Source organism: Pseudophryne corroboree, chromosome 2 (assembly GCF_028390025.1).
Source record: "Pseudophryne corroboree isolate aPseCor3 chromosome 2, aPseCor3.hap2, whole genome shotgun sequence".
Lineage (NCBI taxonomy): Eukaryota > Metazoa > Chordata > Amphibia > Anura > Myobatrachidae > Pseudophryne > Pseudophryne corroboree.
The window spans coordinates 864908891-865053069 of NC_086445.1; the positions used below are offsets into that span (position 1 = coordinate 864908891).

The 144179-nt window shown below is 45.6% G+C and overlaps 2 protein-coding genes and 4 non-coding genes across 9 annotated transcripts; 5 read left to right on the plus strand and 1 right to left on the minus strand.

The window, feature by feature from the left end:
- Positions 1 to 2209: 2209 nt before the first annotated feature.
- RAB34 (RAB34, member RAS oncogene family) lies at positions 2210 to 61156 on the minus strand. Of its 4 annotated transcripts, none has more exons than XM_063957383.1 (11): positions 60901 to 61156; positions 55403 to 55497; positions 43655 to 43746; positions 37299 to 37364; positions 35953 to 36054; positions 28283 to 28347; positions 26509 to 26560; positions 26325 to 26406; positions 23360 to 23450; positions 7869 to 7976; positions 2210 to 2843 (listed from the first exon to the last, which is right to left on the minus strand). In XM_063957383.1, the coding sequence occupies exons 2-11, from the start codon at positions 55454 to 55456 to the stop codon at positions 2776 to 2778; spliced, it is 780 nt and encodes a 259-aa protein (XP_063813453.1). In that variant the 5' UTR covers positions 55457 to 55497; positions 60901 to 61156; the 3' UTR covers positions 2210 to 2775. The 4 variants fall into 4 exon arrangements, with proteins under 4 accessions (XP_063813453.1, XP_063813450.1, XP_063813452.1 ...); XM_063957380.1 differs by having other exon boundaries at positions 37299 to 37367; XM_063957382.1 differs by lacking the exon at positions 60901 to 61156 and adding an exon at positions 60799 to 60888 and having other exon boundaries at positions 37299 to 37367.
- Positions 61157 to 102617: 41461 nt separating this feature from the next.
- Positions 102618 to 113652, plus strand: RPL23A (ribosomal protein L23a). Its single transcript, XM_063955889.1, has 5 exons — positions 102618 to 102725; positions 103777 to 103957; positions 106340 to 106516; positions 106698 to 106767; positions 113593 to 113652. Exons 1-5 carry the CDS (start codon positions 102701 to 102703, stop codon positions 113605 to 113607), a joined length of 468 nt encoding a protein of 155 aa, XP_063811959.1. The 5' UTR covers positions 102618 to 102700; the 3' UTR covers positions 113608 to 113652.
- On the plus strand, positions 102941 to 103006 carry LOC135054262 (small nucleolar RNA Z17). Its single transcript, XR_010243462.1, has one exon. It is a non-coding gene; the product is annotated as a small nucleolar RNA Z17 (small nucleolar RNA).
- On the plus strand, positions 104486 to 104559 carry LOC135054264 (small nucleolar RNA Z17). Its single transcript, XR_010243463.1, has one exon. It is a non-coding gene; the product is annotated as a small nucleolar RNA Z17 (small nucleolar RNA).
- On the plus strand, positions 106563 to 106628 carry LOC135054250 (small nucleolar RNA SNORD42). The gene has a single exon (XR_010243451.1). It is a non-coding gene; the product is annotated as a small nucleolar RNA SNORD42 (small nucleolar RNA).
- Positions 113232 to 113296, plus strand: LOC135054251 (small nucleolar RNA SNORD42). The gene has a single exon (XR_010243452.1). It is a non-coding gene; the product is annotated as a small nucleolar RNA SNORD42 (small nucleolar RNA).
- Positions 113653 to 144179: the final 30527 nt, after the last annotated feature.

Genomic DNA, 144179 nt, shown 5'->3' on the forward strand with positions numbered 1-144179 from the left:
CCAAGGGCTGTGGTCAAGTCAGGAGACTTGCCTTCACATCAATATCCTGGAACTAAGGGCCATATACAACGCCCTAAGTCAAGCGGAGACCCTGCTTCGCAACCAATCGGTGCTGATCCAATCAGACAACATCACCACAGTGGCTCATGTAAACCGCCAAGGCGGCACAAGGAGCAGGGTGGCGATGGCGGAAGCCACCAGAATTCTTCGATGGGCAGAGAATCACGTACGAGCACTGTCAGCAGTGTTCATTCCGGGAGTGGACAACTGGGAAGCAGACTTCCTCAGCAGGCACGACCTCCACCCAGGAGAGGGGGGACTTCATCAAGAAGTCTTTGCGCAGATTGTAGGTCGGTGGGAACTGCCACAGGTGGACATGATGGCATCCCGCCTCAACAAAAAGCTACAGAGGTATTGCGCCAGGTCAAGAGACTCTCAGGCGATAGCTGTAGACGCACTGGTGACACAGTGGATGTTCCAGTCGGTTTATGTGTTTCCTCCTCTTCCTCTCTTACCCAAGGTGCTGAGAATCATAAGGAAAAGAGGGGTGAGAACAATACTCATTGTTCCGGATTGGCCAAGAAGGACTTGGTATCCAGAGCTGCAAGAAATGCTCACAGAGGACCCATGGCCTCTGCCTCTAGGGCAGGATCTGTTGCAGCAGGGACCTTGTCTGTTCCAAGACTTACAGCAGCTGCGTTTGACGGCATGGCGGTTGAACGCCGGATCCTAGTAGAAAAAAGGGATTCCGGATGAGGTTATTCCTACGCTGATAAAGGCTAGGATGGACGTGATGGCTAAACATTATCACCGTATACGGCGAAAATATGTTGCTGGGTGTGAGGCCAGGAATGCCTCTACAGAGGATTTCCAGCTGGGCCGTTTCCTTCACTTCCTACAGTCGGGAGTGACTTTGGGCCTAAAATTGGGGTCCATTAAGGTCCAGATTTCGTCCCTATCCATTTTCTTTCATAAAAAACTAGCTTCTCTACCTGAAGTTCAGACGTTTGTAAAGGGAGGGCTGCATATTCAGCCCCCTTTTGTGCCACCAGTGGCACCTTGGGATCTTAACGTGGTGTTGAGTTTCCTGAAATCTCACTGGTTTGAGCCACTTAAGACCGTGGAGTTAAAATATCTCACGTGGAAAGTGGTCATGCTATTGGCCTTAGCTTCGGCTAGGCGTGTGTCAGAATTGGCGGCTTTGTCATGTAAAAGCCCCTATCTGGTTTTCCATATGGACAGGGCAGAATTACGGACTCGTCCGCAATTTCTGCCAAAGGTGGTGTCATCTTTTCATTTGAACCAACCTATTGTGGTGCCTGCGGCTACTCGTGACTTGGAGGATTCCAAGTTACTAGATGTAGTCAGGGCTTTGAAGATTTATGTAGCCAGAACGGCTGGAGTCAGGAAAACTGACTCGCTGTTTATCCTGTATGCATCCAACAAGCTGTTTATCCTGTATGCTCCTGCTTCAAAGCAAACTATTGCTCGCTGGATCTGTAACACGATTCAGCAGGCTCATTCTGCGGCTGGCTTGCCGCCTCCAAAATCAGTAAAAGCCCATTCCACAAGGAAGGTGGGCTCTTCTTGGGCGGCTGCCCGAGGGGTCTCGGCATCACAGCTTTGCCGAGCAGCTACTTGGTCGGGTTCAAACACCTTTGCAAAGTTCTACAAGTTTGATACCCTGGCTGAGGAGGACCTTGTGTTTGCTCATTCGGTGCTGCAGAGTCATCCGCACTCTCCCGCCCGTTTGGGAGCTTTGGTATAATCCCCATGGTCCTTACGGAGTCCCCAGCATCCACTAGGACGTTAGAGAAAATAAGATTTTACTCACCGGTAAATCTATTTCTCGTAGTCCGTAGTGGATGCTGGGCGCCCGTCCCAAGTGCGGACTTCTTCTGCAATACTTGTATATAGTTATTGCTTAAATAAGGGTTATGTTATGGTTGCATCAGGTTTGTCTGATGCTCTGTTGTTGTTCATACTGTTGACTGGGTATGTTATCACAAGTTATACGGTGTGATTGGTGTGGCTGGTATGAGTCTTACCCTGGATTCCAAAATCCTTTCCTTGTAATGTCAGCTCTTCCGGGCACAGTTTCCTTAACTGAGGTCTGGAGGAGGGGCATAGAGGGAGGAGCCAGTGCACACCAGTAGTCCTAATTCTTTCTTAGAGTGCCCTGTCTCCTGCGGAGCCCGTCTATTCCCCATGGTCCTTACGGAGTCCCCAGCATCCACTACGGACTACGAGAAATAGATTTACCGGTGAGTAAAATCTTATTTTCCAAAGTTATTCGTTTCCACACTGGCAATTTTAAATGTATAGATGAATGGGCAGCATGTCCCTCTCTCCACTGCCCAGTTTTACCAGAGATCTCTTGGGCGCAGAGGTGAAAAGACTATTAGAGGAAGGGGGTGTGAGTAATTATTTTACTGAAAGGGAATTGTCCCCTAACACACCCTTAGCTCTCAATAATAAACAAAGAACTAAGATATATTAAAAATATCAACGTATTATTAATTTATCTTCTACGTAAACAGTCTAAGAAAATGGATTGCAGCACTTTGCTCTGCAATGTACTACAGGCCACTGGCAGCGTGGACTACAATGTGCCTGTGAAAACTGACAATGTAATAATAGGAGCCCTGGAAAACCTCCTAGAACAGAGCAGGGCAATAGGGGCATATGAATTTATAGCCCTCTCCTTCTACTAAGTCTGTGCAATGTTTTGGTGTCTCGCTATTCAGTGCAAATGTTAGCTGTGTCCATCCCGATTCACTGGCAACACTTCGATTTGTTCTTCTTTGTGTTTTGATACAAGTTGCTGTCATTGCTGTTTATCCCTGAAATTAGGAGACAGAATTGACACTTAATGATCAGAATTACATACAGACATAAACAACTTTACAGTTGTCAAATCACGTGAGAACAAACACAAACCACTAAATTACTGCAGAAACTCGATTGGTCGGCAACCAGTAGCTGAATAACTGACCACTGCTGGGATTAGCAGCTGCTGTCTGTACCGGACTTGGATTATGAAGACAGAAATTAAAGGATTATGCAGATGTTGGCCTCTATGCAACAAAACTGCTGTAATATCTCCCAAAATACTATGATATATTGCATTTATAGGCAATTGTATGTTCAAAAAATATATACAAATAGGCCTTATACATGATCATTCCGTAAAAAAAACTGTCCAAGTTCGTCCGTCATCCAGCACAGCCGCTAAACTCGGACTTCATTACATCCCGGCCATAGAGGCTCACAACAGAATCCTCTGCAGGTACAATCATCTTTTGGTACAGTTTTCCAATCTGTCTCCCCCACATAAGACCCCTGCCTAGTTGCAATGGGAAATAGACCTCCATCAGCCTCTTTGCAAGAATGGGAAAGTATCAACCTGTCTTTTTACTGTATAACCAAATCAGAGGCATAGCCAGAACATTATGGGCTCCATTCCTCTTTCTACAGTAGTTGTTCATTTTATGCCCCATAATAGTGCCCTAGACTTAGGCTGCATTTGTGTGAGGCTTATTTAGAATGTTTTGGGCAACCTGCATGTTTTTGTCTAGGAAGACAATATCATCGGCGTAGAGTAGATCTGTGAGGGCTGTATGTTTGCCAGTAATGGTGCCCATTTCATTTAGAAAAGTTTTTCTGAGAATCCAGTCCATAGCTACATTGATGAGCATGGGCAATACTAAACAACCTTGCTTGATGCCAATTAAGATTGTGAACGGATGGGACATATGTCCCGCATATTTCACTTTGTTTGATCTGTTGTTGTAGAGACCTTAAGAGTGTAATGTGGGATGTTAACCGCCATAAGGGCACACCAAACAGATTTTCTGTCCACACTGTCAAATGCACAACAAAAACTAGAAAAAGTTATTTCTTTAGTGTCCAAGTTAATTTTATGCCACCTAGTAGTACCCTCGTTAATGATATGCCTAATAAATAGTGTACTAGTTAATGTTATACCCCACAGTAGTGCCCTAGTTACTGTTATGTTCCATAGTAGTGTCTTAGTTAATATTATGCCACATAGTAGTACCCTCGTTAATGATATGCCTAATAAATAGTGTACTCGTTAATGTTATGCCCCACAGTAGTGCCCTAGTTTATGTTATGCCCCATAGTAGTGTCCTATTAATGTTATACCCCACAGTAGTGCCCTAGTTACTGTTATGTTCCATAGTAGTGTCTTAGTTAATGTTATGCTTCATCATAGTGTCCTAGGTAATGTTATGTCTCATAGTAGTGTCCTATTAATGCTATGCCCCACAGTAGTGCTCTAGTTAATGCTATGCCCCATAGCAGTGTCCTATTAATGTTATGCCCCCAAGGTAGTGCCCTAGTTAATGTTATGTTCCATAGCAGTGTCCTAGGTAATGTTATGTCTCATAGTAGTGTCCTATTAATGTTAGGCCCCCATGGTATTGCTGTAGTTAGTGTTATGCCCCATAGTAGTGTCCTATTAATGTTAGGCCCCCATGGTATTGCTGTAGTTAGTGTTATGCCCCATAGTAGTGTCCTATTAATGTTAGGCCCCCATGGTATTGCTGTAGTTAGTGTTATGCCCCATAGTAGTGTCCTATTAATGTTAGGCCCCCATGGTAGAGCCCTAGTTAATGTTATGCTCCATCATAGTGTCCTACTTAATATTATGCCTCACAGTAGTGCTCTAGTTTATGTTATGCTCCATAGTAGTGTCCTAGTTAATGATATGCCCCTTAGTAGTGTCATATTAATGTTATGCCCCCATAGCAGTGCCCTCGTTAAAGTTATGCCTCATAGTAGTGTCCAATTAATGGTGTGCCCCCTTGGTATTGCTGTAGTTAATGTTATGCTCCATAGTAGTGTCTTAGTTAATGTTATGCTCCATCATAGTGTCCTCCTTAATATTATGCCCCACCGTAGTGCTCTAGTTTATGTTATGCTCCATATTAGTGCCCTAGTTAATGCTATGCCACTTTGTAGTGTCCTATTAATGGTATGCCCCCATAGTAGTGCCCTAGTTAATGCTCATCCCCTGAGACTACCTATTTATTCATCCTCTTTGGAACAAAGGTTTTCTATTGTCCTCTAAAGCCATTAATACCCAGTTTGGCCCAGGCCCCAGTTTGACTCTCCTACACTTTATTATCTGTACCGCAGCACCATCAATATGTGCTTTGCCATGTATTGATAGTTGCTAGAGTTGCCATTGTCCAAAACTGGAAATCACTCAACTCCACTCTTTAGCCAAGATTATTGCTAAAGTACAATTCAACGTGAAATAGCCTCAAGTATTGCCCACTGCTATTCAATCGCAGCCCGAGATAAGTCTGCAGGCTCAACTTAATGCAGATTTCTGATCAATGCCTCCTAAGGTTAGAAGCTGACCCTAGCTTCTAACCCACATTAATTTAAACAGTGTTTCTATTGCTGGCCACATACACACCTCAAATTCGTCAGCTTGATCAGACAATTGGGCTGACATGGCAGCATGTGTGGCCTTACAACAACTGCAATGCCCAATAATAATGTAAAAGGCCTTAACCAGGTTGTATCACAATCGCGATGTGACCGCAATTTAACCCAACAGTTGCCAATGTCGCAGTCGAACATGTCACAGGTCCCGTCCTGCTCGTGCGCGGCCCAGCCAATTGGCATTGGCTGCGAACGCCTCTGCCTGATTGACAGGCAGAGGCATTTGTGGGGTGGAGTTGCGGGGGTGGGACACCACAAATCAGGGTGGGTCGGTACAATTTTCGGGGCTGGCTGCGTGATGCGACACACAAGCCGCGCCGATGGAAAAGATGTCGGTGGTGCATCTGCCTACACAAGGCAGGGGTCGTCCACAGTTGCTGCAAACGCAATTAAATGCGGTCGCAGCCACTGGGCGGGGTGGTCAGCATGGTGGGCGGCCTTGCCCTGTGCTGGGCAGCCCCCAGCATGCGACTGAAACGATTGCAGATTCTACTTTTTAGCAGAATCTGCAATTCAACCTGAACAGGGTCCAAAATTCAGTCCCAAGATAATCACTCATATTTTCTGTGTCCCAGATACATACAGAAGTGTTCAGGCCAAACTGTACCATGTTTTCATCTGGCTTTGGGTTGCCAGCTTAACACTCACTGTAGCTAGAGCCACCTGGTAATCAGTCTGAGGGTAGGACATTATTACCATGCAGCAATTATTTCCTTTCTTGTATTCATAACTTTCTTGGTAACAGGTTTCCATATAAGATTTCTGCTACTGTCATTCTCCCTAATACTGCGTGTACCATGTAACCCTACTTGTCCTATAAACAGATGAGAACAGTCACAGTTTCTGCTTCACTGAGCTCCCTAAGTCATGCTTGGAAAAATGAATTCACTTTTTCGAGCCCCCTTTACCACAGAGACAACAGAACATCCTTTTTACAAATTATCTGACAACTTTTAGATAAATCAGTATTTACTATGTGACTATAAAATGTGTCTGGATTATTAGACAACAGGTCGGATTACATACAGTACGTAATCCCGCCGGACAGGGTGCGAACTGTCAGTATCCCGGCCAGAAGAATGCCGGCAGCGGGGAGAGTCCACTTGCGAGCTCGCTATGCTCGCCATGCTGCGGGCTCGGTGGCGGACAGGTTCTATTCCCACTCTATAGGTGTTGTGGCCAACCACGAGTGTAAAAAGTCGCTGTGCGCCGGTATTCTGCCTGACAGTATTGCCGGCTGACGGGATTCCGGTGTCGGTATCCTGACCACCGGGATCCCAACAGCTGGCAAATTGAACGGATTCCAATAGGTCGATCACTAATAGTAGACATACATTATGGCGAAAAGGTCAACAAAGAATAGCTAGACAGTAAAAAAAGGTCGACAGGGTCAAAAGGTCCTCATGGAAATGGTTGACACAAAAAAGGTATACACAATATTTTTTTTGGTTTTTTTGGGGGAGTTTTGTCACTTTTCTGCCACAAACAAGCCCCATTAGTGTACCACGTCATCTCGCTGCACTCGCTATGCTTCGGGCAATGTTACTCGCTCCGCTGCTGCCATGCTCGGCACAGGTTACTATTCCCAATCGTATCCACGTGAATGGTAAAGTATGAAAAAGTTGAAAACAAAAATTGTAAAAAAAGTGTCGACCATATGTGAGTTGACCATTGTCATGCCAACCTTTTGACTCTGTCGACCTTTTACCTGTCGACCTATTGACCCTTTCAACCTAATGCATGTCTTCTGTTAGTGGTCGACCTATTGATTATAGACCACTTTAGTGAATATCTATAGACCGGATACCCTATAAAACATCTGAGTATATTTCTAGCTACAGCATCACTGAGCAATTATAATACACAGGAACTGTATGAAGTGAATCGGTATGTTTTACTGACAGACAGAATGACGGCTGTCAGTATACCAACAGCAGAATCCCGGCAGTGAGCCATCGAGTGTTGTCGCGGGCTCGCATTGCTCGCATCAGGTTATATTCACACTCAGTTGGTGGAGTGGACCCACCAACCGAGTAGGAACACCCAGCGGAGGTCGGGATTCCGTCTAGCGGTATTTCACTGGCTGTCGGGATTCTGGGGTTGGTCTCCTGTACGCCGGGATACTCACAGCCGGTATTTTAACTGCATCCCATCTAAAGTACACTTCCTAGAAATAAGCTTAGCACTATATTTTCCATGTCCATGCTATTTTCCAGTATTCATTCCCGGTCACACAGTTACAGAATGTAACAGGTCATCTTCATATACAAATGTAGAGCTTTAATAAAGTATAAACAGTATACTGTTCTCCTCTCTGCTAACTCATTTACAGGGAATAGCACATCTTTGATCTCTCTCTGCAATTCCCCAACCTTGCCCTGAATACTCACTCACTACATCACCGATTTTTCTGGCATTCGTTTTCTCCAGCTCAGCTAGCACGCTGGCTTCAAATGTCAAGGATGCCACTCGGAAAAAGAATTCTTTTACATTTTCACCTAGAAAGTCATAGGAAAAGTTTTATCTGACACTTGTAGATACAAATGGAATCGGTAGATAAAATCTGGAGCATTGTGTGAGTGCAGTGCAGGCAATTACTGAAATTGAGAAAGAAATGAAATTGCTTGATTTGGTTTGTGGATTTAATATCGTATACAGAGGTAATAACATTTAAAGAAAAAACAAGAGTCCATCGAAGTTTGTACTTCATAGATTGTCATTATGATGTGACGAAGTGTGGGGATCTGGGGGAGGTAAAACAGAGCCATGACAATTGCCCATTTGTTTTTGAAACATGGTAGTCACATAATATGATGTAACATTAATTAGTCTTTCCATCAAAGACATTTTTAAGAACGTAGTCACATTTTTCCTTTTAAATATCCCTCAATGTCAATTCCTTCAGCCGGGTACACGCTGGGCGACCTCCCCTAGTTAGAAATCAGTGCTATATTGCTGATTGCTAGTTAGGGGAGATCGCCAGGGCATACACACTGAATGATATCGATGAAAGATATAGTTCAGTGATGTCATCCCCTGCACTCCCCGAACATGCAGCTCAACAATATAGTTAACACTGAGCTGCATGTACGGTAGATCATGGATAAGCGAGAATGACTTGCGGGTGCGCGCATCGTTCATCCATACACACTGGACAATATGAACGACAGATCTCCAAAAAAGATTGTTATCGTTCATATCGTCATCTGTTATCGTCCAGTGTGTACAGGGCTTTAAAGCTGTATTACCAATGTTTATTTGACCGTCCTGATGGAAAACCGGTATGAGCAGGAGGACCAATCACAAACTTTGATATATGGATTGCGACATGCGGTTAGTTCTTGCAGCTATACCCCTTTTTCCGCAATTTAACAATTCTGATTTTTATTAATTTTCTGGTTCTATTTTAGCCCACATTAAGTAAACATGTTTCCTATGTGGTAAAAGTAATCTAGAATCAAAGCCTTATTATTATTATTATTATTATTAGTCAATTGAAGGATCCGACAAAGCACTATTCAACGAACGGCCAAATCCGACAGGACAGTTTTTAAAGTCGGAAAACTGTCGAATTTGGCCGCGTTTCTGACAGAAGCACGCAGATCTGCAGCTATTCTGTCGATCCACATGCTTTCCTACAAGTCGGAATTCCCGACTTGTCGGAAAAATGAGGGCTCTATTAAATGGGTCGGAACCCCTTCTGACCTAAAATAGTCGGAGACTGCCGCCTTTCTGACAAGACGGCAGTTTACGACTTCAATTGAATATACCCGTTAAAGTCTATACGAGTCTAGTTTTCATATTAATGGTCTTTGAGGGAAGTAAGGGCACCTGCACGAGCTGTCATTTTGATGATCAGTTTGGGCGTTTTAGACTTGTAAGAGTCCAGAACTAATTTCCTTCTGTTGGCCTGGCCACTCCAGCAGTGATGGAGCGCTCTGTGATCACAGACATCACTGCTGAATTTGCATACGCACAACAGTAAAGTTAAATCCGGTTCAAAGAAGGGAACTGAAGTTTCCCTATAAGCACTATTAGCTGATCTCTAGACTCCGATGATCAGTCCCCCTGCGACTCAATCCGCTGCGCTCTGCATAAGGAGGGGTAAGTGGTCTGGGGAGATCACTTACTTTGTTAATGCCGCAAGGTGGTTTATTGGCACTGGTTACTATTAATAACTGAATGGAGGGGGAGCTTTAATTTGAATCTACAGACACTAAAGTGGTGGAGGCCACTGGGGGATTTATTACTACTAAATTGGGAGGGGAGTCTGTCGCTACTTGGGAATCTATTGCCACTGGGGGCGATCGGGGTTATTGTTTCAATGGGGACCTATGGAGGGTACAGTATGTTATGCCGGCGCTTGGGATCCCGGCGCCCAGCATACCGGCACTGGGATCCTGACCACCGGCATGCAGGCAGCGGGGTGTGCGCAAAAGAGCCCCTTGCAGGCACGGTGGCGCGCTATGCATGGCACACTATTTATTCTCCCTCCAGAGGTGTCGTGGACACCCCAAGAGGGAGAATAGTTGTCGGTATGCCGGCTGTCAGGATTCCAGCGTCGGCATGGAGAGCGCCGGGATCCTGACAGCCGGCATATCAAATGCCTCCCCCTATGGACACTGAAGGAGCTAATCCTCCCTATGTTTTTTTAATCACTAAAACAGTTAAATATACTTTAAAAAAAAAAATTTTTTAATTAAAATTGGAAAATCAGGATTTTGGTACTTACCGATAAATCCCTTTCTCCTATTCCACAGGGGCCACTGGAGTGCAGATACAATGGGGATATAGTAGGCAGTAACTGGGAGCTGGCACTTTAAATTTATAACCATGTGACTAGCTCCTCCCCTACTATGTTCCCACTCCAAGCCAGTCTAGTCAAAACTGTGCCCGAGGAGAGCTGGAAAAGACCAACGTCAAAGTAGAGGAGGTTCGCTAAGCCAACTAAAACAAGATAATACCAAGGAAACCTGGAAACATAGTGATAGGGTAATAGGAACAAAATGCACAGTCACACAGAGACATGCAACCCGATAAGGTTAGAAGGAGGAAACAGCGCTGGGTGGGCGTCCAGTGGCCCCTGTGGAATCGGAGAAAGGGATTTATCGGTAAGTACCAAAATCCTGATTTCTCCTTCATCCACTAGGGGCCACTGGAGTGCAGATACAATGGGGACGTCCCAGAGCTTCCAAGACGGGAGGGAGAGCGCTGAGAGTCCTGCAAAAACCGCTCGGCCAAACTGTGACACAGAGGCCGCAAAAATGTGAAATCCGTAAAACGTGATAAACGCATAAATGTCCCGACTAAGCGGCATCGCAACATAAAGTATTCACGGAAACCCCCTGGGCAGCCGCCCCCGAAGAGCTTGTGGATTGCGCCGAAAAGGAAAACGGAGGCTCTCGAGCAACCACCAAACAAGACTGTCTGATGGTCAGACGTATCCAACGACCCAACAGCTGTTGAGACCCCGGCCATTTAGGACGGGAGCATCGTACAGAACAAAGAAGAATTCAATTTGACGAATAGTTGAAGACCTTTGTACAGAGAGTCGGAGAGCCCTGACAACATCCAAAGGTCACAAATCCGGTGAAACCGCCGAGAGGGCCGAAAACACAAGTGTCAGATTTATATGAAAAGCGGACATCACCATTGGAAGAAACGACAGCTGAGTATGAAGCTCAGCCGTAACCTTATTCGAAAAAGGGGGGTTGCCGGTAGAGTACTCCCTGCAAGAAAGCCCGAACTTCCGGCCATCAGACTAATCACCTGTGGAAGAAAACCGAAAGAGCAGAGACCTGAAACTCAGGTCAATCTAGTCGAAGCGCAGCCGAGCAAACCACCCAGAGAAACCAAAGAAGGCGGCTAAATGAAAAAAACTAAAGGAAAAACCCTCGTCATCCACACCTGGCCACATAAAGTTTCCAAAAGTGGCAAAAGTGAGACTAGGTAACTGACTTCCGAAATCGGGGCCCAGTAGGTATAACCGAACTAGGGAACTCCTTCCTTCTGAGAAGGTTTCGTGAACAGCCACACCGTTAAACGAAACCTGTGTAAGACTGAACAAAGAGAAGGACCCTGTTGAAGTAGACATTCCCGTAGAGGTAGGAGCCAAGACTCCTCTACTGACACCGGGTGCAGGGTAGATTTCCAAGTCTTGCGCGGCCAAACTGGAGTCACCGGGAGGACTAGCGCGCATTCTCCCTTTATGCGTTGTAGAAATTGAGGTAGTAACAGGAAAGGAGGAAAGATAGACTAACCAGAAGCTCCAAGGAGCCGTGAGGGCATCCACGGCTACCGCCGCCAGGGCTCTCATCCGAGAGTAATAAAGGGGCAGTTGAAGAGTCAGTCGGAACGCCATGAGGTCGATCCGAGTTCTCCGCCAACAGCGGACCAGCTGACAAAACTCCGGGGAATGTCCACTCACCCGGGTGCCTGACCTGGCAGCTTGATCTGGAATGAAGACTGTTATCCTCTGCTCAGAGGAGGATGTAGGTGACCTCTCTCAGCGCCGCACATGGCTGAAGAGAGAGGGGAACTGGTCCCGAGGAAGGAAAAATCCTCTGACGGACCGAGTTGAGAACCATCCCTAAAAACAGAAAACAGTACGAGGAGCATAAATGGGACCCGTGTCGAATCAGAAGATCCTGGATCCTCCGGATATTCAGAAACAACCTAATCTGCAGAGTGGGCTTCCAGCAGTAGATTGTCCAGTTAGGGAACAAACCTCACTCCCTGCCTTTGAAGTATGGCCATCCTGTGACCTTCATGAACACGGTGGGAGCGGAAGAGAGACCGAACGGAAAGGTCTGAAAATGGAAATGAATATTCTGTACTACGAATCTGAGAAAAGCCCGATGAGGAAGCCCAATGGAAGTAAACAGGCATCCCTGATGACTAAGGACGCCTAAACTCCTTTTTGCTCCAAACTAGCAATCACAGACTGAAGGGATTCTAAGTTCAGAATAGGCCTGGCCGAGCCATCTGGCTTCGGCACGGGAAAAAACAAAGGCCTGAGAAAACCCCCCCGATTCCAATGATGTGCAGAAAGAGGGATCAGCACCCTTGCGGTTAGAAGCATCTGGAATGCCGCCTGCATTACTACTCTCTTGTCGTTGGAAACCGGCAGACCCGTGGTGAGGGACCACTGAGGTGGTTGGACTCCAAATCGAGTATGTAACCGCCAGCAATGAGAAACCTAACCCAAGCATACCCAGGCCTCCCAGAAAACCCACAGACATGCGTCCACCCTGGGTTCTCCCAGGTGGGAGGGAGGTCCGACCTGCGGTGGGTGTGCTGGAGGACCTACAACCAGACTGGTCGGATGCTGAACCTCTGCCTCTTACTCTGAGATCCCTTGGTGACAGAGATACCGCCCCTGTCATGGACTCGAAACCTGGAAAGGGCACGGAAAGATCCAAAGGAAAGACCGGTATAGGTCCGTTTTGGAGGTGGAGCAGAAGTAGGGGAAAGAAAAGTGGACTTACCCCCCAATGGCCTGAGAAATCCAGGCAGGAAGATCCTTCCCGACCAGACCCGTAATGAACCACGCCTCTGCTGTCCAATAGGATTCAATATCCGCCTGTCACTGTCGCAGCCATAAAGGTCGTCGGGTTAAGACAGCCCAAGCGGAAATTCAGGCTCCGAGTCTAAAGACGTCCTTGGAGACCTCAAAAGAACATAAAGTAGAATCGTTACTCTGATCTGCCCACGGAATCAGTTGATCCTGATGTAAACCATCCTGTAACCCAGAGGACAAATGTTCCACAACCTACCTGTTCCGGACAAGGTAGAACCCCTGCTGCAGCATATTTCTCTCAGGACGGCTCCTGCAGCAAGGTTGCACCAGGAACCGTCAGCTTCTTGGACCGGCGATACATCTAGGGGTATACCTTTGGAGAGGTCTCATATAGTTTCCTGCTGTCTGCGGGGAAAGGATAGGAAACAAACATTGGGGGTAATTCCAAGTTGATCGTAGCAGGATTTTTGATAGCAACTGGGCAAAACCATGTGCACTGCAGGGGAGGCAGATATAACATGTGCAGAAAGAGTTAGATTTGGGTGGGTTATATTGTTTCTGTTAAATACTGGTTGCTTTATTTTTACACTGCAAATTAGATTGCAAATTGAACACACCCCACCCAAATCTATCTCTCTCTGCACATGTAATATCTGCCTCCCCTGCAGTGCACATCGTTTTGCCCAGTTGCTATCAAAAAATAAGAATTTACTTACCGATAATTCTATTTCTCGTAGTCCGTAGTGGATGCTGGGGACTCCGTCAGGACCATGGGGAATAGCGGCTCCGCAGGAGACAGGGCACAAAAGTAAAAGCTTTAGGATCAGGTGGTGTGCACTGGCTCCTCCACCTATGACCCTCCTCCAAGCCTCAGTTAGGATACTGTGCCCGGACGAGCGTACACAATAAGGAAGGATTTTGAATCCCGGGTAAGACTCATACCAGCCACACCAATCACACTGTACAACCTGTGATCTGAACCCAGTTAACAGCATGATAACAGCGGAGCCTCTGAAAAGATGGCTCACAACAATAATAACCCGATTTTTGTAACAATAACTATGTACAAGTATTGCAGACAATCCGCACTTGGGATGGGCGCCCAGCATCCACTACGGACTACGAGAAATAGAATTATCGGTAAGTAAATTCTTATTTTCTCTGACGTCCTAAGTGGATGCTGGGGACTCCGTCAGGACCATGGGGATTATACCAAAGCTCCCAAACGGGTGGGAGAGTGCGGATGACTCTGCAGCACCGAATGAGAGAACTCCAGGTCCTCCTCAGCCAGGGTATCAAATTTGTAGAATTTAGCAAACGTGTTTGCCCCTGACCAAGTAGCTGCTCGGCAAAGTTGTAAAGCCGAGACCCCTCGGGCAGCCGCCCAAGATGAGCCCACCTTCCTTGTGGAATGGGCATTTACAGATTTTGGCTGTGGCAGGCCTGCCACAGAATGTGCAAGCTGAATTGTACTACAAATCCAACGAGCAATCGTCTGCTTAGAAGCAGGAGCACCCAGCTTGTTGGGTGCAAACAGGATAAACAGCGAGTCAGTTTTCCTGACTCCAGCCGTCCTGGAAACCTATATTTTCAGGGCCCTGACAACATCTAGCAACTTGGAGTCCTCCAAGTCCCTAGTAGCCGCAGGTACCACAATAAGCTGGTTCAGGTGAAACGCTGACACCACCTTAGGGAGAAACTGGGGACGAGTCCGCAGCTCTGCCCTGTCCGAATGGACAATCAGATATGGGCTTTTGTGAGACAAAGCCGCCAATTCTGACACTCGCCTGGCCGAGGCCAGGGCCAACATCATGGTCACTTTCCATGTGAGATATTTCAAATCCACAGATTTGAGCGGTTTAAACCAATGTGATTTGAGGAATCCCAGAACTACGTTGAGATCCCACAGTGCCACTGGAGGCACAAAAGGGGGTTGTATATGCAGTACTCCCTTGACAAACTTCTGGACTTCAGGAACTGAAGCCAATTCTTTCTGGAAGAAAATCGACAGGGCCGAAATTTGAACCTTAATGGATCCCAATTTGAGGCCCATAGACACTCCTGTTTGCAGGAAATGCAGGAATCGACCGAGCCGAAATTTCTTCGTGGGGCCTTCCTGACCTCACACCACGCAACATATTTTCGCCACATGTGGTGATAATGTTGTGCGGTCACCTCCTTCCTGGCTTTGACCAGGGTAGGAGTGACCTCTTCCGGAATGCCTTTTTCCCTCAGGATCCGGCGTTCAACCGCCATGCCGTCAAACGCAGCCGCGGTAAGTCTTGGAACAGACATGGTACTTGCTGAAGCAAGTCCCTTCTTAGCGGCAGAGGCCATGAGTCCTCTGTGAGCATCTCTTGAAGTTCCGGGTACCAAGTCCCTCTTGGCCAATCCGGAGCCACGAGTATAGTTCTTACGCCTCTACGTCTTATAATTCTCAGTACCTTAGGTATGAGAAGCAGAGGAGGGAACACATACACCGACTGGTACACCCACGGTGTTACCAGAACGTCCACAGCTATTGCCTGAGGGTCTCTTGACCTGGCGCAATACCTGTCCAGTTTTTTGTTCAGGCGGGACGCCATCATGTCCACCTTTGGTTTTTCCCAATGGTTCACAATCATGTGGAAGACTTCCGTGTGAAGTCCCCACTCTCCCGGGTGGAGGTCGTGCCTGCTGAGGAAGTCTGCTTCCCAGTTGTCCACTCCCGGAATGAACACTGCTGACAGTGCTATCACATGATTTTCCGCCCAGCGAAGAATCCTTGCAGCTTCTGCCATTGCCCTCCTGCTTCTTGTGTCGCCCTGTCTGTTTACGTGGGCGACTGCCGTGATGTTGTCCGACTGGATCAGCACCGGTTGACTTTGAAGCAGAGGTCTTCCTAGGCTCAGAGCATTGTAAATTGCCCTTAGCTCCAGTATATTTATGTGGAGAGAAGTCTCCAGACTTGACCACACTCCTTGGAAATTTCTTCCCTGTGTGACTGCTCCCCAGCCTCTCAGGCTGGCATCCGTGGTCACCAGGACCCAGTCCTGAATGCCGAATCTGCTGCCCTCTAGTAGATGAGCACTCTGCAGCCACCACAGAAGAGACACCCTTGTCCTTGGAGACAGGATTATCCGCTGATGCATCTGAAGATGCGATCCGGACCATTCGTCCAGCAGATCCCACTGAAAAATTCTTTCGTGAAATCTGCCGAATGGAATCGCTTCGTAAGAAGCCACCATTTTTCCCAGGACTCTTGTGCATTGATGCACTGACACTTGGCCTGGTTCTAGGAGGTTCCTAACTAGCTCGGATAACTCCCAGGCTTTCTCCTCCGGGAGAAACACCTTTTTCTGGACTGTGTCCAGAATCATCCCTAGTAACAGCAGACGTGTCGTCGGAATCAGCTGCGATTTTGGAATATTTAGAATCCACCCGTGCTGTCGTATAACTACTTGAGATAGTGCTACTCCGACCTCCAACTGTTCTCTGGACCTTGCCCTTATCAGGAGATCGTCCAAGTAAGGGATAATTAATACGCCTTTTCTTTGAAGAAGAATCATCATTTCGGCCATTACCTTGGTAAAGACCCGGGGTGCCGTGGACAATCCAAACGGCAGCGTCTGAAACTGATAGTGACAGTTCTGTACCACGAACCTGAGGTACCCTTGGTGAGAAGGGCAATTTGGGACATGGAGGTAAGCATCCTTGATGTCCAGGGACACCATATAGTCCCCTTCTTCCTGGTTCGCTATCACTGCTCTGAGTGACTCCATCTTGATTTGAACCTTTGTATGTAAGTGTTCAAAGATTTCAGATTTAGAATAAATCTCACCGAGCCGTCTGGCTTCAGTACCACAAATAGTGTGGAATAATACCCCTTTCCTTGTTGTAGGAGGGGTACTTTGATTATCACCTGCTGGGAATACAGCTTGTGAATTGTTTCCAATACTGCCTCCCTGTCGGAGGGAGACGTTGGTAAAGCAGATTTCAGGAACCTGCGAGGGGGAGACGTCTCGAATTTCCAATCTGTACCCCTGGGATACTACTTGTAGGATCCAGGGGTCCACTTGCGAGTGAGCCCACTGCGCGCTGAAACTCTTGAGACGACCCCCCCCACCGCACCTGAGTCCGCTTGTACGGCCCCAGCGTCATGCTGAGGACTTGGCAGAAGCGGTGGAGGGCTTCTGTTCCTGGGAAGGGGCTGCCTGCTGCAGTCTTCTTCCGTTCCTCTACCCCTGGGCAGATATGACTGGCCTTTTGCCCGCTTGCCCTTATGGGGACGAAAGGACTGAGGCTGAAAAGACGGTGTCTTTTTCTGCTGAGATGTGACTTGGGGTAAAAAGGTGGATTTTCCAGCTGTTGGCGTTGCCACCAGGTCCGATGGACCGACCCCAAATAACTCCTCCCCTTTATACGGCAATACTGCCGTTTGGAATCTGCATCACCTGACCACTGTCGTGTCCATAAACATCTTCTGGCAGACATGGACATCGCACTTACTCTTGATGCCAGAGTGCAAATATCCCTCTGTGCATCTCGCATATATAGAAATGCATCCTTTAAATGCTCTATAGTCAATAAAATACTGTCCCTGTCAAGGGTATCAATATTTTCAGTCAGGGAATCCGACCAAGCCACCCCAGCGCTGCACATCCAGGCTGAGGCGATCGCTGGTCGCAGTATAACACCAGTATGTGTGTATATACTTTTTAGGATATTTTCCAGCCTCCTATTAGCTGGCTCCTTGAGGGCGGCCGTATCTGGAGACGGTAACGCCACTTGTTTTGATAAGCGTGTGAGCGCCTTTGATCATCACACACTTCATTTAATTTATCTGATTCAGGAAAAACTACAGGTAGTTTTTTCACACCCCACATAATACCCTTTTTTGTGGTACTTGTAGTATCAGAAATATGTAACACCTCCTTCATTGCCCTTAACATGTAACGTGTGGCCCTAATGGAAAATACGTTTTTTCTTCACCGTCGACACTGGAGTCAGTGTCCGTGTCTGTGTCTGTGTCGACCGACTGAGGTAATGGGCGTTTTAAAGCCCCTGACGGTGTTTGAGACGCCTGGACAGGTACTAATTGGTTTGCCGGCCGTCTCATGTCGTCAACCGACCTTGCAGCTTGTTGACATTATCACGTAATTCCCTAAATAAGCCATCCATTCCGGTGTCGACTCCCTAGAGAGTGACATCACCATTACAGGCAATTGCTCCGCCTCCTCACCAACATCGTCCTCATATATGTCGACACACACGTACCAACACACAGCACACACACAGGGAATGCTCTGATAGAGGACAGGACCCCACTAGCCCTTTGGGGAGACAGAGGGAGAGTTTGCCAGCACACACCAAAACGCTATAATTTTACAGGGACAACCTTATATAAGTGTTTTCCCTTATAGCATCTTAATATGTAATAATATCGCCACAAAAATGCCCCCCCTCTCTGTTTTAACCCTGTTTCTGTAGTGCAGTGCAGGGGAGAGCCTGGGAGCCTTCCCACCAGCAGTTCTGTGAGGGAAAATGGCGCTGTGTGCTGAGGAGAATAGGCCCCGCCCCCTTTTCGGCGGGCTTCTTCTCCCGTTTTTCTGACAACCTGGCAGGGGTTAAATACAGGGGCTATATGTGATGTATTTTTAGCCAGCATAGGTACTTTCATTGCTGCTCAGGGCGCCCCCCCCAGCGCCCTGCACCCTCAGTGACCGTTGGTGTGAAGTGTGCTGAGAGCAATGGCGCACAGCTGCAGTGCTGTGCGCTACCTTAAGAAGACTGGGAAGTCTTCAGCCGCCGATTTCTGGACCTCTTCTCTCTTCAGCATCTGCAAGGGGGGCGGCGGCGCGGCTCCGGTGACCCATCCAGGCTGTACCTGTGATCGTCCCTCTGGAGCTAGTGTCCAGTAGCCTAAGAAGCCAATCCATCCTGCACGCAGGTGAGTTCACTTCTTCTCCCCTAAGTCCCTCGATGCAGTGAGCCTGTTGCCAGCAGGACTCACTGAAAATAAAAAAACCTAACAAAACTTTTACTCTAAGCAGCTCTTTAGGAGAGCCACCTAGATTGCACCCTTCTCGGCCGGGCACAAAGATCTAACTGAGGCTTGGAGGAGGGTCATAGGGGGAGGAGCCAGTGCACACCACCTGATCCTAAAGCTTTTACTTTTGTGCCCTGTCTCCTGCGGAGCCGCTATTCCCCATGGTCCTGACGGAGTCCCCAGCATCCACTTAGGACGTCAGAGAAATCTTGCTGCGATCAACTTGGAATTACCCCCATTGTTTGATACCTGAAAGTGTGCATCCGGATGTCTCCAAGCTGCCGACCGGAGCACATCCAGCTCATCCGAAACAGGAAAAGTCGCTGTCATTTCTTCATTGGCGCCGAACCCAGAGGAACCTGAAGTGTCCAGTTCCGACTCCTTTACCTGCAGCACCAGACGAACTGCTGTAAAAAACGCCTCGATACCCTGAGACACTGGTTCAGACTCCACCGAAAATCGATGTCATCAGTATTCTGGACATCTGTCGCCTCCTTCAAGAGAGGCCTCTCATCCGCAGAGTCGTGTAACCTGGAGGTTAGTAACCTCCTTATAGAAACCTGGAGAAGAGAAATGACGGGCGTGGTCTCTGGTTAACAATGGTGGTCATTCCGAGTTGTTCGCTCGCAAGCTGCTTTTAGCAGCTTTGCACACGCTAAGCCGCCGCCTACTGGGAGTGAATCTTAGCATAGTAAAATTGCGAACGAAAGATTAGCACAATTGCGAATAGACACTTCTTAGCAGTTTCTGAGTAGCTCCAGACATACTCGGCAACTGCGATCAGTTTAGTCAGTTTCGTTCCTGGTTTGACGTCACAAACAATCCCAGCGTTCACCCAGACACTCCCCCATTTCTTCAGACACTCCCGCGTTTTTCCCAGAAACGGCAGCGTTTTTTCACACACACCCATAAAACGGCCAGTTTCCGCCCAGAAACACCCACTTCCTGTCAATCACATTACGATCACGAAGAAAAAACCTTGTTATGCCGTGAGTAAAATACCTAACTGCATAGCAAATTTACTTGGCGCAGTCGCACTGCGGACATTGCGCATGCGCATTAGCGACTAATCGCTCCGTTGCGAAAATAAAATAACGAGCGATCAACTCGGAATGACCACCAATGACCTTACCTGCATAAGCCGAGCTGTTCAAACAGCAGCTGCATGGAGGGCTAAGCAGATGCTTCCACCGCACAAACCTCACATAACAGGGATTTCTCTGACTGTCCTGGATGTTACGTTTAGTTAAATGAAAAGAGAAAAGGAGGGTTAAAGAAGTGTAGCCCTATGTAATCCATGCACTATAACGTGCAGTGACAGACACGTTTCCCTCCTCTGTCGTCAGATGTCCCCGCTATTAGCGTACTGAGCCACAGCAGCTATTTGTCTGATGCCACACACCGTCCCCAAATTACAAACAGCATTAGTACCAGGTGAAACCAAGGAATAATACAGGGAAGGTAACACCCGCCCTGTATCTAGTGTACTGCTAAATTAGGAAGAACAGGTGCAATACATGTTTCTCGGAAGATCCGCTGGTTGCCCAAAATGGTGGCCAGCCTGTGAGAAAAGCCGGGGAAAATTTGATGTGGCGAGGTGAAGTTATGTGGGATGTGAACCCCGGTCTGTACCTGGATGTCCCTGTTATTATAATAAATTGCGGTGGGAGTTGTGAGCCGCTGTCGGCTGTAACCACTATATACGTTATTATAACATTAACTACTCAGTGAGCCTAACTGTGCTCCGTGTTTAATTAACAGTACTGGCCCCTTTGGACAATGGGGCAGTGACTAAAGGCCGAAGTCGGGTTTAAGCCCCGCCCCCCACTATGGCACCTATGATTAAAATCAACTGCGCTAGCGCAGTAACAAATTCTCAAGGGAACACTGTGAAGTTAATATTACCTTGTAATTACTGGAAAAAAACTACACAGCAAGCAGCGAAGGTAAAGGTTTCCTCTGCAAAGAGGAAATGGCCAGAGTGTGCAGAGCCGCCGGGAGCTGAGGTCCTCTGTCGGGCTTAAGCTCCGCCCCCCCCTTATGGCGCACTGTTTAGCTCTTAAAAACCCCCAGCGCCATCAGAGCGAGGGGCGCCCCGCATACCCCGCCGGCGAAGCAAGCCGCGGCCGGGGAGCGGGTGAAGGTGCTGAACCCGCTGTACAGAGCGGGACTAGGCTCCACCCTCCCACTATGGCCCCCATTTTAAATCTTTAAAACCACCAGAGCAATCAGAGCGAAGGGCGCCCTGCATACCCCGCCGGTGAAGAGAGCAGCGGCCGGGGAGCGGGGGAAGGTGCCGAACCCGCTGTACAGAGCGGGACTAGGCTCCGCCCCCCCCCCGTTATGGCGAATAATTTAAATTTGCAGAGCGGTGTTTAAAAACTTACAACCTGCAGCGCATCTAACGGGTCGAGCTGGGGGGTGCTGTACCCGCTGTGCAGAGCGGGATTAAACTCCGCCCCCTCTATAATGGCGCCAAATTTAAAAAAGTATTTTTAAAGGGTGTTCCCTTGCCTGCAATATGAGCGGAGGCCGGTGGACAGAGTACCGAGCTGGGAGCGGGGAAGGAGCGTTTGTACTCACCGCTGTTGCTTGGAAGTCCATGGCTCTGCAGGATGATGGAGTGGCCCCGACACGCGCCGCACGCAGCGGTGTCCGGCCACTCATACTCACCGCTGCCTTGCTGCCAGAATCTTCTGCCGACAGAGCGGCCCTGACACGCGCCGCACGCAGCGGTGTCCGGCCAGTCTCCGGAGAGCTCAGTGTCTCCTTCAGCCAGGGCCCATCCCGAGCCGCACGCAACTGCGATGGGACCCTGCTGGCAGCTCCCACGGTGCAGACTCGCAGTGGCAGAGCTGCCAGTCTGTGCGTGTAAGAAAGAAAAATAAAAAATAATTAAAAATAAATAAATAAAAAATCTTCTGAGAAGACCCAAGTGAACCAGCTCCCTTGGGCACTAAACTAAGACTGGCTTGGAGTGGGGACATAGTAGGGGAGGAGCTAGTCACATGGTTATAAATTTAAAGTGCCAGCTCCCAGTTACTGCCTACTATATCCCCATTGTATCTGCACTCCAGTGGCCCCTAGTGGATGAAGGAGAAAATGAAGTATGCCTTTTTTTTTTTTTTTAATACAATGATTTGATCACTAATAAATTTAAAAGCTACATTTCCCTTTGGCACGGTCCTTTCTGTTGCATTTGACACTATTTACTGCTTGCTCCTCATACATACTGTATACTACATTGCCTAGGACATTATTCTATCCTGTTCTCATCCTACAGTTCAAACTGGTCATTCAATGTCTGATCCACCTCTATCAGCTGCAGTACCACAAGGCAAGGCCTTAGGCCCTTCTAAACTCCTAATATGGAAACTAATAAGCTACTTTGGATTTCAGTATTATCTCTATGCAGATGATGCCCAAATCTATTTATCCTCTCGGGATCTCCCATCATCTGTGTTAGCCTATGTTTACGGAATGTTTTTCTGCCATTTAATCTTGGATATCCTACTGTTATAGCAAATACAAATAATAAGTATAATCTCAAATAGTTCAGCGCAAAAACCACTTCACTGAGAATACGCTGTGGGAATTAGGATAAGTACTGCTGTTACATAGCCAGTATCCAGTCAGCTGCAGTTAGGGAGAGGTCATGATGGTAAATACCAACAGATGAGGTCTCCCTGTAGACCACAGGTTCTCAAACTCGGTCCTCAGGACCCCACGCGGTGCATGTTTTGCAGGTCTCCTCACAGAATCACAAGTGAAATAATTAGCTCCACCTGTGGACCTTTTAAAATGTGTCAGTGAGTAATGAATACACCTGCGCACCTTCTGGGTTACCTGCAAAACATGCACTGTGTGGGCTCCCGAGGACCGAGTTTGAGAACCCCTGCTGTAGGCCATACCTCCCAACATGACGCTCTCCAGGAGGGACAAAATGCTCTGCTCCTGGACTTTTCTCTTAATGTATGATTGCAGTTTACTGTGTTAAACAGGTTAGTGGATAAGAAAGGTGTATTACCACAGGTAATGGCAATGATAACTTAAGAGGGAAGTCCAGGAGCAGAGCATTGTGTCCCTCCTGGAGAGGTTCATGTTAGGAGGTATGCTGTAGACTCAGAATACCAAATACAACAATAGGTGTGAGACTCAAATATTTACCTGTATAAATAATTGAGTCACCCATGTAGCATATAGGGAGATCTTGAAAACATTATCAATTATATGTTTGTATATTATTATTATTATTATTTAGTAGTAGTAGTAATATTATTATTATTATTATTAATAATGTCACTTATAAACTTATGAAGAGACACTGGCCATACCTGCTAATGAGGACACAGACCAGTATTCTGCCTGCATCTCCTTAGCCACCTTAATTGCATCCTGTTCCATTAGTGCATACTGAGAAGGTGACTGCATAGGAGAAACAACACAACAACATGAACAATGCATTAATTAATACAATAAACATTCCGTTTCAATTGTAAGTAGCAGCACAACCCAATTCAACGAAAAGCTTAAATGTTCAGATATGAAGACAAATGCCCCATTCTGTCTTATTGTTTTCTTATGTCAAACATCACTAAAGCCAAATATAATTTCTTAAACTGGCCATACATGCTGCAATTATACAGATGATACTGGGCAATTTACTACTTATCAGATACAGATGTATCAAAACATGGAGAGAGATATCGTACCAAATAATCAACTCCCAACTGTCAAGTTAAAGACTGTTTGATACATTAGTTAGAAGCTGATTGGTTGGTTTCTCTCCACTTTCTCTCTCCGAGCTTTGAGAAATCTTCCCCACGGTATGAAAGTAAACAAGATTATTATTGGCCATGGCCAGAACAGCGTAGCTATTGGTTTAAATGTGTAGTTCCAACCCCTGCTTACAGGCTGCAGTGAAACTCAAGAACCAATCTTATCCTAATTTTCCACACACGTGTGGCCAACAGAACAATGGGGGTCATTCCGAGTCGTTCGCTCGGTAATTTTCTTCGCATCGCAGCGTTTTTCTGCTTCGTACGCATGCGCAATGTTCGCACTGCGACTGCGCCAAGTAATTTTGCTATGAAGATAGTTTTTTTACTCACGGCTTTTTCTTCGCTCCGGCGATCGTAATGTGATTGACAGGAAATGGGTGTTACTGGGCGGAAACACGGCGTTTTATGGGCGTGTGGATAAAAACGCTACCGTTTCCGGAAAAAACGCGGGAGTGGCTGGAGAAACGGGGGAGTGTCTGGGCGAACGCTGGGTGTGTTTGTGACGTCCAACCAGGAACGACAAGCACTGAACTGATCGCAGATGCCGAGTAAGTCTGAAGCTACTCTGAAACTGCTAAGTAGTTTGTAATCGCAATATTGCGAATACATCGTTCGCAATTTTAAGAAGCTAAGATTCACTCCCAGTAGGCGGCGGCTTAGCGTGTGTAACTCTGCTAAAATCGCCTTGCGAGCGAACAACTCGGAATGACCCCCAATGATCACTTCACCGTTGGGTCTAGCAGCAAGCTTGGCTTATGTGTGGGCACTTTTAAAGACTGCACAAAGTGATGCTACTTCAACAGATTTTGTTAAGCGCTGCTGTTATTTCTGGTATATTGTTTGGCTCCACACAAAATGTTAATACATTTCTAAGTGGGCTCTACTTGACGATATTTAATTTACATGTCGCAAACACTACTAAATAGAATCGCTAAAAACCAATGTGCTTAAATAAAAATAAAAAGAACTACAAGACACATTCGCTTACATTTTTACAGGGACATGGTCATAAAATGTGTCATAATAATGTGAGGTTAAGCTCAAGTGTGTAACAGGGGAGCATATAGGATATAAAGGATGACTATTTACCCAAGAGTTCCAAAAATGATGAGAGGACTCAACTATTAGAATTCCACGGACTCCATATTTCAGGGTTCCAATGAATTCTTTTTCAAAGATGAGATCAAAAATAAAAATGAACCTTGGCTTACATATTAGATCCGGGTTGGGTATGCCTTACCGGCGCTGGTGATCCCGGCGGTCAGTATACCGATCGCAAGATCTCGGCAGCAGAATGCCGGCGGGGGGTAAGCGCAACAAAGTCACTCGCGGGCTCGGTTCTATTCCCAATCTATGGGTGTCAGGGAATAGTCTCTGCTAGTCGGCATGCTGACTGTTGGGATTTCGAGCGGGCGAGATGCAGGAGTCGGTCATGTGACCGGCGGTCACATAACTACATCCCTTAGAAACAGGTAGAAGGGGAATTATTCGTTATAGTTGTAGCTATAGAAAAGCAAAACTTTGTATCATGTGCAAAAAGATTTGAGGAAGCTGAAGATCCCCAAATCTGCTTATGGAATGATTCTAATACAGAGTTGATCGCAGCAGCAAATTTGTTAGCAGTTGGGCAAAACCATGTACACTGCAGGTGTGGCAGATATAACATGTGCAGAGAGAGTTAGATTTGGGTAGGGTGACTTCAAACTGAAATCTAAATTGCAGTGTAAAAATAAAGCAGCCAGTATTCACCCTGCACAGAAACAAAATAACCCACCCAAATCTAACTCTCTCTGCACATGTTACATCTGCCCCACCTGCAGTGCACATGGTTTTGCACATATAGTAGTAATGCCCCCAATTTAATAACATTATATAGTAACGCCTCCATTATAACAGGAAATATACTGTAGTAGTGCCCCTGGTATACCAGAAATATATAGTTATGTCCACATTAGAATAGAAATATATAGTATTAGCCCTATAATAATAGAAATATATAGTAATACCCCTATAATAATAGAAATATATAGTAGTGCCCACATTATATTATAAATGAATTACCCCACACAGTGATGCCAGAGACATGCCCAGCAGCCCAGCCTGTGAAGAACAAAAGCCGCTCAGTGCTGATGCATCATACGAGCCGAGTGAATGGAAACAGCTGCACTGTTGCTCCCAGCAAGGGATGCTGCGGGAAAGAGCAATTAGGCTCCTCTCTTCACGCCAGCCACAGCCTCCAGGAGAGGAAGTGTGATGTGACACCATGACGTCACCGTCGTGCCCCAGTAACCCTGACAAAATGGGAGGCGTTGTCATGCTGTCAAGCACAATGGTCTTGTTGCTTTGTGGCGCATTATAATTGTGGCAATGGCGGTCATGAGTTCAAAGTGTGTGGCAGGTGGTACTGAGTACCCACTGCCAAATTCTTAAGGGTACTTGCACCACTGCCCTTTATCTGCAACACGAACGGAATCTTGGAGAACATTAAAGACAAGATAAGTGATGCAATATTACTTACAGTGAGATCTTTCTTTAATCCAACCAGAAAAAGCAGCACAGATGAGGGGTCATTTTCCTTTAGTGCATCCTGAAGCCACTGCCTATCAGTCAAGTAAAGAAATGTCAGTGGCAAAGCCACATCCAACATATTGCATGCAGATAAACAGCAGCTTTTCTCACAGGCCAATGAGAATTTCACTTACTTTGTGTGTTCTAAAGATGAGATATCTGTCAGATCAAAGGCAATAACTATTGCTGAAAAAAACACATATCTAGGTTTAAGAAAGAGTTCAATGCACAATTTAAACAACAAATCATTGCAGCCAAATGCCTTAGTGAGGTCACTATGGTCCAAGTGAATAAATGTCCTAGTAATTGTCACTAAACTATGGTCCAAGTGAATAAATGTCCTAGTAATTGCCACTAAGTCCTATTGAATAAATAGGCTGCATTCTCATGAATAATAGTTGAGCACACAAAATAGCTTCCTCTAGTGTACGCAGCTGGCAGGTGCAGATGAATTGTAAAAAGGAAATGTGGATACTGCCATCTACTGGACAAGCTCAGATTGCATTATACTAGAAGCAGCTTGCACCAAGATGCGTTTTTCTATGTAACTTTTCACTGAAATTGTGCACACTCATGTAATTCATAATGAACAGTCTGTAGTAAGTGTCTCCTCATCTGAAATATTTTATAGACATGTTCATAATGTGCATTTGTAATACTGTGCGGACTCACTGAAAAAGTCTTAGAAAAATGTATTCAGTGCAGACGCAACTTTTCTAAAAGGTACCAACATAAAAATCTCCGGAATGAGTAATAGAATGTACAGTAACAAACATTACAGTGCTCTTAATTGTTTTGGGGTTTTTTTCTGAAAAGAGTAACCATCATTTCATTAGTGAATTAGATTCCATGAGACTGTTAGGGGTCGTACACACGGGGAGATTTCTCCCAGAGATGTGTGCTGAGCGATCTAGCACAGAACCCTCGGCACACAGCGCCATGTGTGCTGAGCGAGGAAGGAGGGCACTCATTTCACCCTGCAGTGAAATGAACGATGTACTAGATTGTGCCTGCATGCAGGCCAATCTAGTACCAGCGATAGTGACACGCGGGGCCGCGCATCACTATCGCTAAGGGGCATACACACGGAGAGATCCATGCTTAACTTCTAAGCAATGTAGTCAGATTGCTTAGAAATTAAGCACGGATCTCTCCGTGTGTACCCCCCCTTTACATTCCCTTGCTGAGGAAACTGTAAACATTGGCAGACTCCATATCTTCATTTTATTTCAAGTTTAGTAAATTTACATACAATTCATTCAAATAATGGACAAGACAAAAGATTTTGTTTAAAGTGCTAGACATGAGCCATAGATTAAAATGTCAAACTGTAAAGCCTATACCCCGTTTTATTGGTTATCTTAAGGATCACTTTCTTAGTAATATATCGTTTGTTTGTCAGTATACCTGTCATAGGCCTGAGACAGAGATGTAGGCAGCGGCTGTGCAATAATATGCTAATGCAACGGGAGGCATCTTGTGTAAATAGATGCCTCCTGCCGGCTTCTCTGATCCACTGCTACAGTATCAGATCATCTGCGTGACCACCAGTCACTTTAGTAATCCTCAGGTTACTCAGGGTGACAGGGGAATTCTGGCTGCTGTAACTGGTGAAGCTGTGTCCTAGGACACAGCCACTGGCTTCAGCACACCTAGGAAATGGGTCCGACCCCCCCATATTCTGTAAGGCTGGCTGCTCTTGTTGCCGAACGTCGAAGCACTGTGAGCAAGTTTCACACAATCTGAGATGTAAACCATCGGGCTTGCGTGCAATTCTGAATTGGGGCCCATATACTTGTATTTTCACACCCTCACAAATGTAAAATGAAAAGAACAAGAAAAGCAACAAAAGTGCAATATGTTATTGTAACCAGACATCTCCAACTAATAACCAGCAAGGACTCATACCTTGAGCACCTCTGTAGTACGTGGAAGCGATGCATTTGAACCTCTCTTGTCCAGCTGTGTCCCATCTAAAACAATAACGACACGTTGTTGTTATTATTATTGGGGAAAAAAAACTAATTTCTCCAATTTGTAATGCGTGAGAATAACAGCTACTTCCTATCACACTTACAGTATGTGTGTTACACCAGCTGTCTCTGACATTAACAGGAATATATGGTGACAGACTCTACTGGTGATGTATTTCTAGAAACGTATATGATATGCTACAGTAGATACAGATACAAAACAGAAAAGGAGATTTATGATAGACTTACCATGGTTAAATCTCTTTCTGCACGGTACATTGGTTCCATAGGGAAACATCGGGGTGTAGAGATGGATCTTGATCCAGGCACCAACAGGCTAAAGCTTTAGACTGTCCCATGATGCATTGGGGCCTCCTCTATAACCCCGCCTCCAGGCACTGTGAGCACAGTTTCATTAACCAGTCCAATGCAGGAGCAGGTAAAAGAGAAGGGAGATGTTAGTCACATAGAACCACGTTCTCACGACAGGAAAAGGGACTAGCGGTTAATGTCATACAAATCCATAGAAGCTAGGTGCGTCAGGGTGGGCGCCCTGTGGAACCAATGTATCTTGCAGAAAGAGATTTAACCATGGTAAGTCTACCATAAATCTCTTTTTCTGCAGCGGGGTACATTGGATTCCACAGGGAAACATTGGGGATGTCCTAAAGCAGTTCCTCATGGGAGGAATGAGAACCTGGCGTCCAAAGGAAGCATCCTGGGAGGCGGAAGTATCGAAGGCATAGAACCTAATGAACGTGTTCACTGAGGACCACGAGGCCGCCTTGCACAACTGTTCAGCGGACGCGCCTTGGCGGGCCACCCAAGAAGGTCCAACAGACCGAGTCCGAGTAGAATGGGCTTTGATAGCAGCAGGAGCTGGGAGTCCAGCCTGCGCATAGGCTTGTGCAATCACCATTCTAATCCATCTGCCAAGGTTTGCTTATTCACAGGCCAGCCACGTTTGTGAAACCCAAAAAGCACAAAAAGGGTACCTGACCTCCTGATAGAGGCAGTCCTCTCCACATAAATACAGAGAGCCCTTAGCACATCCAAAGAACGCTCTTTGAAGGCCGGAACCACAATCTCTTGGTTAAGGTGAAAAGATGACACCAACTTAGGCAAATAACCAATTCTAAGAAATGCCCGGTCACAGAGAAATATCAGAAAGGGTGGACAACAGGACAGAGTGCCTAGGTCTGACACCCTTCTAGCAGAGGCAATAGCCAGTAGGAACAGGACCTTGACTGTGAGCCATTTAAGGTCTACTGACTCAAGAGGTTCAAATGGAGACTCTTGCAGGGCATTAAGGACAACAGACAGATCCCATGGAGCCACAGGAGGGACATAGGGAGGCTGAATCCGTAAAACACCCTGAGTGAAAGTATGAAAGTCAGGAATAGACGCAATTTTTCTCTGAAACCACAGCGACAAGGCAGAGATATGAAACTTGAGGGAGGCCAGACGAAGGCCTATATCCAGGCCTTGTTGTAGAAAAGCCAGAAGTCTGGAAGTACTGAATTTGTAAGCATCATAATTATTAGCAGCACACCAGGTGAAGTAAGAATTCCAGACCCTGTAATAAATCCGCGCAGATGCTGGTTTGCGGGCCTTCAGCATAGTTTGGTTAACCGCCTCGGAGAATCCTTTGGCCCTTAGGAGTGAAGCTTCAAGAGCCACGCCATCAAAGCCAATCTGGCCAAGTCTGGGTAGACACGAGGGCCCTGAACGAGGAGGTCTGGGCGTTGAAGAAGTAGAAGAGGACGCTCTATTGATAGACCCTGCAGGTCTGAGAGCCAATGCCATCTTGGCCACGCTGGAGCGACTAGAAGTAGTATTCCTCCTTCTTGGTTGAATTTCTGCAGTACCCTGGGCAGGAGTGACACTGGAGGGAACATGTATGGCAGCCGAAAGTTCCATGGAATTGCCAGTACGTCCATGACGCTGCTTGAGGATCCCTGGTTCTTGATCCGAAGACCGAAACTTTGTGATTGTGTCGAGACGCCATCAGGTCTACATCTGGTAGACCCCACTTGTCCACCAAGAGTTGAAAGACTTCCTGATGAAGACTCCACTCTCCGGATGACTGAGGAAATCCGCATCCCAGTTGAGGACTCCCAGAATGAACACTGCCGATATTGCTGGCAGATGGCGTTCTACCCAACAAAGGATTTTTGACACTTCCATCATTGCCATGCGGCTTCGAGTGCCGACCTTGATGGTTTATGTATGCCACCCTGGTGGCGTTGTCTGAACGTACTTGAACAGGCCTGTTCTGTATCAGAGGCAGGGCGAGAGACAAAGTATTGAACACTGCCCGCAATTCCAGAATGTTTATCGGGAGGAGTGATTCCTCCATAGTACACCGACCCTTGAAAGAGTGTTGCTCCAACACCACGACCCAACCCCTCAGACTGGCGTCCGTAGTGAGTAAGACCCAGTTCGGGATCCAGAAGGGACGGCCCCTGCTCAACTGCTGGTCCTGTAGCCACCAGGTCAGCGACAGACGAACCTCCGGAGTCAAGGAGATCATGTGAGACCTGATCCGATGAGGTAGGCCATCCTACTTGGAAAGGATTAACCTCTGCAGAGGGCGGGGATGAAATTGAGTGTACTCTACCATGTCGAACGCCAACACCATGAGGCCTAGTACTTGCATCGCCGAGTGTATCAACACTCTTGGGCGAGAGAGGAAGTATCTGATCCCGTCCTGAAGTTTTAGGACCTTCTCTGGAGACAGAAACAGCCGTTGACTGTGTGTGTCCAGCAGTGCCCCCAGGTGCACCATGCTTCGAGCAGGGACTTCTTCCAGTTGATAAGCCACCTGTGGGCTTGTAGGAAGTTTACTGTCAGTTGTAGATAACCGAGGAGGACATCGTGGGAGTTTGCCAGAATCAGCAAGTCGCCCAGATACGGCAAGATCCTGACTCCCTGGTGACAGAGATGAGCCGTCATCACGGCCATAACCTTGGTGAAGATCCGAGGGGCCATGGTCAGTCCAAACGGCAGAGCCTGGAATTGATAGTGAAGGTTGCCAATAGCAAACTGCAGATATTGCTGATGCGATATGGCAATAGATATATGCAGGTAAGCATCTTGTATATCCAGGGATACCATATACAGTAGTTTCCGGGTTCCATGGCCAGTACAATTGAGAGCAGTGTTTCCATACAGAACTTAAAAAAACTTAGAAAAGACCTATTGGGTTTCGGGACTAGAAACAGGGTCGAGTAGTATCCTCTGCCTCTCTGGGACAGAGGTACCGGCACCACCACTCCTGTTTCCAGGAGAGAACACACAACCAGTTGTAGAGCTTGCGCCTTCAACGGATCCGAAGGGATAACCACTGTGCAGAACTGGCGAGGGGGACGTCTCTTGAAAGAGACTGCGTACCCGTGAGAGACAACTTCTCGCACCCATGCGTCTGAAGTGGTCTTCAACCAGACCTGGGTGAACTGCAGGAGTCGGCCTCCCACCCTGGGGTCCCCTAGGGGGAGGCCTGCCCCGTCATGCAGCAAGCTGATGGGCTGCCCAGGATTGTTTTGCCTTGGGCTTAGTGGTTTTGGGAGCACGAGATTGTCTCGGGTATGCCTGACCTTTTGCTTTCCCTTGAGGTCGAAAGGAGCGAAAAGTGGTACCTTTTGCCTTCTGTGCAGAAGGATTAGTATTTGGGAGAAAAGCAGTCTTAGCAGCCACTAAGTCAGTCACAATTTTATTGAGATCTTCCCCAAATAGGATGTCCCCCTTAAAAGGGAATACCTCTAAAGTCTTTTTGGAGTCCAGGTCCACCTTCCATGACCTCAACCACAGAATAAGGCGAGCCAGGATGGACATAGTCGATGCCTTGACCGCCAACACACCCGTCTCAGAGGACGCCTCCTGAATGTAATAGGCGGCGGTGGTAATATTAGACAGGTATTGTCTGGCAGTGTCAGAGATATCCTGGGGCAGCTCTTCCTCTAATACCTGAACACATGCTTCAATTCCTTTTGCAGCCCAGGAGGCTGCTATAGTGGGTCTATGTACAGCAGGGAGTACACATACTTCAGGCATCCCTCCACACGCTTATCTGTCGGTTCCTTCAATGAGGTGACAGTGGTGACAGGCAGAGTAGATGACACCAAGAGACGGGTGACATGGGAATCCAGCAGCGGTGAGTTTTCCCACTTGTTACATAACTCTGAAGGGAGAGGATAGCGAGCTACCATCCTTTTAGATAGGGAGAATTCCTTTCCTGGAGAATACCAGGGTTATTTACGTATATCTACTAAATGGTCAGAATGCGGTAATAAAGTTTTAGTTAACGTCTGACGTTTAAACTTAACAGGTTTCTTAGACACCGTAGTGGAATCATCATCATCATCAGCGATCTGTAGGATCTGTTTAATAGCAACCACTAAGTCAGGGACATCAACCTGAGTAGTAGATTCCTCGTCAGAAGCAACTGTGTCAGTGTCTGATGGGACCGTATACTCCCCATCCTCATCAGAAGAATCTTCTGAGAGATTAGTGGATTGTGAGGAGGAAGGAGCCCACTTACATGACCCCGTGACACGAGAGTGACTTGGGGCAGTTTTATGTCTAACCAAGGATTGATTCAATTGCTGCAACTGGGTAGACAAATTATCCGCCCAAGGCAGATATACCATAGGGACAATATGTGACTGTAATGGCACAGGAGGTCCCAGGGGCATAAGGAGTGTCACAAGCGTATTTAATATAGATGAGAACGCCACCCAAGGTGGCTCCGGATTGGTTACAGGAGCTGCGGACTGACTGGGAGATGTATGGCACATAGTACACAGACCGTCATACAAAACTTCCCCCTCAGGCAAATCCTTTGCGCATGCTCTGCATGATACAGGAGTGTCCGCAGATTTCCCGCCCTTTGTGTTAGACATTTTCAGTGAACGTAACCGCAGAGCGTATGAGTACGATACAGCCAGACAGTACTTGCGAATAAATCCCCTAGTATGTGACAGCGCACACAGTACACAACACCAGCGACTAAGTCCGGTACAATGTTACTGCGTACACAGTACACTACACCAGAGAATAGGTAGTATATGACTGAATACACAGTAGAATACACTTAACGGTAAATACTGTGAAGCACTATATATGTGACCCAGACACACCTGGGTGGTCATTCCAAGTTGATCGCAGCCAGCAACTTTTACTGCTGCTGCGATCAACTAGTGCAAGCCTATGGGGGAGTGTATTTTAGCTTAGCAGGGCTGTGATCGCTTGTGCAGCCCTGCTAAGCTAAAAAAAATTTAAGTAAAACAAGACTAGCCCTGGACATACTTACCTTGTGCGACGATCTCATCGATGCTGGGGCCAGCTTTGACGTCAGACATCCGCCCTCCGTTCTCCTGGACACTCCTGCGTTTTCTTCTCCACTCCCCGAAAACGTCTGGCAACGGTCCGGTGACGCCCAGGTACGCCTTCTTTCTGTCAATCTTCTTGCGGTCGGCTCAGCGACTGCTTTCTTCGTTGTCCTGGATGTAACCCGGCGGCCCCCGTCGCCGGGCAACGGCACGCATGCGCAGTGCGGCCACCACGCATGCGCAGTGCGGCCACCACGCATGCGCATTCCAGACCCGTTCGCACCGCAGTGACAAACCGCTGCGTGCGAACGGGTCGGAATGAACCCCCCTAGTCCCTTAGGGTACAGAATACAGTGATAGCTAAAGCTGGGATACACTGAAAGTGAAATCCACACAGCAGATACAGGCACATACAGTCACAGTGACAATGCAGATAATTATTTTAGTAAGACAATAAAACTGCACTGGACTAGTAAATGTATATAATGCACGGTCTGAGACCGGATGTATATATCAGAATACTCGTACAATATATTCTGGCACAGGGGCACTTGTTCTTAACTAATGCTGTCTTAATATCGACATGTAGAATACTTAAGAGTGTGTAAAATCACGGCACTGATATACAGGCGGATTTACAGAGAAGACCTTGCCCTACAATCCTGGATACCAGTCGCAGCTATTCTTAGAAGATGGCGCCCAGCATCGCAGTCAGGAAGTGAGGCAGAGTGTGAGGCAGCTCCAGGGGGGGAAAACCAGCAGTAGATAGCGCCCGGAGCTGAGGGAGGCGCTGCAGGTCAAGCGCCTTCTCCCCTATGCTGGTCATCACTACCTGGTACTAGGTAGTCTTAGTAAAGTGGGCATTAGTACACCCAACCTGTACTCCTATGCCCTGGTGGATATAGTGGGGTCCCTGCTCGGTTACAGTGTCCACACCAGCGTTGCAGTCCGTCTCCTTAGACTGCGATCTGAACACGATTTAATGGCGGGTCCAGCCTGGGGGACCCTCTTACCTCCTCCCTTCTGTAGCAGCCATGCGAACCAGGAGAGCATCTGCGACCGCGTGCCTAAGCCGGAGCGTCTCCGCCACAAGTACCTGGGAACAGAGCCAGCGGGAGTATGCGACGCTGTGTGGAGGTGACGGCGCCGCAGCACAGAATGTCACCCTGTCATGTAAGTGCTGCAGCTCTTGAAGTCTTCTAAAAGTTTTTTCAGGGCTGCCCAGCGCAGCCCCCCTGTTAAGTGACCTGCTCTGCAGGGCACCAACTCGAAACTGAGCTCTCAGTGCCTGGTGGCGGGGTTATAGAGGAGGCCCAAATGCATCCTGGGACAGTCTAAAGCTTTAGCCTGTTGGTGCCTGGATAGAGATCCATCTCTACACCCCGATGTTTCCCTGTGGAAACCAATGTACCTCGCTGCAGAAAATATATTTATTAGGGTCACTTGTAATTTGATTGTGGTACAGCCTTCTATAAAATAGTATACTGCTGAGTCACACAGACACTGATCTCTATTAGCGCTAGGTAGAAGTCAGTAAAGCATACAGAACAAGCTTTCTTTTGTTCTCTCATCAGGGATGATCTATTTTATGGAGGACCTGTCAATGACATCCAAAGGGATTAATACAGAGCTGAACACAAGTCAGTGTTGCATATGTATCCTGCATGTTTCAAACTGTGCATGCTCAGGAGCTGAGTGTACAGGCAATGAGTGTACAGGCAATGCAGAATCGTATGCCAATCACTAGCATCTCCACCTGTGGCTGACGGGGTTTAACTGGGGGGTAACAGGGCATTTACACATAGGTAAAGTTTAGTAAATTCATGTTGCAGATGTGTAATTACGCCTGTTTTAGATAGCTCTTTAGCACCAAGGATAGAATTGGTGCAAGTGCACATTGATAATAATGACCGGTAGCAAACCAAGCATCCGGCTACAACTCTTCATATGCATTAAGTACCGTGCAGAAACAAAAATGGGCAGTTTGTCTCCAATGTACATTCCATTCCATCTTCCCTTCCAGTTACACTGAGACATCCATTCTGACATATGTTATACAAGAAAAGTCAATTACTGGGATGCTCTGCAAGCCTACATGTATTCAGGCTTCATGTGTTCAGCCTCTTATATGGAGCAGAGACTAGAAATCTTAGAGAACATGTTGGGTCATGTATAGAGATGTTTCTGTTAAAATTGGCATTAAAATGAAAAAGATAAACCTGAAGGGAACTGTTTATACTTTATAGGTAGCTCATCAACCTGTCTTGTTACTCACAGCTGTAAACTGAAAGGAACTCCCAGGATCTCAAACCTCTCCATCTCAAAGTCCACCCCAATTGTTGCTTTGTAGTTTTTGTCAAAGACGTCTTTACAAAACCTGTAAACAAAATTAACAGACAGCATTAGTCCCAGGACACAATACATTCAGCATTACAGTCACATCTGAATATGGCAACAGGACTGCTTGATAGGTATAGTGACTACACCAGAGTCCAATATCCAACCTTTTGCAGCTAAAGGTCTAACAGTCACGAGCACTACCCATTTGGAACTAGAGTCCATATTTATACTGATGAAAGCTCCACTAATTGCAATGTCTACTCACAGTTCTAAGGCCTTAAGTTCAATGTTAACCGAGAGTCCTATATGTGTGGAGTTTGTAATTTCCTATATGTGCAAGTTTGTATGTTCTACTTTGGTGTCCTGCAGACAGAGGGAAGATGATGTCACATGACCTGCAAAGAGACCGATAGACAGCAAGGAAGGGATATGTCATTAATTGGGTCACACCCAGAGATCTGGAGTCCGATTTTTATGCCAACAGAAATTTGGGATGGTGGCGGGACACTATATTTATTATGTTTCCACCAGAGACCTGGAGTTTTATTTTGTATTATACAAGAGAATTCTTGTTACAGCGGTGCCACTGGCTGCTCTGATTCCCTACCAAAACCCAAAAGCTCTGCTGGTTGTCACTAAAGTTTCCATGCTGTTTGTGTCTCTGTGCTTGAGTTAGGAATTGTAAGCTCAACAGCTACATGTGCATATGAATGAAAATGTTTCCATTTTGCAGTGCTGCAGAAGATGTTTAGGCTACAGATGTGCCCACATACATCTAGACTCCTGGTACGTTAAACAGCCCTTCCAGTCACGCCATGCCATGGCACAACTTGGTAGCGCCAAACGTCTTTTTGTATAAATGCTTCCATTAAAATGAGTCTTTTTCACATTGCTATGTGAATAGGGCGCACAAGCAGCTTATGCTGATTAAAATGTGCAGCATCCCTATATTCTGTGTGCGCCTGCGGCTGTATCTGCATACAAAATGGAACGCTACAGAGCTTTCCTAGTAAATACTGTAATGTACCATTTCATATGCAGATACAGCCGAATATAGGCAAGTCTCATATCATTTTAATCAGCATATGTAATTTGTGCCTCCTATTTGCATAGCAAGTTTTCTGCTGCGTTGCACAGGACCGGTCAGCTCACTCACGCCAGGCATCTCCCGCTGTATGGCGCACTGAGGCAAAATGTATGAAGGCACATCTGTACAAAATAGAATCATTTTTATTTTTAACTGTTATTTGCTTTATAAGAAAAATATCCGAGTCCACTTGCCTATTTATTAAGCATGTCTTTCCCACTGACAGGTCACCGACCACAATAACCTTGGAGATCTTAAATCTGCTGGGAAAGGAATGAAAATGGACACAAATAAATCTATGCTTATTATTATACAAAAAAAAAAGAATTTGAGGGTAAAATATATTTTCATGCAAAATACATCTTCACAAACATACATATACACGGCTGGAAATGCTAAAGCTGGCTGTGTAATTAGTTTCAGCGGGTGGCACTCAATATACCGGCTGTCGGGATCCCGGCGCTCAGCATACCGGCGCCGGGATCCCGACCGCCGGTATACCGACAACTATTCTCCCTCTTGGGGTGTTTAGGACACCCCTGGACAGAGAATAAATAGCGTGTTTAGCGTGCCACCGTACCCGCAGCGTGGCGAGCGCAGTGATATGTATGAGAATTTAATTTGTATTTCATTGCGTTCCCGTTGGTAACTGTGGCATATGCATCTGGTGTATGCCATGGACCTGTCACAGACACTTATGTGCTGCTTGCGCTCATGTCGTAAACCATTTATTTTATGTGCAACAAATGCATTGGATGTTAGGCACCAATTATACCACCCTAATACAGCAGAAAGAACTTGCTGTCTGTTTTCACCTGCCCCTAACCACCTGAAAATAACACAGCTTTCCAGGCATATATGTGACCTTTCCCCAGTATTTATGTGTTTGGAATTGCCTGGACATATCCTTACTGTCCTTGGCCTACATTAGAACCCTTGTCTTGTCCTATTCCACCCACCCAAGTGCAGGCAGGTGTAAGTGGCAGAAACACACACAGCTGCATAGGGTCATATGTGTGCTGCGCCCAGGGGCGGATCCAGAAGAAAATGAAAGGGGGGCACCATGATAGGGGAACGGTAATAGTTATATTTACATGCACCTAAGGCACGTGTGCTCCCAGATAAGGGGTGTGGTATCACAGGGGGCGTGGCCTCACAGAATACGCCATCAGGTAATGATTGGCTGTAGGAGCGCATCCTGGTTTATTGCCAATGTTTCACCCTGAGGAAAAGGCTGATTGGGCCTTGAAGTGTTGGTCACCTGTTCCATTAGTTCTAATTATTAAACTTTTTAGTTGGTGGTGGCAGGTGCAGCATACCTTGTTTTGGGCACTGCACTGAGACTCAGACTGCAGGACACGAACTGCCCACCTCTAATTAGTAGAAGCAGCCAGCTGGATCTCCAACAAGCAGCATAACACATCTGCAGGACAGCCCTGTCACAATCACACGGGCCGCCTTCTCAAAGCTGGGGCTGAGTGTGGGGGCTAATGAAGCCTTCTGCGCCGTCATAAGTAACAGCCTTACTCGATGCCGGCATTAGAACCCCGCACCCGGGCTGGACTCTGGCTGGCTGGCAGGGGGGGGGGGGGGGGAGGGAGGTTGCAGTGTGAGCACATGGACTTGCTGTTAGAGCCACTGCGGGTCCTAGTGCCTGACGGCTCTTTTATCAAATTTGACTGACGGAAATAGCAGTAGTGCTGCTGCTGTTCTCCTTTTGAAAAAAATAAGTCAGAAACGACAGGGGGGGCACGGGCCTGAGTGCCCCCCCCCTGAATCCGCCTATGGCTGCGCCTGCTTTGTGCACACTGATGCAAGATAAGCTGGTGTTGCAGAACACAAGTTGGCGTCCCAAACATAAAATGCATTCTTCAACTGGGATGGGTTGCCTTAAGATGCAAACAGTACAAAATACAGTATAAAGCTCAGTAAACAGTATAAGATATATTGTGCGATATTTAATTCCAAAGCAGATCGGAGCGATATACCATACACATTGTATAGTCGTTCCCAGCCATCGTTCATCTAATGGGACGATTCCACGACCGACGTGGTGTTGTTACAGTACATGCAGCATGTGACCACACATCATGCCATCATACAGCGGATCATTTAGTGTATACGGCAGATGCAATGTATTAATACTTCGTATTGCTGCATAATGGCATGTACCCAGTTTAAGCATGTGGGGTCACATCCAGATACGCTGTATCTAGATGTGGCCAATTAATAGATAGACCAGTCATCAGTACTATCCCCTGACAGTTTATAAAGAATAAATAAATAAATAATTGGTACTAGCTCCAGTGCTCATTGCCTAAGGCTGGGTACACACTGGAGTGACAGGGATTTGTTCCAACATAGGAACGATTCCTCGTCAGCCTGAATTGCCCGTACACACTTCATTAACATAACAAAGGACGCTAGCAACGAACGCTTGGTTTGATGCACAGTGTCCATCGCATGTGACCGTGGGAGCGCGCAAACCTGGGTACACACCTCAAGAAAAACATTACTATGAGGATTGTTTTTCCCTGGATGAGGGGTACATATTGGTTTGCTGGCCCATATTCCCTAGGGAAGACAGTTGGAAGGCATAACAGTTGTGTAATACAGTAAAATGGATTGTATGGAATTGAACCAGTTAATTACTCTGCTTGGTAAGGAAGTACAGCTGGTTCCAAAGGTGGCAGCAGACAGGTCGTTACTATGGCAAAGATTGAGCTGTTAAAGGCCAGCAATAATAAATAGCACTGAGTGCAGATACAGAGGCATCTCTGGACTCCACTGGAAAAACCTACATTCAGTGGGCAGCATTCCCAGAAGATCGGATGTTTGGGAGAGCCTAGGTGGGATGGAATGAGCACAAGGGATCGGCAACTTCTACATAAAACATAAACTGAGAATAAAAAGCAATCATTACAAGAAATAATGAGCATTCCAGCAACTTAACTAGTGCAGCCCTAAAGGTTAAACACATAAGAGCTACAGGCAGCTCTGGTACTGACAGAAAAACAACTGGAATTGTAGGTTAAAAATATATCCAGACGAATGACTGGAAAATGGGGGGGCTGGGGTGTTAGACAGTCTCTCAAAACACCGAAGGTTTGTAATGTTGCCTGATCAAATTCACTTAGTGGGGAAAATAATTTTCTGCAAAAACTTGTTGTGGGCAGTTATTGTAGTTGTGAAGGAACCACCCTGGTCCTGACTCAGCCAGCACAGTACTGTACATGGCTTCCATTGTGTAGGCAGAGTTCAATCAGGACATAGTCATTGGAGACAGCCAGCCTGGTGTCATGATATCACACATAAACCAGTTACCCCTAATGTGCAGAGACAGTGTGCGTGGGAGGCCCACACAGAGCCGCTATGTAAGGCTGGGCTGGTCACACTGCCAGCATAGATCTGCAGAGTACTAGTGTACACAATAGGGGAAAATATGGTGAAAATGTGGTATACAGCATGAGTTATAATAAGTACTCTGTTTCATTTATAAGGACCGCTTTATATGTGCAAGGAAATGATGGAATAATGAATGGCCAAAAGAACAACTACACAAATAGAGTGAAAAGCCTTCAAGAATAGAGAATATCCTCTAAACGACAACCAGTGATGAAAGGTGTTACACAAAAGTGATCCACTAGATGTTATAAATAATTGTGACCCCGTCTCTTTGGTTTTCTGCTTATTATATGTAAGCAGAGAACCAAGAATATATATAAGCATCTTTTTCTTTGTACAGGTTGAGTATCCCTTATCCAAAATGCTTGGGACCAGAGGTATTTTGGATATCGGATTATTCCGTATTTTGGAATAATTGCATACCATAATGAGATATCATGGCGATGGGACCTAAATCTAAGCACAGAATACATTTATGTTACATATACACCTTATACACACAGCTTGAAGGTAATTTTATCCAATATTTTTTATAACTTTGTGCATTAAACAAATGTGTCTACATTCACACAATTCATTTATGTTTCATATACACCTTATACACACAGCCTAAAGGTCATTTAATACAATATTTTTAATAACTTTGTGTATTAAACAAAGTTTGTGTACATTGAGCCATCGGAAAACAAAGGTTTCACTATCTCACTCTCACTCAAAAAATTCCGTATTTCGGAATATTTGGATATGGGATACTCAACCTGTATATACAGATGTGTCCTATTACATCCTTGCTGCAGTCACGCTAAACAGACCTTCAAGTCGCGCCATACCGTGGTGGGACTCGGTAGCACTTTTTTTGCGGGGTTTTTTTCAGTGAAAATGTGTCTTAGTCACAATGTAATGCAAGAAGAAGCACAAGCAGATCCTGCTGATTAAAATGATATGCGGCATGCATATATTCTGTGTGTAATTGCAGCTGTATCTGCATCCGAAATGCCTGTAAAGTGTTTTCCAGGAAAACACTGTAGCATAGCATTTTGTATGCAAATACAGTCGCAGTCACACACAGAATATAGGGGGTCATTCCGAGTTGATCGCTAGCTGCCGTTGTTCGCAGCGCAGTGATCAGGCAAAAAAAATCGGCATTTCTGCGCATGCGTACGGGCCGCAGTGCGCACGCGCAACGTACTTTCACACAAAATTATGCAGTTTCACACAAGGTCTAGCGACGCTTTTCAGTCGCACTGTTGATCGTTGAATGATTGACAGGAAGTGGGTGTTTCTGGGTGGTAACTGGCTGTTTTACGGAAGTGTGCTAAAAAACGCAGGAGTGTCAGGTAAAAACGCAGGCATGCTTGGGCAAACGGGGGAGTGGCTGGCCGAACGCAGGGCGTGTTTGTGACGTCAAACCAGGAACCAAACAGACTGAAGTGATCACAAGGAAGGAGTCGGTCTGGAGCTACTCTGAAACTGCTTGAAAAAATGTCAACACTGTTCTGCTAACCTTTCGGTCGCACTTCTGCTAATCTTAGAAACACTCCCAGAGGGCGGCGACTTAGTGTTTGCACTGCTGCTAAAAGCAGCTAGCGAGCGATCAACTCGGAATGAGGGCCCTAGGCAAGCTGCAGATCATTTTAATCAGCAGAAGCTGCTTGTGTGTCCTACTGAATTGCCTTTCGAAAAAGATGTATCTTTGCAGAAAAAAACTTTTAAAAAAGTCACACGGCACTCATGCGTTATGTCGGTGTAACGCTACATGTAGTGCACGGAGCAAAGATGTTATCTAAACCCTCGTCTCAACACATTTCACTCGTAGCTCTCCCCTACTCAAAGACCATCTTTACCCTGCAAGTAAAGGCTCATCTCCATCTATGGCCATCAGCCTCTAGTAGTACGATGATCAATCCCTCAATACTTACTTCTTAGCTGTATTATGTCTTGAGAATGAGTGGTGCTCTCTTACCTGTACTCTATTTCTGTTATTTATTTACTGTAATGCTATGTTTTGTCTCCCTGTACTGTCCTTTGTACGGCGCTGCGAAACACATGTGGCGCCTTATAAATAAAATGTAATAATAATAATCATAATAATAATAATAAGAGGACACATCTTTATTCTTCAGGTCATTCATCATTCAGCTGTTTCCTTGCACATATGAGGTGGTGCTTAAAACATACAGGCTATGCTATGGTGTGTGTTCTCTGACCTTCCATTCAGCAAATGAAGACTCAAACAAGAAATCATACTAAGGCCGACTGAAGCATTTGAAAAATTGTCAGAGATTCCAAAATCAGAAAACTTTGGGCCGTCCCAACATAATTCTGGTTAACATTTTCTGGAACACCAGTTAAGCACCTTATACTGGTATTTTTTTAATTTTTAGTAATGTTTTAAATAGGATCCAGTGGTCTTAAGTTTACAGATGGCTGCATAAAGGATTGGTTGCACCTTGGGACTCATTCTAGTGGTTTTTATACTGTCATAATGGAGCAGTTGTATAATGGGAGAGGTAATATTGTATTCAGCACTATGGACCTATTCAGTACAAACTGCAAATTCTGCTAAAAAGCAGAATTTGCAATACGTTCTTTCGCATGTTGTGGGAGACCCATCTGATGGCAAGGCTGCCCAGCATGCTACCTGCCGCCCACCAACTGCAATCACACTCTAATTGCAATCGCACCGCAATTAGTGCGTGGTCGCAGAAACTAGGGAAGCCTCCTGCTGGAGCAGCCAGGCTGTGACAACAGGAGTCCTGCTGCCATTTTTTCGATCAGAGCGGCTGTGTGTCGACAAGCAGCCGTCCCAAAAATGCCCCCGACACACCCGTGTTTTCACTGTGCTGCTCCCGCAATGGTTCACGAACAGCCCCCACACGCCCCGCGAACACATCTGCCTGTCAACAACGCGAACCAGCAGGACGGGATGTGCGCACTGCAGCCTTATCTCAGAAATTGCGCTTGCATCGTGTAGGGATTCTCATCCATTCAGCCGCAAGAGTATTAGAGAAGTCTAAAGATTTAGATGGAGTTGAGGTCAGCGCTTTGTGATGGCCAGTCAAGTTCAAGTACACGCCACACTTAGCAACACAGTTGTATATCAGCACACTTTACCCTGCACAGTTTACAGCAAGGATTTGCTTACCCCACAGTCCCTGTTCTCTGCTGCTTGCATGCACTGATGACTTTGGGATTAAAGGAATCTCTGGTTTGAAGACACACTTCTTTTTTGAAACACTAGAATGAAGAGAAAAGTGAAAGACAACTCTGATACAATTACAAAACCATGTGTACAAATGATTGCTTATTATGTAGATGAAATGCTTTACATTTTTCAAAGACACACAGCTGTTAGGTGTGGCAATGGCATGTACACTAGATATAAAACAATGACAAATGGATTCCTGCTTTCCCATTGCAGAGAAGTTACTGTAAAATGAATCCGACCTTATTGCTGTTAAATAATACAAATGTTACATTGCAACTATTATTTTTATGTTGTTAGAATAAACCAATCGTCTGGGGCAGGCATTCCCAACCTCAGTCCTCAAGGCACACCAACGGTCCAGGTTTTAGTGATATCCAGGCTTGAGCACAGGTGGCTTTATTAGTAGCTCAGTTATTTTGATGTAACCATCTGTGCTGAATCCTGGATATCACTAGAACCTGCACTGTTTGTCTGCCTTGAGGACCAAGGTTGGGAATGCCTGGTCTAGGGGATCATTTAAGGTCTTTTTAAAAACCACCTTGTGTACAGCCTTTCTATATGCCAGTGAAACATTCCTACCATACCTACTGCCAATTCAAGTCTTAATAACCTACTAGTGAAAGAATTAACATTGTCAAGGAAAAGTCTTTTCTGTAACCACTAACAACACCGCACTGCATGTAGGGAATGCAAAACAGTCCAGACACAGTGCACACTCCTGACTGTTGGTAGGCTGCGCCTGTTTGCACTGGTACATTACTATTTCTGATTAAATACAAAGGTTTGCAGATTAAAGACTGCACCGGGCAATTGGGGTCATTCTGAGTTGTTCGTAGCTGTGCTAAATTTAGCACAATACGATCAGGCACTCAGACATGCGGGGGGACGCCCAGCACAGGGTTAGTCCGCCCTGCATGTCAGTGACGCCCCCCCATCTCCCCGCAGAAATGCAAAAGCATCGCACAGCGGCGATGCTTTTGCATTTCAGGAGTAACTCCCGGCCAGCGCAGCTCCTATGGCTGGCCGGGAGAACCTCCTCGCTGCCCGGATCACAGCAGCGGCGTATGACGTCACACAGCTGCCGTGGCCCGCCCCCCCAACGGTCCAGCTACGCCTGCGTTGTCCGGACCACGTCCCCTAAAGGCCATCCAGCCCCCTACCGCCCAGCGACCGCCTTTGCCTGTCAATCAGGCAGAGGCGATTGCTACAATACAACGGCCTTCGGCCGCCCAGCATGCGCCGGCGCACTGCGGCGCATGCGCAGATCCGACCCGATCACTGCGCTGCAATAAACTGCAGCGAGCGATCGGGTCGGAATGACCCCCAATATGAGCAGTTTGAAGAAGTTTCTTTCTAAGTATGACATAGTTACACTGGTGCTGATCAGTAGATAACCCTTGCCTTTGTGGACAAGAGTAGCGAGGTAGAGGTTAGGACTCATTTTTAGGAGTGATTATTGCTTTCACTCTAAAAAAAAAAAACCACTGTGGCCATCCTTTCACCTCAATTTTTTGCTATCCTTTCTCCTAAATTTTTTGGTTCACTGTCTAGAATTATTAGGCTATATATAAACATTAACAGCAGCATAAGCATCATCACTGTCACTATGATAGCTGCAAAGGAAATGTGTTTCTCTTTTCCAAATGGAAAATGGAAATCTCAGTATCCCACATTCTGAACAAGCATACAGAAACGTTTACATATATGTGTAAATTACTAACAAGGAATCTGCTCTATCTGATGCTGGTGTGCTGTGTGCTTTGTCTGTGCTCCAGCCTCCAGGCATATATTCCACCTTAGCAGCAGCTGAGAAAGTGAACTGTAACTTCCTGTCTGGCACCACTCATTAGCCAGTTGTTCCTGATCCTACATGAATAGACATGAAGACCTGAGGCTATGCAGAACACAGGGACCACCTAGGGTGAGGGTGCTGGAGGATTGTCAGTGACAGGGCGTTACATTACACACTAGTGGGAGGGAATACAGACTGAAAAAGTCTTACATACTGTATGTTAAAACAGTGTCACAGTAACAATTCATATGGCATGCATATATTTTATTTTATTATATATTTGCATAGGTCATTTTATTTTTATTAGGAGCATTTTACCTTTAGTTTGTAACAATGTACATGTAAATATTTTGTAACAATAACTAACAATAGTACATGTAAATATTTTGAGAGAATATTATGCACACACTGCAGAGACACACTGTATGTGTGGGTTGTGTATGTGTGACCACAATACCAACAGCGGGACCCTGGCATTTAGATGCCCAGCGGGAGGGGGGCGAGCGCAATGAAGCCTCTTGCGAGCTCGGTGGTGAGCGGGTACTATTCCAACTCTATGGGTGCCGCGGACAATAATCCCTGTTGGTCGGCATGCCGGCCGTCGGGATAATGAGGGTTCGGGATGTAGGTGCCGGTATTGTGAGACTGCCGGTCACATAACTACATCCCGTATGTGTCTATGCATATAGTTCTGACATTTATTAAGCTATTTATATAGCCCAGCACCTTAGAGAATATTTTGCCATTCATATCAGTCTCTTCCACACGTACATGCACATACTTCATTTTTGTCACTATATTTTTGGTTTGTGGGAGAAAATCAGAGAACACAAGAATGAGGAGAATATATAAACCCCAGATAGGGCCGTTGTGGGAATCAAATCCATGACCTCAGTGCTTTGAAGCAGTAATGTTAACTAGAGATGCGCGGATTCGGTTTTACTCGGATTTACTCGGTTCTCAAAACGGCATCTGATTGGCTATCCAAAACACGTGACATCCGTGAGCCAATAAGATGCCGTTTTGATAACCGAGTAAAACCGAATCCGCTCATCTCTAATGTTAACCATTACACCAGCCACGCTGCCTGCCCACTTGCACATGGAGAGTTGACATGGAAGAGGAAAGATGTGTTCTAATCTAGGATAACATAGTACAATAAAAGGGGGTACACACAGGAGATTTCTCCCGGAGATGTGTGCTGAGCGATCTATCACAGACCGCTCAGCACACATCTCTCCCACCGGTCAGCACAGCGTGATGTGTGCTGAGCGAGGGGCGGGGAAATCAGCGGTGAAATGAGCGATCTCACTAGTTTAGGCATGCATGCATGCCCAATCTAGAGCCGATGCCTGCACCCCTACACACGGAGCATTGTTTTCTTAATTTCTAAGCAATCTAGTCAGATTGCTAAGAAAGGTAGTGAACATCGCTCCGTGTGTACCCCCCTTTAGAGGCTGTTCAAATAATTTAAACCACATACAGAACAGTAGCCATCTGCATAAACGTCTGAGTAAAATAGTCAGTAGTCAGGACGGGACAGGTGCAGAAGCACCCAGATGGTCTACAGCAGAGATTTTCAACCTTTTACAACTCGTGGCACACTGAACAAGATCTAAATATTGCCAAGGCACACTCAAATATAATGGTGACGCATGGTGCAGTTGCGTGTCCTAGGTAACTTCTCCATAGGTAACGCCTGAACCACATCTGAGAAAGCCAGAAAAGCCCAACACTGCCCAGGCTCAAAATTAGAACTGGCTCTGCAACCACTAAACCCACCAGTATTGATCGTTCAAGGGCCTCAGTAGCAGCAAATCACTGAAGGACCTGGCTCTGTTTTATCGCGGCACACCTGGAGACTGCTCAGGGCACACTAGTATGCCACGGCACAGTGGTTGATAAACACTGCTCTATGTAGATACATCCAGCTGGGCCAAACCCACCCTCTACTTCTCCCCTCTGCTTCCCTTTTATGTCTTCTCTGTGGGCAGCCACCCCATTACTTTTAATTTCCTTCCTATATTCTTATACCTATTTCATCTATATTCTTCAGTGTACACTATCAAATTTGATGAGTCTTCCATACTACATGTACTCTTGATGTTCTTTCTAAGCGTGTGTTTTTTTGTATGTTCTTACTGTGCTATTATCTACTATGAACCTCTGCACAAGCCATGTGCTAATTGTCTCTCATTCATTCACAAACATGACGCACACATGGATGTCTGGTAATATTTAATTTAATGATGTCTAGTAATAGTCCCACTCCCAAATCAGCGAGAGAGAGAGAGAGAGAGAGAGAGAGAGGCCCTCATTCCGATTTGATCGCTCGCTAGCTTCTTTTAGCAGCATTGCACACGCTAGGCCGCCGCCCTCTGGGAGTGTATCTTAGCTTAGCAGAAGTGCGAACGAAAGATTAGCAGTTCTGCTACTAAAAATTTCATGCAGTTTCAGAGTGGCGAAGAGTTACTCCTAGCTTGCGATGACTGCAGTCTGTTTAGTTCCTGGTTTGATGTCACAAACACGCTCTGCGTTCGGCCAGCCACTCCCCCATTTCTCCAGCCACTCCTGCATTTTTGCCTGGCACGCCTGCGTGCTGCCGCCCAGAAACACCTACTTTCTGTCAATCATACAACGAACACTCGAGCGACTGAAAAACGTTGCTCGAGCCTCTGTAAAACTACAAAGTTTTGTGAGAAAGTACTTAGCGCATGCGCATAAATGACGATTTTTCACCTGATCGCTGCGCTGCGAAAAACGGCAGCGAGCGATCAACTCGGAATGAGGGCCAGAGAGAGAGAGAGATGTTCATTTCGCTCACATTCTGACGACTGGGATCCCGACATCGGTATGCTGACTGCCAGGATCCCGGCCGCCAGTCAACCATACCCAGCGCATCTGAATGACTACTTGTGCCTGGTGTAGGATTTTCAAATATGTGCAGTTTACTGTATACAAGGATTTAAAACCTTATAGGAACTTAGCTCTAAGGTGTATTGCATGCAGTGATCGCGCTGAGCCGTAAAAAAAAAGTGGGTCCCAGGGACTCCTCACTTTTAAAAACGGAGTCCTACCTGTACTTTTCTGGTTCCCATCGAAATGAAGGTGGGGGGGAGGGGGAAGGGGGACAATGCTGCTGAGCTGTGTAGCATACAGGACACTCTGCACCAGAGCTGTAACTAGACATTGTGGTGCCCTTCGGCAGAAAGTGAATTGGTGCTCCCCCTCCCAAAATGCAAAGTACGGACAGTGCGCGCCTCAGGTGTGCAGCAAAAAATTAGGGGTGTGGCTTCATGGGGAAGTGGCGTGGCCACATAATAGTGCCAATTCACATTACACCACACACCCCTTACCACTGCCACTTATACACATTGCATCAGGTAGAACCTCCTATACACTCTGCGCCAGGTAGAGCACGTTATACACTTTGCGCCTGGTAAAGCACATTATACACATTGCACCAGGTAAAGCACATTATACACATTGCACCAAGTAGAGCAGTTATACACTTTGCGCCAGGCAAATCACATTTTACACATTGCAACATGTAAAGCACATAGACATACATTAAACAACCCCAAAAAATTTAATCAGTGTGATTACACACATAAAGACGTGCTATATGCAGTACCAAGCTCAATGTGATCTGGTCTATAGCAGAACAAAGACAGACTAGAACCATCCACCTGGGGCAGAGAGGGAATGGGTGCCAACCAGCCAGGTAAAGGGTGTCACCCACCCAAGGCCAGGGAGAGGGAAGAGGGGGCACACTGATACCGGGGGGAGGGATGAGGTGGCACACTGCTGCTGCTGGAGGGATGAGGGGGCACACTGCTGCCAGGGAAAGGGATGAGGGGGCACACTGCTGATGACAGGAGGGGAGATAGGGACACACTGGCGCTGGCAGGGGGCAATAGGGGGGCAAGCTGGTGCTGCCAGGGGGAGATAAGGGGGCACACTGGCGCTGGCAGGGGGATGGGGGCACACTGATGCTGGTAAGGGGGGCAGGAGGCCTCTCACACTCATGCACCCACATGACGGGACTTACCACCGGAGCAGCGCGGACACAGCAGCCAGGAAGCCTTCCCCCGGTGATCCAGGCGCAATGAGAGGTGCCCGGTACACAGCAGCGGGCCACCGCCGCCTCCTCTGCCCACAGTACAGCTCCAGTGACCAGGAGCCTCGGAGGAGCAGCTGTGCCTGCAACACAGCGGGCCTGGCGGTGATTGGCTGAGGCTCAGGCAGGGGATGCTGCCGGCAGTGATTGGCTCAGGCGGGGGACGCTGCCGGCAGTGACTGACTCAGGCGGGGGACACTGGCCCGGCAATGACAGGTCAGAGCACGTCCTGCAGGACCCACTCATATTTCAAAATTGAGTCACTCACTGCCTATAGCGCATAAAATACGCGCTATAGTGCATTTTTGCAAACACTGACATGTAGTTACAAAAAAGTTTATTTTATGGCAGTAGTTTCCAAACAGGGGGCCGTGACACCCTGGGTGCCTTGGTTAAAGGGAGGGCAGAGCCTTGCAGTGGTGCCGTAGTTTGGTGGTCCAGGACCAATTCAAATTATTTATACTTAATTTTATTGTCAAAACCAGTCCCTCACCACATAACTGAACCTAGGGATGACATATTATAAACAAAATGTACTTAATTTTATTTTAACTTGTTTCTGAATTTCTCAATAAGAAACTTTGGCCTAGGGATGCCGTGAAACAAATTCTGATACTCTAGTCTAGGGATTAATATTTCAAAAACGTTTAGGAACCACTGGGCAGGAGATTCAGCATGCGAAAGAAAGGATTGCAGAATCTGCAACCCAACCTGAAAAATCCCCCCAAGTCCCGCCCAGCATTGTGATCGCAATCTATTTGCAATCGCATCGCTGAACAGGGAATAGCAGATGCATATACTGTACAGCCGCAACGCCACCATTTTCTTTATCGGAACGGCTGTATGTGACATCATGCAGCTGCCCTAAAAACTCTCTGGCCACCGTTGAGAAGGACAAATGTTTAACGCTGCCCCCTGAGTGACTCCCAGCGCCGAGAAAGCTATTCTTCCGGAGAGGGGGTGTTTAGGAGGTGCTCAATAAAGTTTTTTTTTTTTTTTTTTTCATTAAAGCAGTCAAACAATAAAAGAAAAAGCAGACGTTTGAGGCTAAAAGATCCCCTTGTTCAAATGCAGAAAAATGTCTGTATTAATATATTGTACCTGGCAGTGCTTAAAGTGATCTTGGAGAGGTGGTGGAACTCATTCCCCTTTCCCCCTCAATAAGCAGTGCAAGGAATTAGGCACCCCCCTAGTTGCAAAACAAAAAGGGGTGTGGTCTCACAAGGATGGGTGTGGTCACACAATAGTACCCCCAATTCAGATTACACCTCACAGTAGAACAATCTTAGGAGGCATGTCCCTCCATCCCGGCCAGTGTCATCATTCCAGTGATATTTGGGAAGATGACGCTGGACACTAGAGAGCAAAGACTCTGGCAACGTGCCAGAGTCTTTGCTTTCTATGTGCAAGCCATCTTCCCGAAGAGATCACCAGGAAGATGAAGCCACTGCCACTGGCTATATCACAGGCATACTGAGGAGGGGTAGCAAACTGGGGCCCCTGCCGGGCCCCTCTAGCAGCCCCTCCACCAATGTACGTCTTTTGGCGGTTTTGGGGCATTTTTATAACAACATGGTGACGACACTGTAGCACAGAGATTTTCAACCTTTAACAACTCGCGGCACACTGAACAAGATCTAAATATTGCCAAGGCACACTCAGATATAATGGTGATGCATGGTGCAGTTGGGTGTCCTAGGATGTCATGTCTCAGCTACTCCATAGGTAACGCCTGAGCCACATCTGAGAAAGCCAGAAGAGCCCAACACTGCCCGGGCCCAAAATTAGAACTAGCTCTGCAACCACTAAACCCACCAGTATTGATCGTTCCAGGGCCTCAGTAGAGGCAAAACACTGACGGGCCTGGCTGTGCTTCTAAGGCAGCACACCTGGAGACTGCTCAGGGCACACTAGTGTGCCACGGCACAGTGGTTGAAAAACAATGGTCTACAGCAATAACAAACAGCTTGTGATTTGCTGATTGCAAATGTAATGCTGATGTTGATAGGTTATTTTTCTTCCTTTGCTCGGGAACGTATTGTACTTTTGTTTTTTCCACACATGAGAAGGAAAGTTATTTCTGCTGTATTGGACATGTTTTAGGTATTTCATTGAAGATTAATAGCGAACATGTATTTTGCAAGTAAAACAAAATAAAAACATTTTTTGGACGTATGCCTGGAGTAAACCAGAACAATGCTTCTAATGCCAGACTGTACACATGATGAAATGGGATCCGGTCTCTAGGTTGACCACTATTGGTCGACAGTAACTGGGTCAACAGGGTCTCCAGGTCGACAGGTTCTCTAGGTCAACATGTTTTAAGTCGACAGGTCAAAAGGTCGACATGAGTTTTTCACAATTTTTTCCCTTTTTTTTAACCTTTTTCTTACTTAACGATCCATGCTGACTACGATTGGGAATAGTAACCTGTGCCGAGCACAGGGGTAGCACCTTCCCCGAAGCCTGGCGAGCGAAGTGGGCCATGCAAGGGGACACGGTGCACTAATTGGGGTTCCCGGTCACTGTACGGACAAAACTACACCAAAAAAACATAATAAACTCATGTCGACCTTTTGACCTGTCGACCTAGACATGTCGACCTAGAAACCCTGTTGACCTAGTTAATATCAACCAATAGTGGTCGACCTAGTTACTGTCGACCTTGCATACCACACCCGTTGAAATGGGTATAGCTCAGCATATGGGTTGAAATATGCTATTTTTACGTGTGGTTTTTTTTTTTTTTTAATTAGTCCTACCGATGTTAGAATCGGAGCCACAGGTGTAATTGGTGCAAGGTACTCCTGGGAAATACCCTGCATCTGGCTCCGAGAGGCTTTTTCCCAAAAGTAGAGCTCCCAACAGGTCCAAGCGTCCTCAACTGGTGCACAGCACTGGATGACTTACCAACGCGTTTCGGGACACTTCAGGTCCCATTATCAAGGCTTGATAAAGGGACCTGAAGTGTCCCAAAACGCGTAGGTGAGTATTTCCCAGGAGTACCTTGCACCAATTACACCTGCAGCTCCGATTCTAACATCGGTAGGACTAATTACATTTTTTGGCTTTCCATCTGGCCCATACCAATTGTGTTGATTTCATGTGGTTTTAAATGTGTAAGTCTGTGTCAGTATTGTGCAATAAATCTGTACATTTTTTTACGTTGACCACCTGTCTATTCAGACAATCACATCATTTATTGCCACACTCACCCCCAGAATAAAAGGGGTGGGGTCACAGATTCAGGACCAGCGCCAATAGTTGAAATCACCCCCACTTTTTCTTGCTTTGCATTAGGGAGCTCTATAGGGGAGCTCCAGATTTTCTCCTGGGCCAGCTTAAGGTTTCTTTGTGCAGCTATTTCATCTCACCTTCTACACAAGTACTGTTCGACCCACTAACTCTCTTAATAGGGCTTAGCATATAACACTACTGCCCCCCCTCTTCTAAGACCCCTGGTACCGCTGAGGAGACTTGGAGTCTTTGTGGAGAAGCTGTGCTTCCCTGTGATTCCTGTCAGAGCGTGCTGCAGAGGGAAAATGGCGCTGGTGAGCTGCTGGATCCGCTCAAAGTGAAGCCCCGCCCCCTTAATAGCGCTCGGCTTCCCGCTTTTATTTAGACTGGCCTGAGGTAATTTTCACACTAAGAAAGGGTTAAAACCCCTGTCAGTCGTGGGTGCCAGTGTTGTATCATTGGTGGCTCAGCAGGCCCTCACAGCGGGACACACGCCGCCGCATGTCCTTCTGAGCCCCGTGGATCGCAGCCTGTACTCAGTGCTGCGCTCTGTGTTGTACTCACCGCTCTTCTCTCTTCTGGCTCTGTTAGGGGTGGCGGCATGCTGTGGGAGGTTACGCTGCGCCGTGGTGTGGCTTGCGAATATCTCCCTCAGGAGCTCAGTGTCCTGGTGCCAAGCAGCCCTGCCTGAAAACAACAAATGACATATAGGGAGGAGCCAGTGCACACTATTGATTCACTCCTAGTGGACCCATCTCCCCATGGTACTAATGTGGACCCCAGTATGCTCTAGGACGTAAGAGAAATATTATAAAGCGCAAATAAATCTTTTGCACTATATAAAAAAAACTGTTGTTGTTATTAATAATAATAATAATTATAAAATTTATATTGTTACTCGCTCGTGTGTGTTTGGCTGCATCAATAAAGAATTTTATTGATAATAAACTCAGATTTTCTACACAGAATAAATGATTAGCTTTCCTGATCTCGGTGCAAAATAGCCAAATTGTATATCTTAGCAAAGGACATGACATCATAATTATTTGGTATCAAAGCACCAATTTTAATGTGCCAGTGGCAACGCTAAGTTCTAGCCACTGACATGGAGAAAAGGAAGTTCCCATTTTTACCTACGAAGCTTGCAACAAACAGCTGCTCCTCCATATTTGTGATGGGCTGGGTGCGTGACCCTAGGTTATGATGTCACAGTCCAGTGCTAACTTCCAGCTGAAAAGCAGAATACTCTGCCTCCACCTCTCTATTAGGTGTACATTTATCATTAAATATTTTTTGCAAATTGTTTCCCAAAAACACAGATTTGTGTGTGTTGGGGGGGTGGGGAGCACAAATACTTGGTATCACCCCCATGTCTTAAGGAGTGATTGCAGCAAATATCTCCATTATCTGCTGTGATCCCTCCATTCCCGACAGCAGCCACAACCCCTATGGGTTTCTGTGGGGGATGAAATGCTGTCAGATTTACAAAGCTCCAGAATGCAAAGCATTCCCAACCTTGTGCAAACAAAGAAAACGATAAAAAACTAGCGCTGCTGATGTTTTATATCATTAAAACATTAAAACAGTGAAAACTTTCACAAAGAGATATCTGATAGGGAGGTTCGTTACCAGAACCTCCCTATCAGATATCTCTTTGTGAAAGTTTTCACTGTTTTAATGATATAAAACATCAGCAGTGCTAGTTTTTTATCGTTTTCTTTGTTTACAGGAGTCTATATATATGGGAATTTTTGAAGGGTAAATTCCATTGATTTTAAACCAGCAGCTTTTTCTTTGCAGCGCAGGGCTACATTCAATATACTTGTTGCATTCCCAAGCTTGGCCCCTGCAGTTATCGCCATCTGAAAATGGCGTTAGCCCATTGAAGTCTATGTGCTACAATTCGCAAAAGGTATTCCTCTGGAACCCTCCCCAGCAATGGCCGCTGCACATGAGTGGTCAGCAGACCACCCATGTGCAGGAGCCCCAGCACTGTAGTGAAGACATTGCAGGGACGGGCTCCTTTCAGAGCCCCTGCATGTATTCATTAATACATGATGGCAATGTAATCGCATACTGCAATGCGATTTTGGAAGCCCAAATCGCACTGCAATTGCGATTATTGAAAAATGGGCTCCTAAGTGAGTTAAGTCACAGAGGGCTGGAGAACATGAGAAGGAGGTGGCCTGGGGTATCCAAAGAGCTTAGTTGGCCTTTCCTATATTGGTATCAGAGCAAGCCGGCGGGGCACCAGAAGGTCACCCTCTCCATCCTTACCTATATTGGCACCTAAAGTCAAGGAAAAACATTCCTCTTTAACACAAAAGTGATTCAGCTCTGCAAACATAGCATGACACTGCAAAGCAGTAGCAGTAATCCAAATTGCCCTTTTTTCATATGGGCTGAATGAGTCATAACAGTAAAGTAGTAATACTGAATTGTTAAAGCTGGATATGTATGTGTTGTATTTGCATCAGTGATACAACAAAAGGGTACAGAAATTAATTATTTTCTAGAATATAAATAATTTCCTTACCTTGGGCAGTTCTGCCACAATCCGGTCTCGTCGCACTGGGGGAAGGATGCTCATGATTAACCGCTCTCAAGGCTCTAGACTTTGGTTAAGGTTTCCTATTATAAGCAGAGTAAATAATTAAATTTAGATTTGAATAGTGGGAGACAATTTTGTTAACAAGGCATTGGAACAGGCTTTATTACCTAGTCATGATTTGCTAAAGATATTACATTTCCCGAATTCCTCCATATTACAGGAAATAAAATTAATTCCATTATTATATGCTCCTTACAAGGCATGGAATCAAATTAGGAAACGTCTAGGACTCACTTTGGCACATTCCTTGTTTCAGCCTTTATTCGAGAACCCGGCCTTTCAGGGGGGAGAGGCGGGTGAGGTTATAAATTTTTAAATGATGACTGTTTAGCTGTATTATCACTGTCCCAATTAAAAGATAGGTATCCGACCTTGAATTTCCCCTTCTTTGCATATTTCCAAATGCGTAGTTTTGCTACACGCATCATAGCGCGTTTACGGCCCATTGAGCTTACTTTTCCACTGGATGGAATAGTACGACAACATTTAGACTCCCCCCACTCTACATCTTTAATATACTCTCATATCAGACGAAAGCTAGATTACACTATACTAAGTACAGGAATAGCTAATGGAAAGACACCTCTACGGGAGTGGATATACAGACTATTATTAGGTGGTCTAGTACGCTTAATAAACAATTGGTATCTTCCTCTTATGCTGAGATACATTTAAAAAATTTACATAGGGCTTATTATACCCCTCGAATACGATTCCTTACGGGAGCGGCGAACAATTCTCTGTGTTTCAAATTTAGGTCCCCAGATGCTGATATTATACATTGTCTATGGTCTTGCCCAGTTATACAATCATTTTGGGACCTAGTACAAGACTATATTAACGTTACCTTGGGTATACCCTTCACATTGACAATGACATAGGCCTTTTGGAATTATATAGAGCCCCAAACTCCTGCACTAACCAAGGGTACAAGACTGCTTCTATCTCGCATTACAGCAGCTGCAAAAAAACAACAATACTGGGGGTAATTCTTAGTTGATCGCAGCAGGAACTTTGTTAGCAGTTGGGCAAAGCCATGTGCACTGCAGGGGAGGCAGATATAACATGTGCAGAGAGAGTTAGATTTGGGTGTGGTGAGTTCAATCTGCAATCTAAATTGCTGTGTAAAAATAAAGCAGCCATTATTTACCCTGCACAGAAACAAAATAACCCACCCAAATCTAACTCTCTCTGCAAATGTTATATCTACCCCCCCCCCCCACCCCTGCAGTGCACATGGTTTTGCCCAACTGCTAAAAAGGTTCCTGCTGCGATCAACTTGGAATTACCCCCATTGTCTCAGTGGATACAAACAGAACCTATTCCAGTGTCTCTTATGTTGCCCCGCTTATTATTTTTGTATCAAATGGACTGGACAGAATGTTCTTTAGATGTTGAATCTCGCTCTGCCAAGTTCTTTGCGATTTGGCTTCCTTATCTAATCACATTGCCTGTTAGTACCAAAGAAAGTGTTCATAAGGTAGTAAGGTTGACTACTTGGTATAACATAGAGACTCTTACCTATGGGTCGCCACCGTTCTGAGTTTATTTAAATGAGACTCTTGCCATCGGGTCTCCACCATTCCACAACAAACTATGGCCATATATTTGTGCTGTTGCCTTATATTGTTATAGAGTATTTCTTGACTATTAGGGAATATATTATTCTATAACCAAACCTATCATTATGATGTATCTACAGTGGATTCGACTATTCACCTCTAATGTTGCATTTTGTTACATGTGTGTTACCTATTTCTTTGCAATAAACACAATTTAAAAAAAAGATTAGAATAGTGATTGATGTGAATGTTTAAAACAGCAATCCCACTGTCATGATTATGGTTTAAGAAAATACATAAATGTGGTACTGATTACTCCCACAGATATGAGTACATGTGAAGTTAATGTGTGTAAGTTAACCAGGGGTTTCTGGATGATGAATTTGTTTTATTGATCTAGTTTTATTCATTTAGCTGGAATGTTTATACAAGTTGAGTCTCCCATATACAAAATGCTTGGGACCAGAAGCATTTTGGATATTAGACTTTTCCGTATTTTTGAATATTTGCATAACATTATGAGATAGCTTGGGGGTATGATCCAAGGTTAAACACAGAATGTATTTATGTTGCATATACACCTTATCACACAACCTGTAGGTAATTTTACACAATATTTGTAATACTTTTGTGCATTAAACAAAATGGGGGAAATTCAAATGTTTGAAAAGTCGGTTGGGTGTCTGTTTTTCCTGTCTATTAGATAGGAAAAAACAGACACCCAACTGACTTTTCAAACAATTGAATATCCCCCAATGTGTGTACACACACTGAACCATCAGAAAGCAAAGGTGTCACATCTGTCACACTGAAAAAAATCTGTATTTCGACATTTTGTAAATAGTAGACTCAACCTGTACATAAAGACTGAGAGTCACAGACCATTACTACCAAAATATTTCATTCTAATCCTGGCAGCCTATATGGTGCTCCCATCCCAGCAATTGTACGAGGGTGGCTGAATAAATAATGTAACATTGCATATATTTATTCAACTTGTACACGTACATATAATCAATAATATGGCCGTGTTACAGATCAATTTTCCACATAGTTCCTACACTTGTCTAAGCATTTGTTCCTGTACACCAAGGCACCTATCTTGGCATAGAAGAAATCAGTATCAGACACCTGAAACAAGGACATGACGGCTTGCTAAACTTCACCATCTGTTGTGAATTGCCTTCCACCCAGGTGCTTCTTCAATGGTCCAAAGAGACTGAAATTACTCGGTGTCAGGTCAGGGCTGTAGGGAGCATGATCCTGTACCTCCAAATAGTAGCGCTGTAGCAACTCACTCGTGCACTGTGACCTAGTGTTATTGTGCAGCAATATGCCGCCTGTTTGTCAGCAATAGCACTAACTCTAATACGTCTGTCCTCCTGAATCAAACCTTCAATGCGGCATACATTCTTATTTGTGGTGGACGTACATAGCAGGCCGCATCGCTGCTCATCTTGAACTTCTGTCCTGCTGTTATCAAATGCAGTACACCAAACCCAAACCTTTTTTCATGACATTATCACCGTACACATCGACAAGTTGGCGATGAATTTCAGCTACTGATGTGCCCTTTAGCTGCAGAAATCTAACCACACCACACACCTCAATGTTTGACCATGTTTCCACCAGTCCCGCCATCTTGCAACTGATGTTGGGACAGTATGACTGATATGAGGTGTAGTCTGATGGCCACGAGGGAAAGCAGTGGTCTACCTGATCTGGCTTGGCAGGAAATTACAGTGAAATAGAGAACATTACATATGTGAGAGGTCTTGTCACCTTATTTTTTGACCCACGCTTGTATTATGGAGCTGCTGTCCCGTCATGAGTTTCTTCATAATTAGCCTTGATAGTTCATTAAGGGGCACTGGCCACACATAATAATAATACTAATAATAATAATAATAAACTGGCCTGTCAGTTTTACTAGAGCTCTAACAAAAACTTGTTTATAGAGCTTCTTTATAGTAGTTTTCCATTAGAGCCACCTGTTGCAGTGCAGTTAAAACAGGTTATCTTCCATTTGCACGGCTGTGCTGGGGCTGTAATTCTTCCCCCCTCTGTGCAGGGATAAAGGGCATAGGTGGTCATTCCGAGTTGATCGCAGCCAGCAACTTTTTGCTGCTGCTGCGATCAACTAGTACAACTATGGGGGAGTGTATTTTAGCTTAGCAGGGCTGCGATCGCTTGTGCAGCCCTGCTAAGCTAAAAAAAAATTCAAGCAGAAGTAGACTAGGCCTATACCTACTTACCCTGTGCGACGATCCATGCGATGCTGGAGCCGGCTCTGACGTCAGACATCCGCCCTCCGTTCTCCTGGACATGCCTGCGTTTTCCTTACCACTCCCCGAAAACGGCAGCCAACGGTCCGGATCCGCCCTGGAACGCCTTCTTCCTGTCAATCTTCTTTGCGGTCGGCTCTGCGACCGCTTCCTTCATTAGACGCGACGTAACCCGGCGACCACTGTCGCCGGGCAACGTCGCGCACTGCGGCCGCCGCGCATGCGCATTCCACACCCGTTCGCACCGCAGCGATAAACCGCTGCATGCGAACGTGTCGGAATGACCCCATTGTCAGGTGTCTCAGGGCATGTCACAAGTCACTGGGGCGCGTGGGCTTGGCACTCCCCTGTCTCTCTTCATGCCAACTGATTGAAGCACCGGGGAAGGGGAGGGCGGAGTGCTTGGCCAGCCTTTCGGGCTCGGTTGGCTCATGATATAGTAGTATGGAGACCTAAATTCATTAAGTGCATGACTGGGGGTACATCTGCAATCTTCAGATGGCGTTTGTTCCCAGACCTTACCTATTGGAAGTAGTTCCGGTTGCGAAGAGGGATCTGTTTGGATCCCTCCGCCACTGCCCGGCTCCCAGATGTCGCGCATGTGTGAACATGAGTTCATGCATGTACAGCAGCTCTGCCGAGTCACACTAAAGTAGCAGTGAAAAGATTTGTGGGGACCGCTGGATTCCGGATCCCTGATAATTAGCATATAATTGTAGGTTCACCATAGAGTTAAATGTATTCCAATTAAAACACATGTAATACATCTGACACATAAACTATACTTACAGTACCACCATAAGTTAACTGTAGGCGTTCATCTTTAAATACTCAAATTACTTTATTTTCCAAGTGTAAAGTAAAGGGAAAAGTGAGAAAATAGTTTCCGAAACGCAGAAAAAAACATCTTACCTCACTCATAAAACATCTCCCAGAAAGAGTTTACATAAACCCCACTGTGTGCAGGAGAACCACTGCTGGATCCTCCTATAACAATGCTGCACAAAGCCTGGCTGCCGGGGAGAAGTATGGAGAATTGTGGCAGTAACATGAGAGCAGGAAATTCCAGGAGATCTCAGCCGCATCTAAACAGGCAGCCGCAGCAAGCAGCCCCACAGTATATTATAACACACACAGAGAGAGAGCAGCCCCGGCCGGCACACAGAGCAGACACAGAGCAGTCCTGGCCGGCACACAGAGCCGGAACACATATATAGAGCCCCGGCTATAACAGAGGCAGCAGCACCGGAACACTATGCGAGCTCCGAAGGCTGCATGACAACAGCTTGCAACAACACACGCAGCACCACACGTTTCCACAGCGATGGGAATGTTACACACACGCTACCGTATTAGGGCTGGAGATACTAAACCTGCTTCTGTTACAGTTGTTGTTTCTGCCTGTAAGACTGCAATCATCACAATCACACATTACACTGTTGGTGATATGTAACCTATAATATATACTGCATACCTCCCAACATACACACCAGCTTATTCCAGACACCATCTGCCGTGCTGAGCAACACCGGGCAACAGATGATCTGTGGGGAAGGGAGGGGGGGAGTCAGTTTACCTGGCATAGAACAGCACCCACTTGAGAAGTAGTGTCACGCTGATCCCACTCAGCCCAGGGTGCAGGGAGGGAGATGAGGAGCCGGCCCAGCTGCTACATCTGCTTCTTGTTACTGTGACTCCAACCTCTCAGCCGCCTGGTTATTATTCTCCTGATTCCCACCCCCAGTTGCTGACTGTTCCTCGGCTGAAATGATGGGGGATGAGAGCAATGACTAAGCCCCCATGATATGTACACGGCCAGGAAGTCTCTGTGTGCACCCCATGCTGAGATAAGAATCCACATAGATGGGGAATTAGCATAAGTACTCCCCCCCCCCTCCCCCCCTCCTTATTTACCGCTTCATCGCTAGACCTGCCACACTGGCCCATAACATCCATGCAAGAGAGAGGTGGCTTGTGTGCACAGCATCATTCTTCATGTCATATAAGATGGGAGAAGGACATATGACCACATCAGAGCAATGCTAGTGATTCCTTCCCAAGACAGGGGTGAAAAAAAAAGAAGTTACACCATTGGGGTGCTCCCTTTCAAGCTATGAAACAACACAAGCGTAGGGCTCAGATGGGGAAAACGGATGTTCCACCACTAGTAGCAAAAATGTGTGCGTCTATCTATCTATCTATCTATCTATCTATCTATCTATCTATCTATCTATCTTTCTATATAGTATTTGGAAAAGAATGCACTAAAAAGGGATTTTTAGAAAAAAAAAAATATGGAAAATAGATTTTGGCCCAGGACAGTTTCCTGAGTATGTCATAGTTACTTAGAGGTTTAGAAACAGAGTTCCTGCTGAAAATATAACATTAAACTTTTAAAGCAAGTCATTAATATATCATCTTACATAAAGAAACACTAAATACAAAAAATAGCGGCAGGTTGTGCCCTAGAAGAAATAGAAAAATACTTTCCAGACCAAAGGGGTCAAGCCCCTTTCTACTAATACCATGCCGAAACTGTGGTCTTCATCCTTTGTACCAAGCTTGAAAAACAGTTGCTTTTTCCTGAGTTTGGCCCATATATTATCTACTGTGTCCTAAGGTGGCATTCTTGCAGGAGAGGGAAATAAAGCCCAGATTACCCATTCTAAACCTCTATTACTATTATATTGAGCTTTATTTGCTCTGCTCAACGGTGTCCGAATTCTTGACAATCAGAGGCAACGGAGCTTCCCATGTCTAGTGCCAGGCTGCAGCCTATGTATCTTAGTGGGCAGGACCTGTACTCAGCACATCTCAGGGATGCAAGTGACATTGGCACTGAAAATTTAGCTGTGAGGAGCCTGCAGGTTGCTGTCTGAGACCTTGTCACCCCTAGAACTGGGCAGTGGACACCAGGAGCTGCACCCTGTCACCAAAGTGGGGAAAGCTTCCTTACTGACCTTTTTGCACTGGTGTTGTTAGTATAGAGCACAGGTTCTCAAACTCAGTCCTCAGGACCCCACACGGTTCATGTTTTCCAGGTCACCTGTAGATTTTTAAAATGTGACAGTTGGTGATACACAGTGCAGCTGCCGGGTGACATGGAAAACGTGAACCGTGTGGGGTCCTGAGGACCGAGTTTGAGAACCACTGGTATAGAGAAAGCTCATATAATTCTCATTATACCCTGCAGAACATAATGCAGGGGGAGTATAAAATGGCATAATATTATGTGTTCTCCTAGGTAGAGAGGGCACGTCCATCTCAGGGAGGAATGTGACTAGTGTTTTAGAATATTCCATATCCATCCAAGGCAATACGGTGCATAGGACTGCTTGGTGCTGCACTACCTTCATGTTGTTGGAGCTGATGTACTCAACAAGGTAGTAACCTAACTTTATTGATTCTGCTTCAGGTCATGATCTCTCGCTACACTCCCCTAGGTTCGTATAATATAAGGCCTCACATCTTGCCCCCATCGTCTTCCCTCCTATCCTACGACACCTCTCCTGTCCCCAGTCTTTTGCATCCTTACTGCCCATCACCCATACTCTCCTGCCACTATTGCTGCATAGTCTCATCTTCTTCACCTTCCCCTAGGGACCACTAAGTCCATTGTTCCATCTCCTCCTAATGTATCTTGCCCCTCTTTCTACATTTTAAGTTTGTATGGATGGTGTCTTTAAAAATATTCTGTACATAGCATGGATGGCCAAGTTATAAGCAAAAATTATATGGATAAAAGGGGGTGGCGTCAATACTTTCCATTTGCCAGGGGTGCTCAGACTGCTAATTATTGCTCTGACTGCCAGTATCACATGGTCTGGAATATAGTTCATATTTCTAAAAGTGTGTAACCACCTGCTATTTGTTTATAATTAATGTGTGTCTTTGTGTAAAGTGATACAGTATTTAATTAAGTTTTCTATATTTCTACATTTTTGCTACTGTTAGAACATCAGTGTTCCCCATTTATTTGAGTCCTGTACATAATGTGTTGTTTGGTTTAACATCCAAGCTAAAACAATTTGGACAGTAATTGTCAATAAAATAAAGACAAATATTACTGTTATTTAAGCTCCTGTTTTTTTTGTGTTTTTTTACTATTTGTAGTTCTGTCTGTGAAACAGTTTCTTCCATACTGTTCAATATTTTGCACCCAAAGGTGGAACCATGACTCAGACTCAGATCCCAACAACTGCAAACAGTTCACTGCAGACTTTCTATCATAGTAAAAAAAGAGTTAATTCCTAACTCTGGGCCTCATTCAGTCTTGTACGCAAACCTGAAGGCCGAGGACTGCGACCATTGTGACCGATGGTCCTGATGGTGATCCGATGCTGAGTCTTTTGTCCTCAGAAGCCTCTTGCAGCCTTACAATATTGGGGGTCATTCCGAGTTGTTCGCTCGCAAGTGGATTTTAGCAGATTTGCTCATGCTAAGCCGCCGCCTACTGGGAGTGAATCTTAGCATCTTAAAATTGCGAACGATGTATTCGCAATATTGCGGTTACACACCTCGTAGCAGTTTCTGAGTAGCTCCAGACTTACTCGGCATCTGCGATCATTTCACTGCTTGTCGTTCCTGGTTTGACGTCACAAACACACCCAGCGTTCGCCCAGACACTCCCCCGTTTCTCCGGCCACTCCTGCGTTTTTTCCGGAAACGGTAGCGTTTTTCCCCACACGCCCATAAAACGGCCTGTTTCCGCCCAGTAACACCCATTTCCTGTCAATCACATTACGATCGCCAGAACGATGAAAATGCCGTGAGTAAAATTCCTAAGTGCATAGCAAATTTACTTGGCGCAGTCGCAGTGCGGACATTGCGCATGCGCATTAAGCGGAAAATCGCTGTGATGCGAAGATTTTTACCGAGCGAACAACTCGGAATGACCCCCATTGTCTCATCGCTGCTGCATCAAAAGACACAGCAATGATGAGAATAGTGTCCAGCTCTGAATTAGGCCGTCAGTTCACTTGTTCTGTAACACAGAAACATAGAAATTGAAGCAGGTTAGAACCACGGGTATGGGTCAGTAGGTAGACCATACTTAGGTCGACAGTCATTAGCTCAATCACTATTGGTCGACAGTGACTAGGTCGACACCTGTAATAGGTCGACACATTCATTAGGTCGACATGAGCAATGTCGACATGGAAAAAGATCGACATGCATTTTTTAAACTTTTTTTGGTGTTGTTTTCTTCATAAAATGATGGAGAACCCCAATTAGTGAACTGTGTCCCCTCGCATGGCTCGCTTCGTTCGCCATGCTTCACGCAAGGTGCCTCGCTGCGCTCAGCACAGGTTACTATTTCCACTTGTAGTCCTTTTTCCATGTCGACCCAGTGACCATGTCGACCTAATGCATGTCGTCCAATAGTGGTCGATCTAATGATTGTCGACCTAAGTGTGGTTGACCTAATGACCGTCTCCCAGAACCACTTGGCCCATCTATAGGACAAAGGGCTAATAATATATTACCTGTTTGGAACCACCAAGAGCTCAGTTGCGGTAAGTAACTGGATATCTTGATATTGTTACTTTGTAAAAAGGAGAAAGTAATACCCCCTGCTGGCAAGATGTCCAGTAATAAGCCCAGTGTAATTTGCCAGCAGAAATAATTCCTATGTCACTATATGATCACCACTTAAACAGCATCACCTATCATTTCTTGCTCGTGCCTTACTCCTGCAGTGCTTCCAGTCCAGACACTCAGGGTCAGGAATTACAGAAGTACAGATGGGCACTTTTGGGATGTCCTCTAACATGACCATATGTGGCATAGACAATGCTCCAGGATACAGTCACACAGTAGGGTGTGGGTTGCACTTCTCTAGCTTGTCATTGCGATGCACAGTTATAAAAAATTATAATGACCAATTCTTTGTCATTTATAATTATGCCCTGTAGTGCTCTTTATTAAACAAATAATGATTTGCACCATAAAACAGTAACCTAATGCATGCATCCTAACTGTCCTAATAAGCATTTCAGGACATATGTTCCTATTCCAGGAGGTTTTGAGGTGTGAATGACAATGCTTAGTCACATACAAGCCAAAGGTGCATGCTGAACTAAAGGTGTTTTTATGAGAGTGAAAGGGAATTTTGAAGAGGTTGGCTATGCCCTAGTGTTGTAACAACAAGGGAGAGACAAAAATTGGGAGGTATATATGATGCGATAATTAATAGGTGCAACAACTGCATCCAAGGCCTACAGTGATAGCCAGGAGAGAATTAATAGTGTTTGTGCACTTAATTAGCTTTTTTTTTGTTACCATTCACTGAGGGTTATTTTCTAATAAAGTGCAGAAGTAAAGTAACCCATAGCAAACAATCAACACTTCGCTGATATCAATAAAGTGCAAGTGCAAACAAATACTTGGTTGCATTTGGTAACAGGTCTGACAACATGGAGGTACAAGGGATAACGGGGGTCATTCGAGTTGTTCGCTCGTTGCCGTTTTTCGCGATGCAGCGATTAGGTGGAAAATGTACATGCGCATGGTACGCAGCGCGCATGCGTTAAGCTATTTTACACAAAACTTAGTAGATTTGCTGGTGTTCGTGCAACGCTTTTCAGTCGCACTGCTGATCGGTGAGTGATTGACAGGAAAGGGGCATTTCTGGGAGGTAACTGAGCGTTTTCCGGGAGTGTGCTAAAAAACGCAGGCGTGCATGGAAAAAACGCAGGAGTGGCTGGAGAAACGGGGGAGTGGCTGGCCGAACGCAGGGCGTGTTTGTAACGTCAAACCAGGAACTAAACGGACTGAGGTGATCGCAATCTAGGAGTAGGCCTGGAGCTACTCAGAAACTGCAGCAAATTATTTAGTAGCAGTTCTGCTAATCTTTCGTTCGCTATTTTGCTAAGCTAAGATACACTCCCAGAGGGCGGCGGCCTAGCGTGTGCAATGCTGCTAAAAGCAGCTAGCGAGCGAACAACTCGGAATGAGGGCCAACGTACCAGGCCCTGAGACTCAATGTGGGTGAACATATGTAAATGCCACTAGTTTGTTCCCAAAGTCCACGCCTCCTTCCGATGAAGTTGCAGGAGGGTCGAATTGAAACTTCCATCAATTTAGCATTTCTCCTTATTTCAACTCCTAATGGGGAATGATGGGACAGTGGGGGTAATTCCAAGTTGATCGCAGCAGGAAATTTTTTAGCAGTTGGGCAAAACCATGTGCACTGCCGGGGGGCAGAGATAACATGTGCAGAGAGAGTTAGATTTGGGTGTGGTGAGTTAAATCTGCAATCTAAATTGCAGTGTAAAAATAAAGCAGCCAGTATTTACCCTGCACAGAAACAAAATAACCCACCCAAATCTAACTCTCTCTGCAAATGTTATATCTGCCCCCCCCCCCCCCCCATGCAGTGCAAATGGTTTTGCCCAACTGCTAAAAAATTTCCTGCTGCGATCAACTTGGAATTACCCCCAGTGACAATAACCATGAGTGTACTGAGTTCCATCATTTCTGTTTCCAGGCCTGTTTGGTAGTAATTCCCCTTCCCTATATGTGGTCATAGAAGGATATGTGTAGATACAAATATAGCTTATTTTATAAACAGAATACCTATTTCCTATAATTGTTAGGTAGACACTCTCTCTAGCAGAGTATATATAATGCTGTCCATAGATATGCCATAGTTTCAGTGTCCATCGGTTGGCCACACACATAGGTGAGTAAATTGAATGAGACACAGCTGGTGGCTGAATCATTTCCTTCATTGGGATACTTTAGTTGGGTCAGAAGATTATGGCAACACACACAGGCCAATAGCGATCATTCTCACAACTCAGTTACTAACATGTATGATAATCTGATGTTTTTTTCCGGATACATGTGCTACAATATTGGACCAATTAACTGATATCGGTGCCAATATCACAGCGCGTGTGGCTATTTAGCAAGAAATGATATCTAGTGCAATTATATACATACGCCTGCCCCAATATTGCATCTGCCTAACCTCTGAAAACATGAATTAAACCGAACACACACTTATAGGACCAGGCCTAGCACAGCTTTCTACAAAAGTAGATGCATTTTCCTTAGAACTCATTCTGCTTTCTGACACCCAAATGCCCACATACAGTATGTTATTAAAAGGAAAATAGCAGACAAAGGATTAAAACTGAGGACAAAGGTAGCAGTACAGAGGAAAATAAAAGACATAACCTGATACATAATGTATACTTATTTTATTGATTTCAGTGACTGTCTTCCTGTGACAATACTGTTTGTAAAGGAATAGTGATTACAACTATAATTGTAATTTTCTTTATTTAGTTCGCTTATCATGTTTGGAATACTGAATTTCATACGAGGAGCACCCTGGTAATTCCCCAGAATTGTTTCATGAATGCCTGTTTATACTTGTTTTACGTTGCCCTATCTGACAGATACAGTTACATTTATAATAACCCTCATAATTAACCTGTGATGTAATAATGTGCTGTACCTAGAGACAGGGAGATAAAAACTAACTTGTGCGTTTTTTTCTGTCTTTTTCATGTACTGTCTTCAGATCTTCCTCAAAGTCATATAAATAAAGTGAACATAAATAAATCAAATTACACACAAAAGGATATACTTTACATTTAAAAAATTATTTTTATAGTGGTTTACAAAGGGGCATATTGAGGAGAGGACCCGTGTACAGTCTCTGTTTGGGTCCCCTCCTCTCTAGCAAGCAGAGGCAGTGACAGTGAAAATGGAGTGGTGATCATTTTCACAGCGATTTTTCCTAACGCGCACTCACAAAAAGCCTGGGAAAATAGCTGCTGCTCAGTTTTCCTGGAGACATGTGCACCACCTAGTGCTCAGAGTCGATGTCACTGCCACGGGAATCCAGAGTGGTAAGCAGAGCCGGCCTTAAGCAATATGATGCCCTAGGCAAGATTTTGGCTGGTGCCCCCTAGCACCGCAGCTAGTTCTGCAGGAGATGTCTGGCATGAGTCAGCTGGCAGCTCTGCTAACGTCGGGCTCCTTTTGTTTATGAAAATGCATCATATTTGCATTACTATGTGGCTAGGATGCGCAAACAGCTTCTGCTGATTAAAATGATATGCAGCATGCCTATATTCTGTGTGCGACTGTGGCTGTATCTGCATATGAAATTCTACATTACAGTGATTTCCAGAAATACACTGCAATATAGCATATTGTATGCCGATACAGCAGCAGTCACACACACAATATAGGCATGCCGCATATCATTTTAATCAGCAGAAGCTGCTGGTGCCCCTAAGCATGCCAAATGCCCTAGGCATTTGCCTAGTTTGCCTATGCCTAAGGCCGGCTCTGGGTAAGTACTGAAAAAATGTGTGCAGGGTGTGCAGTGTGGGCCCCTCTTGACCTAGGGGCCTTTGTGCAACACACACACACTGCACCCATTCTTGATACGCCGCTGGCTTTACAGTAATACACATTTGCCCCTGCATCATTGGAACATACAATCTATAGTCCCTACCACATGCACACAAGCAAGGGTTAATTGTTATCAGAAACCAATAAACACACAAGCACAAACAGATAGGGCTCTGACTAGAATTGAGAACCAGACTCCAGTGCTGTGATGCAGCAATGCTAATCATTGTGCCACTGTATACTTTTGCATTAATTTATTGATCAAAAGGATGCAATGATAAATTTCTCTGTCGGTTAAAGTAGTAAATGAAAGTGATAAGTATAAACGCATCATACATGTGGGTCTCATGTTCTGGGAGAATAAGTATGTAATAAGTTGTGGCACGTGCAGGGGGGACCTGATGTCAAAGTCAGAAAAATGTCTCTATGCACGTTGCCATATTTGCACCGCACACTGGTCCGTGCTGCGCATGCGTACGCTCTCCCGTGGAGGCGCATACCCGCAATAGCGTGCACTCGCAGGCGCGGTATGCGTATTTACGGTAGAGTTTATATAGTCGTAGCGTGCGACTCATTCGTTACATATTTTCACAATTAATGTAGTTTATAGATCATGGTCCCTTTGATAGATTCTGAAAGTTTGGTTAAAATACAATGTCCCAGAGCTGAGGAATCCCTCTTTATATCGTACGAAGGGTCTAACAGGAATCATACAGCAGTGTTTGGTACCCATCGGAAGAGTATTTAATTAGTAATATTCCGGTGTTGGTTTGGAGCGTATTAATCGCTCGTGCGAATAGTTATGGACATAAGAAGTTTATGTCCATTTCTATTATTTACACATACTCAGGTATGCGGCGGGAAACCCAGTTTCCCACCCACCTGAGCTGTTGGAAATCGTCACAGCCCACCTGTATGAATCACCCTATGACCTTTTGTTATGATGCAGGGCCGAATTCCTTCGGCCAATGGACAATGGGATTGTAGGACCAGGAGATTGCATTGTGTGTGGGGCATAAATAGGCAGGCCGACCACATCCAGCTCTCACTCTCTCATCAACGGTTATCTGCTGATAGCCGGGAGCTGGATATCGAGGCGCAGGCGATCATACCCTTTGTGCGTAAGTTTCTCTCCGTAATCATTGTCTTTCTGTGAGCCAATTTCTCTCTCTCTCTCTATCTCTCTCTCTCCTCTTTTCTCTTATATCTCTCATAGTATTATAGTATTGTACTGTATTGCATTTAGGTCAGTGTAGTATTGTCTTTTTGTATTTATTGTTTAGTTCTGTGGTTAGGAAGTCCTTGTTATATTGTAGTGTATCATTTGTACTGTTATCCCCTTTTACAAGTATATTAGATATAATACAGTTAATAGGCTTTGGAACCTAAACCAGTATCTGTGTATTTTCTATAGTGTTAAGTGTTCACTTGAGCGTCGGTGACGCTCAAGCAGCTTTGTAGTTAGTCAGGTTACACAAGGTTGCACTTACACCCTGTACTCACATTAAGGTATTCAGTGTATTTCATTGGTATAAGGTTTTAACATAAAGGTATAGTGTTGTGAGCGTCTGCATCGCTGGTGACCTCCTCGTGGTCTCGAGCGTAAGCTACGCCATAGCGAATCATTACCCTAGACATAACCAATAACGTGTCCTGTGATCGCTGGGCCGCGAGCGAACGTGACGCTTGAGCGTCTCGCCTACGGCCGAGCGATCGTTACGCCAACAGCGTACCATTACGGTACTTCTTAAGTAAACAGCGTACAGTGTTCTTAGCTTCATAAAGGGTTGTTTATACGACAAAGGAATTTAGCATTGTCAATTGGGAACTCGTCCTATACTTCTCACATCTGCACTAGGTAGATCAGCAGACATTATCCCCCAGCAAAGGGTGGGAGATTGTCTCATAGTGCTGGCGGGATAAGCGTCTGCTTCGCTTAGATAAAGAGTGCTGAAGGAACCCGGTAACCGGAAGTAAGAACAAAACGCTTGTGTCTTTTTAAAACTGTTTATTTTTCTTTTGTCTTGCGTACGCACGCATATATCTGCATTTCTGTTTCATTTTCGTATATCACTATTCCTGTTTGCCAATTTTATAGTTGATAGAAAGTGCAAAAAGAGATTTGCTGTTATTTCATAGTAGAGGTAATAGTTAAAGTATAGAACAAACACACGGTTTGTCTGAGATACAAGGCAGTCAGTGTGGATTGCGGTAGATGATCAGGGATCATTTACATTGATAAAAATATATTGTGTTACGGTGGATCTTTGCATTGCGTACACGTGTCGCTAACAAAGACTAGCGTACGCAATCCAAAGGCAGACGCAACGTAGCGTCCGGTTACGCCCACGTAGCTCAAGTTGTGATAAAGTGAAGTAACGCAAAGGCGATAATTAACGCACAGCGGTAGATAACGCGACGCGGTAAATAACGCAAATCTATTTTTGGAAAATCTGAAATTTAGTTTAACAGATCCTGCTCCTAATTGGTAACACTTTTGGCCTAAAGACAATTTCTGCGCAGAAATAGACATAGAAACAAAGTGTACATGTGTTGAGTGAGTGTGTTTTGTATACAAAAGTTTATACAATTTTAAAGGTGGAACCACAAGAAAAGCCGAGTACTCGTCAAGGGACATACGTGTAAGTGACATATACGGTGGCTAGGGAGGCATCCCTGGTTAAATAATATTTGAGCATTAGAGTATAGCGGACCATAAGGTAACAAGACCAGGAGGTCATAAGGTAACAGACCAGGAGGTCATAAGGTAACAGACCAGGAGGTCATAAGGTAACAGGTAAAATAGACAAAGAGGTCCGCTATAAAAGTCCAGTGGCACAACGCCTGGGGTGTTGGTGCAGAACCCATATAGGCCATAAGCTCTTGCTGAAGGAATCGCGGCCGGAAACATCGATTCCATTGATCTTTCAGTACATGACAAGTAGTGCTCGTGTACTGAACGATTGGACCGCACGTAATTGTGTGCAGTAGTTAGTAATCTGACCTAATACCATTAGAGTAAAGTGGTCACAAACGCTATTTGTACATTCTGACGTGATTTGTGTAATTTTTTATTTTTGGAAGGGAAGTTCGCTGGTCACTCAGGAACTATCTAACAACCGATACTTGCTGGGGAACGCGCCCCAGTAAATAAAGGTTCACAGGGGCCCTGGGTTGGGTACCGCAGCTCTGGTTACAGTGATTGCAGCACAGGCCAACGTGGGCGAGAAGTAAGTGGGGTACTTGATAAACCACCACCGCCGGCCTGCCCAAGGACATCTTGGTTTGTTTGTAAGGGTTCGCTGAAAACCTTGAGATAAAGATCCAAGGAGGAATAAGCAACGCCTGCAGATTATGGGGGCCATTTGTTCAGGTAGGGGGCGATCAACCTCGGTTCGGGTTGATTCAGAGAACCGACCAGTTGGGTCGGCACGATATGTAATGTGTGAAAAATACGGTAGTCACACAGAGGTTTTATGTGATGAATGGGAGAGAATGACTGTACAAGACAGGGACAAATTCCCAAGAATAGGTAGCTTTAGTCCAGAAGTGTTACAAAATTTAAGGAGGAGGATATGTCTCGTAAAATCATCAAAGAGACAAAATAAACATTATGAATATTTACAGTTATGGCAACAGGAAAGTGAATTACAAAAAGAGTCTATTGACTTTTCTGACTCTTATCTTGAGAGGAGAGACAGTGGCATCAGGAGAGGGGTTGATTGCGGAGAGAAAGACACAAGGGTGAACAATAAAAACGCTCTTAGCAACTGTAATATAGATTATAAGAATAAGTGTAATAAATGTAACAATGATTATTGTAATACTGTTGAATGTACAACTATTAACCTGTGCAAGCTGCACCCCATGTCAAACCTCCCTCAGGAATACAAACAAGAAAGTGAGCCCAGAACGATGTCAGCACCTCTTCCAGAAGCCATCCTACAAGACATCCAGGTGGACGCGACCAAATTGGTAAAGGCAATAATCAAACCCCCTAACGGAGGGTCAGGTGAGGTCGTGTCCACAGGTACGTACAATGTTTTATATCACGCACAAACAAATGTACCCCATATTATAAGACCAAAACAAGGTGATGTAATTGAGTTTAGTCCTGTCAGGGTGATCACAGTCCCCAATGGGAAGACTGATGATCAGGGAACCATTCCCGTCAAGGACAGTGCAATGCGCCATCCCTGGTCCCGGACAGAATTGAGATCAATCATGTCTGATTACCCAGATCCTAGGAAAGATCTAACTGTATGATCAAAGATTCACAGAAGGTATATCAACTCCCTAGACAACGACATAATCATGGTATCCAAGGAATCAGGTAGGTACAGGGAAAGCGGTTGATGGTGATGAGCATCCAAGCGTTTGAGGAGGCATCAAATCAACCAAAACCCCAGGCCATTGGCACATGGAGGAACTTAAGGATTTGTGATCTGTGCAAAAGAGAAGGGCATTATGCCAGTAACTGCAACAGCCCACATAAAATCAGACCCCCTAGACATGAAAATGAGCAAAAGTTATGACACACCAAATTATAATCGGGGATCATATAGGAAGAATTTTGGGCCACACCCATAATATATAGTCAGGAAAGGTGATCATTAGGACTGATGGTAAGCCTGAGGTAACGGTTAATGAAGTGGGAGGTCATTCACTAAAGACACAGGAATGACCAGGTGAAAAGTTGTAAATGTATTTGTGAAAAATGTTTTTCTCTCCCTCTCTCTATCCCCATCTCTGACGATTATTGGTAAGAATTCAAACATTGCATATTCGCTTGGTCCTTGCAGAAGTCTACCAAACCCCAGCATGACCTATCCACCACAATGTATTCTGGCCAGATACAGACAGTGGAATAATGCAAGTGCTGGTGGGGAGGGACTGCTCAAGGAAACCATTAGACACGTAGATACGACAGCCTAATAGTCTGACAATGTTTTCTTAATGTTGACAATGTTTAAAAATGCTTTGTTTCTCTTCTCTTATTGATGGTTATTGTCGAGTTATGTAATGTATATATGCACATGAATTGTTCTCTATCTCTTTTGTTTTTATTTTCTCTCTCTTCTCACTCATGTTTCCATGATTTAAAGATGGTATGTCACCCCTCAGTTGGACCAATGGTAATGCCAGATTTTTGCTCCTTACAGAAAGATCGTCGGTTAGGAAGGAATATTGCATCACCAGAATGATCGTTTTTGAAGACTGAGAGACAACACCTTTGAGAGGACAGCAGAACAAGAAGAACAACAAGACGAGAGAACTTATTATCGTAACGAGTTCTCTCCCCCTCAAACTGATTTTCTTATACCCCATTTACAAATTTCTTCTTTTCTCCTCCTGTAAGATGGACTTGCCCCAAGAGACTGTGATATGGATTTTTCCCGTTAACCATGATGTTGACCAGAGCAGTCTGTTTCGGTGAGAGTACCAGTGAGGTCGAGAAAGGATCCAGAAAGGTCCTGATGACTGAGACGGAGGTGTAAATTTCCAATAGCAACCCAATCACCAAGCAAAGGCGAGTACCGGGCACGATCTAACAACCATGTTATTTGTAAACAACTGTGAAGGAATGTTAGTTCAAAAAGAAAGTTGTATCTGTAGGCTCTGTAACAAAGAAATGCCAATCCAGTTTTAATATCCACATGGACCGGCATCCATTGAGTGACTATCACTCCTTAGTGGGTAACGTATTAAACAAGACCGATTGTTGGGTATGCTCTCAAGTACCTCAGGGTCACAGTAAATCAGGGCTAGTACCATTTCCTTTAACGTTAGGGGAGGTACTTGAGCTAAATGGTGGGAGACCGGTGGACCGGAGGTTTAACATCTCCAGCCCTCCTAGTTTGAAGCTCCACCAATACCATGTGGATAGGTCCCTCATATGTTTTAACATCTCCAATCCCAGAAAACCGGGAAATTGGGAAGTGTCATGGAGCAACCTTACCATGACCTTTTCACACAGAGCAGATAGAATGCCTACAGATACAGAGCTCGTACGCCACATAGCTAGTAGAGGAAAATCTTTCCGGTATCGATATACCTTAGGAAATAGGATTACTAGAGTTGGAGAGGTATCACCAGGATACTGTGCACATATCGTACAAACTGATACGTGCATTAAGCAGATGGAAGAATTAGGGTCAGGAGATTTCACCTGGAAGGTTTGTAACATGGTCATGTCCTTCTCCGTCCCATATGTTCTCCCCGATGATGCATATTTCATATGCGGGAGAAAGGCGTACAAATGGCTTGCCCCAAACTCTGAAGGATTGTGTTATATTGGAAAAGTATTGCCTGAAGTGATGACTGTTACACATGACAAAATGAAGGACATACACCGTGGTGCCCAAGCTCCTTATACTCACACTCATTACGAGCACCGAGTTAAAAGACAACTGTCAGAAAGGTTAGAGCATCCGGCCTCTGATCTTATCCATGAATCCACCGGGATTCAGGTTCTGGTAGCGTTAGATTTCACTCGTACCGCTCGAGGAGTGATGAATTATAAATACATTTCCGCACTCGCCAATTTGTTAGATAATATCACTGAAATGTATGATGACACGTTTAGATACACTGGAAGAGAACTTCAAGCTTATAAAACAGAACTAGTTCAGCATAGGATGGTTCTTAATTATCTTACAGCAGTAACAGGCGGATATTGTGTTACATTGGCAACACAGTACGGCATAAAGTGTTGCACGTACATCACAAATAGCACCGAGGATCCGGTAGAGGTCATAGACCAAAAGATGGACGATATTCTCCAATTGAAGTGGGAATTTCGTCGAAAACACAATCTCACCCTTGCTGCTGTAGGTAATGAGCTGACTGGTTGGGTGTCATGGTTGAACCCGCGAAATTGGTTCTCCGGTTTAGGAGACTGGGCTCAAGGAGTCATAATGGATGTTGGAAAGTTTCTACTATGTATCTTGGGTGTCGTTATATCGATTGGATTGATATTAAGATGCGGGCAGGCTTTAATGAGGTGCAAACAAAGTACAAAAGTGATGAGCTTGAGGAGTGAGGAAACTGTAATTAACCTGGATTTGATTTATGACCCAATGATAGAAACCAGAATGTGATGAAAATGCGATTATACGGTCCGTTTCTTTCACCTGTTTTTCTGCTTTTCTCCCAGATACAAAGACCCCCTTGGACGAGGAAGCTGACGAGACGAGATGTATACAGACAACGGATTGACCAAAGAAGAAGATTTGACAACTTTAAATATGGACACTTGATGAACTTTGCCATGGATCCCCAGTTTCCCTAGTATTTTTAAACTCACGCTAGCCCAACATTTTTGTAAATCTGATGGCACTGACAAAGCTATTTGCTCATGCCTAAGGAGCAAAACAGCGCAAAGAAGACGACTCTCAACAGATACCGAACACAACTTCGACGACAGATGTACATTTCCCTGACATAGAATATCATTGCATTTTTCGTAAGTGTTCTTTATCTTCATCTCTACAACCCTCAGGTAATGACACACATAGACGATAGGGAATACAGGCACAGATATCAGCAACCACATACCTCCCCCACTCATGTATCATCAACTAAAATGTGCTCCCCATTTTGTTCAAAATCCGAAAAGAGCTCGGTAAAGTTTGACAGCCCATCCACAGACCTGTACCACAGGATAAGAAGGAATTCAAATGTATACTTCGCAATACCTCGAAGCTTGATTTACCACACGTACGGCACGATGATACATGACCCTCCAAACATGGACTCATACACACATGCTTCTACTTTCTCACTAGGTCATACCCTTTTCACACCTACTCCTCTCTTCTTCCTTACCCCACCATGGAAATCAATTAACCCCTGACTTACATTTTTCTCCTTAAATGTTTTGTGGCAGTTATTATTGACTGCCAAAGGGTGGACTGTCAAAGTCAGAAAAATGTCTCTATGCACGTTGCCATATTTGCACCGCACACTGGTCCGTGCTGCGCATGCGTACGCTCTCCCGTGGAGGCGCATACCCGCAATAGCGTGCACTCGCAGGCGCGGTATGCGTATTTACGGTAGAGTTTATATAGTCGTAGCGTGCGACTCATTCGTTACATATTTTCACAATTAATGTAGTTTATAGATCATGGTCCCTTTGATAGATTCTGAAAGTTTGGTTAAAATACAATGTCCCAGAGCTGAGGAATCCCTCTTTATATCGTACGAAGGGTCTAACAGGAATCATACAGCAGTGTTTGGTACCCATCGGAAGAGTATTTAATTAGTAATATTCCGGTGTTGGTTTGGAGCGTATTAATCGCTCGTGCGAATAGTTATGGACATAAGAAGTTTATGTCCATTTCTATTATTTACACATACTCAGGTATGCGGCGGGAAACCCAGTTTCCCACCCACCTGAGCTGTTGGAAATCGTCACAGCCCACCTGTATGAATCACCCTATGACCTTTTGTTATGATGCAGGGCCGAATTCCTTCGGCCAATGGACAATGGGATTGTAGGACCAGGAGATTGCATTGTGTGTGGGGCATAAATAGGCAGGCCGACCACATCCAGCTCTCACTCTCTCATCAACGGTTATCTGCTGATAGCCGGGAGCTGGATATCGAGGCGCAGGCGATCATACCCTTTGTGCGTAAGTTTCTCTCTGTAATCATTGTCTTTCTGTGAGCCAATTTCTCTCTCTCTCTCTATCTCTCTCTCTCCTCTTTTCTCTTATATCTCTCATAGTATTATAGTATTGTACTGTATTGCATTTAGGTCAGTGTAGTATTGTCTTTTTGTATTTATTGTTTAGTTCTGTGGTTAGGAAGTCCTTGTTATATTGTAGTGTATCATTTGTACTGTTATCCCCTTTTACAAGTATATTAGATATAATACAGTTAATAGGCTTTGGAACCTAAACCAGTATCTGTGTATTTTCTATAGTGTTAAGTGTTCACTTGAGCGTCGGTGACGCTCAAGCAGCTTTGTAGTTAGTCAGGTTACACAAGGTTGCACTTACACCCTGTACTCACATTAAGGTATTCAGTGTATTTCATTGGTATAAGGTTTTAACATAAAGGTATAGTGTTGTGAGCGTCTGCATCGCTGGTGACCTCCTCGTGGTCTCGAGCGTAAGCTACGCCATAGCGAATCATTACCCTAGACATAACCAATAACGTGTCCTGTGATCGCTGGGCCGCGAGCGAACGTGACGCTTGAGCGTCTCGCCTACGGCCGAGCGATCGTTACGCCAACAGCGTACCATTACGGTACTTCTTAAGTAAACAGCGTACAGTGTTCTTAGCTTCATAAAGGGTTGTTTATACGACAAAGGAATTTAGCATTGTCACTGAGTACCCCCCACCCCACCTCCACCACCACCTTTGCAGGCACCAGAGCAGACACCATGTCACTAGAACAACTTTGAAATGAGCTTACTGGTATTCTAGGAAGAAAAATTAATTAATTAATTAATTAATTAATTAATCTGTTTAGTGGAGTCTATTGTTCTTTTTCATGTGAATTGCTTGAACAAGATGACATTAAGATTTCCTGGATGAAAGATCAATCTTTACCTTATAGTTATTTTTTCACGCAATGTATCTGTTGGTTTCCAATAAATGTTAGCGTTGCCTAACTGCTACAGGTACTTTACATTTGGATGGAATGCCCCCGTCTAGCTGACTTCTGGAAATATGTTATTGACCTATCCCAGAAGATACTGAAGACCCCCCTGCCCACTGACCCCGCCTTTTGACTGTTAGGTCACTCTTCGATGATGGAGTCTAGATACAAGAAGTCCCTGAGCAATGCTGCCCGCTCGGTAATATCTGCCCTATGGAGATCCTCTATCCCTCCCTCACGCAGAGACTGGTTTTCTAAACTTGATTATTTCATGAAAATGGAGGACATATTACTCTCCTCCACAGGTAGGTTCTCTAAGTTCACTGGCGCGTGGTTCCCCTGGCTGGAGTTCATATCCTTGGATGCTTATAATGTTTATATGTCTAACTCTGCACCCACCATGTGACTTAATTTTTATACTGGCATATGTCTCACACCCGTATGTTCCCTTGTTGGCTTGGCTCTTCTGCCCTATTTCCTTTTGTTCTCCTGTCCATTCTGCTCTTCTCTTTTTGGTTAATACATTTCTACAGGATTGCACTTACTGATAGTCATGTAGTGTACCGTAATTCGGTTCACACCCATTTATTACAGTACTGTTTCTCTGGTTTTATACATTTGGGTGTATATCCTATTGTAGGTGTAATTGATGTTCCTCATTTTTATTTTTTCAATAAAAGCAGCTTATAGTCTCAGGGCCGTCTTTTCGTATGGGCTAAATGGGCTCTTGCCCAAGGGACCCAGGAGTATAATGGCCCTAGGCTGATAGATGAGGGCCCCCTATTTCCAGGGGTACCAGACTTTTGAAAATCGGCCCTGGGGAACTGGAGATATCCGACTTGAAAGCAGTGGTCCCCATCCAAGCCTGTTAATTGCTCTTCCCAGCCAGATATCTCAGGTTCTGTCTGACTTAGAGTTTGTATGAGGCTATACTCCAAAAGCCGTGACTCTCCAATTTTGGTGAATACTGGCAGCTTATCTCTACTATGCCCAGAACCAGAGATATCAGCCTTCAAGCAGCTGGTCCCTGCTCCAGCTCCACACGCCTAATATGCAGTTTTATATTTTCGTTGGTGATTTGCTCTGGCTCCTGAGCTCTGATCCCTAAGTCCCCAGAACCTCCTGAAAGGTGGGACTCTCCAGTTCCTCGTCCCATTGAAAGCTACAAAATCTATTTTCTGGAACTTGAGATATCTGCAGTCAAGCAAGCTGCACTCCCACCAGAAAATGATGAAAATTAAGCCCACTCCACTATACACCCTTCCCCTGCGTATTAAACCCTGTCCTACCACCCTGGAAGTCATGTACCAGGGCTTCTTCATTCAGCCCAATGCCCCCTTCTACAGTTTAGCCCCATCTGTGCAGTAAAGGAGTAATTAGCAGAAATTACTGCTCCAGGTCCTACATGCTGAGCGGAAGATAGAACACCCCCTACCGCCCGCGGGACATCAAAGCTGCCGCTGATAGCACCCCTCACCCCTAACACTGGAGGATAGGTAGGGGCCCCAGTGCATTGCTGTGCCCAGGGGCCTACACTGCTGTTAAGACGGCCCTGTATAGTCTTATTTATAATCAGGCACTATAGGAGGCACAGCTTTTGTGGTCACACCTCCTACAAAAAAAATAAATCACAAAAAATGAATTGCGAGGCTGCAAAGTATAGTCATCTTAACTTGCCAGCTCCGGCACCATCTTCCCAGATATATTAGGGAAAATAGCACAAAGACTCTGTCTGCTTTCACTCACTGTGCAGCACCATCTTCCCGAAGATGTCACTGTGAAGATGGCACCACAGAGGAGGAGGGACCCTGGTAAGCAGGGCCGGCTCCAGGCACGTTCCAATAGAGTGGCCAAACAGGGCGCCAAACTTAATGGGCACCTCTATCTCTCGCCGCCATATTGGAGCCTGGAGCCAGGTCCCTACAGCAGCAGTGTCCATCCTGCGGCCCGCCTCCTAGCAGTGGCTGTGTGACGACGAAGGGGAGTGCTGTGTGTGGGCCAAAGTTAATTTATGTTCGTCGTCACAGCCGCTTCTAGGATGCTGCTGCTGTCCCTTCCCATGCACACTGTCACCAGAGCAGACCAGTTTTTCCTCTGCTGGCTGCTGCGAGTGTGCGGTGCATCTAGAAGCAATTGGATCCTCCTGAGCATACACTTGAAGTAAGCCCTGCCTTATGGGTAGTTTTTTTCCCCCTCATATGGTGCACTGTTCTAGCGGATAATGTTGGGCATATAATGTGTATCTGACACTGTGGGGGCATATAATGTGTATCTGGCACTGTGGGGCATATAATGTGTATCTGGCACTGTGCGGAATATAATGTGTATCTGACACTGTGGGGGCATATAATGTGTATCTGACACTGTGGGGGCATATAATGTGTATCTGGCACTGTAGGGCATATAATGTGTATCTGGCACTGTGGGGCATATAATGTGTATCTGGCACTGTGGGGAATATAATGTGTATCTGGCACTGTGGGGCATATAATGTGTATTTGACACTGTGGAGCACATAACGTGTATCTGACACTGTGGTGGCATATCATGTGTATATGGCACTGTGGGGCATATAATGTGTATCTGGCACTGTGCGGAATATAATGTGTATCTGACACTGTGGGGGCATATAATGTGTATCTGACACTGTGGGGGCATATAATGTGTATCTGGCACTGTAGGGCATATAATGTGTATCTGGACCTGTGGGGACATATAATGTGTATCTAGCACTGTGGGGGCATATAATGTGTATCTGGCACTGTGGGGCATATAATGTGTATCTGACGCTGTGGGGACATATAATGTGTATCTGGCACTGTGGGGCATATAATGTGTATCTGACACTGTGGGGGCATTTCATGTGTATCTGGACCTGTGGGGGCATATCATGTGTATCTGTACCTGTGGGGGCATATAATGTGTATCTGGCACTGTGGGGGCATATAATGTGTATCTGACACTGTGGGGCATATCATGTGTATCTGGCACTGTGGGGCATATCGTGTATCTGGCACTGTGGGGGCATATCATGTGTATCTGGCACTGTGAGACATTTAATGTGTATCTGGCACTGTGGGGCATATCATGTGTATCTGGCACTGTGGGGCATATCTTGTGTATCTGACACTGTGGGGGCATTTCATGTGTATCTAGACCTGTGGGGGCATATCATGTGTATCTGGCACTGTGGGGGCATATAATGTGTATCTGACACTGTGGGGGCATATCATGTGTATCTGGCATTGTGAGACATATAATGTGTATCTGGCACTGTGGGGCATATCATGGGTATCTGGCACTGTGGGGCATATCTTGTGTATCTGACACTGTGGGGGCATTTCATGTGTATCTGGACCTGTGGGGGCATATGTGTATATGGTACTGCACTACTGGGGGCATATGTCTATCTGGCACTGCACTAGTGGGGGCATATGTCTGTCTGGCACTGCACTACTGGGGGCATATAATGTGTATCTTGCACTGCTCAGGGCATATAATGTGTATCTGACACTGCACTACTGGGGACATATGTGTATCTGGCACTGCTGGGAAAATATCATGTGTATCTGGCATGTGGGGGTATATCATGTGTATCTGGCACTGCTGTGTCATATCATGTATATCTGGCACTGCTGGGGCATATCATGTGTATCTGGCACTGCTGGGGGCATATGTGTATCTTGCACTGCTGGGGGCATATTATGTGAATCTGGCACTGCTGGGGGCATATAATGTGTATCTGGCACTGCACTACTGGGGGCATATGTCTATCTGGCACTGTACTACTGGGGGCATATGTCTGTCCGGCACTGCACTACTGGGGGCATATAATGTGTATCTGGCACTGTGGGGGAATATAATGTATATCTGGTGCTGTGGGGGCATATAATGTGTATCTGGCACTGTGGGGCCATATAATGTGTATCTGGCCCTGCACTGCTGGGGGCATATGTGTATCTGGCACTGTTGGGGGCATATAATGTGTATTTGGCACTACTGGGGGTGTATGTGTATTTGGCACTACTGGGGGCGTATGTGTATCTGGCACTGCACTACTGGAGTCATTATGTGTCTGGCACTATACTGGAGACATGTGTAAGGAACACTACTGTGGGCGTTATGTGTAAGGCTGCTAATTGTGTGTGTGTAGTGGGGTGTGAAAATATATTTATTTATTAAAATTGCAAGGCCACACTCACTTTTCCAGGAGCATGCACGCCGTCAGTGCGCGCATGGTGTTGGGGGGGCACTTCGAAATTTTCTCGTTCAGGGCGCTAGTAGGCTTACCCTGCTGGTAAGTATATTTGGAGGGGGTGGGGGCAGCAAACCCAGGCTCCTCCAACAAGCCAGGGCAGCTGTCCCCGCGATCCCTACAGAAGTGGCATTAATACTTACACTTGCCCAATCCAGCCTACTGCGTATGTGAGAGGTGAACAAAATTGAAGGGAAATTTTTCAAATCATTTGTTTATTATTTATTAACAGTTTCATATATAGCGCAGTAAATTCTGTTGCACTTTACCTTTGGAAACAACAATGATAAAACAAAACTAGGTAATAACAGACAGTCATAGAGGTAGAAAGGCCCTGCTCGCAAGCTTACAATATATAGGGACCAGTAGCGGATCTTGCCACGGGCAAGCAGTACTTTTGCCCAGGGCGCCGCCTTCCGGAGGGCGCCGCACCATGGCAAGATCCGCCACTGTGCCCCCCCGCTTTGTAGGGAACCAGACGCGTAGCGTCTAGTTTCCCTTCATGGAGAGGACCTTTGTTGTGCAGTGCGTGATGACGTCATCGCACACCGCACAGCAAAGGTCCTCTCCATGAAGGGAAACTAGATGCTACAGTCTAGTTTTCCTTCATGGAGAAGACCTTTGCTGTGCGGTGCGCGATGACGTCATCGCGCACCGCACAGCATAGTGGCACAGACACAAGGGGTCATAATTGACCTCTAGTGTCTATGCTGTTCTATGGGAGAGACGTAATAACGTCTCTCCCATAGATCGAGGAGAGGAGAAAAGCGGAGCCGGCGGAGGAGGTCTGCAGCGGTATGGATCAGGAACGGGGATAGTAAGTATACTTTTTTTCTTTTTTTTTTCTTTCAGCGGCGCTACAGGGGGCACAAATGGGGGCGTAACTGACCACGCCCCCATTTGAAGCCACGCCCCTATACTTTGCCCGGGGCGCCACAAGGGCTAGAACCGGCCCTGATAGGGACATACACATTGAGACACAAGGATATGTCCTATCTATTGCATAATTGTCCACCAGATTGCACAGGTTATTGGTGGGCTGTATGATATGGCCGCACAGCAATGATAAACCAGGGTCAGGAGGAAGGGAACGTGAAGAAAGAGAAAATATGTAAGGATATGTGTGGACAGTGGGCATGTAATTGGATAGGAACGCTTATGAAGGTTATGCAGGCAGTTCCGAAATTTGATCAGCCTGCCTGAAGAGGTGAGTTTTCAAGGGAATGCTTGAAGGTTTAGAGACTAGAGGAGAATCTTATATTGCGTGGCAGGGCATTCCACAGAGTGGGTGCAGCCTGAAGAAAGTCCTGCAATCGTGATGTTTTCTAGAGGAACAAGCATTACAGCAATTTCAGTTCTTCTACCACATCCTCTGGAATGACATATGTGGCCGGCACATATGCACAGCTCTGCACAGCCTGCAATTCCTTCGCCAATCATTGTTCAGTTATGACTCTTTAGTCGCAAGTGGAGATGCGTATGACCAGGGGCATAGGAACACAAATTCTCATCGGGGAAGTTTGGTATCTTGTTTTATTAGTAATGACTGTAGATATGCAAAGACTCCCAATCCTATGTTAATTTTCCTCCGTGTTTCTGGGGTTGGCCAACTCCAGTTTCATTGTTTATTTTACTATAAAAAATGTATTTATACATTATTAAATAAATATTATTCATATTAACTACCAATGATAGATAAATTCAATTGTTAACCTTAAAAAATTATATTTTTCATAGTTTGTAAGTACCTAGTTTTTATTCATATTTCGTTGACAACCTATTCTCATTTGATTGGGAGTATTATTAAATCTAGTCACTGCCTCACTAATTATGGTATGGTATCACGTTTGTTACTGGACACACTGCACGAAATTCAGGGTAAAAGTAAAGTGAATAGTTGTTCATCAATACAGGGTATTAATGAAATAATTATGAATGGAACACTTATGCTGCGTACACACTGACCGATATATCGGCCGTTCTATTGAAAGGCTGATATATCACTGGACCGTCGGCCAGTGTGTACCAATGATATGTCTGTGAACGGTGTCATTGAGTGTGTACGGGCGCTCAGCCGAATGCCCGTACACATGCTGCAGCAGCCGGCAGTGACTGACGGCTGAACTGGGCGGGTGCATGTAAATACACAACACACTGCCCAATCCGGTTATAGATACAGGTTGAGTATTCCTTATCCAAAATCACACATTTTTGGTTCCCCTACTGAGATAATGGGGATATGGTCTCTAGGTCCACAAGACTTAGGTCGACAGTGTCTAGTGTTGCCTTATAGGTAATTGTCTGCACTTAGTCTAATATTAGGGCAATAGATGTTGTCTGAATCAAAATATAATTCATTATAAATAGGCGATGTTACCATAGTGGACAGTATAGTGGATATATATAGTAAGGAATAGATATGAAATAAGTTTGAATGTATGAGGTAATGTTTAGCTGATTTAAGAAATTAGGTTTGTGTATGTGTTTATATAGATATACTGTATATTTGTGTTTTACTGCAAGATGGTAAAAAATAGTGTAGGGAACAGGTTTATTCTGCTCTAGTCATAAATAAGGCCAGAGAGGTTACAGTAAGATCAAGAGTCATTGTAGAGAAAAGGTATTAGGCCATAAATGATAATAGGTATGTGACAGAGCTCTGTTGGTCATTGGAATTCACAGGTGTGCTTACAGTAGATCAGAATCTACTGGTTTGTCTATTGTCCAGTGAAGGTTAAAAGCTAGGGAGCATAAATTAACTACTATGAAAAGAGATCACATCCATTGATAAAACATTGTGTAACCGACCCCAGGAAAACTTGTCAATACAACAGAACTTTGGATGAAAAGACATTCCAGATTTTACAATACTATACTTGCTTAAGGCAGTGTGGACACCACACTTTTATGACACCATGCCTCTGTGAACAGGACACGACAGCCCAGTTCAATGTTTGTTTTATTACACCTTGGAATCTGACAAACCTATAATTACCTATTCCATTGGAAACTATGAGAATATGATAGTTTGAATTGGTAAAATATGAGATAAAAGGACCAGACTTGTAGTTAGGAGTTAGAAGGAAGAGGGAGAGGGAGAAGAAGAAGGAGAAGGAAGGAAGTCAGTCAGGAGGAGAAGTCATGGAGAACATGCAGAAGGAATGATTCTTGGGATGGCAATCTTTAACTTGCAAGTATAAATATGATAATAATTGAAACTGTTTGTGAAACTTATGTCATGTTGTTTTATGTTATGTAACGAAGGAAACATAGCATAGCTTAATATAATTATAATTAGTATATATATCACTACTGTGTATATCTTATTCTGTACGATTTGATCTGCCTGTAAATAAATAATCATATAAAAAGAGCGGTAATATTCAAGCTTGAACTCTCTTTAAGGAATCTTAACTTCATAATTTCATGTCATATGTATATATAAGGACTGCATATATTTATCAGCCAATTAATTTGTAAGCCTGACATAATATATTTGCAGATATATATGATAACGCATATTAATTTAAATATATCCATATATTAATAACCATATATGTTATATTAAATATTAATATTCATAAATATGATTCCATAAAGCAATATTGGCGACCGGAATCATATTTATGAATATTAATATTTAATATAACATATATGGTTATTAATATATGGATATATTTAAATTAATATGCGTTATCATATATATCTGCAAATATATTATGTCAGGCTTACAAATTAATTGGCTGATAAATATATGCAGTCCTTATATATACATATGACATGAAATTATGAAGTTAAGATTCCTTAAAGAGAGTTCAAGCTTGAATATTACCGCTCTTTTTATATGATTATTTATTTACAGGCAGATCAAATCGTACAGAATAAGATATACACAGTAGTGATATATATACTAATTATAATTATATTAAGCTATGCTATGTTTCCTTCGTTACATAACATAAAACAACATGACATAAGTTTCACAAACAGTTTCAATTATTATCATATTTATACTTGCAAGTTAAAGATTGCCATCCCAAGAATCATTCCTTCTGCATGTTCTCCATGACTTCTCCTCCTGACTGACTTCCTTCCTTCTCCTTCTTCTTCTCCCTCTCCCTCTTCCTTCTAACTCCTAACTACAAGTCTGGTCCTTTTATCTCATATTTTACCAATTCAAACTATCATATTCTCATAGTTTCCAATGGAATAGGTAATTATAGGTTTGTCAGATTCCAAGGTGTAATAAAACAAACATTGAACTGGGCTGTCGTGTCCTGTTCACAGAGGCATGGTGTCATAAAAGTGTGGTGTCCACACTGCCTTAAGCAAGTATAGTATTGTAAAATCTGGAATGTCTTTTCATCCAAAGTTCTGTTGTATTGACAAGTTTTCCTGGGGTCGGTTACACAATGTTTTATCAATGGATGTGATCTCTTTTCATAGTAGTTAATTTATGCTCCCTAGCTTTTAACCTTCACTGGACAATAGACAAACCAGTAGATTCTGATCTACTGTAAGCACACCTGTGAATTCCAATGACCAACAGAGCTCTGTCACATACCTATTATCATTTATGGCCTAATACCTTTTCTCTACAATGACTCTTGATCTTACTGTAACCTCTCTGGCCTTATTTATGACTAGAGCAGAATAAACCTGTTCCCTACACTATTTTTTACCATCTTGCAGTAAAACACAAATATACAGTATATCTATATAAACACATACACAAACCTAATTTCTTAAATCAGCTAAACATTACCTCATACATTCAAACTTATTTCATATCTATTCCTTACTATATATATCCACTATACTGTCCACTATGGTAACATCGCCTATTTATAATGAATTATATTTTGATTCAGACAACATCTATTGCCCTAATATTAGACTAAGTGCAGACAATTACCTATAAGGCAACAGTCGCCCCCTTGTGGCCATGAGAAATTATTTTGATTGGCCACACATTAAACTAGCGTAATTGCTTCCAAATACATTTCAAAATATTCCTTCAAACATAACTTTCGTTGTAACCATAATATATACCATAAGTGTAATAATAATAACCATTATGATTTTAAAAATCTCTAAAAATTCTTAGCTTACCTAACCTTATTCTACTTTTTAACTAAAGCAGACAAAACTGAGGTTTTTATTCAGTATTCATGAGGAAAACTAATTTCTACAGACATTTGGAATACCATAGCCCAATTGTAGACCTTTTTTCTGTATCTGGATCAGTACGTTTGGACATTTTTGCTGTTCTTGTATGTAGCAATTTACTGGGATAAGACTGTCATCTGCGTGGTTTGCTTGCAATTGGAGATGCCTTGCGTTTGCATTATGGCCTTGCGTTTGCAACATTTGCACCATTACTAGAAGTAGAATTCTTCGTAGCAGCTGCTCCTTTGCTTGCCATTTCGCTGTTTGAGGCAGAGGGCTGTGTACGTCGAGTGCTGTGTCTTGAACATTCAGTACTTGTGACGACCCTCAGTAATAGTAATAGTCTTTATACAGTCTTTAGCAGTTCTGTTTCCTTTGCGTTTATCCAATGCCGCAGTTGTGACCAGTGTCCATATTGCTTTTGCACAAACAGGTTGTGATTTTGAATAGAACAGGCATATATGAAACAGTCTTTTTTTTTTTTCTTTCTTTCTTTCTTTCCTTGCTTGTTAATAGTAGGTCTTAATTGTCTTCGGGCAATAGTACCACAAATGGCTGTGAGTAGTACACCTACTCTGTTCTGTATTTCCTCACTGAATAAATTACCATGCAGTCTTAAATCTCCTTATTCTACCTTGTACCTATTTATACATCTCAATCTTACATAAACTTATACCAGTTTAACCCATATAAAGGCGTTTTCTATCCTACCTATATTTTGACTAATAATTATTTAAAATGCTTTTGATGTGTATATAGTAACATCCTATCAATACAATAAATGAATATAATTTTGCTTCAAACAGATATTAAATATCATTTAGGAATGGCTTTAAATATATCTAATTCCATCCAATATTATTTTATATGCAGCCATGTGCATATACAGTGACCCTGTTATGCTACAAATAATTATCTTAGACTTGTGACAGTCTTTATTAAGAGAATTATTCATCCCACTTAATAATCTCGGCCCAATTTGTTATAACGTGGTATACCATCCTGTATTAGATATTTAATTACTTTTGAAGCTTTTACGAAGGAAGCATAGGTAGTATCTATTGTGTAATATATAAAAAAAACAAAATATTTACAAGGTATATATGCAATGATATAAAATATATCTCAGACAAATGTTTACATATATGTGATTAAGGTATATGAAGGGATGAGACAGTTCTGTATAATCACAGTGATGAGATGTGCTGTACACTGTTGTGGGGGTGTACATGTAGTTTAAAAGACAAGTAATGATTACTTGTGATGAAAGGGTTAATGAAAACCTTCCCCTTTCTTGTGAAACTGGAAAACTCCTTGAGGATTTGTCCATATATCAGTCTTTAGGGATGCTATGTAGATTTTGCTGGATAGCAGCGATGAAAGGGTTAATGAAGACCTTTTCCCTTGTAAATTGGAGTCTTTTTGGAGTCTTGCACCATTCTGTATACAGGTTGCCAGGATTACTATGAATCAAACAAAAATACATACAATGAATATCACAGATATTTATACAGTGATTTAACATAGCTTGCTATGCATTCTGTCCTATCTGCTGCATGTTATCAGGTACAGAATTTACAAATGTGTCTTTTAACGATTGAATAACAAACAAACAATTGTTTCTGGCCTGTGCCAATCTTTCCTGTCACATTGTGTGTCAATGACAGCACAATTGTCGCTGCAGATATGATGCAGGTTTAATTTGGAAACTGTGGCTGTTTGAACATCAAAGCAAACAATGGCTTCATTGGATCTAACAAGTAAAGGAATGATACTACCGTATTCACTTGTGACCATACTCCCTTGTGATGCAGCCTGGTCCCAGACTGTCTTTAACCATAGCGTTTGCTGCTTGGTGTGGCTCCTTAGTTTGGAAGAATCTTGGAGCTTCTGAAAAAACCTACTTTTGTGGGGAGAGAAACTTGTTAAACTTTGCCAAATATGTATTGCAGGTCCCAGGGCTTTCTGTCTTTCCACACCTGTAATAAAATGGTTATGGCACCAGGGCATAAAAACATTTTCATCCTGGTGATCCTTTTTGTCATTGTTAATTGGTGTGTGGTTTGCAGAATGACACTCTGCATGTGGTCTCTCTGAGAGCATGCAAACATTTGCACCATCACTAGATGTCTCTGAGTGTTGTCTGGGGGTTACAAAAGTTTGGGAACTTTGTTTGTAAACATGCATTCCTGTATTAATTTCATGGATTTTCCCTTTAAACATGTTCCCAGGTGAATACATTTCAGGGTTTTCAACTCTGGTTACCATGGGAGTTTTCACCATGGGGAACATCTCCACCCCTGTGTGCACTGTACTGCAGCTATCAGTGTTTAAATCTGCTGACAATTCACCTTTGCCTAAGGGCATAACAAATTCTTCATTTACATTGGGAACTCTGAGAGTGTATTCAGCAGAATACTCATAATCTGAGTTACAATGATCTTCCCCCTTACTAGAAACAGTATAGGGGACATCTCCTATTGCTGCTACCTCCTTTACATTAATGTGCTGTCTGATGATAGACACATCCGGCACATTGCTACTTTCTTCCTTTACCAAAGAGGCTGTTCTGCTGGTGGTCTGTGTGACCATAGCAGACTCTGTGTGCTGCACATGGACAATGCTGTCCTGAGTCTCACCTACATCTACAATGTTCTCCCTTGTACTTTCTTTTATCTCCTCCTGAGAGGTCATGACAGTTTGCTTACAATCTGCCAGGCTTTTTGCTTCTGCCCCAAACTTTTTCTGTTTATTTTTCTGTTTAAGGGACTTAAATAATGAATGCATTTTTGCATTAATGGTCAGGCACGCCTTACGAAGACGTGAACCTGATTCTTCTTTACATTTCTGTTTGGCTTCTAGAGCCGCAGTTCTGCGCATTTTTCTAAATGCTACAGAAAACTTTTGCATTTTTAACATTTCAATGCTAAATTTATATATTCTTTGTTTTTAGTACTGAAGGTATCCTCTCCTTAAGATTGACCGGTGTCTTAAGGTTAAACTCTAATACCTGGTACATTTATACATTTATTTGGAAATACTCTTTTCCACTGTGCACATTTTCTATTCTAGGCCTTTAAATTCTTTATTCTCATTTGTAACCTATTCCACTGTGATCTTGTATTTTGCCAGCAGGCTTATAGCCTTTGGTGCTGCTTCCTAATAGATATTATGTTAGTTAAAATAACGTATATTGCACTAACACATTTATCCTAGGTTATACAGAATACAAAATTGACATTACACAATGGTAATAAATTTTCATAGATACATCCCCACCGTGATTCTGCAGATTTGGTAGCCAGCTTATAGCATTTGCTACTCCTAATAAATATTATAAATCAGATAATCAGATTCAGTAATAACAAGTCCCTTCATGGTCGCCAATATTGCTTTATGGAATCATATTTATGAATATTAATATTTAATATAACATATATGGTTATTAATATATGGATATATTTAAATTAATATGCGTTATCATATATATCTGCAAATATATTATGTCAGGCTTACAAATTAATTGGCTGATAAATATATGCAGTCCTTATATATACATATGACATGAAATTATGAAGTTAAGATTCCTTAAAGAGAGTTCAAGCTTGAATATTACCGCTCTTTTTATATGATTATTTATTTACAGGCAGATCAAATCGTACAGAATAAGATATACACAGTAGTGATATATATACTAATTATAATTATATTAAGCTATGCTATGTTTCCTTCGTTACATAACATAAAACAACATGACATAAGTTTCACAAACAGTTTCAATTATTATCATATTTATACTTGCAAGTTAAAGATTGCCATCCCAAGAATCATTCCTTCTGCATGTTCTCCATGACTTCTCCTCCTGACTGACTTCCTTCCTTCTCCTTCTTCTTCTCCCTCTCCCTCTTCCTTCTAACTCCTAACTACAAGTCTGGTCCTTTTATCTCATATTTTACCAATTCAAACTATCATATTCTCATAGTTTCCAATGGAATAGGTAATTATAGGTTTGTCAGATTCCAAGGTGTAATAAAACAAACATTGAACTGGGCTGTCGTGTCCTGTTCACAGAGGCATGGTGTCATAAAAGTGTGGTGTCCACACTGCCTTAAGCAAGTATAGTATTGTAAAATCTGGAATGTCTTTTCATCCAAAGTTCTGTTGTATTGACAAGTTTTCCTGGGGTCGGTTACACAATGTTTTATCAATGGATGTGATCTCTTTTCATAGTAGTTAATTTATGCTCCCTAGCTTTTAACCTTCACTGGACAATAGACAAACCAGTAGATTCTGATCTACTGTAAGCACACCTGTGAATTCCAATGACCAACAGAGCTCTGTCACATACCTATTATCATTTATGGCCTAATACCTTTTCTCTACAATGACTCTTGATCTTACTGTAACCTCTCTGGCCTTATTTATGACTAGAGCAGAATAAACCTGTTCCCTACACTATTTTTTACCATCTTGCAGTAAAACACAAATATACAGTATATCTATATAAACACATACACAAACCTAATTTCTTAAATCAGCTAAACATTACCTCATACATTCAAACTTATTTCATATCTATTCCTTACTATATATATCCACTATACTGTCCACTATGGTAACATCGCCTATTTATAATGAATTATATTTTGATTCAGACAACATCTATTGCCCTAATATTAGACTAAGTGCAGACAATTACCTATAAGGCAACACTAGGTCAACCACTATTGGTCGACAGTAAGTAGGTCGACATGGATTCTATGTCGACAGGGACTCTAGGTCGACATGTACTAGGTCGACATGACAAAAGGTCGACATGAGTTTTTCACATTTTTTCTTAATTTTTTAAACTTTTTCATACTTTACGATCCACCTGGACTACAATTGGGAACGGTAGCCTGTGCAAAGCGCAGCGGTAGCGGAGTGAGGCACATTGCCCGATGCATGGCGAGTGAAGTGAGCCATGCGAGGGGTCACGGTGCTCTAATTGGGGTTCTCGGTCACTCTACGAAGAAAACTACACATTTTTTTTTTAAAAACTCATGTCGACCTTTTTTCATGTTGACCTAGTACATGTCGACATAGAGTCCCTTTTGACCTAGAAACCATGTCGACTTACTGTCGACCAATAGTGGTCGACCTAGACAATGTCGACCTAAGTCAATTCTATCTAACATACCACACCCGAGATAATGACACATATTTATACTGTATATATTATATTATATATCTATATATCTACATAATATATAATATATATGTCATTATCTCAGTAGGGGACACAAAAATGTGGGATTTTGAATTTTGGATAAGGGATACTCAACCTGTAAATCTGCAGATCCATTGATCTGCAGATATATCGAGCAGTGTGAACCCACCATTAGAATTGTTTCAATAAACAAATCAAGCAATCTATATTAAAGAACATTTGATAGTTATACTAAAACAGTATATTTTAAAAAATATTCACAAGTTTAGAACAGATACCAAGACTTCTGAAGGTAGCATGAAGGACCTACTCCTACACTGTGCCAAAAATATGTTTCCTCTTTTCATTTGTAGTTACAAACTCTATCAACATGTCATACAAGTTCAGCGCAGCTTTGTATTCTTGATGAATATGAAGTATCAGGATCTGCGTTAGGTATTTCTGCGTCATTGTATACCTCAGATACATTTTTAGACGTCAAAGTGTGCTAAAGTTGCACTCCAATATCGCAGCTAAAGTGGGCACAATCATGATGAGCACCAAGAGCAATACCATCTGAAGGGCTTTTGTTGTGTCAGACTCCTTACTGAGCTTCTCAGGAAAACCACTACAGGCGGTGGATGCTTTGCCGGGCAGATTCTTCTACAGCTGGAGTGTAGGAGTTCATGGTAGGGCAAAACACAGTCTTTGACCACACAGCAGAAATCAGGGGGATGTGGGTGGGCAACTGCCCAGGGGCGTTTTAAGAGAGGAGGAGGCCCGTGTGCAGCCTTCTGCATCAGGGGCCCCCTCCTCTCTGACGATGCACAAGGATTCAATACTTACCTCCTCGGAGTTCCCCGGCAGTGCCGTCCTTCTCTGCAGTGGCACTAGAGTCTGAGCAGACATTTTCCTGAACTTTTTCCTAATGCGCATGCACAAAACTCCAGAAAAATGGCTGCCGCGCCACGTTTCCGGAGTTTTCAGCAAGCGCAATAGAGTTTGTACCCCCTAGTGTTCAGACTCTATTGCGCTGCCGGGAAGGGATGGCTCCGAAGGGGGGACTCTAGAGAGGTAAATATTAAACAATGGGTGCAGTGTGTGCGGGGTGGGCCCCCATGGACCTGGGTGGCCCGTGTGCCTCACACACACACTGCACCCATTATAGATACGCCAATGCCCCTTCATATGACTCCGCATCAGATGCAGTGGCATATACACGGATCTACGCGTAGTGCAAAAACACAAAGGATGAGTCCACATAACCAGCTTGCGTTCAACTCTGTATCAGCAGCACCTATATGATTACATTTGCAATTTATAGTCTATTAATTAATTCTGATGTATAGCATGCTCAGGATATGACTGAAAGTACTAAAGGCCAAATTCCACAAATAAAATATGTAAAATGCCGTTTCCAAATGTAATGAGTTTTTTAGTTTTTGGTGAAAAGTTCTGAAAATTGCCTTTTTACTCTATACCTTATAAGAGTTCTGATATGCTGATTTGACACATGTGTGTGTAAGTGCAACCTTGAAACTTAAAGGGTATCATATTCCAAAGGACTGCTACACTATGGGGGTAATTCCAAGTTGATCGCAGCAGGATTTTTGTTAGCAATTGGGCAAAACCATGTGCACTGCAGGGGAGGCAGATATAACATGTGCAGAGAGAGTTAGATTTGGGTGGGTTATATAATATAAAAATATATTTGCTTTAAAGTAATAGGTATTAATCAATTATCACAACTGACGGTATAAAGTTACAGCATTATGGGCCTAATTCACTAATGGGCCCTACACACTCGGCGACCTGCCGCCGAGATGCCTGATGGCCGATACAGCCGCCTGGTGACCCAGCCGCGGAGGGGAGGTGACGGGGGGAGTGAAGTTCATCGGTCGCGCATCGTTCATCGGTGGTGCCTACACACTGAACGATATGAACAAGTTCTCGTTCATTAATGAACGAGAATGTTCATATCGTTCAGTGAAATCGCCTAATGGCCCTCATTCCGAGTTGTTCGCTCGCAAGGCGATTTTAGCAGTATTGCACACGCTAAGCCGCCGCCTACTGGGAGTGAATCTTAGCATCTTAAAATTGCGAACAATGTATTCGCAATATTGCGATTACACACCTCGTAGCAGTTTCTGAGTAGCTCCAGACTTACTCAGCATCTGCGATCAGTTCAGTGCTTGTCGTTCCTGGTTTGACGTCACAAACACACCCAGCGTTCGCCCAGACACTCCTCCGTTTCTCCGGCCACTCCTGCGTTTTTTCCGGAAACGGTAGCGTTTTTCCCCACACGCCCATAAAACGGCCTGTTTCCGCCCAGTAACACCCATTTCCTGTCAATCACATTACGATCGCCTGAGCGAAGAAAAAGCCGTGAGTAAAAATCCAAACTTCATAGCAAATTTACTTGGCGCAGTCGCAGTGCGGACATTGCGCATGCGCACTAAGCGGAAAAACGCTGCGATGCGAAGAAATTTTCCGAGCGAACGACTCGGAATGACCTCCAATGTGTATGGCCTTTAAGGATTGCAATTGCAAAGCTGTTTGTAGCAGCTTTGCAATTGCAATCCTTAGCAATGCAAATGCAGGAGGAAGTGCACTGTATGCCACCTCCTCCCTGCATCTGCAAAGCGGTCGCATACTAGATGAATATCGCAACCATTGGTTGCGATGTTCATCTGCGACGGCAGACTGAGTAAGCGTAAGGTTTCTCATCCTTGCCATCGCAGTGCGGCTTCAGAGGCCAAGGAAACTGTCTCACTGGAAAACAGGGTGTGACATGCCCCCGTTTTCCCGAACACCGCCCTCCACACTTCGAACACCTCTGCCTGTCAATCAGGCAGAGGCAGTTGCATACCTGCGCTGCAATCGCAGGATCCGTTCTGCACATGCACACCATCGGGGGAAATACAGTAAGGATCGCATCAGCGATGCTTACTGATCACCCCCTATATGCAATCTGTCTTTACATTCTTATCCTTATCTGCAATCTGATACCTTACTGATCGGGAATCTCATTAATGATAAGCAGCAATATTGAATTGATTGTACCCAGTGCCGTTTCTTGCGGCGGGCGAGCCGTGCAACCGCACGGGGCGCCCGCCGCGGCACTTCTTGAGGACTTTGAATTCCCCCTCCCCTCTCCTCCCGAGTGCCAAGCTCGGGAGGGCGGGGTTTCGCGGAATGACGCGATTGCGTTGTGACGTCACGACGCAATCGCGTCATTCTGCGAAACCCCGCCCTCCGAGCCTGGCACTCGGGAGGAGGGAGAAGGGGGAGCCAAGCCGGCCGGCGGCGGCGCCACACAGACGAGGGAGAGGCGGCTGAAGAGCGGGAAGAACCGCTTCAAATGTAAGTCATCCCCTCTCCCTCTCTCTCTCTCCCTCCCTCCCTCCCTCCTTTCCCCCCCACCACCACCACCTGCCGTACTGTGCAAAATGGGGACACCTGTCTGCCGGAATGTGTAAAATGGGGACACCTGTCTGCCGGAATGTGTAAAATGGGGACACCTGTCTGCCGGAATGTGTAAAATGGGGATGCAGTCTGCCGGAATGTGTAAAATAGGGACACTTGTCTGCCGGAATATGTAAAATAGGGACACTGGTCTGCCGGAATGTGTAAAATGGGGACATCTGTCTGCCGGAATGTGTAAAATGGTGATGCAGTCTGCCGGAATGTGTAAAATGGGGCACGTGCCTGCCTTAATGTGTAAAATAGGGACACTTGCCTGCCGGAATTTGTAAAATGGGGACACTTGCCTGCCGGAATGTGTACAATGGGGACACTTGCCTGTTGCAATGTGTAAAATGGGGGCATGTGCCTGCCGCAATGTGTAAAATGGGGGCACGTGCCTGCCGCACTGTGTAAAATGGGGACACTTTCCTACCGTACTGTGTAAAATGGGGGCACGTGCCTGCCGCAGTGTGTAAAATGGGGGCACGTTCCTGCCGTACTGTGTGAAATGGGGGCACGTGCCTGCCGCAATGTGTAAAATGGGGACACTTTCCTGCCGCAATGTGTAAAATGGGGGCACGTGCCTGCCGCAATGTGTAAAATCGGGGCACGTGCCTGCCACAATGTGTAAAATGGGGACACTTGCCTGTTGTACTGTGTAAAATGGAGGCACGTGCCTGCCGCAATGTGTAAAATGGGGACACTTTCCTGCCGCAATGTGTAAAATGGGGGCACGTGCCTGCCGCAGTGTGTAAAATGGGGACACTTTCCTGCCGCAATGTGTAAAATGGAGACACTTGCCTGCCGTGCTGTGTAAAATGGGGACACCTGCCTGCCGTGCTGTGTAAAATGGGGTCGTGTGCCTGCTGTAATGTGTAAAATGAGGACTTTTTATTTTTTTATCCTGTGGTGGCCGTGATGATGAGATCAGATGAGGCCACGCCCATCTTAACAAAGCCATGCCCATTTTAATGAGGCCACGCCCCCTTGCCGGGAGCGCGCTCGCCTTCGGCGCGCGCATGCTTTTACTCTTTATATCTATGGGGGGGGGGGCAAATTTTTTTAAAAATGTGAATGGGGGGGGGGGGGCGCATTTTTAAATCTTGCACTGGGAGCCATATTGGCTAGAAACGGTCCTGATTGTACCTCTTTTACACCAACCAAATATCCTGGGTTATTGCCGGGACGATCCGGGCCAGACCTCAGTGAAAATGGGTCCCAAAAAAATATCCCGGGTCCTGTACCCTGGCAGTCAGGGTAGGTCCTGTTTAGGACCCAGCACCAGCGGCAGTGTAAACGGTCCTGATCGGGATATTAGCCCCGGCATTTGCAGACAGCCGCTGATTAGAGCTTCTGGGCACTGGAAGATGATGTCATCGGTCAGTGCACATGGAGCATTGCAGCAGCACGCATACTGCTACTGAGCCTTTTTCCTTTACCCACAACCACAGCCTGCAACACAGCCAGAACTGCAGCCTGACCGGCAGTCCCTAATGCAGGCTGACACACAGCCTGACCCAATCCTTAAAAAAGGCCATTTCTAATGACATCCATAGACAAAACCAGGACTGACCTGGGTTCAGTGTAAACAGGGTCAGACCTGGGATTTTGGTGTAAAAGGGGTATTAGTAAGAAGAGTGCAATGGTGAGACAAATTTTCTTTTTAGTTTTTCTGTGTCTTGCATTACTGACCTCCATATTTGTATAGAAATACCTATAGACCCCATTCCGAGATGATCGTAGCTGTGCTAAAATTAGCACTGCTACGATCATTCACACTGACATGCGGGGGGACACCCAGCACAGGGCTAGTCCGCCCTGCATGTCAGTACCGCCCCCCGCCCCTCCCGCAGAAGTGCAAAGGCATCGCACAGCGGCGATGCCTTTGCACTTCAAGAGTAGCTCCAGACCAGCGCAGCTTTAGCGTGCTGGCCGGGAGCTACTCGTCGCTCCCCGGCCCGCAGCGGCTGCGTATGATGTCACGCAGCCGTTGCGGGCCGCTCCCCGCACGGTCCGGCCACGCCTGCGTTGACTGGACTGCGCCCATGAAACGGCGGGCAAACTCGTCGTTCGGCCCCCTCCCGCCCAGCGTCCGCCTCTGCCTGTCAATCAGGCAGAGGCGAACGCAGCCCAGCTACGGTCTTCAGCCGTCTGGCATGCGCCGGCGCACTATGGCGCTGGCGCATACGCAGTGGGTACCCGTTCGCTCAGCTGCGATAAAAAGCATTGTGTCAGACCATGCAAAAATGACCTCTCCTGGGAGTATATTTACTAAAGTGCAGGTTTCTAGAAGTGGAGAAGTTGTCCATAGCAACCAATAGAGGTTCTACTTATCCTTTATCTAGCACAGAGGTAGCCAACCCTGGTCCTCGAGAGCTACCAACAGTTCACGTTTTCCAGATCTCCTCACAGATTCACAATTCACAAGTAATTAGCTCCAATTGTGGATCTTTTAAAATGTGTCAGTTAGTAATGACTACACCTGTGCACCTTTCAGAAAATAATACACTTCTAAAAACTCGCTTCGCTCGCCACACTTCGGGCTCGGTGGCTTGCTTCGCTTGCCACCTGATTACTAAAGGTATTAGTTGGTGGCGTGGATAGTAGAGGAACTATCCCGCTGGCCTAGCTCCTCCCCCTTGTGTCGTGGCTCCTGCCGTAAAAGATCCCTTAGGCCACTTGAATCTAGCATCAACCTTCCAGCTACCCCTCTTTCAGAGTCCACGCTGCTGCACTGTGTCCCTTCCCCCTGTTCCCAGGCATGGGAGAGGGCTGTGTGCACTGCTCAGGGCTGCCGGAGACTGCTGAGAAAGTTCCCCTGTCAGAGGAGCCTGCAGTGTTGCAGCGCGAGTGACAGTGACTCATTCACTGTCACTGACTGCAGCCAGCGTGCCCTCATCAGTCCCGCGCGCAAGGGTTCAATCCCGCCAGCCACCGCCAGACTCTTGTTTCCGTCATCTCTCCCTCTCCTCCCTCAATGCGTGTGACAGCATCGCGCAGGGTGCCCTCATATAATTTTGGCTGCGGAAACAGCCTCCCTAGTGCACGCAGGGGGGTTTCCGAGTACCTGGAAACCCCTCTTGAGGTGCCACGTCTTTTTTTTCCCTTTGAGACGGATGACAGCTCTCCGCGGTAGAGCTGCAGGCAGGGGTTGACAGCGGCATGAGTGAGATGGGTGAGGGGAGCTGGATGCAGAGACTGCGCAGCGGCGGCAAGCGGCTCAGGCATGGGCGGCTTAGTACACCGGATCACTTCCCCCTTGGCCGGCTCTGATGTGCCAACCTTCCCTCCCCTCTCGGTGTCCTGGGCTGGCCGCCGGGCTGCATGAAAGCCAGCGCTGGCTCAGTGTATCACACTGGCCGCTCCGGCAGTAGTAAAAATGGGGGTGGAGCCATCCGGAGTTCAGAGCAGTATGGCTGGTTCCCCAGCACCCACTGTGAGCACTGCAGATGCCGCCGGTTACCGCAAGTTGTGCTGGACACCCGCTGCTGTACAGGATAAGCTAGCGGTGTGCCTGACTCTGAATAGCAAACCAGCAGTCACTGGCAGCCTCCTAGAGAGCCGACTCACTCCTACACATAGCCTTGTGAGCCGCAGACAGATATAGGTGTATTATTAACCTACATGTTTTATAACTATATTGATTAAGAGAATAAATTCTTTACATTTTATACGTTGTGCTCTCTATTTTATATAGCTGCTGACACACAGCGCAGCCACTTTTCTTGCTCTATAGCCTTGTGAGCCGCAGGACTGGATGCTGTGGGGAGACAGCCGCTTCCACTTTCAAAAGGACTTTCAGGTTAGTGCCTAAGCATGGGTTGGGGCACAGTACTATGGTGACTGGCAGAACTGGCAGACCCTGTGCATGACCCACTGCCACCCCGCGTACATATGTTCTACTGTGTGTATGACCCACTGCCACCTCACGTACATTCGTCCCACTCAGTGCATGACCCACTGCCACCCTGCATACATGATCCACTGCCACCCCGCGTACATATGTCCCTCTGTGTGTATGACCCACTGCCGCCCCACATAGATGACCCACTGCCACTCCATGTACATGACCCACTGCCACCACGCATACATATGTCCCACTGCGTACATGACCCACTGCCGCCCCACATAGATGACCCACTGCCACCCCACGTACATTTGTCCCACTCTGTGCATGACCCACTGCCAACCTGCGTACATATGTACCACTTTCTCCCCACATACAAATGTCCCACTGTCTCCCCGCGTACGTGTGCCCCACTGTCTCCTCATGTATGTGTGTCCCACTGTCTCCCCGCGTGTGTGCCCCATTGACTCCCCACGTACGGTGCCCCTCTCTCTCTCTCTCCCCGCGTACGTGTGTCCCACTGTCTCCCCGCATACATGAGTCCCACTGTCTCCCCACCTACGTGTGTCCCACTGTCTCCCCGTGTACATGTGTCCCACTGTCACCTATGACACATAGTGTAAGGTATGGGGCAGAGTGATTGGTCCACAGACATTGGTTCCAGTGCCTCTCTGCATCCTCCTGTAAACACAGACTCCTCTCTCTCTCTATAGCTTCGGCTTGCCATAAAATCCCTTGAATCTGGGACAACTATTATTTACACTAGAAATCAGTAATTTAGTCCACCCCCTTAGGCTCCACCCCTCAACAGACCCCACTCCCATTAGGGCTGCTTGCAGAGGTTTCCTGGGCTGGTTTTCCATCCCAATCCGCCCCTGCTGCGGCTGTAACTGATATGGCCGCCTGTAGATGCAGACAGGCTTGCGGGGTGCAACGGCCAGTTGGCTGAACTGAACTCCGTATCGGCGGGCACTCAGCTGCACTAAACTGTGCAGCTGTACTGTGTATCAGTAACAGGAGTGCGTCCAGCAGATTCATGTGCAGAAGATCTTGTGCATGTACTGTATGTATATTTTTGTGTGTGTGCGTGCATGTATGTATGTATGTATGTATGTATGTATGTATGTATGTATGTACACAGTCTATTTGCAGGGTGTTAGGGCTTTCCAGATGTGTAAAAGTAAAGCTTAAGTGCTTCATACTTTCAACTTTTAGGACTGCACTCCCGAAACATTAATAGAACAAATACATTTTCAAGTTACCACAGTCCCAGACTGCTGCCATCACGCTATATATATATATTTATATATATATATATATATATATATATATATATATATATATATACAGGTTGAGTATCCCTTATCCAAAACGCTTGGGACCAGAGGTATTTTGGATATGGGATTTTTCCGTATTTTGGAATAATTAGATACCATAATGAGATATCATGGTGATGGGACCTAAATCTAAGCACAGAATGCATTTATGTGACATATACACCTTATACACACAGCCTGAAGGTCATTTTAGCCAATATTTTTTATAACTTTGTACATTAAACAAAGTGTGTGTACAGTCACACAATTCATTTATGTTTCATATACACCTGATACACACAGCCTGAAGGTCATTTAATACAATATTTTTAATAACTTTGTGTATTAAACAAAGTTTGTGTACACCGAGTCATCAAAAAACAAAGGTTTCAATATCTCAGTCTCACTCAAAAAAGTCCGTATTTCGGAATATTCCGTATTTCGGAATATTTGGATATGGGATACTCAACCTGTATATATATATATATATATATAAAATGTTTTTTTTTTTTTTTTTTTACATATCCGGAAACCCCCCCTTGCAAATCCTGCGTTTGCCCCTGATATGCCACTGTCTGCATTCTGTTGGGATCCCGACTGCCGGGATTGTGTACCCAAGCCATTGTAACATAATGGGGTAACCAGTGTATAGTAACAGAAATATAAGTGCAAACATATTGCATGCACATGTATACTGTCATAATTATGGTAAAATATAGTGCTAGAACAAGAGGAGGGAGGAAAATACATACTGGTGAGAGACAACGAACACATATATTGGGGGAAATTAATTGTTTGAAAAGTCGGTTGGGTGTCTTTTTTTCCCTATTAGATAAGAAAAAAAGCAGACACCCGACTGATATTTCAAGCAATTGAATACCCCCGTAGAGACTTTACGAGTTTAGGAGAAGCTGGCTACTTTGCTTTACCAGATATATTGTTTCATTTATTTTGAGTAATTATTACAATATGAATTACAACACTTGATATTAAACACGGGCAGCCCGGGACAGAATGCGCATGCGAAGTACAACTCAGGCGGACACTACACGTCCCATAATGCTATGCGGCCGAGCAGGGGTTCTCGCGAGATTTAGCCTGCAAGCCCTTGCTGATATTGGTCGGGAAACCCCTCGTTCTTCCTTTTCCCCGAGATGGCTCCGAAAGCAAAGAAGGAAGGTGAGAGCTGCGGGGATGTGCTGGGGCTTCAGCCGATGGTATGGGTCTTCCTTGCCAGGCAGAGGGGAGCTGGGAATACAGCAGTGCGGCCGGGCCGGGGTGTGCGCATGTTGCAGGGCTCAGACACGTGTGGAATCGTGCGAGGCCTGGTAGCCGTCACAGCATGTGCCGCCGGGGGAGCAGAGGGCCGGGGAACCACACGGCGGGCAGGGCCCGGTACACATGATGTTTTATGCGATCAAAGTATGATCTCCGTGATTCCACCTATGTACTGATGTACCGGGCCCACATGTGGCGGGGAGGGAGCCAGGTCATCCCTGTGGGCTTCATCTCTGTACAGCGGGGCTGCTGGGTTGTAGTGTGGAGCTGGCAGTAAATATCGCATTACTGCCTGTCCATTTTGCCCCTTCCCCACCAGAGCTTACACTCTAAATTCCCTCCCCATCACGCTTCTCTTAACACCGGTGCAGTGCTGCGACCAGATATTACACAGGCAAAAGGATCGATCATAATTTATTTGTTAGCTATTAGCTTTTAGTACAATTCCTGCGGTGTGTTCTGGGAAGAAAAAAAAGTATGTTGTATTTTTCACCTAGTTTCAGCTTTATAACTTTTTTTTTTTTTTTTTTTAGGGTTGACCCAACTTCGTGCAATGCATTGTATCCATCCAGTAGCCCTTAGATCATGGGCCTTCAACCTGTGGCCCTCCAGATGCTGTGGAACTACACATCCCAGCATGCTGTGCCTCGGTTTTAGCATACCTTAATAGTAAAACTGCGGAAGGGCATGCCAGGATGTGTAGTTGCACCGCAGGTTGAAGACCCATGTGCCTAGACTGTGTTTTTATATGCACCACTATGGGGCTACATGTTAAAATGTATGGATTAGTGGTGAAGTGTGCTGTTGCAGTGGGACAATTGATTTGACCCCTTTTAGTTTATTTTTTTTAATTCTTATTTATCTTCATTGTATTTGTATATGTTGAGTTGTTACTACTTACACATTTTAGTTATGAGTTTGTTGGCTAAAACATTTCTACTTTATTTGCTAGCTGTCCCTGCCAAGACTGAAGCGAAGTCTAAGGCTCTCAAGGCCAAAAAGGCTGTTTTAAAAGGTGTGCACAGTCACAAGAAGAAGAAGATCCGGACTTCTCCTACATTCCGGAGGCCTAAAACCTTGAGACTTAGGAGGCAACCCAAGTACCCCAGGAAAAGTGCCCCCACAAGGAACAAGTATGTTTGCAAACAGCCTATATTTAGAATGGGACAAATTCTGTTTTTATTAGGCACCTTACAACTAGCTGATCACTCAACTTTTCCTCTAAAAATATGATAGTTTTTGTTAAAACATTATGGGGTCGATTCAATTCTCAGACAGTTGAATAGCGCTGGGAATTAGCTCCTGGTGCCATTCAATACAGCGCCAAGTGACAATTGTCAAGAATTATTCTCTCAGCCCGGGGGGGGGGGGGGGGCGCGAGGCGAGAGGAAATCTGACAAAAGTGCAGCCGGCGCGAGGCTGATTCTGTCGGGAATCGGCATCGCGCCGGGGAGTTAAGTCGGAGAATGCCCGTTCTCCCGACAAATCAACCTGTTAAATCCGGGAGAACGGGCATTCACCAACTTAACATGATCTGAATTGAATAGCGACAGGAGCTAATTCCCGATGCTATTCAACTGTCGAAGAATTGAATTGACCCCTATGAATACTAGCCATATTGTAATAAATGACATGACTTTGCATTCTGTGTGAGACTTCTGGGTACAAATGATGTGTTCTAAAGCGATCAAAGCCTGAATGTCTATGATTGCACTTATTTTTACTGATGTATACCTGACCTCACATTACCATTTCATTTAAAGTTAATCTGTACATACAATAGTAGCATATGTTGCCTTTCAGCACTGTGGATATCATAAGTTACTGTCTAAAGCACTGTACACACGCTCAGCACACAACTCTCCCCCTACGCAGTGTGTGCTGAGCACAAGGGGGGTGCTCACTACACACAGCAGCAAAGTGAGCGATCTACTAGATTTGGCATGCATGCAATCTAGAGTTGGCAATAGAGCTATGGGCATACATACGGAGAGATCTGTGTTTAATTTCTAAGCAATCCAGTCAGAATTGTTCACTTTACAAAACTTACCTGGAATGACTTAAAGATATTAATATGTATAGTTTAGAGTGGAGAAGGTCCAGGGGGGTTCTTAATAAAAATATATTAAGGGTCTTAACAAGGTACTGGAGGAGGACATTCTTCAAAGATAGAGATGTATTAGAACATGAAAACATGGGTAGTTGATAAGGGGTATATTCAATTGAAGTCGAAAGCTGCCGCATGTCGAAAAGACGGCAGTTTTCGACTCTTAAATTGGAAGGGGTTCCGACCTATTCAATATAGCCCCAAACTATTCGACAAATCGAGGAATTCGACTTGTCAAAAAGCACGTGGATCGGCGGAATAGCTGCCGATCCGCGTGCTGGTGTTGAAAACTGGGCCAAAACCTGTCCATCTCAATTTGACTTTAAAAAAAGTCGAATTGAGATGCGGGAGCAGACGGGGGAGAGCAGCGCTTCAGCAGCGTAGCCGGAGGATGTCACAGCGTCTCCCCTCCCGCATCTCAAATTGACTTTTTTAAAGTCTGATCCATTCCGACGAATGTTGGAATGGATCTGACTTCAATTGAATATACCCCATAGTCTCCCATCAGAGGTTAGAGGCTAATACAGTAGAGCAATTTAAACACGATTGGGATAGGCATAAGAATATCCTTACAGAGACCTAAGGAACAAATAGGGTTGAAGTTGCCAAAAGTATAAAAGAAAAAGGGGCAGACTGGATGGGCCCCTCAAATTCTGTTTCTCACACTTTTGTCATTACATAGAATTACAATACTGTTTTAGTTAGTGTGGTTCCAGTTTAATGTTAGAAGCATTTTGTTTGTTTTCCATTCATATGCATCCTTACTTATACATATCTTAATGAGTTATGAAAAGCGGTAAGCTGCCTTGCAACCTGCACTTATAGTTGTTTCAGCTATAATGTTAATGTGTAAATTCTTCCTATCCTTGCTGCGGTCTCAAATAATAGACTCAACCTGCTGGGCAGCTGCAGTGTGGTATATACGTTATATGTACAATGAAGATTCTGGTGCTGCTCATTTAACCTGACTCCGACCCCACCATTACTGAGACAAAAAAAATGTAGTCTTCACACTAGGCTGTTTACCAGGGCACCACACCCTGGCCACCTTTTAATGGCAAAAGGCACCTTGCCATTTTAGTGGCGCCCTACTAATCAGTCTGCCCTGTGCCTAGCCACCCGTGGGCTGCAGTGTCCCGCATGTGGGAAAAGAGGGGGTGTAGTGATCACTGGTGGGTGAATAGATGCCATGCGAATTTGCACAGCATCTATTTACAGTGAGCAGCTTTGGGTGTAAGTCCAGCACTCCCAAGAGTGACGCTGACTGGGCCATGCCCCTTTTCGGTTGTGCACAGTGACGCCATGCCCATATCTCTTCTGAATGACCTTAAATCTCCAGTGATAAAATAATGTTAAAGTTGGTAGTGGTAGAAGAGAATGTTATTCAGCATTTTACTCTTGGTTTCAGGCTTGATCATTATGCCATCATCAAGTTCCCTCTGACCACAGAGTCTGCCATGAAGAAGATCGAGGACAATAACACTCTGGTTTTCATTGTTGATGTGAAAGCAAACAAGCATCAGATAAAACAGGCAGTGAAAAAGCTGTATGACATAGATGTGGCCAAAGTAAACACCCTCATCAGGTGAGCAACCTTTGTGTTCAGTGATATTCCAAGGCCTGACCTGCTTATGCACATGATGGAAATCATATTCTGTCTGACATCTCTGATGTTTTCAAAGGAACCACTGATGCATTAGAGGAGGGCTAAATATATGTATATAATGACTGCATGACAAGTAATGTGGGATCTTTATACATTGCAGGCCAGACGGTGAGAAGAAGGCATATGTCCGTCTAGCTCCTGACTATGATGCGCTTGATGTTGCTAACAAGGTAAAGTTTGTTTCAGAGTATTTCTGTTAATTAGTTGTTTGAAAGCACAAGTACTTGATTGAGGCAGCTGATTGTAATGCCCACTGAGGTATGCTCTATCGTCCTAGTGGATGCTGGGGTTCCTGAAAGGACCATGGGGAATAGCGGCTCCGCAGGAGACAGGGCACAAAAAGTAAAGCTTTAGGATCAGGTGGTGTGCACTGGCTCCTCCCCCTATGACCCTCCTCCAAGCCTCAGTTAGATTTTTGTGCCCGGCCGAGAAGGGTGCAATCTAGGTGGCTCTCCTAAAGAGCTGCTTAGAAAAGTTTAGCTTAGGTTTTTTATTTTACAGTGAGTCCTGCTGGCAACAGGATCACTGCAACGAGGGACTTAGGGGAGAAGAAGTGAACTCACCTGCGTGCAGGATGGATTGGCTTCTTGGCTACTGGACATTAGCTCCAGAGGGACGATCACAGGTACAGCCTGGATGGTCACCGGAGCCTCGCCGCCGGCCCCCTTGCAGATGCTGAGAAGAGGTCCAGAATCGGCGGCAGAAGACTCCTCAGTCTTCTTAAGGTAGCGCACAGCACTGCAGCTGTGCGCCATTTTCCTCTCGGCACACTTCACACGGCAGTCACTGAGGGTGCAGGGCGCTGGGAGGGGGGCGCCCTGGGAGGCAAATGAAAACCTTTTTTTGGCTAAAAATACCTCACATATAGCCTCCGGGGGCTATATGGAGATATTTAACCCCTGCCAGAATCCGTTAAGAGCGGGAGACGAGGCCGCCGAAAAAGGGGCGGGGCCTATCTCCTCAGCACACAGCGCCATTTTCCCTCACAGAAAGGCTGGAGGGAAGGCTCCCAGGCTCTCCCCTGCACTGCACTACAGAAACAGGGTTAAAACAGAGAGGGGGGGCACTAATTTGGCGTTAGAAATATATAAAAAAGATGCTATAAGGGAAAACACTTATATAAGGTTGTCCCTATATAATTATAGCGTTTTTGGTGTGTGCTGGCAAACTCTCCCTCTGTCTCCCCAAAGGGCTAGTAGGTCCTGTCCTCTATCAGAGCATTCCCTGTGTGTGTGCTGTGTGTCGGTACGTGTGTGTCGACATGTATGAGGACGATGTTGGTGAGGAGGCGGAGCAATTGCCTGTAATGGTGATGTCACTCTCTAGGGAGTAGACACCGGAATGGATGGCTTATTTAGGGAATTACGTGATAATGTCAACACGCGCCAAGGTCGGTTGACGACATGAGACGGCCGACAAACAATTAGTACCGGTCCAGACGTCTCAAAAACACCGTCAGGGGTTTTAAAACGCCCGTTTACTTTAGTCGGTCGACACAGACACAGACAGGGACACTGAATCCAGTGTCGACGGTGAATAAACGTATTCCTTATTAGGGCCACACGTTAAGGGCAATGAAGGAGGTGTTACATATTTCTGATACTACAAGTACCACAAAAGAGGGTATTATGTGGGATGTGAAAAAACTACCGTAGTTTTTCCTGAATCAGATAAATTAAATGAAGTGTGTGATGATGCGTGGGTTCCCCCCGATAGAAAATATGGGCGGTATACCCTTTCCCGCCAGAAGTTAGGGCGCGTTGGGAAACACCCCTTAGGGTGGATAAGGCGCTCACACGCTTATCTGAACAAGTGGCGGTACCGTCTATAGATAGGGCCGTCCTCAAGGAGCCAGCTGACAGGAGGCTGGAAAAATATCATAAAAAGTATATACACACATACTGGTGTTATACTGCGACCAGCGATCGCCTCAGCCTGGATGTGCAGAGCTGGGGTGGCTTGGTCGGATTCCCTGACTAAAAATATTGATACCCTTGACAGGGACAGTATTTTATTGACTATAGAGCATTTAAAGGATGTATTTCTATATATGCGAGATGCACAGAGGGATATTTGCACTCTGGCATCAAGAGTAAGTGCGATGTCCATATCTGCCAGAAGATGTTTATGGACACGACAGTGGTCAGGTGATGCAGATTCCAAACGGCACAAAGGTGTATTGCCGTATAAAGGAAGAGGAGTTATTTGGGGTCGGTCCATCGGACCTGGTGGCCACGGCAACTGCTGGAAAATCCACCGTTTTTACCCTAAGTCACATCTCTGCAGAAAAAGACACCGTCTTTTCAGCTTCAGTCCTTTCGTCCCTATAAGAGTCATATCTGCCCAGGGATAGAGGAAAGGGAAGAAGACTGCAGCAGGCAGCCCATTCCCAGGAACAGAAGCGTTCCACCGCTTCTGACAAGCTCTCAGCATGACGCTGAGACCGTACAGGACCCCTGGATCCTACAAGTAGTATCCCAGGGGTACAGTTTGGAATGCCGAGACGTTTCCCCTGCGCAGGCTCCTGAAGTCTGCTTTACCAAGGTCTCCCTCCGACAAGGAGGCAGTATGGGAAAAAATTCACGAGCTGTATTCCCAGCAGGTGATAATTAAATTACCCCTCCTACAACAAGAAAAGGGGGTATTATTCCACACTATATTGTGGTACTGAAGCCAGAAGGCTAGGTGAGACCTATTCTAAATCTAAAAAAATTTGAACACTTACAAAGGTTCAAATCAAGATGGAGTCACTCAGAGCAGTGATAACGAACCGGGAAGAAGGGGACTATCTGGTGTCCCGAGACATCAGGGATGCTTACCTCCATGTCCCAAATTTGCCCTTATCACTAAGGGTACCTCAGGTTCGTGGTACAGAACTGTCACTATCAGTTTCAGACGCTGCCGTTTGGATTGTCTACGGCACCCCGGGTCTTTACCAAGGTAATGGCCGAAATGATGGTTCTTCTTCGAAAAAAAGGCGTCTTAATTATCCCTTACTTGGACGATCTCCTGATAAGGGCAAAGTCCAGGGAACAGTTGGAGGTCGGAGTAGCACTATCTCGGATACTGTTACAACAGCAGGGGTGGATTCTAAATATTCCAAAATCGCAGCTGATCCCGACAACAAGTCTCCTGTGCTTAGGGATGATTCTGGACACAGTCCAGAAAAAGGTGTTTCTCCCGGAAGAGAAAGCCAGGGAGTTATCCGAGCTAGTCAGGAACCTCCTAAAATCAGTGCATCATTGCACAAGGGCCATGGTAAAAAAAATGGTGACTTCCTTCGAAGCAATTCCAGTCGGCAGATTTCATGCAAGAACTTTTCAGTGGGATCTGCTGGACAAATGGTCCGGATCGCATCTTCAGATGCATCAGCGGATAACCCTATATCCAAGGACAAGGGTGTCTCTCCTGTGGTGGTTACAGAGTGCTCATCTTCTAGAGGGCCGCAGATTCGGCATTCAGTTTTGGATGTTGGTGACCACGGAGGCCAGCCCGAGAGGCTGGGGAGCAGTCACACAAGGAAAAAATTTCCAGGGAGTGTGATCAAGTCTGGAGATTTTTTTCCACATAAATATAGCTAAGGGTAAATTTATAATGCTCTAAGCTTAGCAAGACCTCTGCTTCAAGGTCAGCCGGTATTGATCCAGTGGGATAAAACATCACGGCAGTCGCCCACGTAAATAGACAGGGCGGCACAAGAAGCAGGAGGGCAGTGGCAAAAACTGCAAGGACTTTTCGCTGGGCGGAAAATCATGTGATAGCACTGTCAGCAGTGTTTCATTCCGGGAATGGAAACTGGGAAGCAGACTTCCTCAGTAGGCACGACCTCCACCCGGCAGAGTGGGAACTTCATGGGGAAGTTTTCCACATAATTGTAAACCGTTGGGAATTACCAAAGGTGGACATGATGGCGTCCCGTCTGAACAAAAAACGGGACAGGTATTGCGCCAGGTTAAGAGACCCTCAGGCAATAGCTGGTGACGTTCTGGTAACACCGTGGGTGTACCAGTCGGTGTATGTGTTCCATCCTCTGCTTTTCATACCTAAGGTACTGAGAATTATAAGACGTAGAGGAGTAAGAACTATACTCATGGCTCCGGATTGGCCAAGAAGGACTTGGTACCCGGAACTTCAAGAGATGCTCACAGAGGACTTATGGCCTCTGCCGCTAAGAAGGGACTTGTTTCAGCAAGTACCATGTCTGTTCCAAGACTTACCGCAGCTGCGTTTGACGGCATGGCGGTGGAACGCCGGATCCTAAGGGAAAAGGCATTCAGGAAGAGGTCATTCCTACCCTGGTCAAAGCCAGAAAGGAGGTGACCGCACAACATTATCACCACATGTGGCGAAAATATGTTGCGTGGTGTGAGGCCAGGAAGGCCCCACGAAGAAATTTCAACTCGGTCGATTCCTGCATTTCTTGCAAACAGGAGTGTCTATGGGCCTCAAATTGGGGTCCATTAAGGTTCAAATTTCGGCCCTGTCGATTTTTCTTCCAGAAAGAATTGGCTTCAGTTCCTGAAGTCCAGAAGTTTGTCAAGGGAGTATTGCATATACAACCCCCTTTTGTGCCTCCAGTGGCACTGTGGGATCTCAACGTAGTTCTGGGATTCCTCAAAACACATTGGTTTAAAACCAGTCAAATCTGTGGATTTGAAGCATCTCACATGAAAAGTGAACATGCTCTTGGACCTGGCCTGGACCAGGCGAGTGTCAAATTGGTGGTTTTTTTCTCAAAAAAGCCCATATCTGTTTGTCCATTCGGACAGGGCAGAGCTGCGGACTCGTCCCCAGTTCTCTCCCTAAGGTGGTGTCAGTGTTTCACCTGAACCAGCTTATTGTGGTGTCTTGCGCCTACTAGGGACTTGGAGGACTCCAAGTTGCTAGATGTGGTCAGGGCCCTGAAAATATAGGTTCCAGGACGGCTGGAGTCGGGAAAACTGACTTGCTGTTATCCTGTATGCACCCAACAAACTGGGTGCTCTTGCTTTTAAGCAGACTTTTACTAGTTGGATGTGTAATACAATTCAGCTTGCACATTCTGTGGCAGGCCTGCCACAGCCAAAATATGTAAATGCCCATTCCACAAGGAAGGTGGGCTCATCTTGGGCGGCTGCCCGAGGGGTCTCGGCTTTACAACTTTGCCGAGCGGCTATTTAGTCAGGGGCAAACACGTTTGTAAAATCCTACAAATTTGATACCCTGGCTAAGGAGGACCTGGAGTTCTCTCATTCGGTGCTGCAGAGTCATCCGCACTCTCCCGCCCGTTTGGGAGCTTTGGTATAATCCCCATGGTCCTTTCAGGAACCCCAGCATCCACTAGGACGATAGAGAAAATAAGAATTTACTTACCGATAATTCTATTTCTCGGAGTCCGTAGTGGATGCTGGGCGCCCATCCCAAGTGCGGATTATCTGCATTACTTGTACATAGTTACAAAAATCGGGTTATTATTGTTGTGAGCCATCTTTTCAGAGGCTCCGCTGTTATCATACTGTTAACTGGGTTCAGATCACAGGTTGTACAGTGTGATTGGTGTGGCTGGTATGAGTCTTACCCGGGATTCATAAATCCTTCCTTATTGTGTACGCTCGTCCGGGCACAGTACCTAACTGAGGCTTGGAGGAGGGTCATAGGGGGAGGAGCCAGTTCACACCACCTGATCCTAAAGCTTTACTTTTTGTGCCCTGTCTCCTGCGGAGCCGCTATTCCCCATGGTCCTTTCAGGAACCCCAGCATCCACTACGGACTCCGAGAAATAGAATTATCGGTAAGTAAATTCTTATTTTTAACTCTTGAAGTGCATCCCAGCCAAACACCCCTCCCACCGAACCATTTCATCCCGAATAAAACTGAGATTTCTAAATATATGAAACTACCTGTACTCTGTAAAAAAAAAAAACAAAAAAAAAAACACCACCTAACCAGCACTGTAATTAAGCAGATCCATGCACTGTACAGCCACACATCCAATTCCTTGCAGCCACACACTACATAGATCTGCCCAGCCATAACGTGGTTCACCCCTTTTCTAAGTACGAGGTAAGCCTCAAATATTTAAAACTCTCCAGCTTGGAATTTTCGCTTTCTATGCAGGGGCAGATAGCTCAATGAATAGTGTCTTGACTGCAATATCATAGGCAATGGGTACGAATTCTGGGCACATCAGCGCCCTGAAATGTAATAAAGGACAGTATGACTGAACAGCAAAGAGCTATCAAGTCAAGTTCATGAATGCTGTATATGTATTACAATAAATGAGGTGGGGGTAGGAGATTCTGGGCTTCTAAAAATTGTGAAATGAAAGTAATTGGATAATTGACACATGCTGCCAACAGCGCCACCTACCCTGCAGTGCTATTTGCGGAGCACACATTTAGTTACCGCCCTGCACTATACACAAGTATCCCTTGCAGGCCAGCTGTCGGCAGCCTGGTCAGAATATGAACTGGCTTTTGTATGATTTCTCAAATTACAGCCGACTAATTCTTGAAAGTTCAATAACTTAAAAATACTGGGTACATGTGACAGGAGTGGACAATTCCATATGGTCATAGGAAAGACTGTACCTAACTGTATGTGTAAAACCTGTGGATTTGTCTCTTCATATGCTGATGGTTTCAGTAATGAGTATGTGCATATGATGAAAGCTTATTCTGTCTGAATACAATGATGTGTTCAAAGGAACCACTGATGCACAGTAGTGCTACAAGTTAGTACTGTATTTCTACTTTTGCCAGCATGTCCTATGACTCAACTCTGTGGTACACATGTCTGCATTGATATGCTTGGTTTATAGTTGGACTCGCACACCTAATTGTGACTAGTAACTTGTTCACAAGGTGGGACTTCTGCAAACGTAGAAATGTACAAGTTCTAGCTGAGTTATGAACAGGAGTTATAGAAGACTGCTTATGATCCTTGTATTTTATGATGAGATTTCTTCCAGCGTTCTGTTTAATAAACCTTTCCCCTAACTTTTTTTTCTCTTACAGATTGGCATCATCTAAACCTGCAGCCACATGTTCCATACAGAAATAAATCAAATAAACCAACTTTTATTTTGTCTTCTGTGAATTGTTACTTGTGTATACTTATGATGGTTAAAAGTAGTTTCCCCACTGCTGCACGGAACTGAAAATATCCAGGGCATCTAATGTTCATAATACAGTCTCTAGTCGCTGACTTGCAGTATGTTACTGCTACTTCAGGGAAATGAAGCATCACTTTTCTGCAGGTTTCTACCACTGTGGCAGCCATTACTTTCTCCACCTCAAAGCAATATGACTGTATTGGGGTTTTTATCATTTGATGTCTATTCTTCATGTCATACGGCAACATTTGCTAAATATACAGATGGAAAAACTCAGTGTGGTGCTGAATTGCTTTGTATGTTTAACAGGCAGTTTATTATATAACACGACTTGTGGTCTCTGCATTGAAAGCAATTGTGTGACGGAGAAATGTAAAAGGTCAAAGCTACTATGAAGTAATGAGTACCGGTATAAATACTCTTCTAAAGGCAATGGTGTGATGAGCAACCACCAACCATTCTGATATCTGGCGGTGGCCCTGGGCAGCAATAAAAACCTCCTGTGGTAAATACACATATATACATGTACAGCTGGGCAATGTACATGTATAAAAAGAGCCCCCGCCATGTTAAGAAATTTGAGCGGGACAGAAGCCCGCTGCCGAAGGGGTGGGGCTTCTCCCTCAGCACTCACCAGCGCCATTTTTCTCCACGGCACCGCTAAGAGGAAGCTCCCCGGACTCTCCCCTGCTTAACACACGGTGAAAGAAGGGTTTTAAAGTAGAGGGGGGGGGGGCACACAAAATTGGCGCATATACATGCTACAAAAGCGCTACTGGGTAAACGTGTTTTTTCCTGGGTCATATAGCGCTGGGGTGTGTGCTGGCATACTCTCTCTCTGTCTCTCCAAAGGGCCTGGGGGGGAACCTGTCTTCAGAAAAGAGCTTCCCTGTGTGTGTGGTGTCGGTACGCGTGTGTCGACATGTCTGAGGTTGAAGGCTCACCTAAGGAGGAGGGGGAGTGTATGAATGTTGGGTCTCCGTCGGCAGCGCCGACACCTGACTGGATGGATATGTGGAATGTTTTAAGTGCTAATGTTAATTTATTGCACAAGATAAGACAAAGCTGAAGCTAGGGTACAGTCAGGGAGTCAACCCATGTCTGTCCCAATGTCGCCGGGACCTTCGGGGTCTCAGAAGTGCCCACTATCCCAAATAGTTGACAGATACCGACACGGATTCAGACTCCAGTGTCGACTACGATGATGCAAAATTGCAGCCAAGGGTGGCTAAATGTATTCGATATATGATTATCGCAATTAAAGATGTTTTGCATATCACTGAGGAACCCCCTGTCCCTGACACGAGGGTACACATGTATAAGGGAAAGAAACCTGAGGTAACCTTTCCCTCTTCACATGAGCTGAACGAATTATGCGAAAAAGCGTGGGAAACTCCAGACAAAAAACTGCAGATTCCCAAAAGGATTCTAATAGCGTATCCTTTCCCGTCACAGGACAGAATACGGTGGGAATCCTCCCCTAGGGTAGACAATGCTTTGACACGCTTATCAAAAAAGATAGCGCTCCCATCCCAAGATACGGCTACCCTCAAGGATCCTGCTGACCGCAAGCAGGAGGTTACCTTGAAGTCCATTTACACACATTCTGGTACGTTACTCAGACCGGCAATTGCGTCGGCCTGGGTTTGTAGTGCTGTAGCAGCATGGGCAGATTCCTTATCAGCGGATATTGAGACCCTTGATAAGGATACAATTTTAATGACCCTAGGGTATATAAAAGATGCTGTCTTATATATGAGGGATGCTCAAAGAGACATTAGTTTACTGGGTTCCAGAATAAACGCTATGTCTATTTCTGCTAGGTGAGTCTTATGGACCCGACAGTGGACGGGTGATGCCAACTGAAAGAGGCATATGGAGTTTTTGCCTTACAAGGGTGAGGAATTGTTTGGAGAGGGCCTCTCGGACCTCGTCTCCACAACTACGGCAGGTAAATCAAATTTTTTGCCTTATATTCCCTCACAATCTAAGAAAGCGCCTCATTATCGAATGCAGTCCTTTCGTTCAAATAAAAGCAAAAGAGTACGTGGATCGTCCTTTCTTGCCAGGGGTAAGGGCAGAGGAAAAAAGCTGCACAACACAGCTAGTTCCCAGGAACAGAAGTCCTCCCCGGCCTCTGCAAAATCCACCGCATGACGCTGGAGCTCCCCTGAGGGAGTCCGCTCCAGTGGGGGCACGTCTTCGACTTTTCAGCCACATCTGGGTTCACTCACAGGTGGATCCCTGGGCAATAGAAATTGTTTCCCAGGGATACAAGCTGGAATTCGAAGAGGTGCCTCCTCGCCGGTTTTTTAAATCGGCGCTACCAACTTCTCCCCTGGAAAGGGAGATAGTGTTGCATGCGATTCACAAATTGTGTCTTCAACAAGTGGTGGCCGAGGTTCCCCTGCTTCAGAGAGGGAAGGGGTACTACTCAACTCTGTTTGTGGTCCCGAAACCGGACGGTTCGGTCAGACCCATTTTGAATTTAAAATCCCTGAATCTTTACTTAAAACGGTTCAAGTTCAAGATGGAATCGCTCAGAGCGGTCATCGCCAGCCTGGAAGGGGGGGATTTTATGGTATATCTGGACATAAAGGATGCATACCTGCATGTTCCCATATATCCTCCTCATTAGGCGTACCTGAGATTTGCGGTACAGGATTGTCATTACCAATTTCAGACGCCGTTTGGGCTATCCACGGCCCCAAGAATTTTCACCAAGGTAATGGTGGAAATGATGGTGCTCCTGCGCATGCAGGGTGTCACAATTATCCCATACTTGGACGATCTCATAAAAGCGAGATCACGGGAGAAGTTGCAGAACAGCGTATCCCTTTCACTGAAGGTGTTACAGCTACACGGCTGGATTCTCAATATTCCAAAGTCGCAGCTGAATCCTACGACTCGCCTGCCCTTCTTGGGCATGATTCTGGGGACAGACCAGAAAAGGTTTTTCCCGTTGAAGCCGAAACAAGTGTCAGTACATCATTGCACTCAAGTCCTGGGTAAAATGGTGGCGACATACGAAGCCATTCCCTTCGGCAGGTTCCATGCAAGGACTTTCCAATGGGACCTATTGGACAAATGGTCCGGTTCACATCTGCACATGCATCAGCGGATCACCCTGTCCCCCAGGGCCAGAGTATCTCCTGTGGTGGCTGCAGAGTGCTCACCTAGAGGGCCGCAGGTTCGGCATTCAGGATTGGATCCTGGTGACCACGGACGCGAGCCTCCGAGGTTGGGGAGCAGTCACACAGGGAAGAAATTTCCAAGGCCTTTGGTCAAGTCAAGAGGCTTGTCTTCACATCACCATCCTGGAACTAAGGGCCATATACAACGCCCTACGTCAAGCGGAGACCTTACTTCGCGACCGTCCAGTTCTGATCCAGTCAGACAATGTCACCGCAGTAGCTCATATAAACTGCCAAGGCGGCACAAGGAGCAGAGTGGCGATGGCGGAAGCCACCAGAATTCTTTGCTGGGCGGAGAATCATGTAAGCGCACTGTCAGCAGTGTTTATTCCGGGAGTGGACAACTGGAAAGCAGACTTCCTCAGAAGACACGACCTGCATCCAGGAGAGTGGAGACTTCATCAGGAAGTCTTCGCACAGATTGCAAGTCGGTGGGGACTGCCCCAAATAGACATGATGGCGTCCCGTCTCAACAAAGAGCTACAAAGGTATTGCGCCAGGTCAAGAGACCCTCAGGCGGTAGCTGTGGACGCCCTAGTGACACCGTGGGTGTTCCAGTCGGTCTATGTATTTCCTCCTCTTCCTCTCATACCCAAGGTGTTGAGGATAATAAGAAAAAGAGGAGTGAGAACTATACTCATTGTTCCAGATTGGCCACGAAGGACCTGGTATCCGGATCTGCAGGAAATGCTCACAGAAGATCCGTGGCCTCTTCCTCTAAGACAGGACCTGTTGCAACAGGGTCCCTGTCTGTTCCAAGACTTACCGCGGCTGCGTTTGACGGCATGGCGGTTGAACGCCGGATCCTAGCGGAAAAAGGTATTCCTGATGAGGTCATTCCTACACTAATAAAGGCTAGGAAGGACGTGACATCTAAACATTGTCACCGAATATGGAGAAAATATGTTTCTTGGTGTGAGGCCAGGAATGCTCCTACGGAAGAATTCCATCTAGGCCGTTTTCTTCACTTCCTACAAACTGGAGTGAATTTGGGCCTAAAATTAGGCTCCATTAAAGTTCAGATTTCGGCCTTATCCATTTTCTTTCAAAAGGAATTGGCCTCTCTGCCTGAAGTACAGACTTTTGTAAAGGGAGTACTGCATATTCAGCCTCCTTTTGTACCTCCGGTGGCGCCTTGGGACCTTAGCGTGGTGTTAAGTTTTCTCAAGTCACATTGGTTTGAACCACTTAAAACAGTGGAGTTGAAATATCTCACTTGGAAGGTGGTCATGTTGTTAGCCTTGGCTTCGGCTAGGCGAGTTTCGGAATTAGGGGCTTTTATGTGATAAAGCCGCTATCTGGTTTTCCATATGGATAGAGCGGAATTGCGGACCCGTCCTCAATTCCTACCTAAGGTGGTCTCATCCTTTCATATGAACCAACCTATTGTCGTGCCTGTGGCTACACGTGACTTGGAGGATTCCGAGTCCCTTGATGTGGTCAGGGCTTTGAAGATTTACGTGGCCAGAACGGCTAGGATCAGAAAAACAGAAGCACTGTTTGTCCTGTATGCAGCCAACAAGGTTGGCGGCCCTGCTTCAAAGCAGACTATTGCTTGCTGGATCTGTAACACGATTCAGCAGGCGCATTCTACGGCAGGATTGCCGTTACCAAAATCGGTTAAGGCCCATTCCACTAGGAAGGTGGGCTCGTTTTGGGCGGCTGCCCGAGGGGTCTCGGCACTACAGCTGTGCCGAGCTGCTACATGGTCGGAGTCAACATCTTTGCAAAGTTCTATAAGTTTGATACCCTGGCTGATGAGGACCTCCTGGTTGCTCAATCGGTGCTGCAGAGTAATTTGCACTCTCCCGCCCGTTTGGGAGCTTTGGTATAAACCCCATGGTCCTTACGGAGTCCCCAGCATCCTCTAGGACGTAAGAGAAAATAAGATTTTAAACCTACCGGTAAATCTTTTTCTCCTAGTCCGTAGAGGATGCTGGGCGCCCGTCCCAGTGCGGACGAAATCTGCAAGGCTTGTATATAGTTGTTGCTTACATAAGGGTTATGTTACAGTTGAGATCAGTCTTTAGCTGAAACTGGTTTTGTTCATACTGTTAACTGGTTGCGTATATTCCAGGTTATACGGTGTGGGCTGGTATGAATTTTGCCCTTAGATTAACAAAATCCTTTCCTCATATTGTCCATCTCCTCTGGGCACAGTTTCTCTAATTGAGGTCTGGAGGAGGGGCATAGAGGGAGGAGCCAGTGCACACCCATTCTTAAGTTCTTTATAGTGCCCATATCTCCTGCGGAGCCCGTCTATACCCCATGGTCCTTACGGAGTCCCCAGCATCCTCTACGGACTAGGAGAAAAAGATTTACCGAAATCTTTTTTTTTTTTCTTTTTTTTTATATATATATTTACCCCTCCAGCCCAAAAAATCGTAACTGATGATTTGTCCCTTCAAAACTGTTAATAACATTGTTTTTTAAAATTTATTTTATTTAATAAAGTTTAAAAAGTATTTTTCTAAATATTTAAACATTATATTATGCACATCTGCAGAATGGATCTCATCAAAAACGGGGGGACAGGGGGGCGTGGCCTGGCAGGCAAGCTGGACGGACGTGCCTGTGTAGCTCCAGCTGCCAGCGTGTAAAGTGCATTTTCTGACCCTCATTCCAGCCCTTCTCACTGTCCTCTGAATATTGCCCTAGTGCCCCCTGCACTCGGTGTGTCGGGTCCTGAAGCCGGGGGAGGCCTCCTGCCTCCTTGCGGGTTGGGGCCTGCGCGCCTAGCAGAAGCCGGGGGCTGGATTTATACTGGGTCCCGGATGTGGTGGACCCCGTGTGGCGACGTGAGCCGACTGGCCCAGCGGAGTGACCCTCACCTTGCACGGCTCCGTTCTCCTCGAAGTCCCGCCTGCGGCCTCCGTGTGCGCCGTGAAGTGCTCTCTGCCTGCCCGGCGGGAGAGGGGACCTGGTGCGCATGGCCGCTTGCTTCTGCCTGGTGAGACGGGACTTGTGGTTGCTAGAGCAGCCGCCGCGGGTCCCCGGAAGCCAGCGGCCGCTTCTTCCACCGCGACGGCTGCACTGGATGCGGCTCTTCTCTGCCTCGCTGACGCCGCCTGCCTCCTGGCCTCTGATGCCCGGGGAGCCCTGCACTCGGAGCCTGTAGAGGTGAGCTCGGATCGCCTCAGCTTCTTTGGGTGCCGGTGGCCATATTGGACCTGGAGCCCGGGATACTACTGTCACTCCCAGCAGTTAGAGGTAGGGGTGGGGTGCCCTGGCTACAGGCTGGACACTCTGCCCTGACACTGCCTGTCTGTACCACATCATTCTATCAAAGGGGGGGACCAGATCACGCTGGGCTGCAGCAATTGGGATCAGGGGGGACCCCCTGAGGTCGTTCTTTAAATACTGGGAGTGCCTCTGCTGTATCTGTTCTTCGCCTCGGCTACATTGCTTCACCTATGATATTTGATGCTGGAGCTCCATCTGCTGGTGGCTTTATTGTTTAATTTCGGCTGCTTGAGAGAACCTACTTCCTTTATAATGTGATTCATTGGAACCTGCCCTGGGTCTTGGGACCGCCTATATCATAATAATTGCAATGTTCTAATCCTGCTACCGGGACTTTTCTAGCACTGTAATGCAGTGATTCTCTCTAGCTGTTCTACCCGTATGATCCACCGTGCCTAGCAGTAACAGAAAGCAACACGGTGCGGACCTGAGCCAGAGCCTGAAAAAATTTGCCTACTTAAACACAATCTCCAGGACAGGGGGCTCCCTCGCTACTGTCACGATCCGGGTATCTGGACGCCATTACTTGCCTTTCAGATGCCTTCTGAGGCTGGCTCAGCGTTCCAGGGCCGGATCTCATCTGTGTTCCTGATGTCCACACTATGCATATCCCTGCTGTCACAGCGGCGCTATGTTTGAATCTAGCATGGCGTCTCCCGTCCTCCGCGGCCTCTGCCGCCGCTCCTGTGTTACAGTATGCAGGTTGTCAGAGTGGTGCCCCATGCCTGCCGCGGCCTCCGATGTCATCCAAGTGTCTCAGGTTGCAGTTGTCAGTTTGGCGTCTCCTGTCCTCCGCGGCCGGCGCCGCCATTACTGTTATGATTCCACATGGTTTTCCAAGCCAGCTTCCCCTCCAAGTACTAACATGGGCGCAGCCATGTTTCCCTTAGTCACATGTCCATTCTCCACCAATCTGCTACACAGTAACCTGCATGATTGGCCAGCCAATACCTGCCCTGCAGCAGGTATAAGTATCCCGTGCCTGAACCAGGAAATGGTCAGTGCTTTGAATGTCAAACCTTGTTCCAGTGTCTCTTCCCTGTGGTTGTTTTTCCAGGTTCCAGCTCCTGTCTCCAGCAGCTACTACGAGACCCGCACCTGCCTTCCATCTTGCGGTGCAGCCTGACTCTGCAGCCCTCCGTGGCTATTCCAGCTTCCAGCTACTATCATCTGCTTCCAGCGGTCAGCTTTCAGCAGTACTACTTTCTTCAAAGTACCGGTGTTATTCCAGCGGATCCCTACTTACCAGCAGTATCCACTACCACCGGTAACCTCTACACTACTCTCCTGTTTCCACGCTCCCTAGCATCTTACAGTATCCACTTCGTGTCTTCACCACCTGTCTGGTTCCATCCAGCATCCACTCCGTGTCTTCACTACCTGTCTGGTTCCATCCAGCCTCCACTCCGTGTCTTCATCACCTGGCTGATTCCACTCAGCATCCACTCCGTGTCTCTACCATCTGGCTGGTTCCATCCAGTATCTACAACAGTCTGTTCAAGTTACCAAATACATCTACTGGCGTGTTCCTCGGCTATCTTCACTACTACAGCCAGGCCTGGTAAGGTTAATCCATCAAGGGACATTAACATCTATTCCTTAACCTACCAGTGCTTTGTGATACCTTCTACGGTTACAAGTGATCCAGGAACTGTATTATATGCCACTTGCTTTTATCAACTGTGAATACTGTTGTTATACACGGAGTCTTAATAAAATCTTTTATTGACTTTTAACCTGGTTGTCATGGTCACACCTTCGGGTAATCTTTTGCACTTACATGTCCAGGGGTCTGATTAAACCCTCCAGGTTTAATTTCATTCCAGCCCCTACAACTGAGGCTTCCTCCTGTCAGCCAAAACCCTCAGTTGTGACAGCTACCTGACATTTTGGATTCGGAGGACTCAGATCATTCTCCATTGACCCGGAAGGATCTCCAACTGCTTTTCCGTGAAATTCAGGAGACGAGGAAATCTGTGCAGGCGGACGTACATACGGCATTGCCTCTCTTAAAGCTGACGTTACCGACCTTGGAGACAGAACGGACCACTTAGAGTCTAAACTGGATGAAGTGGTCGCTTTCCAACAGGGAGTAGGGGATGAAATTCAAGGCCTAAAGCAGGAAATGCAATTACTCCTAGAACGGTAAGAAGACCAATAAAATAGGGCGCGCCGGAATAATCTCCGCATCCGAGTTATCCCTGAAGACGTCCCTACATGATTACCTTAAGAAACTGTTTGTGCACCTGTTGCCTTCAACTCCGGAAGACCAACTCTTGTTGGATAGGGCCCATAGGGCTCTCTGCCCTCGCTCTCAAGATTTGGCTCAACCCAGAGATGTTATTCTGCGATGCCATTATTATTCGGCTAAGGAGGACTTGCTTAGTGAGGCTAGAAAGCTTTCCAAGCTGGATTTCCTGGGACACTCTTCAAATATTCCAAGATATTGCACCTAGCACCCTGCTTAAAAGGAAAGAATTCTGACCAATTACCTCGGCTCTTCGGGACAGTGGCATTCGCTATAGATGGGGTTTCCCCTTTTGCATTCTTGTGTGGCATCATAACCGCCTCCACTCGGCTAGGGATCTAGCCGAAGCTAAAGGACTCTTACGTAACCTGGGTCTTTCCCCGCCTCCGGTCCTGTCTGAGTCTCCACAGCGGACGTGCGAGGCTTCTTCCATAGAGTCGACTGCCACTCCGAGACGCTCCCTGAACCAAGACTGGGCGCGAGTGCCCTCGGCACGGAAATCTGCCTCTGCTGGTCCTACCACTTGATGCCTTACATGTTTAAACACTGTTTCATTTCTGTATTTTGTTACTTCGACGTATGCTTATATGGTGGAGATGTAATTTCTCTCTGTTTCCGTTCCACTACTGGCCCGACTTCCCTTATACCTGGCATATACATCTAGCTGCTTAGCTTTTATTACCGTAGCTGTGTATGCAGGGAGGGTATAGGGCTGAGGCTCCCCTTATGGGAAATGTATCCCTCTGTGCTGGAACTGACACCTTTTGTTTTATTGTTTGTTAGTGCTATCCTCCGCTTATGGTAATGTTTGTTTCAGCCGTGGATAGCCACTATCACATTACTAGCTACCCTTTATGGTAGTAGGAATTAGGAACTGTTTAATCCTTTATCCCCTTAACACTGGTCCCTAGACCCAGGACACACGATGATAAGTGTCCGCTGCTTGGGTCTTATACCCGAGTCCGGTTGTTGTCAACTAGTGACCACTTTTTGTTGCCACTTGACCGGCATGCTAGACCAGATGTAGTTTCTCCTGGTCTCCAATCTTCCCCTCTTCCCTACTTTTCACATGTTTTGCTTCCCCTGTTTCTGTGTTCTTTTCCTTTTCTTGTTCAGATGTGTAATGATGTCCGCCGATTGCCATGTATATTCACAATGTTTTTGCTCTGGTCTGCTACAGGACTGCGGTGTCCGGAGGGAGGTGATGAGGCGTTCCGAAAACTCGCTGGTCATGGCTCTTAAAATCTATTCACATAATGTTAAAGGTTTGAACTAGTGATGTGCACCGGACATTTTTCGGGTTTTGTTTCGGTTTTGGATTCGGTTCCGCGGCCGTGTTTTGGATTCGGACGCGTTTTGGCAAAACCTCCCTGAAAATTTTTTGTCGGATTCGGGTGTGTTTTGGATTCGGGTGTTTTTTTACAAAAACAGCTTAAATCATAGAATTTGGGGGTCATTTTGATTCCATAGTATTATTAACCTCAATAACCATAATTTCCACTCATTTCCAGTCTATTCTGAACACCTCACAATATTATTTTTAGTCCTAAAATTTGCACTGAGGTCGCTGGATGACTAAGCTAAGCGACACAAGTGGCCGACACAAACACCAGGCCCATCTAGGAGTGGCACTGCAGTTTTCTAGCGAGAGGATGAGTGCTTCCATTCTCATGTGAATCTGAACCACTAGCCATGAACATAGGCCAGGGCCTCAGCCGTTCCTTGTCACTCCGTGTCGTAAATGGCATATTGGCAAGTTTACGCTTCTCATCAGATGCTTTTAATTTAGATTTTTGGGTCATTTTACTGAACTTTTGTTTTTTGGATTTTACATGCTCTCTACTATGACATTGGGCATCGGCCTTGGCAGACGACGTTGATGGCATTTCATCGTCTCGGCCATGACTAGTGGCAGCAGCTTCAGCACGAGGTGGAAGTGGATCTTGATCTTTCCCTATTTTACCCTCCACATTTTTGCTCTCCATTTTTTAATGTGTGGAATTATATGCCAGTAATATATCAATAGCAATGGCCTACTACTATATATACTGCGCACAAAAACTTAAATGCACCACAGGTATGGATGGATAGTATACTTGACGACACAGAGGTAGGTAGAGCAGTGGCCTACTGTACCGTACTGCTATATATTATATACTGGTGGTCAGCAAAATTATGCACTGTCCTACTACTATATATATACTGCGCACAAAAACTTAAATGCACCACAGGTATGGATGGATAGTATACTTTTTTTTTTAAACATTACATTTTTATTGAAGGGTTTACACACAGAAATGGGGAACAGAAAAAAGAAGGGGTAAGGGAAACACAGGGGAAGTCCAGAATGGTTACCATATACAGAATATAAACAGTGCACAGTTGGATGAATATACGTTTGGCTACATTAAGCTTTCAAATACGTGAGAAGGAGAAAGCATTGAGAAAAGAGATGAAAGAAGAGAGAAAAAAAAAAGAACAATAAGGATTAAAGTGCATTACACATAGAGAATACCTGATAGCACAACATTCTTGTAGAGGTCAATCTAGGATGGGTAAAGCACAGACACATCGATTGGAGAGCTATAAACAGTTAGCCTACCCTCTCTACTCCTATAGTCGGACCATCCTAACCATTTCAGGTGGATAGAGTTAGCCGAGGAAGAGTATTTAGCCTCTGCTGTTTCGAAAATGAAATGTTTATGAATTTTATTTTGAATAAACTCTAAGGTAGGAATATTCTCAGACTTCCACAATTGTGCTATAGCAGCTTTAGTGGCTATCAAGATATGTCCCAAGACGTAGCGATCACCTACGGAGAGGCGATCAACGCATAAATGGAATAGCGCTAGAGCTGGGTCCATGGGGATGTTGAGCCCTAACACTATACTAGCCATATGTAAAACCTCTCTCCAAAGAGGCTGTACCTTTGGGCATGCCCAGAAGATATGAAAGATATCCCCCGTAGAGCCGCATTTCCTCCAACATGATTTAGATTGGGAAGGCCAGATCCTGTGTTGTTTTGCAGGGGTAAAGTAGGCCCTCTGTATAAGCTTGTAGAACATTTCAGAGTGGTTTATACATTCGGAGACTTTAAAACAGGATCTAAATATACTGTCCCAATCTGTATCAACAAAGGACCTGTTCAAATCTCTTTCCCATAAAGTCTGAGCTTTTAGTTTTGTCTGTGGGCCATTAGTTAATTGAAATTGGTACCACCACATAATCCCATATTTATGCGAGGACGATTTCAATCGGCTTATAATATAAGCCGGAAGAGAAGGTTTGTGGAGATGTGGGGGAGTAAATGAGTGTAACCAACTTCTCACCTGCAGGTATTTGAAGAAATCTTGAGTCCGAATCCCAAATCTCTCTTGCAGTTGAGAGAAGGACATCAAGACGTCGCCTACAAATAAATCGCCCACAGTAAAGAGCCCCTTTCGAATCCACTCCTCTAGGAAGACGTTAGGAATCAATGACATAAGAGCAGATAACGACAGGCAGGGGGCAGGTAAATTAATCTCTTCCGAAGAGAGCACTAGTTTATGCCATGAATCTAGGGTCGTTTTAATAGCCTTGCAGGATCCGGCCCTACCCGAGCAGCAGACAGTGGTAACCAAAACAGATCAGGGAGAGAAACAGCGTCTAAGCATGAAGCTTCCAGGATAACCCAAGGTTTCGGGCTCGAGGTGTCGAACCAGTCTCTAGACTGACTCATCAGACATGCAGCATGGTATTTTTCTATATCTGGGAAAGCTACCCCACCAGACAGTTTGGCCAGAATGAGAGTTTTTTTTGCAATTTTTGGTCTAGAGCCTCCCCACACATATCTGGTCAGGACCTGATTAAATTTATTATAGAAGAGTCTGGGAAGGGGCCTTGGTATAGCGCGAAACAGGTACATTAATTTCGGCAACAGGACCATCTTGGCAGCAGCAATCCTGCCCAACCAAGACACCTCCTGTAGCATCCACTCCCCAGTCAGCTCCGTAAATGCTTTTAATAACGGGGCATAATTACACTCAATCAAATTATCTTCTCTGGTTAAATTAATTCCTAGATATCTCAAAGAGTAGGACTTCCAGGCATATTTGTACGAGTCCTTCAACCTAGAGACCACAGTCGGGGTTATATTGAGTGGGAGGGCTTCAGTCTTATTTGTATTTAATTTATAAAAGGAAACATCCGAGTAAGTTTGTAGGACGTCATGAAGATCCGGCAAGGAAGCCTCGGGGTCAGAAAGACATAGCAAAATATTGTCCGCAAACAAGCTAATTTTGTGGGAAATGCCCCCTAACAACCGGGCCTCTAATCGAGTCCCGGGATCTAATGCAGGCAGCCAAGGGTTCTATCGCCAATGCAAAAATAAGAGGAGATAGCGGACAGCCCTGTCGCGTGCCATTAGAAATATTGAAGGGTGAAGAAAGGCATCCGTTAACAAAGACCCGCGCACTGGGTGTGGAGTAAAGAGCCAGGATAGAGTCTAAGATCCTTCCAGAAAAGCCAAATTTGTCCAGAGTTAATCTCATAAAATTCCAGTTCAACCTATCAAACGCCTTTTCGGCGTCCAGAGACAAAACTAGGAGGGGTTCTCCTCTACAGGCAGAGTGCTCAATGACATTAATCACCCTACGCGTATTATCCGGGGCCTGTCTGTTTAAAACGAAGCCCACTTGATCGGGGTTGATAAGGGAAGGGAGAAGGGGACTGATACGGTTAGCAATTAATTTGGCATAGATTTTTAGATCCGTATTTAATAAAGCAATTGGTCTAAAATTTTGGACTGAGGTAGGGCTTTTTCCCGGTTTGGGAATGGTGATGATTTGAGCTTCCAGCATCTCTTTGGGGAAGTGGCCAGCCTCTGAGGCTTCATTAAACACTGTCAAGAGCACCGGGGCCAAGTTCTCCTTAAAGGATTTATAGAAACCATACGGGTAACCATCAGGTCCCGGGGCCCTATCTGCTGGAAGGTAGTCAATGGCCCTTTCAACTTCGGCTAAAGTCCAAGGTGCACTGAGTGAGCTACATGACTCCGACGACAGCGAGGGGAGAGGAAAGTTACTCAGAAAATTCTGAACATCTATGCCTGTAAGACAATGGAAAAGATTCTTCCTAGGCGCTGCAAACTGGAGCAGCAGTAGACAGTACAAAATAGGTCACCACCTACAAGAGCAATGTAAAACAGAAAAATACAGTCTCACTTTCTGCGCTCCAAATGTCCCCTTGTTTTAAACGATCCTCACAGCGATGTCATATTTGTTCATAAAATAAAGAAGAAAAATGTATCATAGTGTAATCCTGTAAAGCATAAAAGTTCTTTCCACTGTGATGGGGAGAACTAAGTGATGAAGATGGTCCCACAAAAGAAATGAACCGTCCACCTTCTTATGGGGTCACCCAAAGTGATGCCGTGAAGATACGGTAATAGATTCTTACACGTATGCTTACTTGGAAATAGAGGATGGAAAGCACAGAAAGGTTTCTTTTCCGTGTGGGGTTTTTCTCTGTGACACCGTATATACAATGTAAATACCACTCATATGATGAGTATGCAATTAGAAAAGTGAAGAAAGGTGGGAAGCCAATTAGGGCCGGAAAAACCTCCTTTTATTAAAATATGAATAAAAACATAAATAGACAACCAGCCATACCAAATGGGGGGCAGAGATGGAAATCAATTGACATGTAGTGATCCGGATATCATAAATGTCATATGCCCCCTTCAATGGATGTACTGGTTTAGGACATCAATATAGCACTGTATCGTATCAACGCGTTTCGACGCTCTGCGGCGTCTTTGTCAAGATTTAACAGTGTGTTTCACACCAGTATGCAGCCTCTCCTGTGTGGTCAGCTGGAATCTATGCCTGTAGGTTGAAAAGTAGAAGGATCCCCCCCTAGGTTGTATAATTTAGAGTAATAGGATGCAAAAACATTTGCAATTTCGTCAGGATCATAAACTCTCTTACCCCTATCTGTGTGAACAATATGGATTTTTTCTTTCGCCCTCTTACCCCCTCAGCTTCCTCGCCAGTAATCTACCAGCTCTGTTGCCATAAACATAACATTTTTGGTTCAGTCTATGTAGGTTGCGTTGGACCTCCGCTAGATAGAAAACATTTACCGCCTCCCGTGCTTCTTTCACTGACTTAAGGAGGGCTTTATCGTGCGGATGTGCCTTGTGAGAACTCTCCAGGGAAGCGACCGTGAGCTCAGCTTGTTCTAATTTCTTACGATATGCCCTTTTAAGCTTAGCCGCAGTTTGAATCGCCGTCCCTCGTGTTACTGCTTTGAGGGCGCACCAGAATGTGAAAATAGATGTCTCCCGAGGAGAGTTCTCAGAGAGGTAATGATCCAAGGTGGTTTGGATCGCCTGCGTGGTCTCTGGCTGAAGAAGGCTGAGTTTACCTAAGCGCCAGGGGGCCGGGGAAACCTTTCTACTATTTATGTCCCATTCGATGTATAGTGGGGAGTGATCCGACCAGGACATGGGGAGGATGGAGATTTTACGGATGGACTGTAGAGTCCACTTGTCTGCTAATGCTAGATCTATTCTAGAATAGGAGTCGTGCACCGGGGAGAAAAACGTGTAATTTCTGTCCATTGGATGTTTAACGCGGCAGAGGTCTAAGAGATTATATTCCGCCAGTAGCTGGCTAAAGTCCTTTGCATTCCTATGGAGCTGACTGGAGAGCGAGGACCGCTTGCTAGAGTTATCAACTAGAGGGTCCAGGATCAAGTTAAAGTCCCCCATTAGGAGTAAAGCGCCCTTAGCCAATTGTTGCACCTTAGCGCAAAGTTTCCTGCAAAATGCTAGTTGCTTGTTGTTGGGAGCGTAGCAAGAAACTAATGTCACTTCTTTATTTTCAAGAGTGCCAACCAAAATTAGAATTCTCCCCTCAGGGTCGCAGTATTGTGAAGTGAGGGAAAACGCGCAGTGCTGAGATATCAAGATTGCCACCCCCGCCTTCTTTGCTGGCCCGTTGGCTAGGTAGCAGTGGGGAAATCTCCCATTAGTAAACCTAGGAGGGGCTGATTTAATAAAGTGAGTCTCCTGGACGGCTATGATTTGAGCTTTAAGTTTATGGAAATAATTAAGTGCTAATCTCCTCTTGTGTGGGGAATTAAGACCCTTTGCATTTATAGAAACAATGTTAACCATTTTGTAGAGCTGTCGGGGATTGCATAACTATCGACAACCAACTGGCAGGTAAAAAGTGTATGTAACGTTTCCGGACAAATATAGAGGGAAAGGGAGAGAAAGGACACAAAAGATGAAAGATGACAGAAAGAAGAAACAGAACAATAACCCCTCTCGGGGGCACATGTGGACGCCTAACCATGGCGACTCAGAGTTAAACTGTGGGGGGTAGTGGTCAATCTGCCCGCACCCGAACCAAGATTAAACAAATTGTAGTTCCTCTGCACTCCATCTCTGGTCCCCCCGACCTCCACCGGAATTAAAGGAGACTCGGGTAAAGTTCCCAGCCGACTGAAAGATGCGGGCGGCAGACGGGGCAGCAGAGACAGGCAACTAACAGTAAATCGGCAAAGAGAAGGCATCACTGAAAAACATGCTAATAACACACAGCTATCACATAGACACCCTCATCAAACAGTTGCCAAGGAACTGGTGCAACGTAGGAAATATGACGCTACAAACCAATCAGAAAACATGAAATCAATGCAAGTGTAGTAAATCAAACAATACTCAAAGTTCTGCAGCCGAAGAAGCCCAGTCCCGCTGAAGGCCCCGCTCGGGAGAGGTGTGTGTAGAAGAACTTGCAGAGTTCCATGATGCTAGGATCTTTTTACCCTCCTCAACATTCGTTATGACAACAGTAGAACCTTCTCGGGAGATAAGCAACTTAGTGGGAAATCCCCATCTGTATAGAATGTTCTCTTTCCGTAGCACTGATGTGATGGGGTAAAGAGAGCGCCGTTTCGCTAAAGTTGCGGGGGACAGGTTTCCGAATATCTGAAGTGAACCCAAAGCCTCCGATGCAGTATCCGAGGGTCTAGCAGCTTTCAAGATCGCCTCCTTCACGTGGAAGTAGTGTAACCTCATAAGGACATCCCGGGGGACCCCGTCAGGAGCATTCCTGGCTTTAGGGAGCCTATGGATACGGTCAAGTAGAAAGTCCGCTGAACGAAACGAAGGAAGGAGTTTGCTGAAGAGGTCAGCTGCAAAATCTTTTAAAGCGATATTAGCGACGGCTTCCGGGACACCACGTAGCTTTATGTTGTTACGTCTCGCTCTGTCTTCAATATCCGAGAGTTTGTCCCTGAGTGCCGTGACCTCATTTTGGAGCAGATCATGAGAAGAGATCAGGTCGTTGTGCGACGACACCACCTCACCCATTTTCGTTTCTAGGTGATCGGTGCGGCCACCTATCTCGTCGATAGATCTCTGACATTCCTTCATAGTCGCTCTGAATTCTGCCGCGACTTCATCCTTAAATTGTGTCAGGAGATGTTTCATAGCACCCACCGTAAGCGAGTCCCCATCATTGATGGAGCGGGGATGTGCTGTGGTAGGGGCAGACATGTCTCTAGATGGCGAGGGCACCGGGACAGCAGGTTTAGAGGTACCACCCCGTGTATCCTTTACTTTAGCGGCCTGAGGAGAAGGTTTAAAGAACGCCACCTGGGAGACAGTTTTAGCGGCCTTATATTTCTTGGGAGGCATGGCAGCGCTGAATGACAGAAGTAGAGGAACGGGAGGCACACGGCTTCTGGGGTATCAATCGAGGAGGGGTCCACGCAAAAATCAAGTTGTCATATCATGTCATAGGAGCATTCGGGTGAAGGCAGAGTTATCTCAGAGCGATCACTTCATAATATCTTGGCTATTCAGCCATAAGGACATCACGGCCGATCGTCTCGGCGGGTGACGGGATATCTGCGATACTATAAATTCTGCAGAGCAATATGTATTTTATATCCAGCACACTGTATGAAAAATGTGTGCTATTACACCCAGAGGCCACTAGATGGTGCAGTTGCAGTATAGAATATTAGTGCCAAGTAAAAGGCTATTTCTCCCCTCACAGGTGTATGCACAAATCCCTCAACAGGGGCCCCAGAGTGGGAGCAGGGGGAGAACAGTGCCAGAGGGCCACCAATCCTGGTGTAGCCCTAATCCAGAGACCCCCACAAATGCACAGGCACACAGCAACCTCAGGTAAAGCTTCATTAGTGGAATCCAAGATGGCCGCCGCTTCTCCCTGGGCCTCGGATCCACTGCTCCCTCCTGCTGTCCGGAGTCTCCCCGACCTGCTGCCCCAGGGGGTATCCACCCAGGGGGGCAGGGGAAGGCTCCTTGATGGTCCGGCGCTCCTGTGTGGGGTCCGCGCCGCTTCCCGGCGCTGCGTCTCCACCGTGGAGCTCGAATTGCGGGCGCCGGGAGTACGCGAGTCCCCGGCTTCCGGGGATATATAGGCCGCAACCTGCAAGAGCAGTGAAAACTGCTCCCCGGCTCTGCGGCAGTCACTGCAGGGCTTAGGAGGCCTGCAGGGAGGGGAGGGGAGCCCCCGGGGAGGATCAGCAAAGAGTAAGCCTGTAAAACAAAGATGTTAGTAAACTGGAGAGAGGAGGCCAGCAGATACACGTCTGCTCTCTTCTCCAGTCAAGCCACGCCCCCCGGATGGATAGTATACTTGACGACACAGAGGTAGGTAGAGCAGTGGCCTACTGTACCGTACTGCTATATATTATATACTGGTGGTCAGCAAAATTATGCACTGTCCTACTACTATATATATACTGCGCACAAAAACTTAAATGCACCACAGGTATGGATGGATAGTATACTTGACGACACAGAGGTAGGTAGAGCAGTGGACTACTGTAGCGTACTGATATAATTCTGGTGGTCACTGGTCAGCAAAATTCTGCACTGTCCTCCTACTATATACTACAATGCAGCACAGATATGGAGCGTTTTTCAGGCAGAGAACGTATAATACTGGTGGTCACTGGTCAGCAAAACTCTGCACTGTCCTCCTACTATATACTGGTGGTCCCCAGACCCCACAATAAAGCACACTGAGCACAGATATTTGCAGCACACTGAGCACAGATATGGAGCGTTTTTCAGGCAGAGAACGTAGATATTTGCAGCACACTGAGCACAGATATTTGCAGTACACTGAGCACAGATATTTGCAGAACACAGAGCACAGATATTTGCAGCACACTGTACAAAGAAAGAACTGAGAGGACGCAGACACGTCCTCTCATCATCTCCAAAGCAAGAGTGAAAATGGCGGCGACGCGCGACTCCTTATATAGAATACGAATCTCACGAGAATCCGACAGCGGGATGATGACGTTCGGGCGCGCTCGGGTTAACCAAGCAAGTCGGGAGGATCCGAGTCTGCTCGGAACCGTGCAAAAATGGGTGAAGTTCGGGGGGTTTCGGATCCCGAGGAACCGAACCCGCTCATCACTAGTTTGAACAGCCCTAACAAACGCACCAAGCTTTTCCTCTCCCTTAAACAGGCCAAAGGGGATTTGGTTTTCCTACAAGAAACGCACTTTAAGAAATCCCTCCATCCTGATTTAAAATCTAAAGCCTACCCTCTTACATTTCATGCGTGTGATGCAACACACAAGAAAAGGGGGGTCTCCATTTTGAATGCTGCCCACCTTACGTTTGAATTGTTGGACAGTCATGTAGATAAATCGGGTAGATGGCTTATTCTTATTGGGAAACTAAATGATATTCTGTGTACCCTTGTTAATGTCTACGCACCGAACCAAAACCAGGCTGCATTCTTTAGGAGGTTGAGTGCACATTTGACTAGACTCTGTAGAGGGGAAGTTATAGTTGCAGGAGATTTTAATGAGGTGCTTGACGCCTCGTTGGATAGGTCCTCCCCTCCCTCTCTTCACTCTTCTACCCCTCCGTGCCCGTCCTCGGCATCTCTTGCACTGCTAGATCTTTTGAAACTCCAGTTGCTATTTGACTCTTTCAGACTAACTGACCCTCTGACTAGGGACTATACTTTATTTTCCTCAGTACATAAGTCCTATTCTAGGATAGACATGATCCTACTCAGCCGGGACCTGTCCTCTAAACTTAAATCTACTAGTATACTCCCTATGATATGGTCCGACCACTGCCCGATCACTATCGATCTCCAATCTATTGCCCCACGTCCCCCTCCTACCTCTTGGCGATTGAACGATTCCCTATTGCATAGCCAGGAAGTTACCAACCAGATTAAAAGCTGCCTCACTGACTATTTTCTTCTTAACGACCTCCCGGGGACTTCACCTGTTACTCTATGGGAGGTTCATAAGGCTGTTTTACGTGGTCACTTGATTAGTCAGTCATCTAAGTTTAAAAAGACCTGGGAAACTAGCTTCCTTTCCCTTTCCACTAAACTTCAGGCCCTTGAGCGCCAACATAAACTCTCCCCTACCCCATCTAACCTAGAGTCCTTGCTGGAAGCAAGGACTGCAATGTCGCTCTCTCTGTCAGAGTGTACGGCGAAGACTCTCCAGAGGCTTAATCAGACCTTCTATGAGAAGGGTGACTAAGCCAACAGAATCCTGGCTTCCCGCGGTGCACACCGAAGCTGGTGAGGTCACATATGCACCAGAGGGTATAAACAGGGTGTTCCGGGACTATTATACTAAGCTCTATAATTTAAACTCAGATAACTCAGGCCCCGGTCCCCCTGATGTTTTAATATCAGAATTCTTGCATCGGGCTAATCTCCCACGGCTATCTGAATTCGACTCTTCGGAGCTGAATAAGGATATCTCTGATGAAGAAATAACTGCCGTTCTGAGGAATCTCAAATCTTCTAAAGCTCCGGGCCCTGATGGCTTCTCGCCATCCTGCCCTCCCTGGTCCCTATTTGTTATTGAGCAGTACATAGCCCGAGTGTCTATATCTACATTGTACTGTGTATGCACTGTTCATAGTTGCATTTGTTGTTCTTTCCCTTTCATGGCATAGATCGGCCCTGTTGTTCTTTTTTTTTTCTTCATCTGCCTTTCCCCTCTCTCTCCCCGTTCCCCCCTTTTCCTTTCTCGTTATTCTTCTCTGTTCTTGTCTTTTCATGCATATGGTCCCCGCTTGGGGGACATCTTTGTTTGTTTGACTAAATGTGCACAAAATTATTTGAAAAATATTTCCATGGAGACTGATTTTCACATATTATTATGCAACTGAATCTGTATTGTATACTTCTTTGTTTCTCCTGGTATAAATAAAGAGTTTAAAAAAAAAAAAAACGGGGGGACAGGGTGGGACGGCGCATTCGCATGAAATCTGACCATGCCAGTTAAGTGGTTAAGGGGGCAACATGATAATTAGTCCCCCCCTGCAGCAGCTGACCTCTGCACAGGCAGAGATCAGCTAGAGATGTGCACTTGAAATTTTTCGGGTTTTGTGTTTTGGTTTTGGGTTCGGTTCCGCGGCCGTGTTTTGGGTTCGACCGCGTTTTGGCAAAACCTCACCGAATTTTTTTTGTCGGATTCGGGTGTGTTTTGGATTCGGGTGTTTTTTTCAAAAAACACTAAAAAACAGCTTAAATCATAGAATTTGGGGGTCATTTTGATCCCAAAGTATTATTAACCTCAAAAACCATAATTTCCACTCATTTTCAGTCTATTCTGAATACCTCACACCTCACAATATTATTTTTAGTCCTAAAATTTGCACCGAGGTCGCTGGATGACTAAGCTAAGCGACCCTAGTGGCCGACACAAACACCGGGCCCATCTAGGAGTGGCACTGCAGTGTCACGCAGGATGGCTCTTCCAAAAAACACTCCCCAAACAGCACATGACGCAAAGAAAAAAAGAGGCGCAATGAGGTAGCTGTGTGAGTAAGATAAGCGACCCTAGTGGCCGACACAAACACCGGGCCCATCTAGGAGTGGCACTGCAGTGTCACGCAGGATGGCCCTTCCAAAAAACACTCCCCAAACAGCACATGACGCAAAGAAAAAAAGAGGCGCAATGAGGTAGCTGTGTGAGTAAGCTAAGCGACCCTAGTGGCCGACACAAACACCTGGCCCATCTAGGAGTGGCACTGCAGTGTCACGCAGGATGGCCCTTCCAAAAAACACTCCCCAAACAGCACATGACGCAAAGAAAAAAAGAGGCGCAATGAGGTAGCTGTGTGAGTAAGATAAGCGACCCTAGTGGCCGACACAAACACCGGGCCCATCTAGGAGTGGCACTGCAGTGTCACGCAGGATGGCCCTTCCAAAAAACACTCCCCAAACAGCACATGACGCAAAGAAAAAAAGAGGCGCAATGAGGTAGCTGTGTGAGTAAGATAAGCGACCCTAGTGGCCGACACAAACACCTGGCCCATCTAGGAGTGGCACTGCAGTGTCACGCAGGATGGCCCTTCCAAAAAACACTCCCCAAACAGCACATGACGCAAAGAAAAATTAAAGAAAAAAGAGGTGCAAGATGGAATTGTCCTTGGGCCCTCCCACCCACCCTTATGTTGTATAAACAGGACATGCACACTTTAACCAACCCATCATTTCAGTGACAGGGTCTGCCACACGACTGTGACTGAAATGACGGGTTGGTTTGGACCCCCACCAAAAAAGAAGCAATTAATCTCTCCTTGCACAAACTGGCTCTACAGAGGCAAGATGTCCACCTCATCATCATCCTCCGATATATCACCGTGTACATCCCCCTCCTCACAGATTATCAATTCGTCCCCACTGGAATCCACCATCTCAGCTCCCTGTGTACTTTGTGGAGGCAATTGCTGCTGGTCAATGTCTCCACGGAGGAATTGATTATAATTCATTTTAATGAACATCATCTTCTCCACATTTTCTGGAAGTGACCTCGTACGCCGATTGCTGACAAGGTGAGCGACGGCACTAAACACTCTTTCGGAGTACACACTTGTGGGAGGGCAACTTAAGTAGAATAAAGCCAGTTTGTGCAAGGGCCTCCAAATTGCCTCTTTTTCCTGCCAGTATAAGTACGGACTGTGTGACGTGCCTACTTGGATGCGGTCACTCATATAATCCTCCACCATTCTTTCAATGGGGAGAGAATCATATGCAGTGACAGTAGACGACATGTCCGTAATCGTTGACAGGTCCTTCAGTCCGGACCAGATGTCAGCATCAGCAGTCGCTCCAGACTGCCCTGCATCACCGCCAGCGGGTGGGCTCGGAATTCTGAGCCTTTTCCTCGCACCCCCAGTTGCGGGAGAATGTGAAGGAGGAGATGTTGACAGGTCGCGTTCCGCTTGACTTGACAATTTTCTCACCAGCAGGTCTTTGAACCCCAGCAGACTTGTGTCTGCCGGAAAGAGAGATCCAAGGTAGGTTTTAAATCTAGGATCGAGCACGGTGGCCAAAATGTAGTGCTCTGATTTCAACAGATTGACCACCCGTGAATCCTTGTTAAGCGAATTAAGGGCTCCATCCACAAGTCCCACATGCCTAGCGGAATCGCTCCGTGTTAGCTCCTCCTTCAATGTCTCCAGCTTCTTCTGCAAAAGCCTGATGAGGGGAATGACCTGACTCAGGCTGGCAGTGTCTGAACTGACTTCACGTGTGGCAAGTTCAAAGGGCAGCAGAACCTTGCACAACGTTGAAATCATTCTCCACTGCGCTTGAGACAGGTGCATTCCACCTCCTATATCGTGCTGAATTGTATAGGCTTGAATGGCCTTTTGCTGCTCCTCCAACCTCTGAAGCATATATAGGGTTGAATTCCACCTCGTTACCACTTCTTGCTTCAGATGATGGCAGTGCAGGTTCAGGCGTTTTTGGTGTTGCTCCAGTCTTCTGTACGTGGTGCCTGTACGCTGAAAGTGTCCCGCAATTCTTCTGGCCACCGACAGCATCTCTTGCACGCCCCTGTCGTTTTTTAAAAAATTCTGCACCACCAAATTCAAGGTATGTGCAAAACATGGGACGTGCTGGAATTTGCCCAGATTTAATGCACACACAATATTGCTGGCGTTGTCCGATGCCACAAATCCACAGGAGAGTCCAATTGGGGTAAGCCATTCCGCGATGATCTTCCTCAGTTGCCGTAAGAGGTTTTCAGCTGTGTGCGTATTCTGGAAACCGGTGATACAAAGCGTAGCCTGCCTAGGAAAGAGTTGGCGTTTGCGAGATACTGCTACTGGTGCCGCCGCTGCTGTTCTTGCGGCGGGAGTCCATACATCTACCCAGTGGGCTGTCACAGTCATATAGTCCTGACCCTGCCCTGCTCCACTTGTCCACATGTCCGTGGTTAAGTGGACATTGGGTACAGCTGCATTTTTTAGGACACTGGTGACTCTTTTTCTGAGGTCTGTGTACATTTTCGGTATCGCCTGCCTAGAGAAATGGAACCTAGATGGTATTTGGTACCGGGGACACAGTACCTCCAACAAGTCTCTAGTTGGCTCTGCAGTAATGATGGATACCGGAACCACGTTTCTCACCACCCAGGATGCCAAGGCCTCAGTTATCCGCTTTGCAGCAGGAGGACTGCTGTGATATTTCATCTTCCTCGCAAAGGACTGTTGGACAGTCAATTGCTTGGTGGAAGTAGTAAAAGTGGTCTTACGATTTCCCCTCTGGGATGACCATCGACTCCCAGCAGCAACAACAGCAGTGCCAGCAGCAGCAGGCGTTACACGCAAGGATGCATCGGAGGAATCCCAGGCAGGAGAGGAATCGTCAGAATTGCCAGTGACATGGCCTGCAGGACTATTGGCATTCCTGGGGAAGGAGGAAATTGACACTGAGGGAGTTGGTGGGGTGGTTTGCGTGAGCTTGGTTACAAGAGGAAGGGATTTACTGGTCAGTGGACTGCTTCCGCTGTCGCCCAAAGTTTTTGAACTTGTCACTGACTTATTATGAATGCGCTACAGGTGACGTATAAGGGAGGATGTTCCGAGGTGGTTAACGTCCTTACCCCTACTTATTACAGCTTGACAAAGGCAACACACGGCTTGACAAATGTTGTCCGCATTTCTGTTGAAATACTTCCACACCGAAGAGCTGATTTTTTTGGTATTTTCACCAGGCATGTCAACGGCCATATTCCTCCCACGGACAACAGGTGTCTCCCCGGGTGCCTGACTTAAACAAACCACCTCACCATCAGAATCCTCCTTGTCAATTTCCTCCCCAGCGCCAGCAACACCCATATCCTCCTCATCCTGGTGTACTTCAACACTGACATCTTCAATCTGACTATCAGGAACTGGACTGCGGGTGCTCCTTCCAGCACTTGCAGGGGGCGTGCAAATGGTGGAAGGCGCATGCTCTTCACGTCCAGTGTTGGGAAGGTCAGGCATCGCAACCGACACAATTGGACTCTCCTTGTGGATTTGGGATTTCGAAGAACGCACAGTTCTTTGCGGTGCTTTTGCCAGCTTGAGTCTTTTCATTTTTCTAGCGAGAGGCTGAGTGCTTCCATCCTCATGTGAAGCTGAACCACTAGCCATGAACATAGGCCAGGGCCTCAGCCGTTCCTTGCCACTCCGTGTGGTAAATGGCATATTGGCAAGTTTACGCTTCTCCTCCGACAATTTTATTTTAGATTTTGGAGTCCTTTTTTTACTGATATTTGGTGTTTTGGATTTTACATGCTCTGTACTATGACATTGGGCATCGGCCTTGGCAGACGACGTTGCTGGCATTTCATCGTCTCGGCCATGACTAGTGGCAGCAGCTTCAGCACGAGGTGGAAGTGGATCTTGATCTTTCCCTAATTTTGGAACCTCAACATTTTTGTTCTCCATATTTTTAATAGGCACAACTAAAAGGCACCTCAGGTAAACAATGGAGATGGATGGATACTAGTATACTTATGGATGGACGAGCGACTGCCGACACAGAGGTAGCTACAGCCGTGGACTACCGTACTGTGTCTGCTGCTAATATAGACTGGATGATAATGAGATGAAATCAATATATATATATATAATATCACTAGTACTGCAGCCGGACAGGTATATATATTTATTATGTAATGACTGATGACGGACCTGCTGGACACTGTCAGCTCAGCAGCACCGCAGACTGCTACAGTAAGCTACTATAGTAGTATGTATAAAGAAGAAAAAGAAAAAAAAAACCACGGGTAGGTGGTATACAATTATGGATGGACGAGCGACTGCCGACACAGAGGTAGCTACAGCCGTGGACTACCGTACTGTGTCTGCTGCTAATATAGACTGGATGATAATGAGATGAAATCAATATATATATATATAATATCACACTAGTACTGCAGCCGGACAGGTAGATATATTTATTATGTAATGACTGATGACGGACCTGCTGGACACTGTCAGCTCAGCAGCACCGCAGACTGCTACAGTAAGCTACTATAGTAGTATGTATAAAGAAGAAAGAAAAGAAAAAAACCACGGGTAGGTGGTATACAATTATGGATGGACGAGCGACTGCCGACACAGAGGTAGCTACAGCCGTGGACTACCGTACTGTGTCTGCTGCTAATATAGACTGGATGATAATGAGATGAAATCAATATATATATATATAATATCACACTAGTACTGCAGCCGGACAGGTAGATATATTTATTATGTAATGACTGATGACGGACCTGCTGGACACTGTCAGCTCAGCAGCACCGCAGACTGCTACAGTAAGCTACTATAGTAGTATGTATAAAGAAGAAAAAAAAAAACCACGGGTAGGTGGTATACAATTATGGATGGACGAGCGACTGCCGACACAGAGGTAGCTACAGCCGTGGACTACCGTACTGTGTCTGCTGCTAATATAGACTGGATGATAATGAGATGAAATCAATATATATATATATATATAATATCACACTAGTACTGCAGCCGGACAGGTAGATATATTTATTATGTAATGACTGATGACGGACCTGCTGGACACTGTCAGCTCAGCAGCACCGCAGACTGCTACAGTAAGCTACTATAGTAGTATGTATAAAGAAGAAAGAAAAAAAACAAACCACGGGTAGGTGGTATACAATTATGGATGGACGAGCGACTGCCGACACAGAGGTAGCTACAGCCGTGGACTACCGTACTGTGTCTGCTGCTAATATAGACTGGATGATAATGAGATGAAATCAATATATATATATATAATATCACACTAGTACTGCAGCCGGACAGGTAGATATATTTATTATGTAATGACTGATGACGGACCTGCTGGACACTGTCAGCTCAGCAGCACCGCAGACTGCTACAGTAAGCTACTATAGTAGTATGTGTAAAGAAGAAAGAAAAAAAAAAAAACACGGGTAGGTGGTATACAATTATGGATGGACGAGCGACTGCCGACACAGAGGTAGCTACAGCCGTGGACTACCGTACTGTGTCTGCTGCTAATATAGACTGGATGATAATGAGATGAAATCAATATATATATATATATAATATCACACTAGTACTGCAGCCGGACAGGTAGATATATTTATTATGTAATGACTGATGACGGACCTGCTGGACACTGTCAGCTCAGCAGCACCGCAGACTGCTACAGTAAGCTACTATAGTAGTATGTATAAAGAAGAAAGAAAAAAAAAACCACGGGTAGGTGGTATACAATTATGGATGGACGAGCGACTGCCGACACAGAGGTAGCTACAGCCGTGGACTACCGTACTGTGTCTGCTGCTAATATAGACTGGATGATAATGAGATGAAATCAATATATATATATATAATATCACACTAGTACTGCAGCCGGACAGGTAGATATATTTATTATGTAATGACTGATGACGGACCTGCTGGACACTGTCAGCTCAGCAGCACCGCAGACTGCTACAGTAAGCTACTATAGTAGTATGTATAAAGAAGAAAGAAAAAAAAAACCACGGGTAGGTGGTATACAATTATGGATGGACGAGCGACTGCCGACACAGAGGTAGCTACAGCCGTGGACTACCGTACTGTGTCTGCTGCTAATATAGACTGGATGATAATGAGATGAAATCAATATATATATATATAATATCACTAGTACTGCAGCCGGACAGGTATATATATTTATTATGTAATGACTGATGACGGACCTGCTGGACACTGTCAGCTCAGCAGCACCGCAGACTGCTACAGTAAGCTACTATAGTAGTATGTATAAAGAAGAAAGAAAAGAAAAAAACCACGGGTAGGTGGTATACAATATTATATATATATTATATACAATTATATATATATATATATATTAAACTGGTGGTGATTATTAAACTGGTGGTCAGGTTACTGGTCACACTATCAGCAACTTGCAAGTAGTACTCCTAAGCAGACAATCACAATATATATTATACTGGTGGTCAGTGTGGTCACAATGGCAGTGTGGCACTCTGGCAGCAAAAGTGTGCACTGTACGTTATATGTACTCCTGAGTCCTGCTCTCAGACTCTAACTGCTCCCCACTGTCAGTGTCTCCCCCACAAGTCAGATATACATTATACAGTCACACTATCTATCTATCACTTCAGCAAGTAGTAGTACTCCTCCTAATGCTCCCCAAAATTACTACTGTGTCTCTCTCTACTCTAGTCTCACTCTCTTCTCTATAAACGGAGAGGACGCCAGCCACGTCCTCTCCCTATGAATCTCAATGCACGTGTGAAAATGGCGGCGACGCGCGGCTCCTTATATAGAATCCGAGTCTCGCGATAGAATCCGAGCCTCGCGAGAATCCGACAGCGGGATGATGACGTTCGGGCGCGCTCGGGTTAACCGAGCAAGGCGGGAAGATCCGAGTCGCTCGGACCCGTGTAAAAAAACCTGAAGTTCGGGCGGGTTCGGTTTCCGAGGAACCGAACCCGCTCATCTCTAAGATCAGCATATTTGTGCTCGGTGGGAAACAGACGGACTGGGCCCTGACATATTATTGTGTAAACTATTGTCCCCTCCTCACACTTTTGGTGCATGTGCCTTGGAATGCTGTTTGCTCGACATTCTGGGGCATGATTGTGGCAGTGATGTTGGCTGTCACAGACCACAGAATCACTCCCAGGGGAGGAGGAGGAAATTCGTTTTGCATGTGTGCAGAACAGATTTCCCTCATTACACAAGGGTGATGCAGCAGGATGGCACTAATAGATGGGATGCAATCTGGTAACGCACCTCTGGCTGTAGTCGCATCTCATGCATTAGTGTCATTTAGGTGGTTACTTGCTGCAAACTGCATGTCTAATATCTATTCCTTTATACATCATGCCTCAGCAAATATATCTCCTTAATGAACACATTTTGTAGAACTAAAGCCACAGGTGGTCATCCACTTATTTTATTCTATGGTAGTACAATTGACACGCCTGAAAGAAAAGTTGAGAGTTCACCAGGGAAACTTTGTGGTAATTCCTGAATCATTCAAGCTGTGGAGGTTGGGACATGGTGCACAACATGGTAGGTGGTATTGGTATAGACCAGGAGGCACCCATATACTGTTCACGCTATGAGGGAGGCAGGGCGCTGAGGTGCGAGCACAGTATTTTCTCTTACGTCCTAGAGGATGCTGGGGTCCACATTAGTACCATGGGTATAGACGGGTCCACCAGGAGCCACTGGCACTTTAAACGTTTTAGAGTGTGGGCTGGCTCCTCCCTCTATGCCCCTCCTACCAGACTCAGTTTAGAAAATGTGCCCGGGGAGCCGGTCATAGCTAGGGGAGCTCTCCTGAGCTTTCCTGGTAAAGTTTTTAAATAGTTTTTTTTTTTTACAGGAGCCTGTTGGCAACAGCCTGCCTGCAGCGTGGGACTAAGGGAGGGGGGGAGCAGTGTCCACCCTGCGGGTTCTGAGCCACTGACTCCACTGCCTGGACACTGAGCGCCAGAAGGGTCTGATCGGTCTCCGCCACAGGGGAACCGCTCGCCCCAGCAACATGCCGCCGATCCCTTACAGAGCTGAAGTGTGTGGTGAGTTAGTCACCAACCCTCTAGCAAGCGGGGGGCCAGTGTGAAGATGGCGGCAATGGGGTAGGAGCATGGTATTAACCGCGCTCCTGGACGGTACCAGAGGCACAAGGTGCGGCGCTGTGAGGGGCGCCCTGGGCCAGCGCTTACCCCCAACAACTGGTCAGCAAGCCTGTCGGGGTCCAGGGATCTCAGCCAACAACTTTCCTCAGGCCAGTATAATCACCTTAAGAGCGGGAAAACAGAGCCATTAAGGGGGCGGAGCTTCTCAGAGCGGACCCAGCAGCTTTCCAGCGCCATTTTCCTGCATGCAAGCTGAAAGGAATATACAGGTCCCTCCACAGCAACTCCAGTTTACTGTATACGGTACCAAGGGGTTGTAGAAGGGAGGGGAGGCTGTTATTTGACTGTGTGTCCTATTAAGGAGCACAAGTCAGCGCTGTTAAGGGGTTTCTCCTTGCATAAAAGCGCTGTGTGGGTTGGCTCCAATCTCTGTCTCTCTCGCCATTCTTGGGGGGGGGGGGACTCTGTCTACCCCCACATGTGTGTGTGTGTGTGTGTGTGTGTGTGTGTGTGTGTGTGTGTGTGTGTGTGTGTGTGTGTGTGTGTGGAGTGTTTGGTGGTCTCCTTTAGCTATGTCCAGGGACACTGTGTCATATGCTGCAGAAGATTTATCCTCCCAGGATGATCCCATTCCATGTAATCAGGGTAGCACTGGTTTAGGAGGCAATGATGTATCTGCACACACACAATTTATTCAATAATAAATTGGAACAAAAGTATCAAGGATAAAGATACACACCAGACATTAAGATCAAGTCACACTCGAGTCAATGCTATTTGTCCGGCTCAATAGGATCAGTGACACTAGTGGGAGGACTTCACAAGCAGTGTAACATGTAAAATACATGATCGTGATTT

Excerpts from the sequence above, each read along its gene's own strand:
- RAB34 (XM_063957380.1), bottom strand. The coding sequence starts at position 55,456 with ATGAGCATCCTTCCCCCAGTGCGACGAGACCGGATTGTGGCAGAACTG. Across the intron at positions 26,561-28,282 it reads GTACTACAGAGGTGCTCAAG|CAATAGTTATTGCCTTTGAT; the intron begins GTATGAGTCCTT and ends TGTTTTTTTCAG. Across the intron at positions 26,407-26,508 it reads TCATCTTTAGAACACACAAA|GCAGTGGCTTCAGGATGCAC; the intron begins GTAAGTGAAATT and ends CTTGACTGATAG.
- RPL23A (XM_063955889.1), top strand. The coding sequence starts at position 102,701 with ATGGCTCCGAAAGCAAAGAAGGAAG. Across the intron at positions 102,726-103,776 it reads TCCGAAAGCAAAGAAGGAAG|CTGTCCCTGCCAAGACTGAA; the intron begins GTGAGAGCTGCG and ends TTTATTTGCTAG. Across the intron at positions 106,517-106,697 it reads AAAGTAAACACCCTCATCAG|GCCAGACGGTGAGAAGAAGG; the intron begins GTGAGCAACCTT and ends TATACATTGCAG.